Raw genomic sequence first — 144,179 nt, forward strand, 5'->3', positions numbered from 1 at the left:
ATTTATATGACCGGTTGTCACAATAAATGGGTTTTTGATTTTTACCACTTATTGTGGTGCATTTATTCTGAGTTTAACTATTTTACTCAGTACGAAGGCAGTTCATTGTTTCGTTACTGTGTTTCGGATGAGTGGACGTTGGCATTCCTTTACCGCAGGCTTTGTTGTTTTTATAGTGTTGATTGAACACTATTCTTTCAGATTATATATGATAGATATATAGATATATGTATATATAGATATATATGTATGCACATCCTATGTGTACAGATATACCTATTTATGTAGACATCTATAACTATATGTGCATACATATCTATTCAGATATACCTATTACTGTAGATATGGAGATATCCATAAGTATATGTGCATATGTAGCTATATCTGTATATGTGTAGACCTATATTGCTGTGTATATGTATATATATATATATATATATATATATATATATATATATATATATATATGTATATCCATCTATGTATATCAATATGTATATGGGTATATATCTATATAGATATATGGATAAATATATATATACATATATGTTCGCCATATGTCCAGAACATGGAGTGGAGTCCTACCTCAGCCCTAATAGTCCCAACTTCTTAGTGCAAGGGGATGTCATGTATGTATTGCAGGTATATATGTAGACTGTTGCTACTGTAATGGGGGTTGTCTTAACAGACGTGTGTGGGAGGTCACATCTGCTTTTAACATGTGCGCCATCGGCTACTGACAGACATCCTAAGGACATCATAGTACAGTACCACTGCTAGAACAACAATGATCCTGTGGACTACAGCAGAGATATGACCAATATATGTGGACAGTCTGGCACTCTGTGGTCAGCCCAGAGGTGTACACATATCCCCTTCATGCGAGACATGTAGACCAGGCCTCCCAATGTGGATGTTAATAGACATGTACATGGGTCTATCACAGAAATACTGGACTACATATGCCCACACAGTTGATGCATGCACACATGCCAGTCTGTCCTAACACATAATATCTGGTGGTGCAGGGGTCACATGGCCACATATTACCCAGTAGTTAGTGACATACATCTGTACAGAATCCCACTGCTTTTTCAGAAATACACAACAGTTATGATGGCCTGGCAGCAGTATGTTTTGCAAATAACTGGACATATCAGCACACTGGGTAATTACACTACACTGCTAGGCATATCACAAAGCACTGTGCAAACTACAGGCAGACTGCCACAACACTGGACTACATTTTGTATGGGGGACTACACATGTACCTGTAATTATAGCTGGCTCTGTATGCATGTCACAACACAGAATAACAGACACCTGTGTGAAAGAGTGGAGCTATGAACACTGCCCCAGTATTGGCATGTTGCTGTAATAACCTCATACATTTACTGTCGTACCAGGGTTTGTTGTGAAATATGTCCTATGAGGGATATGAAGTCAGTAACTCTCATGTCTGTCACCATGTTCTGACTGCAATCCTCACACTATGCTTCTGCAGTTCTCAGAAAGGTGTTCTGTGAGTAACACAAGAAACAAAAGGCTCCACACACTGCCCAGTCTGCAGATGACCCTACAGATGGGGGTCTCCTCAAAAACATAACACTGTCATGACAGGTATTAAAACATGTAGACCAGCCATATCCACACACACCCTGTTAAACCGACATTACTCCAAATGCAGAATAGCAACACTTACATTCTGTAGTCATGTCAGGCACATCCCTCCTGTGTGTTGGCTTGTTTCCACAGTGTATGTTGTTAGAGGTAAATCCCAAATCCATCTGTGATGCTGTTTGCCAAACACCAGATCTAGGTCCTGCTCACATTGACTGAAAAGGCCCAACACCAACATGATGTTCCTAGATATTGGAGTGTATTTCCAAGCAATTGTCTATGGGAATATTACTATAACTGTTCCACATGCAATCAGATAGAGGAGGGCTGAAATTCATGCAGATGCCATCAGCTGATCATGAGCATCACTTACAAAACACAAGCTGCTGCCTAAGCAAAGCAGGTGTAGTTCTCCGCATCCACCAGAGAGGGAGTGAGAGAGGCAGACAGAGTAAGTCAGGAAGGGGGTGGAAGAGTAAAATCTAAGCATGTTTGTGTCACACACGACCAGTACAGGGTTTCAAACCCCTGACTGAGTATGTATTGCTATCATATGTCTATAAAGTTATTGCATGCGCCACATAGCTTACATGTTGAGGAGCTGTCCAAACGTATATGTGATGGTGAGTGACATCTGCAACAGTGATATGGTAGTGATATGGTAGGTGTAGTACATGTGCCTGTCCACATGAACAGGTGTCAGCATCAACACAGCCACACTCTCCCAGGGACTCACACACATTGACACACTTGGCAGGGTCAGGAATACACTTCCTAACTAGTTAGTTTGCCACAATACAGTAATGCGCAGGTATCACATGCACCACATGGGTTATATGGAGGTTATATGGGCAAAGAGTATGTGAAGATGTCTGGCATCAGACAGCATGCTTCAGTATGCCAATGGGAATTGTAGTGCATATGAATGTGGTCAAAAGCATCATACACCACACACACACAGACACAGGGTGCCAGTAATGACATGCATGCGTGCATTGCTTCATGGGTGTGTAGTGGTTGACTGTACCAGAAGGCTATACAAAGGTAGGTGAAAGGTATACCTTGGCATCAGGCCACATGACAATGGTCTGCAGTTTGGCTCAGGGGTGTAGTGTTTGGATTGGTCCACACAGGTGAGTACTGTATTCATCATCCAGTCACCTGGGTAACTATTGTGTGTGGCCATTACTGTGCAATGCTTGCCATGTATGTGTTCTTTAGTCCATGACATGGATGCTGTCTGGGATGTGCACAGATCCCACATGCATGTACAGTGACATGTGGAACTGTACCGGGGGTGACTGGCCAATGTTGTGTATACAGATTGTTATCCTCAGATGTGCCAGTCCTGGCCTCATGTTGTGGGAACTGGTAATGGACAGCAGGTCAACCCTGCACCTACATTGATAGCATGATACAGGTATTCCCTAGTGTCAGTGGCATCTGTCCATACAGGGCATGTGTTTACAGCATGGTATGTCCATTGTGGGTCACATTTGATGGCACCACAGGTGTTGCAGGCATCCAGTGGGGAACATAGTGAAGGTGCACAGTCTATTGTACTGATGGACAGGGTGCCATGCCCTCTGTAGTCCACTGCAATCACACCACGGTTACTATCTGTGGGCAATATGCAGGGTACTACCAATATTAGTGGTTGTTGCCTAGGCAAGGGAGTTTGTGTATGAGACATGGTTGAGAGTGTTCTCTGGGTAATACAAGGGTTGCTAACTTTGTTTACCAGGCCTTGATGTCACATGTAGGGGTATGGATTGGTACCCCAGCCTCTCAGCTATTTCACATCTGTTATCCTTGTAAGGTAGACATTGTGACATATAATAGGGCCAACATGTAAGAAATTTGCAAAACCCGCTCCACAATGTGTCCAGTTGTTACACACTCATGGCCACCTCCACACAGGATATGAATGAAAAACACAGACACACACACTTGCCATGTCTGGGATTAGAACTCCTACTTAACTAGTTTATTACACTACAGGATTACGCAGTTATAGGATGCACCACAGAGATTACTGGAGTACTCCTTCCCCAAAGGTGTATTTCACTGGGAATGACATCAGCAGGCTTAACAAAGTAGGGCATTTGAATTGTAGTGAGTGTGACTAGCCTAAAAAGCATTGCTCCCTACACAGACAAATAAACGCAGATACAAATATCCACACTTGTGATGTGTGGGAATAGAACTCCTACCTAAGTACTATATCACACTACAGCATTATACTGTTATAGGATGCACCATGGAGATCACAGGGCTACTCCTTTCCCAAAGGTGTATTTCACAGTGAATTACATCAACAGGCTTGCCAAAGTAGGTTATTTGAATTGTAGTGAGTGTGACTAGCCTAAAAAGCATTGCTCCCTACACAGGCAAAGAAACACACACACAAACATCCACCCTTGCCATGTGTGGGAATAGAACCCCTACCAAAGTATTATATTGCACTACAGCTTTACATCGCTACAGGACACACCATGGAGATTATTGGGCTACTCCTTTCCCAAAGGTGTATTTCACAGTGAATGACATCAGCAGCCTTGCCAAAGTAGGGCATTTGTAATGTAGTGAGTGTGACTAGCCTAAAAAAGCATTGCTCCCTACACACACACACACACACACACACACACACACACACACACACACACACACACACACACACACACACACACACACACACACACACACACACACACACACACAATTGCCATGGCTGGAATTAGAACTCCTACCTAACTAGTTTAGCACACTACAGCATTACACAGTTATAGGACACACCACAGAGATTACTGGGCTACTCCTTTCCCAAAGGTGTATTTCAAACTGAATGGCATCAGTAGCCTTGCCAACGTAGGGCATTTGTAATGTAGCGAGTGTGACTAGCCTAAATATCATTGCTCCCTACACAGACAGAGCACACAAACACACACACACACACACACACACACACACACACACACACACACACACACACACACACACACACACACACACACACACACACAGTTGCCCTGTCTGGGATTAGAACTCCTACCTAACTAGTTTATCACACTACAGCATTGCACAGTTCTAGGACACACCACAGAGATTACTGCGCTACTCCTTTCCCAAAACTGTATTTCAAACTGAATGACATCAGCAAGCTTGTCATAGTAGGGATATGGGGAGGGCAGTGTGCATGCATGGGCCATAACCCATTCATCTAGAGGTGGACACACCAAACTCTGGCACATGCAGATTTATATTCCACAGGAACGTGTTTACAACTGCTAGATGACTACTGCCTTGTACAGTTATGTTGCACAGCTTGCACTTGCACCACAGAGTCTTTAATGTTGAGGGATATTCTACAGTGAGTGACATTTACACATCATGTGGTTGTAGCCATTTGGCTGTGTGCTGGGTGGGACAGGCCTCATGATGGAAGGCTCTTTGTCACTGTCACTCTCTTACACACATCTATGTATGTGTACTTTTGGCATATTATAGTGTGCTATCCTTAGATATATGTGTATATTCCTATCCAATGTGTGTGCAAAGCATGACTGGCACATACAGAAGAGTGTATACACTAACATCTGCAACTGTCAGATATTTATGGTCCACTGTTGTTGGCAGACATGGACTTCATTTGTTTAAGTGTGTGAGCATTCCCAGTATGACCTTTCAGCATGTTGTTGTCTGACATTGCCTTAATTTCTCTAAGTTTGCAGGCATGCCCAGTATGCCCTTCTGTATTGCATGTGTGTATCCATTCCAGGTAGTTTGTACTCCAATGCAGACCTTTGTGTTCAACACCTTCAGCTAGCAAACTGTTTCTGCAGGATATCTGTAGATCAGTTGGCAATATCGGGTCAAACTGTGCAAGGGATAGTGTGTACTGTAGGTGATTGTATCTGTACTGCTTCTGCTACATGTCCTGGTGTTAGCAAAGATGTTCAGACATGTGTTCTGTTATACACTGTGATGTTTTTTTGTCCTCAAGTACTGTCAGGTGGACATTTTTGCTTGCAGTGATGTCCTGGGGAACACAGGGTGAATGCAGCTGCGTCCAGTATTGTGGTCAAACCCTACATAGTCATGGCAAGTTATGCCATTCTGGAGGGGGTGCTGCAGACACTTGCTGCTGGGTCTGTATATCCAGTTCAGCACCTTGGTACAGTGATGGCAGAGGATCCCGTACTTGTAAATCCATCGATGTGACAGTATGGCCTTATCTTGCTGTGGCAATACCTCACAGCTGTACAGATTCACACAGGTTACGCAGAGGCAGGAGTCATAAGTCAGGACATTACTCCTATTGTGGTGTATGGGCAGGTTTGTAGCTACCCAATTTTGTGTTTGAAGCCAGGGATAGTATGTGCACATGTCTGTGTGTTGGACTTTGCACATTTCATGCTGCCCATACTATCCTCTTCCATACATTATGCATACATTCTCTGATACTTTCCCTATAGTTATCACCTCATCACAGCTGTGTTTTGGTGTTGGTCCATAGTTCATGCAGTGGGACATGGTGGACATGTTACTGTGTTTTGTCCACATGGCCTTGCATATGGCTTATGTGGAGTGTGTTATGTTGTTATTTGGGTGTCCATGACATAACATACATTGGCAGTACAGGTGAGATGCAGGCCTGTAGGCCATTTGGTGGTGATACAGGCCTGCTGTAGCAGGCCGTTGCATTCTGTCAGTCCTACAATCCCAGACTGCCATAAAGTATATTCCCCTGGGGTGACAGGGTAGGTGTGCTAGGTGTTCATGCCAATACTTTCTATCAGTATTGATCAGGTGGTGTGGATGCTGGCAGGGTGCTGCTTACAGCTAGGGACAAACCTGCATGGGATACCTGCACTGCATGCTGCATTCTTTTGCTATTGCCATACATAGGTGGAGGTCATATTGTACCCATTCCCAACAGCAGAGATACGACTGGAGAGGTACCTGTGGGTGGTGTTTGGGTGAGCTTGGTGCATGTGTGCTATGGACACTACTTACATCGGACTCACAGGTATGCATGGGGCATTCCAGTTATTCTGGCTTGTGCAGAGACATCAGCCATTTCCCAATACATCAGTTCTATCACCTTTGTGATCTGCAAGTGTTCAGCCAGATAACATCAGTATTCCCTACTAGAAGCCCAGATAATGTGAGGCGTACCTGTATGTACAATTCCAAGGGTGTGTCCTTTTGACAGTTACACATTATATACTGTATGTCTGGGGTACTTTTCCCTGTGTACTGTTTGTATATCTAGCACAACAGTCATGCCATGTCCATCTTTCAGATGGTGACACATATTGCCACCATACATTTACAGTGGCTTACTGCTAGCATGTTTTATACTGGGGAGCATTGTCTTTGGCACTGTAGTTGTGAGGACTTGGCCCTGTCATTGGCAGTAGTGGGCAATGGCCACCAGGACAAACCTCAACATGCATACATACTGACCACTCTCACACGATATGAAACACACACCAACCTAACACACTCATAACTGCATATTGTACAAATGCTACAATCTATCTTGCTACCTTGGCCACCTCAGGTCATCTGTGCTCCACTGGTATTATACCTACACAAACATGTTATTACATGTCTACCTCAGATTGGATGGGGGGGCACACCTGACTGTTACTACATTTTTACTTAGGGTTGGGGGGCACACCTGACTGTTTTTTCATTTCTACATAGGATTGGGGGAGCACACCTGACTCTTTCTACATTTCTACATAGGATTGGTGGAGGGTGCACACCTGACTGTTATTACATTTCTACTTAGGATTGGGGGGCACACCTGACTGTTTCTACATTTCTACATAGGATTGGGGGGCACACCTGACTGTTACTACATTTCTACTTAGGGTTGTAGGGGCACATCTGACTGTTTCTACATTTCTACATAGGATTGGGGAGCACACCTGATTGTTTCTACATTTCTACACAGGATCGGGGGAGGGGGCACACCTGACTGCTTCTACATTTCTACATAGGATTGGGGGGGCACACTTGACTGTTACTATATTTCTACATAGGATTGGGGGCACACCTGATTGTTTCTATATTTCTACACAGGATTGGAGGAGGCGGCACACCTGACTGTTTCTACATTTCTACATAGGATTGAGGGAGGGGGCACACCTGACTGTTTCTACATTTCTACACAGGATTGGGGGAGGGGGCACACCTGACTGTTTCTACATTTCTACACAGGATTGGGGGGCACAGCTATTATTATATTTCTACTTAGGATTGGGGGGCCAACCTGACTGTTACAACATGTCTACATCAAATTGGGGGGGCACCCAGACTGTTACTACATTTCTACATAGGCTTGAGGGTGGGAAACACCTGACTGTCTCTACATTTCTAAATAGGATGGTGGGGCACACCTGACTGTTTCTACATTTTGACACTGGATTGGGGGGCACACCTGACTGTTTGTACATTTCTACATAGGATTTGGGGGGCACACCTAACACTTGTACACATTTGCTATGACTGTACTGGTATGTCAGGTACTCCATTTCATTCTGTATTCTAACCTATCATGCTGACTAGAGGCATATCAGTGTACTACAGCTCTTAGGTTTGATTGACCTACATATCAGTTTCTGACTTCCTACCCTTCAGAACTAACATCTCACTGCCTGACCTACTGTAGTCTATCTGTGTAGGCCTGGGGAGAGGTTATCCATAGCCATCATTCAGAGGCCTTAGCACAGCCTTTGTTTGTGTTTGTCTACACCTGTCCTGCTGGCTGAGACTGTTGTTGGGTATGTGAACCTCCCTGACTGACATGTGTGTGTCATATGGACACACATGTGGCCCAGCACATTTCCTGCAGTGGGTTTTGTTGAATGTGTAGTACTGGCTACTATGGTGACACCAGTATTTGTTACAGATCTCATGGTGCCATTTATAGGTGTCTACTATCTGCTGGTATCCCATTCAGCCACCCAATTCCCTTGCATGTTCACATCCATACCATAGATACAAGTAACAACACGTACTACTCCATTCTGCAATTGGTAAGGAGAGTGACTTACCTTGTGGGTGTGCCAGTAGTGAGGATGGTGCTGGAGGGCTGCCTATGTTGGATGTACATAATACACTCCCTATACATGGTTGAGCACAGGTAGTGTCATGTTTGGCATCCCTTTTACTGTATGTGTGAGTCAGAGAGTGGTGTCATTCCCTGGGTCCCTCCTTTGTCAGTGTATGTGCTATGAGTTACCTCTTTGCCAAGGCCAGGACTCCTTCTGCCTGCTGGGGCAGGCTCAGGTTGTTCCTCCTCTGAGTCACTCTGTGCCTAAGCAGGCCTTGGCAATGGTGGGGGGCTGTGTGTCCATGCCCCATGCTATTACTGCTGCAGCTGGTTCTGCAGAGTCACATTGTGTAGCATGGCACATACAATGACAATTTGAGTACATGTAGCTGGGGAGTACTGCAAGGCTCCACCGGATGTGTCCAGGCACTGGAACCATGACTTGAGCATCCCAAACACATGCTCTATTACAACTCCTGTCTGTGCATGTGCTTCATTATGGAGTTCTTGTTCTGGTGTGTGTGCATTTCTGATGGGTGTCATCAGCTGCGACTCCAGTGTTTAACCAGCATCCCCCACTTGGTGACCATAAGGGATGTTCCCCCTGACAAATCTCTGGTACAGCTGCATCAGATGCCAGTTATGTGAATCATGATAGCTTTCAGGGCAGCCAGCACACACATTCATTATAATGCCCTGGGCACCGCACACAACCTGGCAGTTGATGGAGTGGAAGCCCTTGCGGTTGATGTAGACCCTACCCCGATCACCAGGTGGTGCTTTGATGCATATGTGCATGCTGTCTATAGCAACCAATACTTTAGGGTATTCTGCTATTTGGTGGAAGAGATGCATATTGCTGGCCAATGCCTCACAGGTGTTGGGGAAATATATGTGCTCACCGGCATGTGCTGACCTGGCATCCAGGAACTGGTGGAGTACCCTGGATGCTGATGCCTGTGAGATCCCCATGATATCTCCAGTTGGCCTTTTGAAGGTACCTGTAGCTAGCATTCTTAGGCCTACACATACCTTGGTATCCACTGGGATGGGTTCCCCCCTGTTAGTTCTGTGCATGAGGCATGCCTGGCACAGCTAAACAATTTGCTGTAGGAGGTCCCTGTCCACCCTATAGTGCTCCACTGTCTCCAGCTCATGTAGCCCCTGGTAGGTTACCCTGGGTCTGTACACTCTTTTCTGTCTCCTCACTGTGGGTTGTTCAACAGCATTCTCGTCCTCACCACCCTCAGCTTCTTCCACATGTTGATGTATGATAGCTATTGCAGCCCCTATCATTTTGTTGTTTTTGTTTGTTAAAGTTCCCCCGCTTGTATACACTGGTGGTGTAGAGTATGTGGTAAAAACCAGAGGGAAAGGTGTTTGCATATTTTATAGTAGTGTTCTGCACTGGGCTGGCCTACTGCCTGTGTAATTGGCTGATTCCAATACATTTCACCTGCCAGCTATGCTAATTCTCCTAGATTATCTTCCTACTGCTGTTTTCCCTTCCCATTGCCTTCCTGTTTAAGCCCGGGGGTGTGACGCGCAAACATAGTATTCAAATGTGCGCAGTGCTGCTATTTCCTGGTTTACTTTTTTTTTCCGTTAAAACTCGGTGCGCGATGTGCTCACCTGTTTAGGCAATGTAAAGAGTGCTAGGCAGCCTCAGGCACACTCCCTTGCTTAGCTCTGCTAAGCTAAGCTAAGGGTAAACCTGAGCCACAAGGCTCCAGAGTCACAGGGTTCCAATCCACTTACAGTATGCCTGGCACACACCCCCATGATGTCAGCTAACTCCTAGGCTTGCAACAAGCTGTTCCTGCTCTTACACTGTTGGGTGCTGACTAGCATGCAGGGGAAATCTAGGATTCAGTATCATTCCCCTCACTTGCATAGGATTGCCTGCTGATGCATAGTTACAGGTCCCACACAGAGCCTCCCCCCTTAGCAAACACTATTCACTGGCCATGTTGTCTTCTGCCTGCCATTGAATATAATGGCAAAATAGTGATTTTGGTTAGAATGCTTATTTTAGTTTTTTTTTTTTCGCCCGATCCCATTTGCCCTATGCTTAAATAGCTGAGATTGGCTAAAAAAAAATAAAAGTTAATTTTTTTATTTTTGCAATTGTTTTCCATGCCAATGGTGATATATTTGTCTACTGGAGCTCCTGCACTAGTTCTGCACACTGTGCAGGGCTTGCTGTACCTGGGGGATACAGAAAGGAAAATATTACAAATAGTATCTCACACATTTCAAGGAAAATTAAATACTTAATTTGTACCCTGAAAAAGCACCAGCAGGTTGGTCTTTGGTGAACTGGCACCCTAGCTGAAAGGGCTCCATGGTGCCCCACATTGTCCACTGCCCCCTCCCCCCCCACACACACACACACACATATCACCAGGTGCTCCCGCTGCTCCCTCATCTTTACTTATTCCCACCATTCAGATTACTTATTTCTTCCTTTTTCTCACAGTCTGTCTTACTCTGAAGTTTGTCCCTGCATTTAGCCATTCACACAGTACATTCTAAACAGGCAAGACTGCACTTTGACATCCATGGAAGAAACAAGTGCATTAAGCCAGAGCAGCCCTAAGAAGCCATGGGGGTTCTAGATGCTCTAAGGTACTTTTTACTGCTTTTTTAAACATTTTTATTTACTGATGGCCTGAACAAAATCATAATTAAGAGAGAAATTCTGGTTTAGTTTTCAATGTTTCTTTCTTGAATCCTTTCAACACACCCTAACTGACCAAGACTATATTGTAATAACTAAATTAAGATGATGTTCTTGGGGCTGTTAGGCAGATGGATGCCATGGGGTTATAGAAGTTCTAAGGTGAATTTTAGAGCTGTTATCTAACCTTTTGATCAAATTATGACCTGAAAAAAGTCATGCATAAGGAAAGAAATTGAAGCTTAACTTTTTATCTCAAGGAACAAATTAGTTATATCCAAGGCACAATGCTAAAGTTGACCAAATAGCAATTCACAATAAACTGAGAAGACAGATGCTTGTGATGATGTATAACTCATATCCTGTAATAGTAACTGCTTTCCAACCCCTATCCACAATAAAAAAGGTAGTCACTTTTTATGCATTCCCCTCTGTTGTTAAACTGGGATGAAAATTTAGGCACAAATGACCACAGCCATATATTTCAAGTTGTTGCTTCCACACACACACACACACACACACACACACACACACACACACACATATATATATATATATATATATATATATATATATATATATATATATATATATATATATACACACACACACACACACACACATGCCATTTCACCCCAACCCCCAAAATACAGCCACCTTCTGTGTACCCTTTTGATGTCAGACTTAGTGAATACTGAAAAAACAGACAGAACATAGCATATTTGTTGTCAGACATACATAAACAGTACGCTTCTTTATCCACCCAATATGATAGCCACCCATCTATGCAACTGATATTTGATTGTAAGGAAAGTGAAAACAAAAACAATAATTACAGTAATGTTTATATCTTGTTACTGTTAGACAGCACTCCGTGCCTATAAAAACTATAGTGACCCTCTATGTACCTTTCTGCAATTTGGGAGGAAAGTTAAAGAAATGATGACATCATCGCCAACTCTCTACATACGCTACATAGTGACCTTCTGTGAACATCTCTGAGCAGGATGGTTTTAAACTAAGTGGAGATCAGAGCAGGGGCCACTATTAAACCTGTGTCAAAATCCACTTATACATCCTTGGTGTGTGGAGGTCACCAGCCTCCCCAGAATCTTTTAAGATCTGGGTATTCTGTGATGCATGCTATCCTTTATTTATTTATTTCAGGGACGACTATTTAAATAGAGCAAGTGACAAGTTACTTTTGTCCATTCAACCCCCACCGAGCAGTTATAGCCACTTCTATGACCAGTTCTGACATCAAATTGTGATATAATAATAGCCTCATAAATCACTTCACCTTTGTTCCAAACAAACAATTCCCACACATTAAAATATTTAAAGATGCTTCAAACAAATTACTTTAGTCCTGAAAATCCAGAATAATAAGCAAACAGCAGCCGACAGGTAGTCATTTTCTTTCACAGACAACTCCAGCAATTCTACCTACTTTGTGCATTTCAGACGTCCAATTAAGTAGTCCATCTTACTTCTCACAAATGCACACTACACTCATCCTGCAAAACCAGTCAGTGACAGTTTAAACTCTGCAAATGACAAGAGGATCAGTTACTTTCATCCACCCAACCTCAACCCCCATCCAGAAATTCTAGCCACCTCTGTGTACAATTCAGAAGTCTGCCTCACATAAACAGTTGTTATGCATTAAAGTACTCCAAGTTGCTCCACACAAACATTCCCCCAGATTTACTAATCTTCCATGCAGGACTAGCTTAGTCCTGCACGGAAGCGACCATTTAGGAGCAGGAAAGCAGCGCGCCATGCATAATAATGAGGCGCGCTGCCTGAGCTCCTAATCTTACACAAAGCGTGTAAGAGTGCAGGGGGTGTGTCTGAGAGCAGAGCCCTCAGAATATACACGCCCCCACAATGCAGAACAGCAGATAGGGGTAAGAAATGAGCGAGACAGCTCATAGGTGTCCGGATATCCCCACCAGCAGTCCGCCATGTGTACAACAGCAACAGTACATATAAATAAAATGAAGAAACCCTTTTATTTTTTTTTTTAAAATACGATTAAAGCTAACTGTAGGTGCGCAGGTGTGCCCATCGCTTAGCTACGGTTAATGTAGCTTAAATGGCTGAAGAGGATAACAAGGAAGATATATGCAAATGCAGCAGCATAGCAATAGTGTAGTGGGCAAAGCATTCATCTTATGAGCAGGCATTCCTGGTTCAAGTCTCACTGCAGCAGATTCCATTTTTCCAAGGCAAAGCACATTATGAGTAATATTTATGTTGCATAACCCACTAAATAACATATTTTTATGAACTGGAGTACTGCAGTAAATGCACATGTGAGGTGTCAGTGTCATAACGAATAAAGCACTAGTAAGCAGCTTTAAGCACAAATAAGCAGTAGTGAGCATATTTAAGCACTAGTTAGTGGGCGTAAGCCCATTTGTGCAGCGGTAAGCAATGCCTACACTGGCTAAGCAATTCTAAAGCTAACTCTCTATAAGCAGATGTAATGGCAGGTTAGCAGTGCTTACCCTCACGCAAACCTACTTACAACTGCTCAAAAGTGCCTTAATCACTCTGTATCCAACAGCCCTTGTTCTGGCCATCAGCAAACTAAACAACCATACAGGTCTCGAACTCAGAGCCCCATACACCATAATCACAGTAGTTAACCACCAAGTCATCACAGAAGTACAGAAGAATGAGGTATCAGCAAACAAGTCCTCACCATAGTAAAACCATACAACCTGTGAAAGGAATCAGTATACAGTTATATGTTCCATAACCCACTACATAACATAAATATGTGAACTGGAGTACAGCAGTAACCCAGAGGTGAAGTGTAATTGTAATAGAGTGTTGAAGTCCCCAATAAAACACAAGGACCCCATAGAGTGTACATACACATTAATCATGGATACCTGGCAGATATATAAGATGCAATGAATAAGAAATCAATGCCCAAAAGGAAATATAATGCAAAGTCTAATGTAAGCACCGCTAAGTATTGCACAGGCCAGCTTAGGAGGTGTAAGTAATGTGCAGACCAGCTAACTCAATGTGCCCAGTGGTATACCCCTTTAAACAATGCCAACCTTAGGTAAGCAGGTTTGCCCATAGCTTAGCCTTTTCAAAACCGGCCAATCATGGAAAAGTGCAGGAAATCAGCCCTACATAAACCCAATAGGTGGGACTACATCTCATAACTGGTTGTAGCTTTCCCTTGCAGGCACTATAGCAGTAAGGGGAGAAGGTGTGCACTTCCGGGCACAGCGCGCTGGTGCATCCAGGAGTCCAAGGTCATGGCAGGACTTCTAGTTAAAGATCATGCTCAGAGACTGTTGCAGGGCCAGTACCAGGGCTCCCAATATAAGGCAGAGGTCTGGAACCATCTCACCCATGACCTTACCAGTGCCACTGGCATACCCCGAACTGCTGAGCAGGTCAGGCACTACTATGCCGACCTGAAGTGGCATAAGGGGACCTCTTGGAGGAGTGGCTCCAAGAGGCTAGAGCATCAGGGGATGTTCCAGATGTGTGTAAGTATCACCTCAGTATGTGTGTAATAATTGCCAGCTCAGGTATATCATGGATAGGTATGGCTAAATATTCCTCTTATGTCACCCACAGCTGCAATGGAGCGGGATGTGAACTGGGAGGCCCACATCAGTTGCCTGGCAAGGTTGCGATGCAAGGCAGATCAGTAATACTCATGCATTTACTGTCATAGGAAATAAAAATAAAAGTAGTAGTAAATTAATTGCTAGTATAAAACCTGTATTGTTCAAGGCAAGTACTGCATACACTACAGAATAGAGCAGTAAGTGTCTCATATTGTTTGTAAGTCAATAAAAGTGTAACAGCCTGACAAAACAGGTCTAACTGCTGGACTGCATGTGTATATCCTGGTATCATACGGTAATGTAGATATGCAATCATGCAATAGTACTGTAGTATTAAGCACTGTTACCCACACTGTGCACCATAAATTGAATGTGTAGGAATGCCTGTATATGACAGGTGTAATCCCCAGAGGCCATTTACTACAACTGAGAGACACATAGACAGTAAACAGGGAAAATGCATTTAACAAAAACCAAATAGCACATGCAACTGGGCTGTGAACTGTTGTTTTGTTAGCACAAACAGCCACGGTTTGAATCCGGCCAGTGGTAGTAGTCTGCAAACAGAATCATTCACCACAACTGTACAGATATGTCCAGAATGTCTATTAAAGTGGCCCATATATGTTGCCTATCAACCTGTCCCCCTGGGAAATCAGTGGGATGATCCCAGACATATAGGCAGCAAACAGGAAATACAATTGATTGCCACACAGCTATGAGAACCAACCTGGCACACTAGCAGCTCCCCAATACCTTATGTGACTAAGAAGCCACACATTTCCCATTTACACCCCAACTTGTCAAGCTGTGGTCAGAGTGTGTACAGTAACAGAGTGAGATGTATGTGCATAATAGCAATGTGGAATCTGGTACTGTGTGTGGAAACATTCAGGTAGTGCTAATAAACATTCCTCCCACTGGTCTGTCAGATACTAACACTGTGCCCAGAAATACAAGAATGATATGCAGTTGCTCTGAATAATGAGGTATTACACATCACTGTCGCCCACAGTCACACAACATAAATCTGTCTAGGAAATCTGTATAAGAGTGTTGTAATACAAGGTCAGAATGCAAAAGCACAGGGGATTAATAAGACAGAAAGCAGATAGGGGATATACATCAATATCTATATAGCAGACACAACTGGGATGGACAGTGTTTAAGTTGTAGCAGACACAGCCATGGTCTGAATCATGGGAGTGGAATTAGGCTGAATACAAATTCATATCCCACAACTGTACAGATGAGGCCAGAATGTCCAGTATATGTGCCCATATCTGCTGCCTGTCCCCCATTCCCCTGGTAAGTCTGTGGGATGATCATGATGTTTAGCCATCAAACAGGGAATACAAGTGATTGACAAACATCTATGAGAAGACACCTGTCACTGTAGCAACCCCCGAAACTGTTAGGAGAGTAATATGTCAAGTATGTCCTATCTACACTCCCATGTTGTCAAGCTGTGACCAGAGTGTGTACAGTAACAGAGTGAGATGTATGTGCATGATACTAATGTGTAATCTGGAACTTTGTGTGGCAACAGTTAGGTAGTGCTAACAAACATTGCTCCCACAAGTACATTGAATACGAACACTGTGCTGTAAAATACAGACCATTATAACCTGTACTGGTACTGTTCACTCTGGTATTGTAGGGAATTGTGAGTGTTGCAGTTTCTCTGAATAATAAAGTATCACTGGTCACTGTCACCCACACTGTGCTACATAATATAACTGTGTAGGAAAACATGTATATGTGTGTGTCAGGGCACTAAAGGTTGAAGAGGGCAATATTCTAGATATGTACAGCTACACCAGCATGTGGTCAACACATGGCCAGAGTCTGTGCAGAAAGAGTTGGATAGCATAGTGCAAAGCATCAACCCAGAATCTGGGAGTATGTGTACAAGCAGTTAGTGTTAACAAACATTCCCTCCACAGGTATACCAGGTAAGAGGTGTATACTGCAGGTAATACCGGTTCATGTGTAATGATGATGACAGCCATATCACTGTCCAAACTAAGGCTATAGGATACTGTAGTAAGACTTGTAAGGTACAGATAATAGCACTGACTAGGAAAGTAATGTGGACTACAGGAATATACTAGTTGCTAACTGACATATTTCTCTCCACCCCACCATATCTCCAACAATAACGAACATACCCACCCCAACCGGTATGTAATGACACCTATGTTCTGATAATGTCCAATTGTTTGATAAAATGTTAATGGTTCCCATGCATGTGCTATATTGAATTATTCCAACAGTGGTGGCATGGTGCCATCAATGTATCTGCATGCTGTTCTTATTACCACTGTGGTCCCACATATGCACGTGTTCTGTTTGCTATGCAACTGTTCCATATCTGGTGTCTGGGTGAATGGGAATATCTATGCATGCTGTTATACCTAACCCTGGAATGTGTTGACTATTACTAACCCACAAATGATGATGAAATGTAAACACTATAGCATGCTTGGCAAGACTGGTCCCAGCGGACCCAGCAGTCCCACCTCAGCTGGCCATGGCACCGGGCACTAACATGTTTGGGGCACAACCTGGGACCTCCCTGTCCATTGGTCCTGTACCACCTTTGGGTGGAACCACCTCAGGGGATGGGGCTTGTCCCCCTGGGAGTGGGTGCGGACAGGTACCTATCATCCATCGCCAGGTTGAGGTAATGGTGTGTAGAGTGATCAATGAGCAGTTTGGTGATCTTCTACACCAGCTTGAGGGTCGCGTGTTGTGAGTAGAGAGTCAGCCTGGCTCTACGACTCAGCCCCCAACACAGCCACCTTCGGGGCAGTGAAGGTGCAGTGGTGACTGCCCAAGGGTGGGGATCTCAGTCCCACTGTTACCACTAGGGGGCTTGTGGGCTTCTGATATCCCAACACCCCTCCCCATCAAGGTATTTACCCCCCACATGTGTCATATACCACCCCTGTATGCGTCTTGTTTTTCTTGTCTGTTAACCTACCCAACCTACCTCCCCAAATATACCTAGTACCCCTCCCCAACATCCTACTCTCACCTGAAAAAATAGGGCAATCTGTTCCCACAAAAAATTCTCGCCCCATACATAGCTGTCCATTTTGCACACGTGTCCACTGGACACCGGTTTAATTGGCATCACAACTTCACCCCTCTCCAAGGGCTTTGAGTGTCCAAACCTACCTCCACATTCAGTGTATATGCACAGCTGTTGCTGTAGAAGAAATGAGCAGCTATGGGCCTTCCCTACACCCTTCCTGCACATCCCTAGCTATCTTCCCTACTGTCTTTCTCTCTTTGTACCCCTTTTTCACCACTTTCCTATCAACCCTTTTTTCTTTTCTTTTAAAGAAATGATTGCAGGGGTAAGCAGGAGTAAGCACTTTTAAGCAGAGGGTTTAAGCCTGTTTGTGTGGGGGTAAGCACAGGTTAAGTGATACAGAGGTTAACTGAGTATAAGAAACTGTAACCAGAAGTTATCAGTGCTTACCTCCGTGCAAACCCACTTACAACTGCTTTAAAGTGCCTTAATCACTCTGTATCCAACAGCTCGTGTTCTGCCCAGCAACAAAATAAACAGCCTCTGCAAGGCTCAAACCCAGGACCCTACACACCACAGACAAAATGATTTACCACTACGCCGTGCCAGATATATGTAATGCTGATGTTTTCACAAACATATCATCCAGCCCAGACATTAACATTGCAGAGAATGTATTCCACCATTTAGATGTATGTGTGTGTAAATATATTAATATCTAAACAGATACAATATATCTATATATGTGTATGTATGTATATATATATATATATATATATATATATATATATATATATATATATATATACATATATATATATATATAAATATATCTGAACATATATACATGCAAATGGCTACATCAACATGGAAGCAGATATATATCTATGTACGTATATACGGACATAGCTATATATATAAATATATATATATATATATATATATATATATATATATATATGTAAGCAGATATATATATATATATCTATATAGGTATATATGGACATACATGTGTAGATATCAATGGGAGATTAACTAAAATATATATGTCCACATGCACCGTTAATGGAGTTGAGATGCCCCAAACAATACATGTCTTGTACGAATAGGTATACCCACCCCCCCACACCTAAACACATCTGCCCTGCAATACACTACCAGGTTTTTGCAGATCCCATAACCAGGACCTGACACGACATGGGTGTAAGATATTAATAGTACTACATCCCACCTGTATTCTGTCAGGCTGGTATTGGTAACATATTATGCAGTACAGTCTGGATCCCACAGGAAATGTAAATAGTGGAAGCGATCAGTATCCCCAGGATAGATATACACAGACACATATATGCAGATACAGATATATATATATATATATATATATATATATATATATATATATATATACATATATATATATAGATAGATAGATATACATGTGACTACACATACACATGCAGAGATATGTACAGTAAGATACTTATGTAGTAGGTGCACACAATATGGAACAGCCACTATGCCTACAGTTAACACCTTAATGACTGGACACTGGATGAGCCACCCATACAAATGACAGCCATTGCCTGCAACATATACCCACAGAGAGATCATAGGATAAAACACCACACACAGGTCTGCAGAAATGGAAAACCATTATTTGTGTACTATTACAGATGTATATGCCATGTCATATAGCTGTTCAGACACTGACATCCATATACACAGAGGAATGCAACTGTGAAACAATTATACAAATACAGTAGTCTGGAAAGATTCACAACTGTTGCTGTCCAGGCCAAGCCCTTCAAATAGTACAATAGTAAAGACAGACTGGACCACAGGATACCAAACAATCAACAGTAAATAACGGAGGTGTATAGTTCAGCAGCCTCTATCTATATTCTGTATGTAAACACTAAGTGGTAAAGACATCAGTTGGCCAAATGGGATGTAATTGTCACATAACAAGGCATAACTGACACCATCACACGCACATTGACAAACAGGACAGTCTGTATGGCAGGAGGCAACAGGCCTGCATTAATCCAGTTTATGAAAGTAATGTCAATATAGGTGAATTGTATGGTACTTTACATCCAGATACCTTAAGGCAACTCACACCTGATACCCCCACATATTGTAACAGCCTAGGTTATTTATGGTACACCTCCCCCCCAGACTCAATAATACAAGCTCATATACCACTGTTACATACACTGGCCTCTGGAGTGCATATGGGCACACATGTATGGTGTAGGGGAAGCTCACACATATATGGCCCCAGCCCCACCGTATGTGTGGGGGATACAACAGCAGTGGACTGCTGGCAGGAATGGCAGCGTGATATACGTATAATTGCATATGTATCACTATCTGTATATGTGTAAACATATATTGCTCTGTTTAAGTATATATCTGGGTGTGTATATGTATATCTATGTACATATACACATCCATCTATTTATGTCGATATGTATATGTGTATATATCTGTATAGATATCTGGATAATTATATATACATATATTTCTACCATATGCCCTGAACATGGAGTGCAGGCTTACCTCAGCCCCTATAGTCCCAATTACGTAGTGCAAGGGGATGTCAGGTATGTCTAGCAGGTATATTTGTAGACTATTGCTACTGTAATAGCGATTGTCTTCACAGACATGTTGTGTGTGGGAGGTCACATCTGCTTTTCACATGTGTGCCTTTGGCTACTGACAGACATCCTAAGGACAGCATAGTACAGTACCGCTGCTAGCATGTAATGCTACTGTGGACTACAGTAGAGATATTCACCAATATATGTGGACATTCTGACATACTCTGGACAGTCCAGAGGTATACACAGAACCCCTTAGTGCAAAATATGTGGACCAAGCCTGACAATGTGGATTTTAACAGCCATGTAGATGGGTATAACACCTAACGACTGGTATACATATGCCCCCATAGGTTATGCATTCACATACCCCTGTCTGTCCTGATACATACTAACTGCTGGTACAGAGATGCCATGGCCCCATACTACCTACTAGATATTGACATACATCTGTTGAGCATCCCACTGCTCTGTCTGACATACATGACTGTTAAGGGAGGCCTAGCAGCAGTTCATCTGGCTAGTATCTGGACATTATATCTCACCGGGTAAGTACACTAAGCTGCTGGGCATGTAACAAAGCACTGCACAGGCTACAGGCAGACTGGTTCAGCACTGGGCTACATTTACTATGGGGGAATGCACATGTACCTGCATATATAGCAGGCTCTACAGGCATGTCACAGCACAGGGTAAGATACACCTGTGTGACAGTGCATAGCTACATCCAATGTGAACACAGCCACAGCCATATATGGTACGCTAGCATATTACTACAGTATATGGACTATCTGCTCAACACCATCCTCATCTGTGCCACTCACACACAAACCCTATATATACTAGGCCACTACACTGTGTGGTCCGATGCCAGTCTGTGGTATGGGACATGTGTGTGTATGGCCCTACAAACATGTAAGCCGATATAGTAATATACAGTGGAGCAGCATGTAACATCAGATAGGATGGGAGCAAGAACAATTACCTCTACCACAGTCTGTACACAGGCCAAAGTACATATTAACATTACATACACTGTTGACATTCAACATAAGTACACATACCTCAGTATTGTACACACAACCACAGAATGTCCAGGTTATGTCATCAAATATAACCCCTACTGTACATAACATGGGTAGCAGTCGGATATCTCACTGGCTTGTTATCAGATATGATGTCACTAATTATGGTGTACAGAACATATGCACGTCTTAATGCTTGACATATGTACAAAGATTGACAGAGGTGTGGCTGGAAGACATACACAAGGCCAATATTGACATGTTGCTGTGATAACCTCATACATTTACTGTTGTAACAGGGTTTGTTGCAACATATGCCCTATGAGGGATATGACTTCAGTAACTGTCACGGTTCCACCATCTACAGACTGCAATCCTCACACTACCTTCTGCAGTTCACAGATAGGTGCTCATGGGTAACACATGAAACCAAAGGCACTACACACTGCCCAGTCTGCAGATGACCCTACAGATGGGGATTCTTCATACACAGAGCACTGACATGGCAGGTATTGCAACATGTAGGGCATCCATATCCACACACACCCTGTTAAACCAGCATTACTCCAAATGCAATATAGCAGCACTTACAGTCTGCATTCAGGTCAGGCACATCCCCCTCCTGTGTATTGCCCTGTTTCCACAGTGTATGTTGTTAGAGATAAATCCCTAATCTATCTGAAATGCTGTTTGCCAAACAACAGATCAAGTTCCTGCTCACAGGGAATGGAATGGCCCAACCTTAGGGGTTGGGAGGGTGGCCTAATGGTTAAGGTGTTTGCCTTACAAACATAAGGTACAGGGTTTGAGTCTCACAGGGGATAATTGGCTAGGCTTAAAATGGCTTGCAGGGGCAGTTAGCCTAGTACTAATCTATGAATCTATGAACTTATGAACACCAAAATGATGTTCCTAGATATTGGAGTGTGTTTCCATGCAATTGGCTATGGGAATGTTACCGCAGCTGTTCCACACGCAATCAGCTAGAGGAGGGCTGCAATTCATGCAGAGGCCATCAGCTGATCATGAGCATCAATTAAAATACACATGCTGCTGCCTAAGTAAAGCAGGTGTAGGTCTCCACATCCACCAGAGAGGGAGTGAGAGAGGCAGACAGAGTCAAAAACAGGTCAGGAAGGGGGGTGGGAGAGTAAAACCTAAGGATGCTTATGTCACACACCTACCAGCACAGGGTATCAAACCCCTGACGACTATGTAGTGCTATCACATTTCATACAGTTATTGGATGCACCACATAGGTTACATGGTGAAGAGCCCTCAGAACGTATATGTGATGATGAGTGACATCTGCAACAGGGATATGGTAGCTATACAGTAGGTGTAGTACATGTGCCTGTTCGCACATACAGGTGCCAGCAACAACAAAACCACACTCTCACAGGGACGCACACACATTTACACACTTGGCAGGGTCAGGAGTACAACTCATCACTAGTGAGATTGCCACAACACATTACTGTGCAGGTATCACATACACCACAGGGGTCATACGGAGGTTATATGGGCAAAGGGTATGGGGAGGTGTCTGACATCAGACAGCATGTGTCAGTATGCCAATGGGGGTTGTAGTGAGTGTGACTGTGATCATACGCATCATACACACACACACACACACACACACACACACACACACACACACACACACACACACACACATGGGGCCAGTACTGACATGCTTGGGTGCATTGATTCATGGGTGTGTAGTAGTCAACTGTGCCAGATGGTTACACAAGGCTAGGTGATGGGTATACCTTGGCACCAGGCCAGATGACAATGGTCTGCATTGTGGCTCAGGGGTGTAGTTTCTGGAGTTGCCCACACAGGTGGGTATTGTATTCACCATCCAGTCACCAGGGTGACTATTGCATGTGGCCAATGCTGTGCATTGCTTGCCATGTATGTGTTCCTTAGTCCATGACATTGACGGTGTCTGTGATGTGCACACCTCCCACATGCATGTACAGTGACATGTGGAACTGTACCTGGGGTGTCTGGCGCATGTTGTGTACACAGCCAATCCTGGCCTCATGTGGCGGGAACTGGTAATGGACAGCAGGTTTACCCTACACCTACATTGATAGCATGCTAATGGCATTCCCTGGTATCAGTGGCATCTGTCCATACAGGGCATGTTTTCAGGCATGGCTTGTCCTTTGTGGGTCACATTTGATGGCACCACAGGTGTTGCAGGTGTCCAGTGGGGAACATGGGGAAGGTGCATTGTTTGCATATACATGCCTATTGGACAGATGGACAGGATGCCATGCCCTCTGTAGCCCACTGCAATCACTCCAAAGTTACTGTCGGTGGGAAATATGCAGTGTACTACCAACATAGTGGCTGTTGCCTAGACAAGTGTGTGTGTGTGTGTGTGTGTGTGTGTGTGTGTGTGTGTGTGTGTGTGTGTGTGTGTGTGTGTGTGTGTGTGTGTATGAGACATGGGTTGAGAGTGTTCTCTGGATAATACTAGGGTTGCTAACTTTTTTTGCCTGGCCTTGATGTCACATGTATGGGTATGGATTTGCACCCCAGCCTCTCAGCTATTTCATGTCTGTTATCCCTGTATGGTGGACATTGTGATATATACTAGGGCCTCCATATAAGAAAATTGCAAAACCCACTCCACATTGGGTCCGGATGTTACACACTCATAATCTCCTACCCACAGGATACAGGTTACACACACACACACACACACACACACACACACACACACACACACACACACACACACACACACACACACACACACACACACACACACACACCTTTCTGGCATTAGATCTCCTACCTAACTAGTTTATTACACTACAGCACTACGCGGTTATAGTATGCACCACAGAGATTACTGGAGTACTTCTTCCCCAAAGGTGTATTTCACATTGGATGACATCATCAGGATTGCCAAAGTAGGGCATTCAAATTGTAGTGAGTGTGGCTAAGCTAAAATGCATTGCTCCATACTCAGACACTGAAACACACACAAAACATCCACAACCAACATGTGTGGGCACAGAACCCTTAACAGAGGTATATATCACACTACAGCATGAAGTTGCTATAGGACACACCATGGGGATTACTGCAGAACTCCTTCCCAAAAGGTATATTTCACATTGGATGACATCAGCAGGATGGCCAGTGTAGGGCATTTGAAATGTATTGAGTGTGACTAGCCTAAAATGCATAGCTCCCTACACAGACATTGAAACATACACAAAACGTCCAGAACTGCCATGGGTGGGAATAGAACCCTACCAGTGTTCTATATCACACTACAGCAGTATGCAGTTACAGCACAAGCTACAGAGATTACTGGGCTACATTCTTCCCAGAGGTGTATTTCTAGGTGGATGACATCAGCAGCCTTACCAAACTACAGCATTCAAATTGTATGGTGTGGGACTACCCTAAAAAGTATTGCTCTCCACAGAGTCAGATAGACACACACACAAACACTGGCACACACACCCTTGCCAAGTCTGGGATTAGAACTCCTATCTAACTAATTTATCATACTACAGCAGTACACAGTTATAGGACACACTATGGAGATTACTGGGCTACAACCTTCCCAGAGGTGTATTTCTAGGTGGATGACATCAGCAGCCTTGCCAAAGTAAAGCATTTGAATTGTAGGGAGTATGACTACCTTAAAAAGCATTGCTCTCGACACAGACAGACACACACTTGTCAAGTCTGGGATTAGAACTTCTACCTAACTAATTTGTCATACTACAGCAGTACGCAGTTATAGGGTGCGCTATGGATATTACTGGGCTACAACCTTCCCAGAGGTGTATTTCTAGGTGGATGACATTAGCAGTCTTTCCAAAGTAGAGCATTTGAGTTATAGGTATTGTGACTACCCTAAAAAGCATTGCTCTCTACACACAGACAGACACACACACTTGCCAAATCTGGGATTAGAACTCCTACCTAACTATTTTATCACACTACAGCAGTACGCAGTTATGGGATGTGCCACAAAGATTACTGTGTTACAGCACTCCCAAAGGTGTATTTCACAGTGGATGACCTCAGCAGGCTTGTCATAGTAAGGCTATGGGGAGGGCAGTGTGTGCGCATGGACCATAACTCATTCATCTAGAGGTCGACACACCACATGTTGGCACAAACAGGGTCATATTACACAGGTATGTGTATACAGCTGCTAGATGACTACTTCCTTGTACAGTCATGAGGCACAGCTAGCACGTGCACCACATAGTCTGTACTGCTGACAGATACCGGTGGCTAGTAAGTGCAGTGAGTCACATTTGAACCTCATGTGGTTGTGGCCCTTTGGCTGTGTGCTGGGTGGGACAGGCCTGGATGACTCCTTGTCACAGTCACCCTCTTCCACACATCTATGTATGTCTACCTCTGGCTTATTATAGTGTGTTGCCCTTACATATATGTCTGTATACCTATCCACTGTGTGTGCAAAGCATGAGTGGTGCATCCTGAGGAGTGTCTGCACTAACATCTGTGACTGCCAGATATGTCTGGTCCACTGGTATTTGCAGACATGGCCTTCATGTGTTTGTGTGTGAGCATGCCCAGTATGACCTTTCAGTATGTTGTTGACTGACATTGCCTTCATTTCTGCCCAGTATGCACGTCTGTATTGAATGTGTGGCTTGAGTCCAGGTAGTTTGTACTGCAGTGCTGACCTTTGTGTTGTACACCTACAGGTAGCATGCTGTTTCTGCAGGGTATCCATCGATCATTTGCCATTGACTGCTATTACATTTCTGTATAGGATGGGGGCACACCTGACTATTTCTACATTTCTACACAGGATTGGGGGGCACACCTGACTGTTCCTACATTTCTAGGTATGGTGGGGGGGCACACCTGACTATTTCTACATTTATACACAGGATTGGGGGGCACACCTGACTGTTATTACATTGCTACGCAGGATGGGGGGGGCACATCTGAATATTTCTACATTTCTACACAGGATTGGGGGGGTACCTGACTGTTATTACATTACTATGTAGAATGGGTTGGCACACCTGACTATTTCTACATTTCTACACAGGATTGGGGGGAGGCACACCTATTATTATATTACTATGTAGTATGGGGGGGCACACCTGACACTTGTACACATTTTCTAGGACTGTACTGTTATGTCAGGTACTCCATTTCATTCTGTATTCATACCTATCATGCTGACTAGAGGCATATCAGTGTACTACAGATCATAGCTTTGTTTGCCCTACATACTAGTGTCTGACTTCCTACCCTTCAGAAGAAACATCCCACTGCCTGACCTGCTGTAGTCTGTCTGTGTAGGTCTCGGGGGGGGGGGTTACCAATAGGAATCTTTCAGAGGCCATGGCACAGGCTCTGTTTGGGTTTGTCTACACCTGTCCTGCTGGCTGGGACTATTGTTGGGTATGTGAACCTCTCTGACTGGCATGTGTGGGTCATATGGACAAACCTGTCTCCCAGCAAATTTCCTGCAGTGGGTTTTGTCACCCTGTGTAGTACTGGCTACTATGGTGACCCCAGTATGTGTCACAGATGTCATGGTGCCACTATGGGTGTCTACTTTCTGCTGCCATAACATTCAGTCACCCAATTCCCTTGCATGCTCACATCCATACCATAGATACAGGTAACAACACATTCTACTTCATTTGCTCATTTGTAGGTTGATTGACTTACCTTGTGCCAGGATTGTGGATAGCGCTGGAGGGCTGCCTATATCGGATGCACATAGTACACTGCTATACATGGTTACGCACAGGTAGTGTCATGTTTGGCATCCCTATTACTGTACGTGCGAGTCAGAGAGAGGTGTCATTCCCTGGGTCCCTACTGTGTCAGTGTATGTGCTATGCGTTGTCTCTTTGCCGTGGCCTTGGCATACTGGGCACGCGTCAATCTGCCTACTGGAGCAAGCTCAGGTTGTTCCTCCTCCGAGTCACTCTGTGCCTGTGCAGGCCTTGGCATTGGTAGGGGACTGTGTGGCCCTGCCCCATGCTGTTCCTGCTGCAGCTGTTTACGCAGGATCATATTGTGTAGCATGGCACATACCATAACAATTTGGGTACATGTAGCTGGTTAGTACTGCAAGGCTCCACAGGATGTGTCCAGACAATGGAACCATGACCTGAGCATCCCAAACACATGCTCTATTATAAGTCTGGTCTGCGAGTGTGTCTCATTATGGCGTTTTTGTTCAGGTGTGTGTGCATTTCTGATGGGTGTCATCAGCCACGGCTCCAGTGTGTAGCCAGCATCCCCCACTAGGTGACCATAGGGGATGTTCCCATTGGCTCTGGTACAGCTGTGTCAGATGCTAAATGTGGGAATCATGATAGCTTCCAGGGCAGCCAGCACATACATTCATTATAATGCCCTGGGCATCACACACAGCCTGGTAGTTGATGGAGGGGATGCCCCTGCGGTTGATGTAGGCCCTACCCTGATCACCGGGTGGTGGTTTAATGCATATGTGCATGCAGTCTTTAGCACCCACTACCTCAGGTTATTCTGCTATTTAGTGGAAGAGATGCATATTGCTGGCCAACACCTCACAGGTGTTGGGGAAATATACGTGCTCACTGGCATGTGCTGACATGGCATCCAGGAACTGGTGGGATACTCTGGATGCTGATGCCTGTGAGATCCCCATGATATCCCCAGTTGAGCTTTGGGAGGTACCTGTGGCTAGTATTCCTAGGCCTACACATACCTTGGTATGCACTGGGATGGGTTCGGTCAGTTTGATGTGTCAGGTGTGGCCAGCACAGCTCAACTATTTGCTGTAGGAGGTCCATGTCCACCCTATAGTGCTCCACTATTTCCAGTTCATGTAGCCCCTGGTAGGTTACCCTGGATCTGTACACTCTTCTCCGTCTCCTCACTGTGGGTTGCTCGGCAGCATTCACATCCTCACCACCCTCAGCCTCTTGCATATGTTGTTCTATGTTGCCTGCTGCAGCCCCTCACATTTTGTAGGTTTGTTTGTTAAAAGTTCCCTGTTTGTATACACCAGTGGTGTAGAGTATGAGAAAAACCAGAGGGGAAGTTGTTTGCATAGTTTATAGTAGTGTTCTGGGCTGGGCTGGTCTGCTGCCTGTGTAATTGGCTGATTCTGATACATTCCACCTGCCAGTTATGCTAGTTCTCTTTGATTACCTTCCTACTGCTGTTTTCCCTTCCCATTGCCTTCCTGTTTAAGTCCGGGGGCACGCCGCACAAACAGAGTGCTCAAATGTGCACAGTGCTGCTATTTCCTGGTTTAACTTTTTTTTTCCTGTAAAATCCGTTGTGTGGCACGCACACCCGCTTAGGCAATGTAAAGAGTGCTAGGCAGATTCAGACACACCCCCTAACTTAGCTGTGCTAAGCTAGGAGCAAACCTGAGCAACAGGGCTCCATTCAGTATGCCTGACATACCCCCCCCCCCCATGATGTCACCTAACTCCTAGGCTTGCACCAAGCTATTCCTACTCTTACACTGTTGGAACCTGTCTAGCATGCTGGGGAAAACTGGGATTCACTGTCATTCCCATCATTTGCATAGGATTGCCTGCTAATGCATAGTTACATGTCTCACACTGAGCCTCCCCCCTTAGCAACCACTACTTACTGGCCATGTTGTCTTCTGCCTGCCACTGACTTGCATGGCAGAATAGTGATTTTAGTTAGAATGCTTAATTTAGGTTCATTTTGTTATTTTCCCCCAATCCCATTTGCACGCCGCTGCCCTACGCTTAAAAAGCCGAGATAGGCTAAAATAAATAAAAGTTGTTTTTTTATTTTTTTTCGCTGTTTGCAATGCCAATGGCCTTATACTTGGCCACTGACATGCTTCCTAAGTGATATGCAGCCTTTATTTGGAGCTGTCACATCTCCTTTTTGGATTTTGCAGAAATGTACTCGGTTACTAACCGAGTACATTTCTGCAGATTGCACTAGTCCTGCATGGCTGGTCGCAAGCTTCCTGGATCGCAAAATCACCTCATTTGCATGGATTTCTCCTACAAATGGGGTGATTTGCATACAGGGGCTTAGTCTGTGCAGGACTAGAGAAGGAGCGCTCGTGCACGACCCTGCAGACTGTTCCTGTATTGCACGGCAGACATATTGCCTGCTAGAGCTCCTGCACCAATCTTTCATGCCATGCAAGGCATAGAGAATCTGGGGGAATGTCAGAATAATGAACAAACAATAAAATATATGATTTTCAAGTAAATCACTGAGGACTTGTAGTCAGTCAGTCAATAATGCCAGACATTGGAGCTTTAGTCTTCCTTTTGTCTAGACAATGTATATTGATGCAAAAACCTGTTGTTCTATTGTTTTAAGTAAGTTAGAGTAAACATTTAAAATGTGTCCCTGATTTATGGCCTTTGGTCTCCCTCACGGCAGGCCTTAGGCATAGGCGAACTAGGCGACCGTCTAGGGTGCCATAAAGGCCAGCCTCTTAAAGGGCACAGTTTTTATTTGTTTGTTTATTTTAATTAAGAAAACATGCACTCTTCTCTGCACCCTGTTGAAGTGTAAAGCACCATAAAGGCCATCTCTTAAAAGGCGCAGTTTTTATTTATTTGTGCATTTATTTTAATTGAGAAAGTGTTGCTGCTGACATCATCGCATGTGGGGGCATGCATGTGTCATGACGTCTGCTTTGTGAGGCAGACTGTCAGACTGTTAGAAAGCGGAATTTGGCTGAAGGGTGGGCTCGGACTGTGTGTAGTCTCTCTCTATCTCTCTGTTTACTTCCTGTTCTCATTCTCCAACTGCCGTGGTGGTTGAACAGTGAGTGAATGAGAGTGAGTGAAGTTGAACTAAGTGCTTCAAGTGCGTGAACCCCCGTCTGAACCTGGACCGTAACTTGTGGTAATTGTTCCACAAAATTCTACAACTATCATGCTGTACACACCAATAAATAGTAACTTAAGGCAGGGGTTAACAGTTTACAATTTGTTTTCTTTTTCTGACAGTTAAAGCTCCTGAGATAGATTATGTGCTGTTGCCATAAATTAGCCACAGTTAAACCAGTTAACAAAGGTGAGAAAATGCACTAAATGTAAATATCAAGCTTGCTTTACTTCAAGTGAAGCATGTGAAATGCTGTAAAAAGTAAACGAGTCCTGCTAATCTTTCTTTTACTGACTTTTTTCACTTTTCTGCATGTACTTAAGAGCAAATTAAGTTATATTTTCAAACAGCATAACTCAAAATCAAATCTTAACATCAAATAATGTAGTTAATACAGAACAGTGGTATTTCAGTTTGTTTTATATATTCTCAGATGCATTAGTGTCAGCTCATAATAACACTTGCATTGTTAGGCGTGCACCATAAAACGCCTCTGAATTTTCTTGTGGCTCACACACACTTTTCATATGTTTTTTTTTGTTTTGGTGACATAGCATTGACTTAAATGATGACTCACTTTATTTGTATACTTTGATTTGAGTATCCAGGAATAATTTTATAATTACTGAATTGTCAACAACTTAATGAACTCAACTAAAATGTTTAAAAAATAACTATTATAGTTTTAGATTGGTTATTCTGCTATGCAGCTTTATATTGTCTCTCAAAAAACTGTGTCAAGAATTTGATAAAGAAAGTATACTGGTCTGTGTGGAAACAAGACTGTGGATGTAAGTCATATTCTATGTCTTTAGGATGTGAAAACTGTAAATTTCCTTTCATGTGAGGGGTACAAGACACAGCATGCACTTACCTGACATAAATATAAGGTACATTTCTAAATGGATATCCATAACTTACAAAGACAGTTGCCTGAATAACTTAAATCCTTGCACAACTCAAATGCTTTCAGATAAGAAATAAAAGAACATTTTAATAGTATGTTGGTTGGAGAAGATATATACTTAATTGATGTAAGAGAAAATATTACATACCTCTCTATATATATCCTTAAACTAAGGAACTAACTGCCTGAAGAAAAATCCAAGCTTACAACACATTGCTTCAAAGAAAGCTGGCTGCTCAGCAGTTTTTTGAACTGACCACTCCCCAGATGATCTAGGGCTAAGCTAGCAGCCAGGAAATGGATAAGCCAGCTGGGGAGAGATGGGAGTGAATGATCAACCCTGGATTCCCCATACCAGAGGAAGACACACCTCTCAGCTATCCAGATTTTAATAGCACATCCCTGATTTTGCCACATATTTTTGCACTGTCCCTCATAATATGTCTGATTCTTCTGTCAAATCAATAATAATTACACTCAGCCAAAACTGTTAGACATTAAGAGTTTCATACTTCGTATCGATCAGAAAAAGCAGGTGATTTTGCTACATATTTTTGCACTGTCCCTCATAAAATGTCTTGATTTTTCTGTGAAATCACTAAGGATTACACTCAGACAAAACTGTTACACATTAAGAGTTTCATACTTCGTATCGATCAGAAACTGCAAATATTATTGAGTACAATGGCCTATTCAGGATGTACCTTACTAGACACCTGCAACAACTAGAGAGGCCACAAAAATACCTCACCAAGAGGAAAACAGCCTAAAACAGATGCCCTATGCCACCAGGCTAAAAAAACTTCAGCTGTACTCAGTTGCTTACCGGCTACTCAGAGATGATCTCTGCCTGACATACAAGGCTATGTCAAACCCCGAATTGCTGGAAATGCTCCACCTAAGGAAAAAACAATCTTCCCAAGGTACATGATCTAGGGACCTTAACCTGACCTCAACAATAAACAGGACTTGTTGGAGGGACAGATTCGTGTCCCAGAGACTCCCCTTGCTCTGGAATAAGGTCCCCATATATGTGAGGCAGAGTTCCTCATTAGCGCTCCTCAAGAAGAATCTTAATGAGTGGATGGGAAGCAGGAAATTCACCCTGGGAATCACTTCTGTGGCCCTGCTCGACAGAGGCGCAGTTAACTAAACCATGTGGGGGGCCCAAGCCGAAACATTTTGGCTAGGCTTAATTATGCCCTAGGGCCAATAGCCTAGTACCTACCTATGAACCTATGATGCAAAACCTATTAATCTATCAACTTTTTTAAATGAATTAGAGCAATATTTTAAAAATGTCCTTGACTTTTTAGGCCTTTGTTCCCCATTATTTTTAGATTTGTCCAAAAATCATGAGCATAGAAGTTCAGAGATATGGAGGGAGTGTGTTGGTGAGAAAAGGCCTAGAATTGTACCATTTGCACGTACAGATTTTTGGAGACAAAAAAAAAACAAAAACACCAATAAGCATATTTGTTTTCACACTTTGGCCCCACAGCCTGCTGATCATCAGGACCCCCCCTGCACACCAATAGGCACTTTTGTTCTCTATCAGTAGGATGAGGGCCAACTGGGAGTGGCCATTGAGGGAGATTTGTGTTATTTCTTGTTTAAACCTACCTCTCCACACATGTTCAGCTATGCTGAAAAAGACAGGACATGCAATGGGTTGTCTACATAATGGTCCTTCATTCTGCAAGTGACATATATCAGCATGCAATACTGCTCAGCAACCTCAAGGCGTGGGAGATGATTTCCCTGACAGGCGAGCAGACTGTGCCCCTTCACTTGTCCCCCTCCTGCCTAGATGGTCATTCATTTCTGCAAGTGATATATGTCAGCATGCAATACTGCTTACCAACCTCAAGGCATGGGAGATGATTTCCCTGATAGGAGAGCAGACTGTGCCCCTTCACTTGTTTCTCTCCCTGCCTAGCTTCTCCACTTCTGAGGACAATAACTGAACTCCAGTAATCTTGGCTGCAGTCAGGGTTTCATCCATCCCTTCCATGGAGCAAGGCTGTCTAATAACAGCATTCAGTGTCTAGAAGGACTTGTGGCAGTGAGGAAGCATGTTCTCACTTAGGGTCCTAATTACAAAGCATTGCACTTTCCAATCAATAAGAATAGTTTTTTAGGAGCCTAAAGAAAAGTAACTAAGGAATATCAAGAATGTGGAATCATTTACTACAAAATATTTAGTCTTTTAGTAATCTCCAGATCTTTATGTACAATTTTGGATGCATCTCATGGTTTGGGTGAACTTGCTGTAGTTGATCATCTGAGGTGTTTGTTTGTGGGTCTGCAAGTGAGACTTGTTTCTGTCAATGGTGCGAATTTGGTTATCTCTGACAGTTCACACTTTATAAAAAAATGAGTGGACAGTTATTTGTGGCAAGTATTACTAATCTAATTACTTTTTTGAAGTTGTAGATTGTGCTGTTCCCTATTGATTGACTTATTTTAACCAAAGAGTATGTGTATAATGCAACATGTAATGACTAATACCAGAAAGAAATAATGCAGGATCTTTGAAAGCCACAAGGGAATACTGTAGAATCAGACACTGGTAAGAAATGGGTAATGCTTAAGTCACATTGTCTTTATAGATGTCACTTTTTGGAGTTGAATTAGTTAAGTAGATTGAACTGTGATAGCCTTTTTTCAGCCCCAGCTTTGTTTCATACAACAAAATACAAGTTGTAAGTGAATAGAACAGCACAGAATTATGGAGCAACATTTTTAAGTGCTGACAGTAGTTCTTTATTAAAATTTATTTATTTATATTTGTTTGCTGGGGTATTTATTTATATTTGTTTGCTGGGGTATTTATTTATATTTGTTTGCTGGGGTAGTGCACTGATCAGTATTGAACAGTTTCAGCCTGGGTGAAATACAAACCATTTCACAAATAAAAATATAGAAATGTAAGCAGTAGCATAATAGTTCAGACTAATTGCATAGAAAAAAACTGTGTGTATATATATATATATATATATATATATATATATATATATATATATATATATATATATATATATATATATACATTATAGTGAACAAGCACAATGCATTGTGTAATGTACAGTATGCGTGTGTGTGTGTGTGTGTGTGTGTGTGTGTGTGTGTGTGTGTGTGTGTGTGTGTGTGTGTATGTATATGGTTAAAATGTTCTGAAGTGGGTAGTTTGTCATTATTGGGTTATACATTTTGTTCCATTGCTTACTGGAAAAATGTTCAAAACTATAAATGTAAAACACACTAACAAGTGGTGCTGTGTTATACAAGGAATATAATTTAATACAATCAGGAAGGTGAATCAAAAAACATACATGTATGCATGGCAATAAAAATGTGTCCAAGGGACCTATGGTTTGAAAATAGCCCTCTCCACTGGGCATGTGCATTTTATTTGAATGTGGGTTTTTATGCCGTTTCAATGAATGTGACTTTCAGTTGAAGAGAAGTTTACTGCTCATGCTAAATCTTTTTGTTGTGAGACTGTATTGTTTAGCAAATGGCTATTGGTGTTTGTGCATTTTATTTCAATATCTGTAATCATTGCAGAAGTAAATAAGAAAACAGTATGCACACTGATAGGTTTGAACAGTGTTCATGGTAACTGGGGAGAAATAGCCAAGTAATGGAACACTGGTATGGCTGGGGAGGAGACTGCTACAAGAGGGGCTACTCAGGGGGGCTGCAATCTATTTCACTGCCTAGGGCCCCATTTGACTATAATCTGGCTATGCTAATAATTTAAAGTATGAGAATAGTTTACATGGCCCCTTTAAATCCCGAAAAAATACTCACTGGTGACAGCATCTCCTCCTTTAAGGAGGACTATGAGTGCTTCACATACATGCATGCTGATGTGAGTATTGGGCTATGAAAAATTACTGTTTTCAGAAGTGTGTCTAGGTTCATAAAGGTTTGGGAACCACTGCTCTACACCAGCTACCAGACTGCTGACAGAAATGAGTATGAGTTTCAGTGCATTTTCAGGGTATTAAGAGATTCAGTACATTTTCAAGGGATTATGAGTTTTAGTTCATTTTCATGAAATTGTGAGCTTCAAATGAAGAAAGTTTACTGCTTCTCATGCTAAGTCAGTTTTCAGTGTAAAACTAACTGTTTTGTTTATCAAATGATACAATGTGTTGTAGAATTTGAAAGCAGTGTTAGTAGCATAATTGTCTTTGGTGCAGAAGGCTGTGGATTCTACTCCCACACCATGTAGACGGAGAGCTGATATTGCAGTGCCCTTTCAATTGCTGATTATTTGGTGCATTTTAAGGGGAGATAGGGGTTCTGCACTCCTGAGTATGTCCTCCTTTGTATGAGATGCCTAGCAACTATGAACTTGTCAGTTTTAGTCATTTCCTATTGCAATATTACCAGTTTACTGATTTTTTGAATGTAATATAGGCAATTAATTCTTCAAGGGCAACAGGCACTGAATTTGTAGATGTAACATTGAGCTGTGAAGTTGTTTGCCAGTGGCAATCTCTTCATTAGTTACAGATTTCTTTAATGTGGAATTGTTCCGATGATTTCTCTTCTGCAGAGATTGTTTGTATTGAGTGATATTGGTGGATTGTAATGACAGAAGTCTGAGTAGCCTTTTATGGTTGAAATTTTCTGAAATGGGTAGTTTTGTCATTATTGGTTTATATATTTCATTCTTTGCTTACTAAAAGAATGCTTAAAACTACAAATTTAAAACACATTCTAGCAAGTGGTGTTGTATTACATAAGGAATATAATTTAATTGAATCAAAGAACAAATACATGTATGCATGGCCGTAAAAATGTGTGCAAGGAGTCTGTTTTGAAAACAGCCCAAATGTAAACTTAATCCTCCACTGACCAGATGCATGTTCTATAAATATGGGTTTTCATGCAGTTTCAGTGGCAGAGGAATTTTACCGCTCGTGCTAAGCCTGTTTTCATTGGAGATTGTATTGTTTAGCAAATGGCTATCTGTGTTTGTGCTATTCTATCTTAAACTTCTGTACACAGGAAGGAGAGAGGTTGCTATTCTACTTTCACTGAGCTGTAAGGCTTGCTTGCCTACCCCAGAGTAAATTAAACTGTTTAGATTAACCTAAGCAACCTTTGAACCAAGGCACATGGGCTTCTATTTTCTGAAGACATGACTTTTATAGTAAAGTATGTGTGACGGAGAAACAGATTAAAGCAGGTTTATTAAAGGAAATTTCCACCTTCACTTGCAGTTTAAACTACATTACAAGGTATTCTTTCTTCTATGCATTTAAATGATTAAAGGAAATGACTGGACTGGCTTTCTTGGGGAGTGAATGGCTGGAGTGGCTTTTTTGGAGAGTGACCTACCTGTGGGCATGGATCATAGGGGTGTTTCATGAGTATGGTGTGGGTGGGGCTTAAGGGGTGCCAGAGCACTACTTCGCCTAGGGCGCCATATCAGCTAAGGCTGGCCCTGGTCCCCCTACCACATTCATTTTTGTCTCTGTCCTAATCTGAGTTTTCATGAAGCACATAACTTACTTACAGAAATATCTGGTTAATCACAGACAACATCTTTACAAACAGTAATAGCAATGATAATACTTACCTCACTGCTTCTGTCTTTTCAATGCACCATTCCTCCTAACTGTCCAGAATTTTGTAGAATTTTTAACCTGTCCCTTGTAAAAAAAAATAGATTTTGTGGTAAATTGCTGAATGCTACAGACAGTAAGTAAAGCCAGACATTATGAATTTCATACTTTTTATTATGCAAAAAGACAGTGCATATCAATGCAAAATACTGGCTCCCAAAGCAAACAGAGGTGTCGGTTTGATTCCCTAAGCCTCCATCACCTGAATGTGTTACTCTGAGCAAGTCATTTAACAAGACACTGATCCCATGCTGAGTCTGAAAAACGTATAAAGAGATCAGTGGTCCACACCTTAGAACAAATAAATAAATAGATAAACAAACTGTGAATAATGTTTAATTCTTACATTTTAACACTGTGAGGTCTCTGCTATGTGACCCTGAAATGTTCAAAAGAGTCTAACATGATGTGACTTGAATTATCAATTCAGCTAGAGCACCTCTCCCCCTGAACCGCCAACTGTGCCATGGGTGCATTTTGTTTTTAGAGCACAAAATACCCTATTTCATTGCTCTAAACATAAATAAATAATTATGGAAACAGCACCCCTCAAAGCATGTCACCCTAGGCAGCCATCTAGCTGGCCTTTGCATAAGGCCCAGAGCACCATTACATTATCTAAGCAATAACAGGAGTATCCGTGTAGTGTGTATATTGATACTCTATTGTATATTGCATTGTATTGTTCATTGAATACATAGCAATAGTGTCACCTGTGTTTTATTTAGCCAGTGCAAGCAAAATGTAGATATACAAAGCTTCAAATAGCTATGTAGGAATATAGAATATATATGAGCAAAATATTATTATGCCATGCAGCAAGTTGCTGAAGGAGATCTTACGTAAATGAAGCAAGGCAAAAAAATCTCAGCTCAACCAATCTGATATTTACTAGATCTTACAGGAAGAAGAGGCAAAGAAAGGAAATGAATACAAGTGAAGGGGGTATGGAGTGTAATAGAATAGAGGTGAGGTTTGGAGGGTGTGGAGAATATGGCTTAAAGAATGATAAGGTCTGTGATAATGGTTCCAGTGGTCATGGGTTGGGCTGCGCCTGGAAAACAGATCTTATCCTTCTGCAGGACCTATGGTAAAGTCCTTTCTGGTGTTTTGAAGAATTGGACTTCAATGTAATAGACTCTATTAACTAGTGGTTGATGAAGTGATAGTTAAATCAAAGCTAATGTAATCAGCTAGGCATATAGGTTCATAGGTTTATCGGTGTGTACTAGTCTAATGGTCCTGGAGCCTTTACAAGCCTAACCCTTAGAAGTGCCCTGGCATTGTGCCGCCCAATGTTAGTTCCCAGTGCCTCTATCAAGTAGAGCCACTGGAGTGATCCCTGGGGTGAACTTTCTATTTCCCATCCACTCTTCAAAATTTCTCTTGAAGAGGGCCAGTGAGGTGCTCTGCTTGACATGTATGTGAAGTCTATTCCAGAGCATGGGCAGTCTCTGGGTTATGAACTTGTCCCCTCCAGCATGTTCTGTTGATTGTGGTAATGAGGTTGAGGTCTCTGGAGCATGTGGTGTGGAGGGATTGAAATTTCTTTAGATGTAGCACTTCTAACAGAGCTGGGTCAGACATGACTTTGCAAGTCAAGCAGAGATCGCCTCTTAGTAGATGATATGAGACAGAGAATAGCTAGAGTTTTTTGAGTCTGTCCATGTAGTACATGTGTTTAAGGCCTAGGATCCTCTTTGTGAGGTACGTTTGTGGCCTTTCCAGCTGTTACATGTGTCTAATGAGGTACATGACAAATGGGGCATTATACTTAATGATTGCCCTAATGAGGGAAGAGTAGAGAGAGATGATGAACTCTTTCTTCCTGGATGCAAAACCCTTGGTAATGAGATGTGCCACATAGAAGGGCTTTCTGACTACAGTGGAAATGTGGTGGTTGAAGGAGAGGTTGCTGTCAATCTGTGTCCCCAGATCTCTTATAATGCCTTCAATGTTCAGTGGGTTCCCATCAATGTGGTAATTAGTGGGAACTGAGTTTTTCCCAAAGGGGATGCTGATGCGATTTTTGGCATTAATTTTAAGGACATGGTTTCAACACCGGTCATTGGTCTCAGTGAGGCCTTTCTGTAGGATGTCTACATCACTTAGGGAGTTAATAATGGCTCCCAGCTTGCAGTCATCTCGAACTTGGTCAGCCAGAGTCCCACCTTATTAGCCTGGACTTCTGAGAAGTAGATGCCAAACAGGAGAGGACCCAGGACCGATCCCTGTAGGACTCCACTCTTGACTGGTCGGCAGTCTGACTTGGAGTCTACTACTTTTGCACTGTGGGTTATATCTCTGAGCCAATTTGCAACCCACCTAGTGATATAGGGGTTAATGCCTAGTTTGGTGAGTTTATCAATAATTCCTGAGTGGGGAATGGTATCAAAGGCCTTGGCCAGATCGAGGTAGGTTGCATGAACTGCCTTGCCCTCATCCACAGCTCTGGTGACTAACTCAAAGAAGTCAACCAGGTTGAGCAGGCATGCTCTTCCTTTCACAAAACCAAATTGCATGGGATATAGACTTTGAAGATTCCCTATATCCTTGTTAATTAGGTCCATGATGATGCACTCCATAGCCTTACATATCAGATGCATCAGGCTAATGGGGCGATAATTCCTAGGGTCTATAGTCACTCCCCCTTTATGGAGATGGATGACTGTAGCAATGTGCCATTTGGTAGGGACAAAGCCTGAGGTGAGGCTGTGATTGAACAGGGCACACAGATATGGTGCCAGTTTACTTTGTAGTTCATGTAGAACACATCCAGGGATATTGTTGTGTCCCATGGAAGCTGTATTCTTGGCCTTGGACAATGCAGCTTTAACCTGTGCTGGGTGCCTGGCATTCCTCTGGTATTGTGATTGGTCCATTAGAGGGGAGAGGGGTAAAGTTGGCACTGAATCTGTCGGTCAGGATGTTAGCAATGTCTGTTGGCTCAGTATATGAGGTACCATTGTGCAGTAACTCAGAGCAAACCTGTGTATTGCCGTGGAGATTCTTGATATAACTATAGAAGGGTTTGTGGTTGTTTTTAGTGTCTGCTGCAATTCTGCCTTCATAGCTGACTTTAGAGGTTTTGATGAAGGAACTCAGCTTTTTGTTGAGGCTAATAAGGGATTTTTTTTTGCCATAAGCATTATGAGATATAGATTTTACAAATATAATTGGCTTTGTTTTCTGAATGCAGTGTTGTCCATTGTTTTCTTTTTCTTTTTTTTGGCTTAGGTTTGTTACCTCCCACAGCTATATTTCCTCATTTATTCCTACAGTGTTCCAAACTCCAGTATTACACCCATAATAATTTCACTTTCTGCTGCTCTCTTTGAACTATCTCTTTTCCTGCCTGGTCTTCCTATGCACATAACAACAAATTGCACACCTTTATAGTATTTCTTCCTATTTTTCTATCTTCTTTTCAAAAGCCCCCTTCTATCCTTTCTCTACCATCAACCTAAAAATAGTGTTTGAATTTTCTTGATTCGTTCCATTCATGTTCTTCACCCCCCCCCATCTCTAAAAGGAAAAATTGTGACATACTAGGTATTTGTTTACCAAAATCTTTATCCACTTTTCCATACAGGATTACAAATTTAATTCGTCTGTATTCCCAAAACACATTATGATTCCCTTCTTCTCCACTCCCACATCTCCAGCCTTTTCATTCTCCCACCCACTGTTCCTACAAAATCTGCATCAGTGTCCTAGACCTCCTTTGTGCCACTGCACATATTGGTCCTAAGTTATCAGGAATGCTTTTAGCCTTGTTCTTCTTTTCAAGCACTCATTTTCTGCAGATTTTGAGAATGCTACATTCCCTTTCTCTGACCATTTTAGTTTCAGTTTCTCCATTTCCTTCTTGTATTTACTTCTCTTAGCTCTGCATAAAATGTTATACATTTACATGTTTCAGGTTATTCCTCTTCCCTGTCCAATGTATTGCTATACTCTGCTCTACCTTTCTACCAAACCTTGACTTCAAATGTTCATGCTGAAGCTGTACACCATCCTATATGTCATAGCGGATGTCATAGTGGTCTTTAATTTGCTGCTGCTCCAGTAGCCTCCCAGAGCAGCCTCACGATTTATGGAACAGTTTTCCTACATAATTAATTCGTTATCACTGCCATCCCTTCCAGTGTATTGTTTTAACATGGATTGTAATTTCTGGGTTGTCCCACAGCAGGTACATTAAAGCTTCATAATTCCCCTTCATTTCTTTAGCATATACATTTGGTGTTTTTTGAGCTTTATTGTTGATCCATTCCTGATTTTCCTATTCACCCTTCTGCTGTTCACTACTTCGGAAAACAAATGCTGCAGCTGTTGCCAGCATATAGAGGTAAAATTGAGGATTCCCTGTGCTCCCCATTTCCTGAATAATCTTAGCCTTCCTTTCGATATCCTATTACCATTGTCTCACCACATGAAATTATTGCAATGAACTTGTACTTTCTCTATCCATTTCTGATCTTTTCTGAAAGGAGGCAGATGCATGAGTATGTATAACACCCTAAGGGAGAATCATCATTTGAATAACATCTATTCTTCCATTTAGTGTAAAAACCTTTTTAGACCATCTCCCTAACTACATCTTAATATTCCAAAAATTCTCATACTTTATTTGTATTAATTCATCCCAGTTTTCTCAATTTTAGACCCAGATATTTCACATTCCCACTTCTTTCTATTGAATTGTCTTGTAAAGCATTATTTTGCCTTCTTTCTCTGACTTGAAATGTCAATCGCATTCTAATTCTGATTACACTCTAAAATTTTCAAAAGTCTCCTACACTGCTGGTATCACCAAATCTAACCTGTCTGTGGCAATCATACAATTATCTGTAAACAGTTGAATCAACTTCCATTTACATTGTATGCCTGATAGAAAGTGCAAAACTTGCTTAGCTAAGATGGACAAAGAGGGGGATAGTGGGTAACTTTGCCTCATACCAAAGCTAATCTGAACGTCCTTGATTAAGTCCTCATTTACCACCAGCTGTGGCCTAGGGTTATTATAGGCAGTAGCTGTCCAGTTTTGAAACTTGCAGCAAAAGCCTACTTCTCTTAATACTTTAAACAAAAAAGCCACTCTGCTGAGTCAAAGGCTTTCTTTATATCAAAGAAGATAATATGGAGAAGGTAGGAATATTTACATGTACATTAATGAACCTCATATGTATAGTTCTTTATCTGTTTGCCTATTATGATGCTCATTTTATTTTAGAAATTCTAAACATAAATTGGTTTAACTTTTTTGGAGCTTTCCTCTATGATCCTAAGCTGAAAATGGGTCTTGCATGGCCCAGTCAGATCATCCTGGCAATCAAATGCAATAAATAATAAAAGTCAGGTGCCTTATTGCTCATTCCCAGGATGCAGAGGAGTGAATGCCAAATGTGATTTAGGCATGGCACACAGTAGAAACAGCAGAACTCTGGGAGATACTGCAGCTCTCAGCAGAACTTAAACTGATGTTACAGTCCCAGAGAAAAGGGACTCCCTCTTGAAACATCGGCACTCTAAATGTCGAGTGCTGAGCAGCTGAAAAAAAAAAGACAGAAAACCCAGAAAAGACTGAATATCAAACATCGCTCCTCTCCTTTAATCTTCTTTTACAGGGGGCAAGCCCCCCCTGCACCTCCAAAACTTAAATATACCAACTCTGAGATCACCATACCTTGGATAAAAGGGAATATTCAGAGAAGTGCATATTGGACTTAGTATATGTAAATCTGTTCTTTCAGCCATTCTGTCTCCACATTTCTGGAATTTCTCTAGCGGGTCCCAACATTTCAAATGGTTACTGAAAAAAGGGCCCCTGCCTATGTTTGGGTAGCCATGGCCCACCCACAGTAGTCAGCAGTACAAACCTGGCCGTCTTGTCTGCAAGCACCTCTTTGGAGTCAGTTGGGGACCATCTCTCCCTCCATCTATTTGGAAATAATTCTTGATGAACAGGTAGATCAGGGAACTAATTTCTAAAGGATTCAAAATCCCTTTTTACACAAAGCCAACCTCTTAAACACTACCCCTGCCCAATGTCCCACTTTGACAGAAACAAGTTGAATTAAGGGAGGTCCTCATTCTCTTCCAAAAAAAAAAAAAAACATCCAAGCAGTCCTATCATACCAAAAATGTCAGGGTTTTACTCCAGAATATATATACAGTGCTGAAAAAGATGGAGGACCTTGGGACAGATCCAGAGCTAATTGACGTAAAAAACTTCAGTCTCATGGAAAACTTTCAAATAGTCATGGCGCAGTCACTTCTTCATACACTTTAGTATGTGTGAGCATGGAACAGTTATGTTAGTGGAGTGGATTTATGCTGAGGCCTTGTCTTCTTAATCCTAGGATGCTTCAGTAATGACTTTTTGACAGTCTCAGCATATGTTAGTGTACTGTGTTTTGATGAGATGTGGGTTGCAGTATGTGATGCTCACAGACCATCTTTGCTGGGAGAGAAGGAGGCCTACAAACTGTCTAGTTATTTACTCCTTTCACAGACTGAATTATTTGGGCAACTAGAACTGTATTGTCTGTGAGCATGTAGCAGTTCCTACATAGCCTAAAAAGTACCAAGTCCTATTGGGCTGGCAACAGAAAGGATGGTTTCCATTTTTGCCAGGAGGGCTATGTCTTGTTAGTCTAAGTGTACCAGATATACAGTAATATGGGCAGCTATGGACAGTTAGTAGCAATACGACAGAGCAGTATGGGAAGCTTTGGGAAGCTGTGGAGAGTTAGTAATAAAACAAAGCACAGCTTAAAAGTGCCTTGATGTTTGTTTAGCAACTATGGGAAGCACACGTCAACAAAGGACACATACACACACATGCAATAATGCTAGTGGTGTCTTCACAAGGCAGGTTGTAGCACCACTCTGCAACATGCCAAAACACTCTACTTATATCAAGAGTAAAACTGCAGATAAAAGCTCAAAAAGGGACATCAGCTAATAGCAGCAACACTTATTAAGGTTTATAAAGTTATCAGCAGCCTCAGCAATCAGATCTCATATAGGAGCACTGTGTGTACATGGAAACAACATTAATGAGTAAAATAACATATAAACATGCAATGTTTAACATGAACAGGCTGCTCTTTTGGCAGATCTGTTCCTTATTTCTCTTTATGGTGTTGTTTTACTCTATGTAGCAGAGGAGGATTCTTTCCCTTAGTTTTTTCCTTGGCCATTACTCAACTGTTTATTCCTTCAGTGTCAGTTCATAGAGTGCTTTTGACCAAATTCTATATTTGTAGCAGTCAGGCAAGCATCAAAATGATGACTCATCTTTAATATTTGTAGTCTGCCTGTCCTTTTGAAGTTCTACTAGTTGCAGTAAATTAATTAGCATGGCAGTTTTATTGACTGCCATTGGTTTCTACCATTATAATTGCTGCGCAGACTGGAGTGACAGAATGCAATAAAGTAATATACACGCAACTCCATTTCCATGCTCTGCAGTCTGCCACCCCATCTATGGTGCTACATACTACTGAACATGTGTTCCAGACTGCAACTGGGGCTCTAAATAAAGTGCAACTTGAATACATATTCTGGGTAGTAAAACTCTGTATGTCCCCTTAATTGCTCCTTATTAATAAAAAATCTTTCCCATCTACTTATGGCAGCTCAACTCCCATGACAAATGAGTGCCTGATGAAGCTCTGTGAATGGTAATTACAATCCTCAGAACTGCAGAACAACAGGGGCAAATGAATGGAATATACAGTAAGTCAAAGGTTGCAATACTTCAGAGTATCTCCCTATGCTGAGGTGCAGCAACCTCAGAGTTAATATATATAAATAGCCGGGGTGTGGGGGGCACAACTCACATTAGTGGAGAGTACTAAACCACTTAAAAGACAAAAAAGTAAGATTCAGAATTCACTGCTTATGTTTCTGTCTGAATTTCAGATTGTTTTTTTGGTGTTTGGACTCATGCAGTCATGGACTTCTAATTGGCAGCCCAACAAATACCCATCAGTACAAACTGATACTGATCTTAGAAGTGTCTAGTCCCTCAGTATCAACAATGTCTATCCAGGATAGCTGGATGCTACATGCATCTGATTTCTACATACTACAAACTACAGGTGTAGCTGAAAAACACAGTAAGACCATAATAAACCATTGAGAAAAATATCCATCCAGCAACCCAGCTCAGTAGCCTTAAGCTATACAATTCATGAGTCAGCACATGGCAGCTTATACAGGTTCATATGTTCATTTGTAATAGCATGCAGTCTGTTTATAGACCATTAGAAGCCTAGACAATAAACAATATTTAAAAGTTCTGTCCAGTCCCAAGGAGGGCAACAGAAGATAGACTGGAGAGAATTTAAATCTGTTCCTCTGTTATCTAGGTTTACCTTGAAGGTAGCAAGGGTGATAATTTGCTTGACATGTAGTAGACATTTGTTCCAGAGGTAAGGGGTACCCTGGGATATGAATCCATCATCCCAACATGTCTTTTCAATTTTTTAGTTGAAGGCTTAATTTCTTTACCTCAGCATTTAAAGAGCCATTTGTGCAAGGATGGTCATAGCTACTCAAAAGGCTAGACACAGATAAGCATGGATAAGTCTATAAGAGATGGAATACTGGTAAAGGGCTGTCAATCTGTCTTGATAACTAAGGAGCCTGAGGCCATTGATCTCTTTAGTTAAGAATCTGTGGTCTCTCAAGTTGAGTGATATATTTAGACAAATATAAGTCAAAAGGGCATTATATTCAGCAATGGGTCTGAAGAGATATGAGTAATGGGGAACGGAGACTTTTGCATTTAGATGAGAAGTCATTGAAATCCTGATGATCTAGATAAAATGCCATCTGAACTATAGCAAATACATACTAATCAAAAGATGAGGAATTAACAACATGAGTGCCTAGATCTCTTAAGACAGTGTCTGACTGGAAGGCTCTGTTGCCTGTCTAGTATGATGTGAAACCTCTTGTTTAATAAAATGAACTATACTACACTTTTTCACATTTAATTTATCATTGTCCTTGTACCAGTTATGAACATAATCTAATCTGTGCTTGAGCAGTTGTGAGTCTGTGGAAGATCAAATAACAACACCCAGTTTACAGGCATCTGCACACCTAGATAATCATACACCAGGCGTGTTGGCCTGAATATTTGAGAAATAGATGTCAAATATGGGAGGGTCCAACACTAATCCCTGTGGTTCACCACTGGTAGCTTTTTTCTTTGTTTCATAAGTGGTTCATGTGACTCTACCACTGCACAGCATAAAGGATTTATATTCAGATTGATAAGTTTGTCAATAATACCTGCACAGAAGGGACATGGCCAGGATGCTGAGAGGTTGACAGCACATTATTTTAGCTCTTCTATCTAAGTATATTTCTGACAGAAATTTTAAAAACTGGGACTTCTACACTTTTTAAACTTATCAAGTAACCCCTACTACAGTCTTTAGAAGTCTACATTAGATTATTTTGTTTCAATTCTTTGTTTTTTTTTTCTGTCAAAATTCAGGCAGAATGGGCTCAGAATTCTCCTCAGAATGAGTTATTCAAAGAACACTTCACAGGACCAGTCAATGAAAAGGGAACTACAAACTTTACTGTCTACTATGCAGGATTTATCTTTGATGTTTGACAAAATGGACAATAAACTAGACTCTATTAAAGAAAAATGCACACAACAAATGGAACAGTTACAAGAATTAATAAAGCAACATAAGATTCAGATTAAAGGCATTGAAGGAACATTACATGCTATGGAAAGCAGACTTACTGAACAAGAACTTCAACTTGATTTTCTTCCAAAACAAAACTCTTTTTTAATAAACAAACTGGATGATCTAGAAAATAGGTCTAGAAGAAATAACCTGCATATTTATGGATTACCAGAAAATACCGGAGGAGACAATATGGTAAATGTTCTCACATCCTGGCTTCCAAATGTTCTGAATTTACCTGAGTCTCTTTCTTATGGAACTGAAAGAGCCCATAGGTCAGTGGCAGTTCATTCATTTTCTAACACAGTTAACAAAAGTCAGAGATCAATAATAGTGAGATTCATCTCTTCTCAGGACAAAGAATTGGTGCTAAAAAATGCATGGTCAAATTCACCTGTCAAATTTAAAGACAATATAATAAGATTTGACAATGATTACTCATCTGAAGTAATCTCTAAAAGAAAAGAACATTTACCTTTAATAAAAGATCTGAAGAAGAGACAATTCAATGTTCATTTACTGTTTCCTGCAAGGCTTAAAATCTTTTTTTCCAGATGGTGTTAAAACCTTTGATACCTGGATGCAGCTGTGTTTTACTTAACAGCCAATGAAATCTTAAATCAAACAGAAGAAATGGACTGGGCTGGTTTTACTCTAAAGTGTCAAGCAGGGAAAATGATGGGAAAAAAGCAGATAAGAAGAAGAAGACACTAAATGATAAATAATTTTTAAATATCTGTTCTTTGTTTTTTCTCTTTTTATATCACTCATCTCATTTTAATTAGATGACGATTCTACAAAATATCCTAATAAGTACAACAAATTTGCTACCTTTTAACCAAAGGACTAGAACTCTAAAAAGGAAAAGGGTAAAGACATTTTAGCTTTGCTTCTTAAATATTAATGTTAATAACCGATGTCTCAACTAAAAGACTACAAGTCTAAAAAGAAAAAGGTAAAGGTATTCCATTTTTGCTTCTTTAACCTCATTATATCAATTTGACATTTGGTAATACTTAAACTAGTTTTTTCCATATTACTAATATATCTAAAAGAAAAATAATTAATATAACATAATACTCAAAACAAATCCATACTTTATTTGCTTATACCTTTTGATAGACTGTCTTAATATTTAAAGTCTCATAAACACTTAAAAAATTGGGAGGACAAGAGAAAGGAAAAGAAAAAGGAAGAAAAAAAAGAAAAGGGGAAAGGAAACTGTAAGAGAATGAGAGCCTCTGGGTTGAATATCATGCTGTATATTTTTCTACATAATATGGATGTAAAGTATTGTTAACAATTTATGGAAATGAAGTTAGATCAATATTCTAAGTTGTTAAGTTTGACATGAAGAACTGTTATACATGTCTTGGGGACTTCCGGGCTTTATATACATCATATTTGCTTCTGCTGTTGATGTTTCTCTTTGAATGGTACAGAGCTTGGACTGATTTGATGGTGGGTGTATGCTTAACACATGAAGAGAGATGATTTTTATTTATATCATTAATAACATTCAGTTTTGTAATAGTAAAGCTTGTTTCTGGGATACTGGAATACTTCTTAGATGCCTAGAATTTATTTAGGATTTACAAGTAGACATTTGAAGAAAGGGGAAGCTATTAAATACCTCATGAGCTTGAGACATCTTTAAAATTGTTGAGCAAGTATGCTTTATTTCAAATTATTTTATAATTATTTATAGTTATTTTCTTGCTTTGCTGTTGTAAGTTTCCACTGTTAAAGCTTATAGAATACTATAATCCCTCTGCAAATTTGCAAGTGATCTAAATGAAATTAAATGGTCCACATGTGATGTAAGCACTTGGGTTAAAGGTCGGGATACGGGTTATGGGAATTTTTTCATTTTAAAGGGATACCCACTTAATATAAGTATTACTGTGTATTACTGTGTAAGTATTACTGTGTAATTTAAATATATTGAAGCAATCTATTTTGTTATTTTACTTAATCTATGTATAGAATGAAGCTTTTGTTTTTATCAAAGTTTACATATTATACAAATTACTTAGCACTGGAGTTATTAAGAACCTGTGCAGAAAATCTGTCTTGCTTTTGTATGAGTTGATTATTCCCACTACACTCAAAAAAAAGAGCAAATTGCTTGTGTAATTTAAGGGTATATTTTAAAACCCTTTTTCATGATATCAAAAGTCAGACAGATTTATTATTACACTTTAATGTAATGACAATCCCTTTCTGAGGCTCTCACCTATTTTTGAAGTTTATATGCATTTAGGTTCCTCAATTCAGCTCTGGTCATAATACGACAGATGCACTTATGCAAAGATTCCCTACTCAGCAATTCACATTTTTTGAGAAGTTGGGAATACTTGAAAGCATGCGCATTTAAAAAAAAACCTGGTTTAAATTTTCCTAACAATTGTAATTAAAATATATGCTGAAAAGTGTCTGATGTGCAAATTAGACGCAAATCTGTTAGGAAATGAAGGACTTCTTCTGATTATTATTTTTTGTGAAAGATAAATTTTATTAAACTTCAATGACTTAAAAAGGCCTCCTGCTTTGAAATAAGTAAATAATTTCAGAATAAATGACTGCTACTTTATGTAGTCAGTTCTTTCTCAAGATATCTGTGTTACAAGAATCTTCTGTTTTTGTGGTGTTTAAAACAACCACATTTGAGCTGGTTTGGGCTTGTCTGAACTAGGCTCTGATAAGGTACATCATCTTTGGGATGTTTTACAAAATTCCTGAGGTTCCAGAACTAATCTAAGAGCCTTTTCATTTATTTTTAATTATTTTATTGTATTTGCACTTGCCTATCATTTTTATATGTGCCTTATAGCTAATTTATCACTTGTGCACTGTTTTGAAGCAATTCACTGATTAACTGCATTTTATTACTAACAGTATTTCATTGCTATTTACTGCAATTCATTACTGTTTAACTGCATTTTACAGCATTTCATTACTGTTTAACTGTATTTTTTGATGCTGTGAATTCTGTTTTTCTCTGTAAGTGCTAAATCTGTGCTTTTCTGTGAGTTTTACTTTGTTGAAAAACAACCACAGGTGGCAAGACAAATCCAAGGAACAAAATATAATCCACTGAGACAAGTTATAATGCACTGAGACAAGTTTTAATTCCTAAAAACAAGTTGTGTAAGCGCTTTAATCTTGCTTCTATGAGCAAGACTTCATCAGACAAACAGAACTAATGTAAAATGCAGCTATTTAAAGTGTAGCTGTTTGAAATGTTACATGCTAAACATCAATTAGCTTCTAAAAGTAAAAGTACAGATATTTAAAAACATGCACATTGAGAATGACCTGATTTTAAGAAAATGATATAAAAAACTTTGTTTAAAAACTGTACTAAATAATTAACATGCAAAATGAGCAATTCATTTAAAAGAGCAATTCATTTAAAAGAACTAACCACTAGTAAAATCATATATCTCCTATTACTCAGCCTGTCAGTTAACTAATATAATACAAAAAATTAAAAAAATAAAAAAATACAGAGAATGTAAGTATTTCTACTAAGGTTCAGTGATGTAAACAAACAACAAATGTACAGAAGAAATGTTCAATTACCTCTGCAGACTCTTCAGTTTTAAAACACAAGACTAAGAACATAAATCATTTAGCCCTAGTACATTATAGGCATTCAATTTTATTTGCCATAATAATTCGCACAGTTCTAGCTTAAGGGTGAGGGGTCCCCCCCAGGATCTTGTTCAATCTGATCAATCACCCTAAACTTGAAACCATGCTGAGGGTGTTTGTGCACATGCTTAGCCAGTGCATTCTCCAATTTTAACTTCCTGATGCTGTAAATATGTTCATAGACCCTGTCCTTGAATCTACGATCAGTCTTACTGAAGTAGAAACAAGGGCAGAGGTTACAGGTTGCTAAATAGACCACTCCCTTGGTGGCACAATTAAATCTTTTATTTATGTAGTATTTTCTCCCTCTAATGGAGAAGGTATTACCCACCTCCATAAATCTGCATTGGGAGCAACTCTCACTTTTATACATGCCTGGGACACTGGCAACTGGAATCCTACCCCTCTCCAACAAACTTTTAAGGTTCTGCCCTCTTCTATAGACACTTCTGGGTCTGGGTTCGAGGATAGAAGTCAAATTTGTATCAGAACTAAGTAAAGTCCAATTTTTATATCAAATTTGTCATACTGTTTATTTTTGGTCAGTTTTATTCATGCTTGCTTATTTATTCAAGCTTATTTATTTAGTATTTGTATTTATATTAAAATGTTTTTAAATATATGTACTTTTGCTTTTAGAAGCTAATTGATGTTTAGCATGTGACATTTCAAACAGCTACACTTTAAATAACTGCATTTTACATTAGTTCTGTTTGTCTGATGAAGTCTTGCTCATAGATGCAAGACAAAAGCTCTTACACAACTTGTTTTTAGGAATTAAAACTTGTCTCAGTGGATTATAACTTGCCTCAGTGGATTCTATTTTGTTCCTTGGATTTGTCTTGCCACCTGTGATTGTTTTTCAGTATTTGTTGCAGTTATTTTTTACAAGTTTGGTAGTAGTTTTACTTTGTTCGTAACCCTTAAATTGAGTAGCATAGTCTGGATACAGGTTTGCTGCATCCAGAGCTGTTTTTTTTGCCTTCTGTGCTCAAAACATCCCTGTATTCTTCCCTTATAAGACCTATTATTAAGTACAGCACCCCTTTCAGCATGTACCTCACAAAGCACATATAGCAGCTGGAGAGACAACAGAGATTCTTCACAAGGAGAATCTAGGGCCTCAAACATCTACCCTACACAGATAGGCTAAAAGCCCTATCCATCTAATCAGCCTCATACAGACTCCTCAGAGGTGACCACTGTCTGGCATACAAAGCAATCTCAGACCCCCACCTTGATGAGACTGCTGCATATCTGCAAGCAAAGTTTCACTCGAGTAATCCACAAGCATGACCTCAACCTGGTCTATGACATCAATAGGACTTGTTGGTGGGACAGATTTGTGCCCCAGAGACTTCCCCTTCTGTGAAATAGACTTTCCTTCCATGTCAAACAGAGTTCCTCATTATCCCTTTTTAAGCGCAACCTGGATAACTGGATGGGGAACAGAAAATACACCCTTGGGTTCCACCTGTGTCCCTGCTGGACAAGGGCATTGGGTGGGGACTTGTCAGAACATGGGCTAAATTCTTGGCAAGGCTTATAAGGGCCTCAGGGCCAATAGCCTAGTAACTTCATATGATCCTATGATAATCCTAGCATTATTCATGTGAGCATAGATATGCAGAGAGGCTTAACTAACAACACATAGCTTAATGGTTTCTGAATCACAAGAGACCTGATTTAATAGTAGAATTGAAAGCTTCAAGGTTTACTGCATGTTATATGAATGTGAATATTTCACAGCATAATTTTCGTTAAATGGTTGAAGTTAAAAACAATGTTTTGATAGCACATTACAACATTGAAATTGTAGAAAGGAATTTTACCATGTCTTTAAACAAGTCTATACCTGCATAGTATTTTATTTAGATAAATTTGAATGACAAAAATCCATTCATTTGTACTAAGACAATTTTATAAAGTGACAACGGTTGAATATTATAGGTAAATGTTAAAAGTCACTGTAAATTGCATTATTTTAATAATTAATAATATATTTAGTACACATATGAATATGTTTAGTGTATTCTATTTGATGTAAACTCACACATTGTAAAAATAATAATATTTTACATGAAAAAGTTAAAAAATATAGTAAGAAATGTTTAGATAATTGGGCTGAGAAAATACTCTTATAAGGGGTCTTAGAGGGTAGACTTGAATGGATAGTCAATTCAAAGCTGGAGTTTGTTTCCCCATAGGAGGTTTAGCTTGTTTTTTATCTTGTTTCATAATGTTTTATTGTTCAATTATTTTTATTGGGTGTCTATGAGTTATAATTATTATGTTATATCAGATCAGATCAGAATAAGTCATTCTTTTTAGTTAAATACATTTGCTTACTGGTTCAAATATATACACATGACTAACACTCTGAATAGTAATAATTTAACTATGAAATGTATTTCTATTGATGTGAATTGTCTGAATAATGGTTGTAAAAGAGGGAGTCTCCTTAAATATTTGAAAATATCTAATGCACAGATTATCTTTTTATAGGAAACGCACCTTGTACAAGAAGACTTAGACAAAATTAACAGAAATATTTATACAGTTTTAGCAAGTTCTCATTACAAGCAAAAAGGGAAAGGAGTAGCAGTATTATGGAAAAAACAAATTCTTAATGCCAAAAATTTTAAATACATATTGTTAGAAGTATGTATTTAGACACTTGTAATAGTGCATGTACACTTCTGCTTGATATAATATATATATATATATATATATATATATATATATATATATATATATATATATGTGTGTGTGTGTGTGTGTTCATAGATTAGTACTAAGCTAACTGCCCTGCACCTTATGTTTGTAAGGCAAACACCTTAACCATTAGGCCACCCTCCCAAAATTAAATGCATGCACATTTCTGTTTGTTAGTATACACACACACACACACACACACACACACACACACACACACACACACACACACACAAGAGTTAAACTTTCTTTAGTTAGAAATATGCATGGTTTGGCATCCTACTGTCTAGTACAAAATGTTCTGTGCCTGGTACAAGTTTCAAGGAGAATTGCAGATAAGAAACCCAGGTGCAGGAATGAACAACTCCCTACCGGCTGGAGACAGAAACAACTTATCAACAGGAACAACTCCCCAAAAGTTTAAGATTATCACATTATTTACCTTGAAATAGAACACAAACTAACTTATCAACAGACTGCATGCCATCAAATGAATTTCAATAGTATTGACATCAACAGAGTGCTTCATGGACAGGATCCGAATGGCCCAAAAGAGTGTATATAAACAACATTGAAAGTAAATGGTATTATATATGATTTTTGTTAGATCTGGTACATGTAGGAACATGTTTGTTCTGAGGTAAATGGAGAATGAAAAGTTATCATCTGTAATTGTAAGAAAAACTAAACCTGAGACATTAAAGCTGTAAACTGTAACAGTATCATACATGTTGTCTGTTACATAGACAAGTTATTCTATTAGTAACTGTGCATAAGTTAATAAGTACAGTATTGTAAAGTATAACAGCTTGAAAGGCTCAGTGCATTAATCAGACTTTGGTTTCAGCAAGCAACAAGCAGAATCATCATAAATAATTTTTCACATATCATGACAGAACAGGGTGCTATGTTTTGAAATGATATCCATAAATGGGAAAATATATACACTAGTAAATATTTGTTGGATACCTGGACTAGGTGTCAAATTAGCCAAACAACATATAGAAGATATTATACATCACACTAAAGGGAAAATAGTCATAGCAGGTGACTTTAATTGTATGAGTGATGGGGACACTAATGTAAAAATACACAAAATAAAACAGCATTATCTAAGTTACTATCTGATTTAATTGAAACACTTAATATTGTAGATATTAATGACTATGCTGACTCAAACACATTATTCTTCACTCATTATTCCCACCAACAAGGTACATTTTCAAGAATAGATAGAGTACATATATGAAGATACCTAGCTACTAAACAAGGTAAAGTCAATGTAATCTCTTGCCCATTGTCAGACCACAATGCAATTGCTTTTGATTTAGATCAGAACACAAAACAAAAAAAAATAACTGTAATTAGAATACTTTTATACATAAACTTAAAGGATTTTAAGGAATTTTATGTTAAAGAGACACAAACATTTTTAGACATAAATCTTACTGAAGATGTATCTGGAATCATTGAAGTCATTTTTGTATGGCAGAGTATTAACATTGTTTAATAGTAAGAAAAAGCAATGGGACAAAGAATTGCTGGAATTACAAACAAGAATTGACACACTAAAACTAGATATTCAGAAGGGAAAGATGAATTTAACAAATTAGTTAGATAAGAGAAATAAGAAATATTCAGAGACACTGCATTATAAGACAACAATTAATCTAGAAAAGATCAAGCTGTGTTCTTATTTGATGAATCCCAGGAATCAGAAAAGAATAGCAACTAGAACTAAGAAGGTCATAAAAATAAATCAGATGAAAGAAATATATATTCTAGACACCAAGAAGAAAGTATCAGATTTAGAGGAGATACTGGAAGCATTTAAATTATATTTTCAGAAAGTTAACACTCAACAAGAAAAAAATAGAACCACAAAGCATATTAAAGTCTTTAAAAGACACACAAGAACCAAATTAACAGATGATCACATAAAAGTAATAGACAAACAAATCACAACGACTGAACTTAAATCCCAAATTAATAACCTAAAACTAAACAAAGCACCTGACATATATAATATGATCCCAGAAATGTTTAAACGTCTAACTAAAGAAGCCTTGGCATTATCACTGAAAGTGTTTATATTAATAAAATAAGGCACAAATATTCCTTCTCCTTGGAAATACACCATAATATCCCCTATTTTGAAGCCAGACAAAAAAGGAAATGAATGTTCATCTTACAGAGCTACAGTAGATCCTTATTAAATATTGATTATAAGATGTTTATAGAAATACATGCAGGTAGAGTTAAACAGCTACTCCTTTTATTAATAGACAAAGACCATTATAAAAGACAGAAACACATATGATAATATTAAAATAATCATTTCCTTAATTGATTATATTAATTTTACAAAATATAACATGACAGCAGTCAGTCTAGACATAAATAGTTCCTTTGATTCTGTCCACTGGGATTATCTTTGGTTAGTTCTAGAAGAAGATGGCTTTTCAAACAAAAATGTACATTATTAATTAAATCACTTTATGAAAAATCATTAGCTTATATTAAAATTGGGTCATGCTTTTCGAAATGCATAGAAATTACCAAAGGCACAAAACAGGGATACCATTTGTCTCCATTATTATTTGCCATAGTTATTGAGCCATTAGTAAATTATATTCAGGAAAATAAAAATATCAAAGGCATTCAATTTGATAAAAGACCTTGGAATTGAGGCCATCAGAGAGTTTTTGACTAGCATGGCCACTATGCCTGCTAGACAAATAGAGAACATTTGTTCTTTATTAGATTTGGTCCTCACTACAAATGTTTTCTTGTTTGATGATAAGTTCTTTCTACAACTCACTGCTGTCACAATGGGCACATCTGTGGCCAATACTTATGCCAATCTGGTTCTCCATCAGTGGGAAACCAAATATGTGTGTAGTAATGCTAACCTGTTAAATAATAAGGTTTGCTTCTATCAGTGTTTTGTTGATGACTGCTTCCTTGTTTGGAAGGGGTCTATCGGTGATTTGTGCACTTATTTAGATTATTTAAATGGTACAACTACCTTCCTTAAGTTTAAAATGACTTACTCTGAAACCAGTATTACCTTTTTGGATTTATGTATAGAACTAAAGGAGGGTTCAATTTGTACGAGTATACATAAGAAAGAAGTATGTGCTGGTAGATACCTTCATAGGAACAGCATGCATGCTCCTCATATTTTTAAAGGGATAGTCACTGTGCAGTTTAGTAGAGCCAGTCGGCTCAATACAGATGATGGTGTTTTTTTTAAAACAGATTGAGGATATGAAGATGGACTTTCTACATAGTGGCTATGATTCAACATCGCTCTGTGATTTAATGGGTAAAATTTCAAGACACAGGGCTGTGTTACTTAAACCAACCTTTAGTATGCTAAGTGAATCTGATACATATGTGCGTAGGGAGACTGATATGGGGGGGGTTCACCTAGAGTTAGATATGTGACAACGTTTAATATTAATACCCAGGCTGTTAAACATATTATTGAGAAGAATTGGGTAATTTTGATGGCATCATTTGATGTTAGGAATGTGTTAGATTCCAAACCCTTCTTCTCTTATAGGAATCTGAGAAATCTGAAAAGTAGATTGTGTTACAAAGATTTTTCTCAACTCTATACTTAACCAGTAAACACAGGATGAAACTCTATACTTACCTTACTCAGACATACAGTGCAGTTTTGTTAGCTGAACTGGAGAATGTTCTCATTTCTCTGTCTATTGATGAAATTGCAATTTTTTTCTATTATTTCCTACAGGGCATTTAACAAATGAGCATAACTTCATAAGTCCTTAACATTCTCGGCAAAAATTATCAGTACAGCATCTCAGGGTCCCCACTTCATAAACAGTGTCATTGCATAATTTTATTGGAAAATGGCATTTTGTACAGTGAATGCAATACCACTTTTTAATATAAAACTGTGCAGTGACGGAGGGCTTGGCATGATGGTTAAGGTCCTCACCTTACAGATACACTACAGGGTTTGACTCTGACATCTGGTTATTGACTAGACATGTAATAGTCTGTAGACTGAATGCTGACTTGCTTCCCTTTCAAACAACTCATGTATATTCCTAAGAAGAACCCAATGGGTACCACACTTCTCCTATCTACTGTGTCTCCGCTGCATAAGGTAAAGCAGCAGCACCCTCCAGTTTGGTATTCTGATTTTTCTCATTTTGCTTTGACAATTTCTTTACCAGGGCTACAACCTACTCCTAGTTAATCACCCTGTAGTCAAAACCAGTAGCTAATTCTTCTGCTCATGAAATAATGAAAGCCTAACCCTACATGGAACAAACTTTGGCATAATCATTGGAAAAACAGCATTTCCAGCAAATGGAATCTTCTGTCTGGCAACTCAGAAATGAGAATGACTACTTTCTCTTCTGTAGCAACCTGGTATACCACCTTTATAATATCTGTGACTGCCAATGTTATACGGATGCAGGTTACCCCACAAGCCATGCCAGGAGCTAACTAAACCTCCGCTCATAGTTAAATACAGCAGTAGGACTGATGACAGCAATTCCCCTTAGTTTGTTTGTAGATACTTCATCATACATGATGCTGGTAAAGATGTCCTTCTTGTAACAGTCTGCAAATATTCTGTTGCAAGTAAGTGTCACTCTTGTGACAATTGTTCTTACCCAGGTAAATATTTCCTGTAATGGAATGTAATCTGCAAATATTGCAGTCTATTTGCTTGACTGAAGAAGGAGACAATAAGCTTATCTAGTATGTATTTTAAGTGCTTTAACATTCTGCCTGCCCTCTCTGTGAAAAAGTGTTTTCAAAGATACAGGGAGTAGTCAGTCCCTCTAATCTGCTATTGCCCCATTCTTTCCCTTCCCCCTTTGTTCTACTGGCTGAGAATGACTCCTTAACATCTTCCTGGCATGATCTTCACCAAGCACCTGACTCTTTAACTACCTTTGGCTTTTACAACCATTACATAGAAACCAACTTCAAATACATTGGTTTATGGCTTGACTAGTTGCAAAACTTCCATTTCCACAATGTCCCTACACTTCTGGGCAGCATCTTTGTTGTTCTGGACTATTTAAAGTCTTCTGGAGCTTTACCTATGGTCTGTGACAGATTTTTGCTATTTGAACTTTTGGATTTTTTTCAGGAACAGTTTGCTTATGAGGGTCTGTAAAATTTAGGATAATGACTTGATCAGTTGCTAAACTTTTATTTCCACCTAGACAAATAGAGAGCCCAAAATAAACTTCATTCTCTTCTGGGCCAAAAAGATCTCCTCTTTTCTAAGCCTACCAGCCAAAGCAAACTCTGTTATTGCTTACATTTCTGTATTTTTGTTTGTGAAATATTTTTATTTCACCCAGGTTAAGTCTGAAATTGGTCAGTGTTGATCAGTGTGGTATCCTGGCAAACAAACATAAATAAATAAATAAACCTTGTGCACTAGTATCGTGTTACTCTGTCTCTTCTATTCTGAGGTTAAAACAGCTACATCTCTTCCTTCTTGTAGTCATATTCATTATCCATCATCCATCAGATCTTTCTAGCAGTTTTGAATTTCTTCTAGTAGCCTAATGTAATTTTCCTTATATAGTCTTCAGAAGCAGACAGAGTACTAAAGATGTGCTCTGATCAAAGACCTGTAGAGGAGAAGCATTACATCATTCCTGCTGAAATATATCCCCTCAGGATACACCATAGATTCCTATTTGTTGATGTTGCTGCACTGTCATCCTGCTTCCAGCAGTCCAAAAATCCAGATTATTTCTTGCTCTGCTATCATCAGTCCTATTCCTCCCACATAATCCTTTTATACTAAGGCTTTTGTGGCCTAAATGAAGTACTTTGCATTTATTTGTAAGGAAAGCTATCACCTTTTTGTCCACTTGCTCACCCTTTCTGATCCCTTGCTAGACTCCACTCCCAGTCCTCCCATTTTGCACCTTTGTACCTTCAACAAGGAAGTTGATCTTGTTATCTATTTCCTCAGATAGTTTTCAGAAAAACACATTGAGGAGTACTGGACCCAGGACACACCCCAGTGACACTCCATTAGTCACTTTCCCAGTTGCTGATGTTGTCCCTTTCACCACCACCACCTGTTGTCTGCCATTCAGCCATGCAGCTATCTAGTGCATCGGTCTTGGTTCTACCCACAGCCACTACATTCTTCCTATCAGCCTCCTGTGTAGGACAGAATCAAAGGTGTTTCTGAAGTCCAGGTAGACTATGTCTACTGGGATTCACCTTTCTTGTGCATCTGTATGCCAGCCATAAAACTGCACCAGGTTTGAGTGACAGCTCTTTCAGGCTATGGATCCATATTGGTTGCCATCCTTTAGAAATGTTACCAACCTTATCCTCCAGCTACTCTTTCTATGTGCTCATCGGTAGTTATTTGGCTTGCAGTCCAACAGACCATTGAGGAGCATATCCCAATTGCCCCCAAGCACTGACTGGCTAAGTGACGTGTTAAAGGTCACACAGTAGGAAATGAGTTCTCGGAGAATCATACCCTATACCACAAGAACTACAGATCTCACTCTTGACCCCCTGTGCCACTTGCCAGACTAAATAATTTTTCCATGACAGTTTTATTAAGCTAAAACACCTTTAATTCCTCAGATTTTTTTCTCCTTCTTTCCATTCTCAGTCAGGGGGGTCTACCAACCCAATTGTCAGATTTCTGAGGACCTGAGAAGCAGCCCATCAGGTCCTTGTGCTTTTTTATCCATAAAACAGCAGTTCCCTCCAAATCTTCCCCTTTTTTATCCTAGTGTCTGATCACTGTTTTCCCTATTCTGCCCTGCTTCTCTCCCAGCATGGCACCTTCACCTTGCTTTCCATTGTGAAGACTGAAACAAGTGTTCATTCAGTACATCTGCTTTTTAAAAAGCCTTCTGTGAACTCCCTACCATTTTCACTTAATCTTGGCAGTTCTTTCTCTCTCCTTCTTTCAGCTCTGCACAAAAAAAAAGAAAAAAACTTGCTTCCTTTCTTGATCCCTTCTGCTATCCCCCTTACAGCTTTAACTTTTGCTGCCCTTTTCTGCACTTTTTGCTGCCTTTTTGCCAGCCTCCTCACACTCTGCCTGTTCCTCCCTACCCCTCTTTTTCACCTCTTGTAGGCCCAATTATCTACACTAATTTCTAGCCTCACTTTCACATCGGTCTTTTGTAAGCCTTTTTTGTGCTTTCTTTACACAGTTGTCCACAGATCTAAGAACTCAATACCCGACCCATTTCCAAGATGAAAATGTGTGGCTTAAATGGGTCTTTCAAACCAGCTTACTTGCCTGATTAAGAAATTAAAAAAAAATAAAATAAACAAAATTAAAAAAAAGAACACAAGATTTGTGGTCTAGAATTTTGTCATAAAATAATATTAACTCCCTGCTCAATTTGGCAAATTTCTCCTTGTAACTTTATTAAGATTTATATTATTTTAACCTGATATGCAAAATGCCTTTTAGGGTACTGCACATACTTTATAAACTAAGCCCCTAGGATCAGCCTTGTGAGAACTTGTCAATGTGGCTTTTGCCAGGTCCATTGATTTCCACCTCACAACCCAAAAGCATGCAGTATTTGAAAGTGACTATCAGTCATCCAAACTGTTCACAGATTCAATCAAACTTCTAAGATATATTCCATGTATTTAAAAATCTTCTGTAATTCCTGTTACTCTTTGCAACTGTTTTTGTAATATTATTTGTAATTGTTTCTTTATGGGGCTTTTCCCCTGGGCCCCCTCTGAAAATGGGCTATAGCTCAGTAGGATATAACCAGTTAAATGTCAAAATAAAAAATAAATAAATGTGCGTGTGCTTGTGTGTGTGTGTGTGTGCGTGTGTGTGTGTGTGTGTGTGTGTGTGTGTGTGTGTGTGTGTGTGTGTGTGTGTGTGTGTGTGTGTGTATGTAATAGACTGGGGCCTATCCAAAATTAGTTTCACAGCCTTATGTCTAGATAAGGATCTATCTTAGCCCCGACCCTGAAATAGATAAAGTAGAAAATCAGAAGAAGAAAGAATGAATGAATGAATGAATGAATGAATGCTCAAGAATATTACTAACTGCCAAACTTGCAATTTTGCATTTAACTTAGTGAGCATTTCTACTACTGACATTTGATATTTTACTTAGAATTACAAAATGTTACACCCAGACCTATTTTTGAAAAACTGTTTTGTACGTATATATATATATATATATATATATATATATATATATATATATATATATATATATATATATTGACCATAGGAAGTGACTTCAGACAGGAAACAATTTCTCTTAACAACTGAAAAAAATTCCTGTTTAAGACAGAATTGCACAGTGTGGTTTAAAGTTCATGGTGAGACACTCAAGATGGGTATTTTTAAAGTTTATTCCCAAAATGATACTAATTACCAAAGTTATGAGTCTATATTAATTTCACCTGCGATTCCTTTGAACTTTGCTCATATCATTTTCAAACTACAAGTACAAAATACCACGTACAGGACCTCCTCCCATAAACTGTTGCACTTTTCTTGCACTCTGTCACACTCCACAAATTTGAGTTCATTTCTTATTTTTCAGTGCCCCCACGTCAACATCTGAATTCATGGTCTGGGATCATTTTCTTGTGCCAAATTTTCCACCTTCTAGATTAATCTTCATTGCTATTTGTTCAGAGGTATCCTCACTCAGGTTCAGTGGTTATCCATTAAAGGGTGCTACACCAGTAAGTGCTGATGCCCCAAAACTGCAAAGTGTAGTGTCTGATCATGATTTCCATTTACTGTCTGTGGTTCTCCCTTCATTCATATCAATTTCTTCTGATTATTTTGCTACCTCCAACTTCATAAAAGACCTGTGTGTTTGCTAGTTTCTCTAAATTATCTGTGATTATAGTCATGTGCCTTTGTCTTTGACTTTGTTGCCTATGTCATGTCTAAAAAGAGTTAATAAAATTAACAAAATCATATTATTTACTAGATACATCTTTGTTCCAAAGGTTAACACTTTAAATGTGTAACTTGTAGAGATTCCAAGGAAGTTGTTTGTTTGTCTTTCGGCTTTTCCCAGTTAGGGGTCGCCACGGCGGAACTCCGGTCCGCTAATGATTGGCAGTAGATTTTCACGAACACCGAGGTGCCAGCTCGATGTCCAGCCTTCAACGAAGGCACACCCATTTACCCATGTCTTTCGAATGCCCATCCAACTGCAGGAAGGACATGCAGAATCCACACAGAAGGCTCTCCTTGCACTCCAGCCGAGAATCGAACGGAAAAACCTCTTGCTGTGAGGCAACAATGCTACCGCTGCACCACCGTGGAGTACTTCCCTGAAAAAAAAACTTTTCATTGATAAAGCATTAAAGGACATAACAAAAAACAATTTGTGTGCATTGATAAAATATGTATTATACTGACTGTACCTTTTTAACTGACATTGCATTTGAGATTTGACATTTGGTTTTTGTTGTAGGTGGGTACAGTACAAAACCTTAATGCAGGAAACAAAGCATGTATAACTAGTACATGAAAACATGACATAATGGCACAATTTTGTGCTGTTCATGGAGTTTGCAAAATGAGGTACGTATACTGTGATGCTATGTGTAATGTGTATAAGTAGTTCTTTTATAATACGTTATCAATAGTGACTTACCCTAACACAGCGTGTTTTGTATTTCAATCTAAACTAGTCATACTGTATGATTACATTAACAGTAATATGATAAGAGAGTTATTTGTGTTATTATATATAACAGCATAAGGGGCAATTGTACTAATGATTAAGGTGCTCACAAGGGCAGCTAGCAATGTACCTATCTATGAACCTTGTTGCCAGTACAAAACTTCATTTGGTAATTACTTTGTTATTGCTTATTTGCTTTGTTTACTTTTCATGTCTTCATAGTTTATATGTATTCACTTTGATTTAAAATTGAAACAATTCTTTCTTATTTTCTTTTCCCCTTTTTCACCCACTTTTGTATAGACTCACATATTTATCCTGCAGTTTTTCACAAATGAAATGAGACAAGGAATAAAATAACATTATTTAGTTTGATCTCTGATCAAGAAAAATCATAAACATTCTCTGCATGAAAATGTAGTACTACTTATTTTAATTTTTACAGAATGTCTAGCCTCATGTAAGCTGCTAATACTTGTTCTGTGTCTCTTCCCTAACGTCTGTCCTATTGCTGCAGTCTGTTGCCAGTTCAAGTTAACGTTATTATAAACAGGTGCTTGTTCATCTGTTTTCAGTTATAACATCAAAGAGAAGCATTTATGCAAAATGTCTAATATATGTCCTGAATTATACAAGAAAGCTACTTAAGATTCAAAAAGATGTATCCTGATTGGACAAATCAATCAATGTGCTCATTATAAACCAATCATTATTCACAGGAAGAAGTCCAGCAAGAAGATATGCCTGTTTAAGCGAAAAATAGCATGGAACAGAAGAGATAAAACGTAACACAAATTTAGTACTTCCTAAAAATAGAAAAATAAATAAATAAGTTAATAAATAAATAATAAGAAAATGTAGATAACAAAGCTGATTCTGTTATCAAAGCTACTTTATGTGCAGTCAGTGATAATGAGACAAATGTATTTTCCAGTCCGTAGACTACAGAGAAAAAAGGACAAATCACAGAAAACAATGTAAAAATATGACATAGCTGATCTTGATATAGGCTTTCCAAGCAGACACTGAAAAAGAAACCCATAGTTTACACGGAACCAAGCAGCAGTCACATAATTAATGTTATAAAAGGAAACAATTTAAAAGTGCAAAGATCTTTGCAAAGTAAAGTCATAGGAGGCACACACACACACACACACACACACACACACACACACACACACACACACACACACACACACACACACAAAAACCCAGAATAACAGCATTATACAAAATTAATATAATTATATAATACTAATAACTTATGAATGGGTATAGGTAATACTTGGTTAACAAATTATATACAACAGTAACTCATGGCTGGGTATGGGTAATGGGTATGGGTAATGCTTGTTTTACCCACATCTGTCTTTGGTTAGTCAGTCTTTGTCCTCTTTACCAAACCATGCCTGCCATAAACAAATCAAGCATTACTGAAATCCAGCCATGTATTATTGTTAAAATGTTTTTCTAATAATGTCTTGAGTTCTCTGGCTCCTAAACTTTCTCAGGTTTCTGTCTTTCTTATTCAGTGGTTTCTGCCTCTCTTATTCAATACTTAAGAATTTGAACCATGGCTTGAACTGCAGTCAGAAAAGGAATTTACATGGGTGGACGGATTGATTGATTGATTGATTGATTGATTGATTGATTGATTGATTGATTGACTGACTTACTGACTGACTGATTGAGTGGTTTGTGTTTTCTTGACCCAGCTGTCCTCTGAGCAAAATGCAAAATCCTGTTTTTCATTGGAGGTCCAGAAAAACGCTCCTCAGAATAATGTACATATTTTAATAATATAGTTCTATAGTCGCAAGAACTGATTTAGATATTTATTGTATATTTTACTTTCAGCATTTACATAAGCAAAGGTGTTTTTCCTACATTTACTCAAGCTTTGTTTCTTCACATAATATCTTACTGAATGTTTTTGATTAAATCATTTTTCATCATGATTGAAACATTGTTTACTTGTTTGTGTGCTGGTGTAAGAAATTGTTTTATTTCAATATGTGCTTTTTTCAGTCATACATTTTTTGTTATGGTGGGTTTGCTAGCTTTTTTGTAGGTGTGGAAGATGCTTTTCTATATTTATGTACAATTTTGTTTCTCCTGCTGTTGGATTTATTTATTTATTTATAAATACAGGAGTCTTTTGATGTGTTTTGGTCTGATTTGATTCTCTCTCTCTCTCTTTTAGGCTTATTAGACATTGTATGTTTACTGCTTATGCAAGATTACAATGCTCTGTAAAAAGAAAGTTTGCCTTTCCTCCACTATTGCATAGCAATGGAATTAGTATATATAAAAAGTAAGGCAGTTTGGCGGTGAAGGGGTGGTTATGGGAGTGATTCATAATAATTTAAGAAACAATTTGTTAGATGTTCTGAAACTGACAAAATGTTACTTGAAATATTATGAATCAAAGGTCAGATAATTTAAAAACATCTATAATTATATTGTAAACATCATGGAATTCAGCATGAAAACATCAACAAACTTTTGTTTTTCATTTAGGTATTTGTAAATTAGCACCATAAGATGTTCTTGAGATGACCGTAGTAATAAAAGAGAGATTTACATCTTCCTGTGCTATTTTACATTACGCACCGATTCTTTTGCTACACGCGTACCTTCGTTGAAGGTTGTGCGTCAGGGCTGGCAACTCAGCACGTAAAAATCTACTGCCAATCATTAGCAGACCGGAGTTCCACTGTGGCGACTTTGTTTGTTGGTTTGCTTTACATGAATGATCGTTGCTTCAGTTATGGCACATCTGACTTTATCTACAGTTCTTTTGTCCTTTATTTTCTATATTTACCTGGTTATTTTGTGAGGTACCATTCTGTTTTACTAAAGTTGGCACACCCAGTGTCCAATTCTCTTATTTTGGTGTGCCTTCACTCTACGCCTGTAATAGTTCTGAATGGCACACTCATCCACTATCACACACATGAGGCACCTTTCTTGAAACATCAAATACTAAACATGCAATAATGCCCTCCAGAGCAGGTATTTTTGGGGAAATAATACCCAGTACCTCTGCACTCCTAAAAGGGCATTATTTCCCCAATAACACCCAACAATGAGGGCTTTATTACATTTAGACATTTGGGTTATCTGTTAAATTGTTTCATATTTGATTTTTATTAGTATATGCTGTTTTATATTTTTGATGTAAAATACTTTCCTTGCCTAATGTTTTAAAGTTCATATAACATGTAATTGTTGTTGGAGGAAGTTTTTTACATCCAGAATAAAAGTTATATAGGTAATGTCAACACACACAAACACACACACAAGCATGAAAACACAGACAGACACGCATAGAAAGTCACAAAGATATACATGCAGAAACAAGCAAACACACATATATTCACAGAAACACACATATGCACACACACAGACACACACACACACACACACACACACACACACACACACACACACACACACACACACACACACACACACACACACACACACACACACACACACACACAGTGCCCAGCAATTACAGCCACTTTCTTGACTGAATATATCTTACCTGTCATTGCTACCAAAAGAATGAAAAAAAAATCACATAGTGCAACCCCCCCAGCTGTCCTTGATTTTGCATAACATCCCTGATCTGCATGATATTCTTGCTCCTACTGTTAATAAATGTTATTTTATGGTAAATTGCTGAGGATTGCAGCTTGTCAATAAAGCTAGACATTATAGCTACTTACTTCTTATTGTTTGGATAATTTGTGTTGATGAAAAAGCCTCTTCAGATCTGAATTTTTGTGCAGAGAAGTTGAGAGGTATGCAATGCCCTCTGTCTTGCCTTCTCACTCTGTCTCAGATAGACAGAAAACAGACAGGCAGGCACACACACACACACACACACACACACACACACACACACACACACACACACACACACACAATCACTCATGTGCATGCACAAAATACTCCTAGACACACACACACAATATATCACACAGATAAATACAGTTGCAGACAGACACACACACACACACACACACATATTCACAGAAACGCACACATGCATACGTACAAATGCAGGCAACCTCCATTCACTCTGTCACACACACACACACACACACACACACACACACACACACACACACACACACACACACACACACACACACACACAGACACTTGCAGATATTCAGACAGACAGGCAGGCAGGCAGACGGACATGCTGTACATGACTCCCCCACACTTGATTGCATGTATGGACACACACACATACGCACGCACACACATATGCACGCGCACACACACGTGCACATAATCTATACGCACACACAAATGTGACCCAAAATTACTGTCACTTTTTAGACCTAATACACCTTACCTGTCTTTGTGATCAAATAAGTGAAAAAAAATCATACAGTGCAACACCCAGCTGTCCTTGATTTTGTAGAACAGCCTTGATCTGCCTCATCTTGTCTTTTTTCTTTATTTTTCCACCTCACTAAATGCATTTTTTAACTGTGCTCAGCAATCGGTTAGTAAAATAGTAAGTTCTTGTAAATGCTAATTGCAGGTCCTTTTGCAAGTTGAGTTTTATTTATCTTTTTGTGTGTTATTTTATGCTTGCTAAAATTTTAGCAAAGCTGCATTTAGGTAGCATAAAATATAGTGGCTGATTGTTTTTTTTCAGTCCCATCTTCACAGCAGCTTCGTATGCTGTCTTGAAGAAGTGGACTTGTCATACAGACTATTGCACAATGGAAATTAGTGATTATTTCTCTGTACTTTCAACTATCCTTGTTCCTTTTTCTTTTGACTGTGTGACTCCTTCTCACCATGTTACCTTTTTCCTGGAATAAGCATCATTAAGACTCATTGTTCTTTCTTACAGCCCTGTCTGTCATTACGTGCACTTGTCTAACTGATTTGTTGCGTCAAACATCATGCAAGTCAAAATTGTTGAGTCCTCTCAATGTTATGCTGACCGCTAGGCTTATTACCAAAAGAGCTTTTATAAAGTAATTTGAGATTCTAGTAGAGGGATTAGGTATCATTTCATAGTTGGTGTTAGAAAAATAATGTCAGCCTTTCCTGTCTACCTACTCTGGCTAATTTTAGTTTTTTTTTTTTCTATCAGCTATGCGGTAAAGAAATAGTTTCATACTCCTCTGGTGCTTGAAACTAATATTTGATTGCTTATGTGGGAGACATACTGAAGGACATTGTTTATAGCTACCTTCCTAAAATTACCAGTGAGCATAACATCTAAACACAATGTTCATTTCATAACTCATTCCACCATAGTTGCAGTGCAAAGCATTTAAAAACATAGATGTATCCCATGTTATATCATCTGAAACAAAATACTGGTAAAATGTCAGAAGAAACAAGATAGATTTAAACAGTTAAGTGGCTGTGTGGGCAACAGGCTGTAAAAAATTTGACTGAAGATAATGACAGTGTAGAAAAAAATCAGATTTTGAGAACATGCAAAATGTCATGCTATGTTAATTTTAGGTAAACTAGTTGGGTATTAATATGCAGAAAAATAATGAATCATGTTTAAGCAAGTGACATGTTTTTACAACAAGAATATGTATCAGTAAACCTCTTGTTCCCAAAGTGCACTACTCAGAGAAGGAAAATAAAGTGCTTTCAGTTTAGTTAGAAAACAGTGAACAAGTCATTAAGTGGGCAGTCTCTTTAAAACTCTGTGATATCATATAAGACACCACAAATGCAGGCACAGGAATTCCTGGATTTTGTAAACACAAACTCTCCGGACCAGATTGTCAGTACACTGACCAGGGGTGCAAACATACTGGAACTGGTCCTCACTAATATGGAAGAGTAACACACACACCCTAGTTTAATGTCTTCTCTGGTAAGATCCGACCACCAAATGGTCTTGTTTGAAGTATAAATAAAACCTGGAACCCCAGTTAACCACGGAATATTCAGGAACTACTCTAAGGTTAACTTCCTACTGTTAAGTGACAACCTGGTAAAAGGTCAAGCCCCCATAAACCCTGAGAACACTGCTGCTTATACAGAACTGTTCACAGAAACCCTATGCAAGCATGTTAATAGCTGCATAGATGCAGCTGTACCCACCAGGAAGAAGTACAGAACTAACTCAAAAAACAACCCACCCTGGTGGAATCACAACATCAATAGGTTGTATAACAGAAGGAAGAAAATCATGGCAAAAACTAGGAGATGTAGCACCTAGCAAGATAAAAGTACTCTTGTCAAACTAAACAAACAACTCAGAGGACAAATGAAGAATACTAAAGCTAAATATTTGGTAAAATTGGCCTCCCAGGCCAAGGGCAATCACAAGGCATTCTTTACCTATATCTGCAACCTGAAAGGCAATGCAAAATAGTAGGGACTACTTCTAAATCCTGTAATTCCAGAATCCCAAAGATGAAAATAATGAGATGACAATCACAAAACTTAAAATACAGAACCACGTAAGTTTTTCCAGGGCACGCAAACACTTGTCCACCGTTGGGAATTATGTCCTTTCTCCACTGTAGTGCAATACCGGAGTTGGTATATATGTATATATATATATATATATATATATATATATATATATATATATATATATATATATAGTTGGGGATGGTAGCCCCCCACCTAGGTAGGTTTTAGATAGTGTGGTGTGTTTTATTGTTGTGTTGGGCAAGTGTTTACTTGCTCTGGGAATACTTACGCAGTTCGGTATTTTATGTTTCGCAGGTGTTGTCTCTGTATTTTTGTCTTCGGTATTCTGGAATTATGAGATTTAGAGGTAGATCCAAAATAGTGTGCAGAGCTCATTGTTAATTTATCCACCTATACTGAGCCAGAAGATATAGCAAACCTACTGGCCAACAAATTCAGCTCCAGCTTTACCCCTTTCTCCCCCTCAACCTCCCCTCAGGAAATACCATCAGATATAACTCCCCTTCCTATCACTAGGGAACAATTCCTTAACGCTCTCTCTAAGGCCAAGAACACTGCACCAATAGGCCCAGACAATATCCCTTGAGGCCTTCTAAATAGCATGAAACATGACCTATCAGGCCCCCTGGATTTGTTATTTAACTGTAGCTTCTAAACAGGCCTCATGCCTCACAAATAGAGAACAGAAACAGTCATCCCTCTGCACAAAGGTGGGCCATCTACAGACCCATAAGTCTCACTGGTCTCATATGCAAAGCCATTGAAATAATTTTCATGGAAATGAACAATAATGCCATAAGAAACCTCCAGACACTTGACCCGACCCAATCTGGTTTCATCAAAGGAAGATCATGCCCACTCCACCTGGTGGACTTCTTTGAAAAGGTCATCAAAGCAATGGATGAGGACAGAATGGTTCACTCTAGCCATCTTGACCAGGCCAAGGCATTTAACACAATACTTCAGCTAAAATTATAACATATAGAAACTTTTAAACAGCAGTTACTACAGAGTAGATATGTATAATTATAAAGACAATTCCAAATAAAAATTCAAAAAACACCACAGGAGCAAGACGCTGGCTGTAAAGCCTTTTATTCACAGCTGATGACACACTGGTACCTCGGCTTCTCGCCTTCAATGGATAAAATACTTAATCCACAGCCATTCTTTTATACTAGAACCCAAAACCCTTAAACCACTAATTAACTTAAAGTGACATAACCCTAATTTCATAAATGCACCTATTTAAATATACAAGGACTTTTTTTATAATTTTAAACAATAACATATTATAATGTTCCATTACCTTCATTCAATATTTAAAAATACAATTTAAATACATCTGTTTTTTGAAAAATGAGCATCCTAAATAATACAAATTAATGCAAACTTTTGACCCAAGATTAAATGGTCATAAATGGACGACACCAAATACACTAAATTCACCTCTAAATTCAGACTCCTCGGTGACAATGTTCGATAATTTAAAATAAACTTTCTCTCCAGTTCCAATAAGTTCCTGACTGTATCATCCCTCCTATATGATATGGGCTGGGCAAGAACAGTAAAGAAAAAACAAGAAACATCTCCCCCATGAATATTAATAAAGTGCTCTGCAACTGGGCTTTTCATATTTTTATTCCGAATGTCCCTCAAATGTTCCATAATTCTAACCTTGATGGCCCTCTTGGTTTGACCAATATACAATCTAATATTCTCATACCCACAACCTATAGCATAAACTACCCCACATGAATGGCAGCTAAACTTACCTTTACATATAAACCTCTTGCCATTTATAAAGTTACCTGAAATATTTTTAATATATATATGCAAACTTTACAATACCCACAGGCAAACACACAAAACTTTCCTGTGAACTATTTGAACACCCCATATTTAAAAGCTCCTTCAAATTAGCATAACATCTATAAGAGAATCTAATAAATTTGGGAAATAATTTTCCCACATTTATATCTTCACATACAACATGCCACATATCCAAAATAATTTTTCTCATGGTCTCCGAAAACCCAGAAAATTTTGATACAAAAAAGAGATCTTTTCCTTCCACCTCAAAAGCTTTATTACTGCAAATCCTCACACTCATTGTTTTACCTTCAGATTTGCCATTTATAACTTCATCCAGGGCATGTTGGAAAATCTCTTCACTATATCCTCTTACACGGAGCCTAACTTTAGCTTCCAAAAGAAATTTCATCTTATAAACCTCCAAAGATGTATTACGGGCAATGCTCTTAAACTCGCCCACAGACAAAGAATTAATTAAATGTGGTGGGTGCATACTATATGCATGTAAAAAATTATTTACTGCAGTAACCTTTCTATGGGGTCTAAACTGAATATTCTTTTCCAAGTCCACATAGAATTCAATTTCCAAAAATTCAATTGTGGACTTACCTTTAACCATAGAAAACTTAAGGTTATGGCCATTGGAATTTAGGTCAGAAAAAAATAAGTCAAACTCACATGGTTTACTCTTACAAAGAAAGATAAGATCATCAATATATCGCTTATACAGCGCAACATGATTCTTATAAAATTCTGTAGTATAAATGAATTTTCTTTCAAAGATACCCATGTATAACACAGCGTACATAGGGGCATATGATGCCCCCATTGCCATCACTCTTAATTGAAGGAAAATCTCATTCTCAAACTTAAAATAGTTGTACGTTAAGCAAAATTCCAACAATCTTACCACAAAAGCAGTTTTAGAACCATCACCCATAACATCCCACACAGCCTCTAAACCCCACTTCATCTGAATATTAGTGTACAGTGAGTTGACATCAACTACCACCCAATAATATTCCTCATGCCAAGACAGTTTTCTAACTTCCCTACATAACTCTTCAGTATTTACTACATGCACAGGAATCTTCTTTGGATACTTTTTCAACAAATAATCCAAAACAGTACCTACATTTTGTAAATATGAACTCACCCCCAAGACAATAGGTCTCCCCAGTGGGTTCAACACATCCTTATGTATTTTTGGAAGGGCATAAAAAGTGGAATCATTAGGTTTCTCTATGTACAATTTCTTAACATTCTCCCTAGTCAGAAAACCTAACTTCTCCCCTCTTTCCAAAAGTTCAAGCAACTGCTCATTAAAGTTATGCACAGGATTAGAATTTAACTTTAAATAATCTTCCTTTATCAACAAAAGCTTGTACACCATGCTATTTTTCCTTTGACATAACCATCCAGTGACCTCCTTTATCTGCTTGCTTGAAAACAAATTTAGAAAGCTGATCCCTGAGTATGTTTAACACATTCCAATTTCTCCTCAGATATGTTATAATATTTAACATTTCTAATGAATTTTTCATACTCATGTTCAACTTTTTTAACTAACATTTGCTCAAATAGGACAACTGCTGGTGATAACTTGGGTGGCATAAACCTACTTTGAGACAGAAGGTTAGGGACAGTAAGTCTGCCATAACCTGTTTCAAAACCATTACACTTCTCAACTTCTTCAAAAACATTTTCTAACAAAACATCTTCTAGCAAACATCATAAATGGAAACATTCAGAAGTGGATCATCATCCATTCCATTATTTTCATCACAATTCACATCAGTTATAACATTTTTATTTTTACTATTATAAAATACTGTTAAAGGTAATTTCCTACAAAATCTTTTAACCTCCAAAATTAAATCTGCAAGAGTACGTAACTTGCAGGGCACAAATTTTGTTCCTCTAGAAAGTATGTCTATTGCAATACTGTTTAACTCTAAATCAGATAAATTCACAACTTTCAGTGCATTCTCAGCATTATTTTGTACATTCACAATATCAGCATTAATTCGCACACTTACATTGCCACCAAAAAAAGACTCCAAGGAAAAAGAATCCAAAAAGGAAAAATCCAAAGAGGAAAAGTCTTTGTACTTTTAAACAGGGGAGACCCTAGTTGGTTCCCCGCTCCATGGTGTCTTACTGATCCTTCTTCCCTCAGTAGTGATTTAGTTTTGCCTTTCCCTCCACTGAACAAGAGGTTGATGAACCAGCTTCACTTTCAATGATATGGGAGGAATCTGAAAGGGATTCTCCCACAATTGTTTCAGACAAAACACTTTTTTTAGATGAAACATCTAACAAAGACGCTGATGAATCCCGTGCTGCTTTGTGACCGTAATCAGTCATCCTGCCACTTTTGGACCTCCCTCTACGCTGAGAACGTTGACATTAGGGTTATGCCACTTTAAGTTAATTAGTGGTTTAAGGGTTTTGGGTTCTGGTATAAAAGAATGGCTGTGGATTAGGTATTTTATCCATTGAAGGTGAGAAGCCAAGGTACCAGTGTGTCATTAGCTGTGAATAAAAGACTTTACAACCAGCGTCTTGCTCCTGTAGTGTTTTTTCAGATATGTATAATCTTGATACTGAAACAAATTTGTCCCAGTATTATTACAAAGTGCATTAAGAACTGGATATGATAAAAGGTTTTGTTAGACTATTATGATGGTAGATATTAAGATGTTACACACAACAACATTTCAACTTCTTACTCTAATATGGTTTTATCAAGGGCAGGTCATGCCTACTCAACCTGGTAGACTACTTTGAGAAGGTCACCAAAACAATGGATGAGTGCAAAATGATTCACACTGCCTACCTTCACCTGGCCAGGGGATTTGACACAATCCCCCACTTGAGCATTGTTGACAAACTCAGGGGGCTAAGTATAAACCATTATGTCACCCGGTGGATAGCAAGCTGGCTCTCAGACAGGACAGAGGAAATTAGGAATGGGAATCCACTTCTACAAAGAGGTCATTCACAAGCAGAGTCCCTCAAGGATCAGTCCTGGGACCACTCCTTTTTGGCATTTCCTTCTCTGAAGTTAAAGCCAATGTCAATGGTCTCTGGGTGACTAAATTTGAAGATGATTGCAAAATAGGAGCAGCCGTAGAGGTCACCACCGACACAAATGTTTTTCAGGAAGGGCTGACAGAGACAAATAACTGGGGTAAGAGCCAGTGACTAAAACTAAATACCAATAAATGCATAATAATATCCTTGGGGAGTCATCCACCCCTGGTAACTATCATATTGACAATGCACCCCTAAGAGTTGATCCAGTAGTCAGAGATTTGGGGACACACATAGACAGCAATCTAGTCTTTGACCATTATGTGTCTGCAGTAATGAGGAAATCATTCTATGTTGTACAACTTATAGACAAAGGTATGGCATCTTGGTCCAAGGAGGACATTTGTACACTGTATTTGTCATTCATCAGACTTATCATTAAGTACAATGCCCCTTTGGTATGTACCTAACCAGGCACATCCAACAATTATAATGTCCACAGATGCTCCTCACTAATAGAATACATGGCGTAAGTAACATCTGCTATGCAGACCACCTCAAAGCCCTATCCCTGTATTCTGTCTCCTACAGGCTGCTTAGGGGAGATCTATGTCTGGCATACAAGACATTGTCAGACCCCACCCCGATGGACCTCCTGCATATCAAAAAAAAAAACAGTACCTGAATTACCCATTCTAAACACTTAAACTTTGTCTGTGATATGAATAGGACCTGCTGGACATATACGTATGTATCTCAGATACTACCCCTTCTCTGGAACACACTCCCCATCCATTTGAAACAGAGTTCTTCCCTAACCTAATTCAAGTGTAACTTATGCAACTGGATGGGGAACAGGAAATTCATCCCTGGTTTGGCACCTATGTCTCAAATGGACACAGGGGGCTGTAAATGGTTTGTCTCCCAGACCCCTGCTTGTAAGTGTTTCATCTCCCAAGCCCTTGCATACACTTATCAAGGGTACCAGAACTTGTCAGAGAGTTGAGATGCATGGTTAGGCTTAAAAAGGCCCTTGTGATCATTAACCTAATACACACCTATGACCCTATGAGCCTATATGCTTGATCAGCACACTAACCTTCAGAAAAAGATATAGTTTGCTGACAGATGAGAATAACAAACTCCACTTATCTCTTCTTCACCTGTGCCTATGTACCTAGTATTGCTTTTCACTGAAGCCTTGATTTTCTTTAATTATATTATGCATTATAGTTCATCTGGTATACCACCTTCTGCCTAAGTAAACCTACATACTCTTTCTCTATGGCTCCAACTGATTTCATCTGGTTTGTACAAAGCCTTAATTTGCAACTGCTTCTTTTGCTACAATGCCCCTGGTGAAGTGAGTTCACAATCATGTTATCTACCCTCCCCTGTCTGAGTGGCCTGTCAGTGATAAAGCCATAACTATTAATTCATCTCTAATAAAATTCTACTTTCAGTAATAGTATGCAGTTAATATCCACCACCCCAGTACATCACTGACTTGATACCATGTCTAAGATTACTTATGGTATACCTTTAGTTTATAACAGTCTAACCTGTTGTATTATAGCTAGGCTATAAATAATTGTGCATAGATAGCTAACCCTACTAAAATTACTTTTAGGAGATATTTGTAAGGTCGTATGTGATAGTAGGGATACTGGGATGAACACGTAACTCCTACATGCTCTCTCATTTTTTTGTCTTGTAACCTTTTTCTCAAATGGTATAAAAATCTGTGACTGATATGGTCAGTATATTCAACATATTCTTTACTGATGTCTGTGTTTTTACCCATATGCTGAAGGTGTACATTTACCCTATTAGTATCCCCCTTAATTACTCATTTCACTTCAAATGTATACCAGGATCTTTGATCAGAAAGTAATTTTTCTGACTTAAAAAGTAGTCATTATGCTATCTGCTTTATCTCACTTTACATGGTATGCACTAGAGTTTGCCAAACTTCTGAACCTGTTCGTGTTTGAAAATCCTGGAAAGAAACCCTGGTCCAGCACATTAACTGGATGACTACAGTCTTCTTACTAATTATAAACGTTATCTCAAAAGCCCTTGAATGGATTATTGCTGACAAGTTGACATACTAGATGTACATTAAGCTGTAGCGCCTTCAGCAATAATTGACACATCATCGAAAATTTTTGGTCATGGGTAATTTCACCAGAGCAAGTTACTTAACACTGAAGCATTTAGATCAGTGTGACAGGTTTGGTATTTTTCCTCCATTTACATGTCTGAACAAGTCTGGAGCAATTCTTTCTCAGGCAACCTATAACTTTCTGAATCCCCTTGATGCTGTCTGAGGTCCCTTAACCTCTCCTGCTTTCCACTCCCCTGCTCTCCTTTTCAGTTCAGATGGTGCACTTCACACACACACACACACACACACACACACACACACACACACACACACACACACACACGCACGCACGCACGCACGCACGCATGCACACACGCACACACATAAGCAGATGTGCAACCATATTCATTTACACACGTATATACTTGTGCATGCATGCACACATAATTATAAAGATGATCAAATGCAAATCAAAAATATTTTCATTATCTGTCAGCAGACTAAAATTTACAGTTTACAAAAAACAGGTAAATGCCAACAAACGTATTCTAACCAGCACTGTAAATTTTGGGATGATCATTAATGACCCCAAATTAATGCAGGTTATGAAAATAATATAATGTCTGTATTATTTAGCTTTTAGTTGCTTACTGTAATTTACAATCATACTGCTAACATTAAACCCAATAAGCCTAGAGAAAAAAACACACACAAGTGTAGTACTTGAGAATAAAGCAAGTAGTGCAGATCAAGATCTAAATTAAAATTGGTGCCTGTTTAGCTACTTGTAGTATGATCAGACAGCAGGGAATCCTCTTAACTCATCCAAGCCTATAGCACATTTTTGTACACTTCCAGTTAACACCCATAGCTACTGATGGCATCCAGAACTTTCTCAGTTCTGACCTTTTAACTAATTAACTTATCGGCTTATAATAGACAGAATTAGAAAGGGCAAGGATTTATTAGTAAAATGTTACTAAGATTGTTAATCTAGGATATCCTACTGTAGAAAAACCTTGATTATATTATACTTTTTTGAAGTGATTTTTCAGAAAATGGACTGGAAAGCAAGGATGTGTGCAGGCTGTAAGAGGTGCAACATTGCACACCACAAATATGTTAATGAGTTAACTAGCTGTCAGTGCTGTAAATGGGTTGCCAGCATCATAATCATGTATTGGTTGATGGAATCCTTGCAGCACTGTAGAGGGGAAGAGATAAAAATCAAGCCCTTTGTGTAAGGCTATGACTTACAAATTATATGTTAGACTTTACAAGTTTATATGCTAGTCAAAATTCACAAATTATGAAACCCTAAGAGTGCATAAACAATCCTCTTAATGTATTATAAACCGGGGTCAACATAGTGCTAATACTTTAAACATTTTGTGAAGCTAACAATCAACTGCAATTCCACTGACTAACGATGCATCGTTAGTTTCCTTGAAAGTCACTTTCCGTGAATGTTAACTTTGCACTTTCCCTTACTGTTATGTAACTGTGACGTTGAGATATCTAAGTTAGGAGTGTGTGGGGGGTGTTCCCCACATTTGGGGTGCAGTAGGGTTTGACCCCTTGCAAAAAAGTTTATTTTGTGTTCAGCAAAATGTGTTTGTGGATTTGTCTTTCAGATTTTTTTTTGTTTGTTTGATGAGTCATTTATCAATTTGTTTTGTTTACCAGGATACTCTGACTGAGCCATGCAAACCTATTTTCAGTGGTGACCTTGGGAGAGGAGCTCCAAAACACAAGAATCATTTATACTTAAAATGTCAAAATACAATTAGTGTAAGGATATAAAAGAAAAATAAGAAGACAAAAAAAGAAAAAACATAAATTCACACATGAAAAAATAAGTTATAATAAGGAAATACATCATTCATGAAACTTAAATGAGACAAATGCTATATTCATTGAGATAAAACTTATAATAGATTAAAACAGAGCATAAACATAAGATTTGTTAGTGTCAGAAAAATATAATTTCCTAGGAGAGGGAGGAGGAACTAGAAGGGATATATTGAGAGTTGGAATATTAGGTCAATAATGTAGTTGGAAAGAGAGGATTTGGGTATAGAGAGGAGGAAACAGAGGACAGAAAGAAAGGGAAAGAGCTGAAAACAGAGAGAATTTGAAGAGAGAAAAGAAATCTGGAGACAGCTTTCGAAAATGAGAGGGAGATTCTACAGTGCAAATGGAAAGATGGAAAATTTCAGTTATTTGATATGATTGTTCCTAAAAAATTTAGAGTAATAAAAAAGTTTATTAGCAGAGAGTGAAAGAGAGGAATTATCATTATGAGTCAGATATATCATCCATGATTTAGAAGTTACTAAGTAGCAGGTAGCCCCTGTATCTGTCCCACTAAGCCCCAGCATACAACCATACTAGATAATGATCAAGTATTCAGTACCACATCCCACCCTGATCAAGTCATTAGTACCCAGTCAGTCCCTGATCAAGCCTTCAATACCGAGTCAGTCCCTGATCAAGCCTCAGTACCCAGTCAGTCCCTGATCAAGCCGTTAGTACCCAGTCAGTCCCTCATCAAGCCGTTAGTACCCAGTCAGTCCCTGATCAAGCCATTAGTACCCAGTCAGTCCCTGATCAAGCCTTCAATACCGAGTCAGTCCCTGATCAAGCCTTCAATACCCAGTCAGTCCCTGATCAAGCCGTTAGTACCCAGTCAGTCCCTCATCAAGCCGTTAGTACCCAGTCAGTCCCTGATCAAGTCTTCAATACCCAGTCAGTCCCTGATCAAGCCGTTAGTACCCAGCCAGTCCCTCATCAAGCCGTTAGTACCCAGTCAGTCCCTGATCAAGCCCTCAGTACCCAGTCAGTCCCTGATCAAGCCTTCAATACCCAGTCAGTCCCTGATCAAGCCATTAGTACCCAGTTAGTCCCTCATCAAGCCTTCAATACTGAGTCAGTCCCTGATCAAGCCATTAGTACCCAGTCAGTCCCTCATCAAGCCTTCAACACCCAGTTAGACCTTGATCAAACCTTCACTACCCAATCAGTTACTGTTAAACCCTTCAGTACCCAGTCAGTCCCCAATAAAGTCTTCAGTACCCAGACAATCTGTGATCAAGTCTTCAGTACCTAATCACTCTCTGATCAAGCCTTCAATATCCAGTAGTTCCTGATAAAGCCTTCCGTTGATCAGTCTCTGAACAAGTCTTCAGTACCTAATCAGTCCCTGATTAAGTCTTTAGTACCTGATCCATCCCTAATCAACTTCACTAGTGTACAGTACCCAATCAGTCCCTGATCAAGCTTTCAGTATCCAATCAGTTCTTGATCAAGTCTTCAGTACCCAATCAGTCCCTGATTTAGTCTTTAGTATCTGATCCATCCCTAATCAACTTCACTAACTGAGCAGTCCCTGATCAAGCCCTCAGTACCCAGTCAGTCCCATTCCCTTAGCTGAAAAGGCAGCAAAGAAATGCATAGTATAAAGTCAACCATTTAAAAATCTCTTTTTATATACATGACATACTAAGATTTATACACTCTGACTGTATTACTGAATATCATTGTAACACTATATCCAAGGCCAAATAACTAGCTGTTTGAGCTAGATCCTCCTATCTTCTGAATACACTAATATTCGGGGTACTCGATGATAGATATCTCAAACTACTGGCCAACAGATTACTTCGGCAGAATTCTCCTTTCTTTAGCATAGTATTACAGAAATCAAGTTTAACAAGAAAGCCACCAACTGTTGTTATTCTTTTGGACCTACCATTTAAATCAGCTAGTCTTTATTGAACAGTTCAGTGCTGTAGTATAGTGAAAGGCAAGCAACAATGTCACTGATGCTGCAATCTGTTCTCAGAGTATCACTTCCCTTCAAGGATTCTTCACTATCTCTGTGATTTAATCATAAACCACCTCAGGAAGTTTATGACAGTACTGGTATTAATTCTATGTGATGTCTCGGCTTTGGGTGGGGTAGTCTGTATAACAGAAACTGTTCCTTTTTGATATAGCCAAAAGGATCACTTGTCTCCACTCTCTCAGGTATGAAGGTAAGCTATATCTGCATCTGTTCTTGATATCATCTCTTTTCAACTAAAGCTATGACTATAAAGTAAAACATTACTGTACAGCTGTAAGTGACACTAACAGTTACCAAATCTATAAAGAATGGGTGAGAAAAAATGTCTTACTGATAAAGAATGGGTGAGAAAAAATGTCTTACTGAGGTCCCGAGCAATATAACAGAATATGATTGCTACACTTCATTACAGGGAGGTTAATTTGTGTTTCTGAAGCAGTTACATTTATATTCCTTGTGGACAAAGTCTTTGAGCCAATAGACTGCTCCAAAAACTAGTCCTAACTTGGAAAATGCTTTTTGCTCCAACAGTAGTTTTAAATGGTTTTGTTAGTGTAGGATGCCCTTATTATTTGTTCTGAGTTAATAAGGGGATCTCACTGTCAGTGCTGATGCTACTTGGGGTGGGTGGGACATTTCTTTTTATTTATTATAGAGAAAGGAAGACCGCAGCTCAGTTGCTCTTCCTGTGACTGACAGACAATTCACTTTTGCAGTAAATGGCAGTGGTGCACTATTGGTTCCACTAGTTATATAAAGTGACATATTTTATTTTCTGCTATTTGCAGGAGATAAGCATTGTGTGAGAAGCTCATTACAATTATTGGAGGGCATTCTCAGATTTGGGAATGATTTCTTGTCTTCAGGGGAGTATATGTTGGTTATCTGTAAGTAGGTTTTAGCAGCTGTACTACTTCATCAGCAGTCTTTTGTGTATGTAGTTTTAATGGAAAAATGGTGTCCAAACGTAAACCATAATTATATTAGTCTCTTGATCCATAACTTATATGTTTAGTAGATTATTTTTTTCATATAGAAATAAATCAAAGTTGTATTTTTGGAAATTGTTGAAAGTAACACTTGAATCATAAAGCATTAGATTGGATTTAAAAAAAAAATCTACATTTCTGTGCAAATCAGAGGCATTAAAACCAGTAATATTTCAACTAAACAGCAGACTGAGTGATAGGCACAATATTTTTTTTCCTGGCTGGACACATTTTTGCCTCATCTTGGTTAGATGATGCGTATTTCAACTCCCTCACTCTGAGGCATAGGAATTGGTTACCACAAATTAATTTCTGCCTTTTGACATCATAAGTAAAATAATATTCTATACAATTTGAGAATATGTATTACATTTTTTTATTATTTTATTACCTTTTATTGAAACACATCCTTATATATTATTCAAGAAAAAGGAAAATGTTCAAAAAAGCTTCATATCAGTTATTTCCCAACTACAACAATCATATAACAACCTATTAAACATTTACATCACTACCTATTATAGATAACCATATTCAAATAAGTTCAATATTACCAATGAAACTCCCATTGCTACACTCAAAAAGGAAGTCCCTATCAATTCTTCAATCTATTAGACTGTAGTCCATAAAATTCCTTGACCTTCAGCCATTATTTACCCACTTCCTTTTTCCCCCTATATTCATGTGCACACAACATTCTCTAATAAGCTCTGATATTCTTTCTTTCTTCCTACTTCAGCTTTGTCCCATCTAACTCCATCCCTTTCCTAGCTTTAGTTGGGTAACTCTTTACCCATCCTCCTAATATTAATATTATATTTGTTTCTGACTCATTCCATCCTCTGCTTTCACCTCCTACGCCAAATAAACAAAATCTCTAACATCTTCGCAACATTGTTGAATAACTCTACACTCCAATAACATTTGTAAACTTCCTGTTTGTGTCTGTACACATCTGCAAAACTTCCCTTCCCCAATTTTATAAACTTCCATTAAATGCATCAGAGTTCTAAATCACCTTTGCAGCTATACATGTTATGATCCCAAATTTCTGGAACTGCATTTAGTTTAGCTCCAGTCTTAAAACAGTAATCCCATTCTTTGAAAACTTAATTCCTTCCCTATCTTCCCACCTCATTTTTAATTTATCCATTTCTTTTTCATACGCATGCTTTATAAGCACTTTATGCAACATACTACACAAAATCTTCCCTTCCCAATGTCTTTAGTTCAATATTACTTACTTCACATCACAAACTAAATTCCTGTCCACTATGTCACTGACCATTATGTCACTGAACCCTATCTTTCCATCCATAACTTAACTGCCTGGGTCAGTTGCTCAAACTGTAGCCATGTACCCGCTGGTAATTGATATCTTTTCCTAAAGAAATGCCATTTTCTGCCAGTTGTTCAAGTATTTGAAATGCCATTCTTCACATTTGGGGACCCCACTCCTCACTGTATCATGTATTCCACCATTCACACTCCCTTCTCAGTCCCTTTCCTTCAATAAAATGGACCCCATGAATGATAATATTTGGGTTGTTCCAGATCCCCACTCATATTATTCCCAACATCAGATCATAACAGCCTTTACACTCATGTATCAACCTAACATTTTGACCATCTTTAAATTGTTTCCACTCTCTACCAGTTCATTGCCCCTTCTCCAGTCATAGGACAGATCAAATGCAGCAGCAGAGGCCAAGACATACAAACCCAGGTCAGGCATTCCCAACTGCCCCACTTCAGTAGATGCAGCCTATCCTTGGCTATCCTACTACCTTTTCCACTCCATACAACATTTTCACAGGATTATGTATTTTCATTATCCAGTTCCCATCTCTCCTATCTGCCAGAATTTGTCAACATACATGAAATGTCTTTGTAAAAATCATCATTTGGATTAAATGGATTCTACCTGATAAAGCAAATACCTTAGTAGTCCACTTTGCCAGTTCCTGAGAGGTTGACTCATAAAGGTCGGAGTAATTTTTCTTCACTGTTCCTCTTTTTATCTTCTACCCTTTTCAAATCTAAGTATGTAGCTTCAGCTTTCCTAACAATGCATGCACCAGCTTACCTACTCTAATCTGAAAGGCTTTGGCCCAATTACAGGCCTGAAAATCCCTTGAACTTATCAAATATTTTTACAAACTGACAACCATAATAGAATCACCTAATGATGTAGACATTCTACAAAAGGGCCTCACAGAGATAGATGCTTGGTGTCAAAGTCATGGCTTCAAGCTCAATGCCAAGAAGTGCATTGTCATCCCCTTTGGGAAAAACCCGGTACCCATGAACTACCACATAGGCGGTAGCTCACTAAACACTGAAAGTGTGATAAGAGACCTCAGGACACAGGAGGACAATAGTCTCGCCTTTGATAACCACATCATCACAGTAGTCAGGAAATCCTTCTATGTGGTACACGTCATCACAAAAGGGTTCTCCTCTAGAAAAAAAGGAGGTCATTGTTCCTCTCTACTCATCCCTCATCAGACCCATTATAGAGTACAATGCCCCGTTTGGCGTGTATCTCACAAGACACCTACAACAATTGGAAAGGCCACACAAATATCTCACTAAGAGGATTACCAGCCTCAAACAGATGCCATACACAGACCGTCCCAAAAACCTCCAGCTCTACTTTGTCACATATCGCCTACTCAGAGGCGATCTTTGCCTAACATACAAAGCTATGTTAAACCCAGAGCTGTTGGACATGCTACACTTAAAGAAATCCCAGTCTCTCTGAACCACATTCTCCAGGAACCTAAACCTTGTCACAACAATAAACAGAACATGCTGGAGGGATATATTTCTGTCCCAGAGACTTCCCATACACTGGAACAAATTACCCATTCATGTCAAGCAAAGCTCCTCATTGGCCCTCTTTAAGAAAAATCTTGATGACTGCATGGGAAATAGAAAATTCACCCCGGGGATCACTTCTGTGGCACTGATTGACAGGGGAAAATAATTTTCTTGAGTGGAGAAAGCCAGGGAACCTTTTTGGCTAGGCTTATATAGGCCCCACGGCTGATAACCTAGTACCTACCTATGAACCTATGAACAATCCCTGGTAAAATCAGATCTAACTTATTGGTTGCAATCATCCACAAACATCGTAAATATTTCCATTCAAGGCATAATCTGCATAAAAAGATGTACCAGTTGGGCCAAAGTTTCCATGGCCAAGATAACCAAAACTGGAGATGAGGCATCCCTGTCGATTGCATATACTATGATGATATCCTTTGATTGCTGCCCATTTATCATTAATTGCACTCTCACATTCCTATATAGTACTGTTACCCAATTCAAAATCCTATTTTAAAGCAAACTTCCTGCAATACTGCAAATAAAAAATCCAATTCCAAAGAGTTGACTGCTTTCTTAATATCAAAATATAACACCTATATGTTCCCTCTCCTCATTTTCTGCTTGGCCCAAAAATGTATTCAGTAGCCACCAAATGGTTTCCATAAACTGTCCCTTAACAACACCCTTATGATCTTCCTCAATTAGAGTGGGTAAAAACTGCTTCAACCTCTTTATCAAAATCATTGCAAAACTGTTTGCATCCACATTTATCAATGATATGGGCTGATAGTTTTCTGGAAGCCTCTTGATTGCATACATACCTTTAGGTAGCGACACAACCAGTGCTCTAGCAAATGAGTTTGGTAGGATTTCTATTTCTACCTCATAGCTAATGGACTTACTAAAATATTTTTAAGCATTTTATAAAATTCAGCTGTGAGAGACCCTCATTCCCTGGGGATGTGCCCCTCCTGAGATTACCTATCGTCTCCACTAACTCTTCCACTATGATTTCCTTATTCATTGTCTCTCTCTTTCTCTTTCCATCAATGGCTGCTCCTTCCAGTTAAAAACACCTTCTCCCTCTTTCTGACCCCTTAATCTGCCCTTCTTTGATGCATATAGATTGCTGAAAAATCCTTAAAAGATTTGTACAATTGTTAAGGTCTTGCACTACCCTACCATCATTATCCCTTGCTTCACTAACCTAGAAATCTACCTGATTAGTCTTAACTCTAACAGCTAGCCACTTTCTAGTCCTCTTCGGTCTCTACCACCAAAAATATTTCATTTGTACGAGGCCCTTTTCCTTGGCTGTGGGTGCAACCTCCTCTATCACTGCTTTCAGTCTACACATATGTGGTACTCTGTCCTCCATCACCTCTCCACTGCTCTAAACTCTTTCAGAAGTACCCTAAGTTCCTCCTCCCATCTTGATAGATTCCTCCTATCTTCTTCCCTTTCCCAGTGCTCCTCACAACTCATCATATACCCTTTGAATGAACATTTTAATTGCTTCTCACCACTCCAATATCAGAATGTCTCTCATCATATTTCTGTTCCATTCCAAAATCCCTTTCCCCAACTACCATCTCTCCTTCTTCTTGGTTTATCTACCTGCTGCTAAGCCCTCCATTCCCATCTGCCCTTGTCCCTCCATGCAGATAATAGTACTATTAACAACATCACATGTGCAAGGCCAGATAAGCACCTTTCCCCTGTCTCAGCCTTATCTACCAGCTGCAAACCTTTTCCTCTAGAAAAAAAACTGTCTATCCTGCTGACTTGTATAGTAATATTCCTAGAAAAACTATATTCTTCTTCATCAGAATGTCTCCATCTCCAAATATCATCCCAACCGTCTTCTGTCATCAACTGAGTGACTACCTGCAAAGCTTTCATATTCTTTTCTGTCCACCTAATCATAGTGTCCCACTTCTAATCTGTGATCAAGTTAAAATCCCCTCTTATAACTTCTCTTTCAGAGTAGTGTGGGAACTCCTGGCATTTTGCATCAAAGTCTTAGAAATCTGGAGAATCATCATTTAGCCCACGTAGTGTTCCAGTTTCATCTTCCCTCTTGACCCTGTTTTACTTCTTTCACTGTTGTAACAATCTTCTTGCTAGCTAAAATCACAACAGCCATCTTGCTTCCTCCTTTCACCACACTATATCTTATAACATCCATAAAATTTGAATGCTTTTGTTCTCTTCAACTTTACCTCCTGTATCAAGACAATATCCACCTTTATTCTGTTAAGCCACTTTCTTATCTTTGCATGTTTAATCATGTGACATAACCCCCCACATTTCATATTACCACTTTGACCTTCAACCCATTCCCTCTCCAATTCTCCCTTCCCTTGACTTATCTTCTCAAAATCCTGGGTTAGGAATTCATGGGCCTTTGGATCTACCCTCTCCTGATTTACACCCAACTTTCCAAGCCAGAGAAGTACTTGGATCTGCCATTTTACAAAAGCTGTCAAAGAATATAGGGTGCTCTCATGCACTCAGTCAAAAACTTATATTACACTACTGTAACTAATCTCTAAGGCCTACAGGTTTCCATCCTCAAAAAACCTACCTATCCCCATTAGATCTCTCTGCCTCCCTTCCTCTAAACTAACAAAACTGCATTCAAGAAACCATCGTCCCCAGGCTCTAAACATTATACATAGTCTGTCCAACCAGTGTGAATGCATTTCTTCCTCTATGGCAATTCATGGTCCATCCAGTCCATCTGCTGACAAGAATTTTCCTTATCTCCCTGCATCCACAAATCAAGTCTTCTTCTTTCTCTTAAAGCCAGGCTGGGTGATATCCATAATTTTGTGTAAGAATGTCTTCCACTTATCCACAAGTCAGTGAGCCTCTTTCAAAGAGAAAAATGGTTTCTCTGAGACCCTACTATAGCTACTGGTGTAGATGGGTGTACTATCCACAAGGTGATGGCAGAACACTTCAACTCTCTTCTAATGTCTATATATGTAGCTCTCTTCAGAAAATGAGCCCTAGAAAAGTCATGAAATACTTGCACAACCATGTTCTCCACACCACGGCAGACAGGCATTACTGAAAACATACTCCTTTGACACATAAGAATGCAGCTTCATAGTTACTTGCCTATGGAATCTGCTGCCGTCCTTTCTCCTACCTGCAAGATGGATCCATTCTACTTCTAGGTCTATGTCTTTGGGCACGCTGACAAGAGGCAGAAATTTATTGTAGAAATATACTAACAAATCTTTAACTTCCTCAGTGTCTGGCACTCCTACCAGGTGAATATTTCCCCTCCTCTGGTGATTTTCAAGATCACCAGCCTTGTTATGTTGTTCACACAGTTCTGCCCTTAAAGCATCAGTCTGTTCTTGCTGAACACTGATTTCATTTGTTTTCCTTGTAAGGAAAAGTTTAGGGAGCATAAATTTTGCTGGACCATTTTGATAGATTACTGCTGTTGATGAATCCACTCCTGAAGCCCCTTCATTTCCAGAGTGACCACCTTCAACATCTCCAGCAATGTTTTCATTGTAGGTTTTTCTGGTGGGCTTGCAGATGTTTCTTCCATCACGGGCATGGTTTCTAATACTTTGCCTACACTAATATTACCTTGTTCTACCATAGTCTCAGCACAGAGATTTTTTTTCATGAAAGCGGTTAGAGCAATAGGAAAGGTAGACTACCATGTTGGGCTGCTGGCCATACCCTCCAACTTTACTTGATTATTTTTTGTGGAATAGTGAAGACCATAATTGCAAATGTTTATGTTTGATATTTTGTCTTGTCCAATAGTATAGATTATTAGTGGTTCTGTAGTTTTATTTGCAGTCTTCTAGGAGATTTATCATTGCAAAGGAGTAGAAGGTTGCCTGGATACAGGAATTGAGATACTGGATTCATTGTAGTCATGCAGGTTTGAGAAGACTTTAGAGATAATGAGGCAGAATATGTGATGGCCAATTAACCCAGCATACTCTCTATAGAAGCCTCTACAGGAGTCTTTTTGGAACACTCAACCAACTTCCTGAGTGGATCTACCAAGCAACAAAATGGTAAAACTGGCCATATCTGCTGCATGAATCTTGTGGTTTCTTAAGGATCAGAATTGTTGTTCTGTGATTCCAATGCCTAACTCAGCTGTCCTTAAAAAGTCTTTTATAGCTCAGAGCCTTGCAGTCTATCCTAATCATATGGGGTTCGGGCCTCTGGACTAGGGAGTGGGTTTATGCATTTTCCCTAATTTCAATAAGGGTTGTAAACTCTATATCTCAAATGATAAAGTTTCACAGATAGAGCTTTCCCATGAGTCTAGACCAGTCCTCTGATAGACATTTTAAGCAACAGTTACAGCTGCAGCAGGCAATCATGCCTTTCATGTTGAACTTTGCCATGAGATTTCCTTACAGCTCTGCTGAGGGTTTGGGTGCAGTTGCAGGTATCAGTGCAGCTGTACATCATTACTCCTGGCTCTGTGTAATCATTTTCACAAGATAAACTCTGATGCCCTTCTTAAACTTGTCTTTTGATGGGTGCATTCTCTTTTGGACTAGATGTATGGTCAGGGGATCAGGGAACTTTCCTTACTTGTTACCACACTCATGGTCCATATGAGTGACAAGAGTGAACATGCATACATTTTGCTCCCAGCTCAGTGATAGCTGGGAAAATGACACAAAATGGAGGAGAATGAATCCGGAAGTGAGGTGAATGCTGGTTCACAGAAGTATGTAGAGAAGCAAAAGAGGGCATTATACTTGATTCAGAGTAGTTGCTTCAACAAAAGTGGATAACAAGAATACATTGTAGTTACAACCCTCTAGTCAGGAGGGTTGTGGGATGATGTATCGGCAAAGTTACTGAATGAGAAGGAACTGGAGAGCAGAAACAACTTGTCTTGTGGAGAAGCAATGGAGAGGATTTGAGAGGAGAAGGAGGAGAAAGAAATTGAGAAAGTTTCATTTGCAGATGTAGAGAAAAGAAAAGAAGGAGAAAAAAGGGAATTTAAGAAAACTGAGACATTGAAGAAGCAGAAATTTGTAGTGCATATATAGGGTAAAAAGGAAAAAGCACTGGACATGTATGAGTTATGGGGCATAGTTATTGTACGTCTGGGTACAAAAACTCAATAGCATTTATTTTGATTAAAAAGGAAACTTATTTTGAAATGGCTATGGGAGTAAAAAGATGTTTATCCCTGGAGTAAATATATTGTTAAGACTTTTTATCATGAGACTCAAAAAATAAAAGTGAACATTCAGTTTCATACAGAGACTGATAAAGGGACTATTAGAGGACATTTATTAAAACAAAAATTGGTTCAGAAGTTAAAAGTATTGCAAAAGTATTTGACACCAAGGGTTTATGGACTGGTGGCTTGGGACTGCAATGCCATTTTAAAAATAGAAAATTATAAAATTATTCATATTCCCAGCAAAGTAAATGTACAAGGGACTAGAACTGTTGTTCATTATTCGGGGTAACCAAATACATTTTTTTTTTTGCAGAAAAGAGGGTCATTTTGTTGGTGACTGTGACAGAAAGAAGAGTTATGTATGTGGGGATTATGGTCATGATGCTGGAAAATGTGAAAGTAATAAATCTGAATAAGCAGAAAAAAAGATAGGAAAAGGAAGATACAGAATCTAGGTATATAAGTTAATAAAAGGAAATAGATAAAGTCATAAATAATTGCATTTAAATTATGAAGAAGAGAGCAAATAATCTTAGAGTATTGCCAATTAATGTAAATAGTATTAAAAGTTTGGTTAGAAGTATAGGTGTTCTGAAATGGTGTAATAAATGTGAGGAAGATATAATATTAGAAGATGTTAGAAGCTTAACAATAGAACAAAACAAAGTATGAAAGATTACAGACAGAGAATTTATGGAGAGGGGAATTAAAACTTGCTCAGTGGTAGTGGTATTATATAATATAGGCATTTCTATATTAGATCTTACCATAGTAAGATTAGTAAGGCTAACTGTTGTAGATTTTAGGTGGGAGAATAAAGTATATAGAATTACAGCAATATATGCACATGTATGTTATAACGAAAGATAAAAGTTATTTACAGAGACATTTGATTGCATAATAGTTAATATGGACATTATAATGGTAGGAAACTTTAATTGTGTTTTGAGAGATAAAGAAGAAAAGACAGAGCTGATAAAAAATAATGAAAGATAATATGAGTTGTAGTAATTTAATGTTAGGGAATTTAAATTGTTATATCTATAGGAGATGAAATAATAAGTCAGAGACTGACTATTCTGTGGTTTCTAAAAGTATAAGGAAACAGTGCAGATAGGCTTTTTAGACCATATGGCTATATGGATAGAAAATGAGAAAAATAAAGAGCATATTAAAATTGGAAAAGGAATTAAAAGAACTAATGAGATTAACTGGAATGAAAAAGGTAAGGCAGCATACTCCAGTTATGGAAAGAACATTTAACTATGGCTGTTATACTAACTGGGCAGAATAGGGGCTGATATTTAAAGAAAAATATAAATAAGATTATTTACAATGGGAACTTCTATTAAGACAAAAGGAAAAACAGGAGCATAAGGAATAACAAAATAAAAACATTAGAGAATTTGGAGGGAAATAAAAATAAATGTTTATTATATGAAAGAGGAATTACTATGTAAGCAAAGATATTTTCTGCAAGGTAAAAATAAGAAGTTTTTCCTTATTTTAGTAGAAAGTTTAAAGAAGAAAGTGGTATAAAGAGGGAGATGAGAGATGAGAAAGGTGTGGCAGTGAAGTAACAAATGAAATTATGGAAATTATAGTGAAGTTTGTTAAGAAGATTGTGGGTAAGCAAGAGTTTAATAGACTAAATGAATGGAATGTTAAACAATATACTTAAAATATAAATAGAGAATTATTTATACAGATTTCTGCAATGGAATTTGACTTGGAAACTTAATATTGGTTCTGCAGCAGGATCAGATGGAATAGGTTATTTAATGCATATTATGGCAAAAAAATATCTATATTTGTGTTAAATGAGTGGTTAAAATATAATTTTTATACACAAGTATGTAATAGTATAATGAAATTTGTATGGAAAAAACAAGAGAAAAGAGACCAGTTGTATTAAATAATACAGATTATAAGATATTTATGAAAATATTGCAAAACAAGATTAGAAAATAAAATAGATAAAGTGTTAGAGGATAGTATATATGGTATTAAAGAAAGAGGCTATCAGGAAACATTAATTATTTTTAGGGAAGTAATAGATGATATAAAAAAAGGAGAAAAAATACTAATAGGTGATATAAGTAGAGCTTTTGATAAAATAGACCATAATGTATTATGGAAGATTTTGGAAGGTTTAAGTAAACAGTTACAGAATGTAATTAAGTTAGTATATAAGAACAGTAAAATAAAAATTTTGTTAAATGGTTGGTTAAGTGAAGACATCCAGTGAGTGGTATTTTGTTTGTGATAGTTATGAATTGTATAGTAAAAAAATAAATGAATATACGAGGGAGGCAAGGTATGTACAGAGCAAAGGTACTGTATATCGGGTTCCTATTACAAGACCAAAGACGCATTCCTTCGAATGCGTCTTGGTTGAACTTAAAAGACTGAAAAGGCAAAATATCGGAGCAGCTTTAAGCAAATTCTTTCCCTGGGAAAGAATTTGCTTGGCCGCTTCATTACTTTGCCATTTTCAGCACTGTAGTGCAGTCTCGGAGCTGGTATATTTAAATAGGGGGGTGGGGGTGAAGCCCCCCACTTAATGTAATGTTTAAAGTGTTTTCTTTTTTCTTTTTTTTTTGTTGGAACAGCGATTTTTTTCCCTTGGAAAAAAATCGCTGTTCTGACAGTTCAACATTGTAAGCTTTCACTTACATAGGGTCGATTAATCACTGCTCACTTTTCTAAGTGTTTGGTAATATAATATAGACCCTTGTATATACAGTATTATGTCGTATGCAGATGATATGATCTTCATAACTAAGGATAGTAAAATGATGGAATAAGTAATTGTTAGGACATGTGAATATTTGCAGAATATAGGCATGTCACTGAATAATAGGAAAGTAAATAATTTGATATACAAAAAGTGATAAAGGAAATTAAATTTGGAACAGAAAAAAAATCAGTTTTTGGGAATAACATCCAGATCTATAAAGGTAGTTAAGGAACAATAGATTCAATTTAACAGGAATCAAGAGAGCTTAATATTACATGGAGTAAATATGACATCCTATAGAAAGAAAATACATTTAATACATTGTATATGGCTGAGAAGAATAGCATACATGGTGAACATATATATGATGCCAAGAGACATAGAAAAACAAATTATTGAATTGATATTTAGATTTATTTGAAGTTCTAGTTTGAACCCAGTTAAAAAGGGGTGCTATATATGGATAAGGATGATGAGGGGTTGGGTTTATTGACTAATATAGTTTATGGTGCATCTTTAAATTTATATAGAGTATTAAAATAGATAAATGGAAATGAAAATGTCTTAGTAACAAAACTGCTCAAGACAAAATATAACAGAGAATGGAATTTAATAAAACTGAATAAGAGAGAAACAAAATGGAGTAATGATTAAATACAGAGTTATAAAGAAAACAGTGTGGAAATTAAGTATAGAAGATGTGGAAGATAATAGGAGATTATGGTATAAAAATATAATGATGGAAAATGATTATGCTAATCCATGGAAACATTTGACATTAGAAAGAATTAAAGCCATAAAGCAAATAAATGCTTACTGCATAAAAAATAAAGAATGTCAGGATTTTTTATGGCTATCACAAATTAATAGATTGCTGGTAAACACAAATATGCCTTATAAAAATAGATAAAAGGGTATTTCTTTTCTGTAATGAGGTAGAGACTACAGATCATGTCTGTTTGACATGTGAAAGAATTCAAAAATGATGGGAAAAGTTAATACAAAAGAAAATTTTAATGAATTTCAAGAATGTAAACAAGTAAATATGGATATGATTGAATATGGATTTTTGTGAAGATTTACATAAGGAATATGTTAAAAGATTAGATAAAAATGCTTTATATAATTTGGGTCATTTAGAATGAAAGTTTGAATGAGATTATGTTTAATGGTGCTTAGGTTATTCTAAATATATTGAGAGAAATTAAGTGGTGGTTGTGGAAAAAGGAGGGGGCTCTATAAGCATATGATATGAGAATTTTGAAGAAATGACTGTATAACGTGTCTGTAAATATCTAAATATGTTAATATACTGATTTGTATATGTTTGTAAATATGTGTAATTATTTGCACATAATAAAGGACCCCTACTCTTTGCAATATGTGCCATGGGATCATTTAGATCCATGTTTGCTATCACCATCTCAAGTAGATGGGACTTCTCTTTAAGGTCTAATCCAAAGGATGACAAGTTCTGGAGTGCAGCGACCCACTCAAATGCTGTACTGCAGTTTCAGCAATCAAATCACTTTGTGTATGAATAGAACCTACAGTCTTCTGGTCTTTTAACACCAAAGATGAGTGTGCTACCTGTTGTACTACTGACACTAAAATAGTCTCAGGTGTTAGATCCCATGACTTTTCATTTAAGAATTTCTAAAGCTTGCAAAGTTCATCTAAGATGATGGTTACACACTTTGAACCTGAATTTAGGCAAACCTTTTTCTGACTCCTGTCCATGTAGTGACTATCTTCACAGATGTTTTTGTCATAGGATGAGGGCATTTTTAATGGCAGACTGTCTAAAGTACATGGTCATGGTCAGAGGCCAGTTAGCACATAAATGTACTAGAGATTATATCAGTCCTTCTTATTGTTGAAGCCTTTTTAGGACTCTCTGCTCCAAGCTGTAACAACTATTCGCAGCCCCAACATGGCAGTGATATGTCTGTTTGGGTCCCCTTCAGGACACCCACATGCCAGAAGGCCGACACTCTACAGAAGGAGACGAGAAGACCGACGATGCAGATGATCGACAAGGTGAGATCCCGACGGATGAAACACCGACATGGGCAAGGTGTGAGCGTGACTCGGTAAGTGTGCGATAGAGTGAGGGATTTAGTGTTAGGGAGCGGACAGGTAAGTGTGTGATAGTGAGGGACTGTAGTTTTAGGGGCGGGTTAAGTGAGTTAGGGTTAGGGTGCGGGTAGGGTGAGTGTGCGATAGTGATGGACTATATGTTTAAGGCTGGGTTAAGTGAGTTAGGGTTAGTGTGCAGGTAGGGTATGTGTGCGATAGTGACGTACTGTAGGTTTAGGGGTGGGTTAAGTGAGTTAGGGTTAGGGTTCGGGTAGGGTAAGTGTGTGGTTGTGTTGGACCTTAGGGTTAGGGTTTGGGTTAAGGTTAGTGCATGTATAGTTGTGTGTAATGTGTAGTTTACGTTTTGTGTGTCAGTGTTTTGGGTGTTGGTGTTATGGTGTTCGGTTTTGTGCGTTGTCGGTATTGTGTGTTGTCGGTCTTTTGGTGTCGGTGTTTTGGGTGTCGGCTTTGTGGCGTGTCAGTGTAGTGAAGGGGATCCATCTGTTTACAAGGGGACCACATTACTACCTCCATTTGTTAACAGACAAGAGTATTTTAATGGATTACATAAACCATCTACATTCTGATTGCAAACCACATTACCAGAGAAGCCAACTCTCTAGAGATGGGCCATGTCATTGCCTTATGTTACTTCATGAGTGTTTCCTCAGTCTACCAGTGATGAAGTATTTGTTCCACCACTGGGGGAAACATTGCTGCAGCCTTTGTACCACTCCAACTAACGCCAAGTGTAGCAAATTCGTTTAACTACTTCCCCTCTAGGGAATGTCCCATGGATACAGTTATCCAGAAATGACACCAGTAACCTCTACCCCTACCCCATTTCCTTTGATTCAGAATTTCTTTTAGAAAGTCAAGCTGCATGACTGCATATTCATTCTCTTAGATCCATTTTGGCCTTTACAAATTTAGTTCCTCTCTCTCTTAGACCTTCTCCACTGCAAATGCTTCTCAGCATTAGATCTTCAAGACTCTGCTGTCTTGTCCTTCCCGCAAATCCCACCTGGATCTCTATTCCTTACGAGTAATTTCATCATTTCTCTTGTAACACTGATATCCAGAAACCATAGCTACACCTCAAGGGTTATTCAGGTCACTTGTGCACAAAAGCCCAGTTCTAGGAAAACTAAAATTAAGCAGACTTGCTTGGGCCTGCTCAATAATTTACATCATTTACTGCACTTCTACAACTGTTTTTGACTATTTATCTGAAACATTTAATAAAGGCCAAAGCTATATTTTATTAAAGTATAGCTAGGTGCTGTTCCTAATTTCTGTTAAGTCTTGAAATCTGTTCTTCTACCTTTTCTGAAATTATGCAAGGCCTTTCTGAAGGTGACCTTCCTTATTAATCCTCCACTCAAGGGCCCTACTCCATTATGGGATTTATATTTTTCCTGGAAAGAATCTACACTCTTACCAGTTCAATAGACTTCCATTGTAGAGTTAAATATTTGTCCTGAAAAAAATACTTTTCTGGTTGCAGGTACATCAGACAGAAGAATTTCGGAGTTACAAGCCTTTTTGCCATAATATCATTACTTTGAATTCTAAAAGACAAGGTGCACTAGTCATAGGCGACTCTATGGTCAGGCACACTGATGTCCCACTCATCAGGCTAAACAAGGAGAAGGTTACTGTCAGCTGCCTGTCGGTGCCAGGATCCGCCACATAACCCACGCACTCAGGTCACTCCACAACAAGTACAAATATGACTGACATTGTCCGTGTTGGTGTGAACGACCTGAGACGTACCTCCCTGGACTACATTAAAAGAGACATGGAAGAGCTCTCCGATCTTGTAGCCCAGGCAGGTATGACCGTAGCCCTGAGTAGCATTCTGCCATCACCCAGAATGATGCCGCATTACAAGGACAAAATGATCGACTTCGACAATTGGCTAAGCTTCTAGTGCCATTCTAAAGGGATCCAGTATCTGTCTGCCTGGGATGACATGGTCGACAGACCACAATGCTTTGCCAGAGATGGCCTGCACCTGTCACCCCTGGGATTCCAGATACTGGCTAAGGTTCTTGCCACCCCTATAGTGCCTTTTTTAGGCAAGGTTCAAATGACAAATTCACCACCATAACAGGAACAGGCAAGCAAAAACTGAGGGTGATGCTACTCAATGCTAGAAGTCTAAATCTCAAAATGCACTCACCCGAGGCACTCCTTAAAATGGAGAACATCGATATCTGTGCAGTGACTGAGACCTGATTCAAGGCTCCAGAGAGCACCCCTGCACTACCAGGATATAACTCATACCACACTTTTTGGCCATGTAACCTGGACCAGAACACCAAAGGCGGAGGTGTGTCCATATTCATTAAGGATATCCATAGCATCCAGGCTAGTTGCTCAGCATAATGCAGCCAAGGTTATCCAAGTGCAACTAACTCTGGGCAAAACTGTAATCCAAATTGTAGCTTGCTACAGATCCCCCACCATGCCCCAGGATTCCCACTCCTCTTTTCTTGATGTACTGGAAAATATTAGAGTTCAACTAAACACCCTAATAATGGGCGATTTCAACTACCCCACCATTAACTGGGAAAACTACTCATGTACCAACTCCTTCGCTCAACGCTTTCTGGAATTCATAAACTCCAATGCCCTGGATCAACTTATCCACACCCCCACCAGGGGCAACAATATCCTAGATCTAGTCATTACCAATATGAGTGACCAGTGTTCCACACCTGAAGTCAATGCCTCATTGGTCCGATCCGACCATAAGCTAGTTACCCTAGATATCAACATCCTGCCTCCACCCCCCATTAAGGAAACCATGGTAAAAAAATTCTCCAAAGCCAACTTCATGCTTCTTAAGACATAAGTGGTGAACTTCATGACACCCATGCAGATGGACAATACAGTTACGACTACTGCATCATACACAATTGCACTTTATAAGCACTTACATGAGTGCATGGATCGTGCTATCCCAAACAGAACCAAGACACTATCCTCAAAAAAAGGAAGCCAATCTGGTGGTCGCCTGACATAAACAAACTGTACAACAGAATGAATAAACTCTTGCAAAAGAGAGTAAAATCCCATGAGTGGAGGAGCTCCATGGTCAGCCTCAGTAAGAAGCTGCGATCCTTGATAAAATCCTCCAAAGCTAGTTATGAAAACAAAATCGCCACTGATTCTAAAGTCAACCACAAAGCATTTTATAGCTATGTCAAGAATCTCAATGGCAACACTCAGATCTGCTCTGAGTTACAGCACAATGGCACTAAATATACAGACCCAACTGATATTGCCAACATCCTGGCAGATAGGCTCAGTGCTAACTTTACCCCCCTCTCACCCTCTAAAGAGCCCATCTCTATACCGGAAGAATGCAAAGTTCCTGTAATCACAGCTGCAAAGGTAAAAACCACACTCTCCAAAGCCAAGAACATAGGATCCATGGGACCAGACAACATCCCAGGCTGCATTCTACACGAACTACAGAACAAACTGGCACCCCACCTAAGTACCATGTTCAATCATAGCCTCACCTCAGGCTTTGCTGCATCTGCTGAATGGCGCACAGCAATGGTTATCCCACTCCACAAGGGGGGAGCCACCACGGACCCCGGGAACTACCACCCAATTAGCCTGATGAGCCTGGTCTGCAAGGCCATGGAACGTATCATCATGGAACTTATAAACAAAGAAATTGGTAATCTCCAAACTCTGGATCCCACTCAGTTCGGGTTTGTAAAAGGCAGATCATGTCTCCTAAACCTGATAGACTTCTTTGAAGCAGTCACAAAAGCTGTAGACAAGGGTAAGGTGGTTTACACAGCCTATCTAGATCTTGCCAAGGCTTCTGACACCATCCCCCACTCTGGAATTATAGATAAACTCACTAAACTAGGTATAAATCCCTATGTCACAAGATGGGTTGCCAACTGGCTCACTGACAGAACCCACACTGTGAAAGTAGCAGACTCCAAATCCGATTTGAGACCAGTGACAAGTAGAGTACCGAAGGGTTCAGTCCTGGGTCCTCTCCTGTTTGGTATCTACTTCTCTGAAGTACAGGCTAACACAGAAGGTCTTTGGCTAATGAAGTTTGCAGATGACTGCAAACTAGGAGCCATAATCGAAACTCCTAACAATGTGGACATCCTACAAAAGGGCCTCACTGAGACAGATGCCTGGTGTCAAAGCCATGGCCTCAAGCTCAATGCCAAAAAGTGCATTGTCATCCCCTTTGGTAAAAACTCTGTACCTATGAACTACAACATAGGCGGTAGTATACTTAACACCGAAAGTGTGATAAGAGACCTTGGGACACAGGTGGACAGTAATCTCTCCTTTGATAATCACATCACCACAGTAGTTAGGAAATCCTTCTACATAGCACACCTCATCACAAAAGGTTTCTCATCCAGAAAAAAAGAGGTCATTGTTCCCCTCTACTCATCACTCATTAGACCCATTATAGAGTATGACGCCCCTTTTGGTATGTACCTCACAAGACATCTACAACAACTGGAAAGGCCGCAGAAATACCTCACAAAGAGGATTACCAGCCTCAAACAGATGCCCTATGCAGACCATCTAAAAAAACTCCAGCTTTACTCCGTCGCATATCGCCTACTCAGAGGTGACCTCTGCCTAACATACAAAGCTATGTCAAACCCAGAGCTGTTGGACATGCTGCACTTAAAGAAATCCCATTCCCTCCAAGCTACACGCTCTAGGGACCTAAACCCTGTCACCACAATAAACAGAACATGCTGGAGGGATAGATGATTCCTGTCCCAGAGACTTCCCATACTCTGGAATAAACTACCCCTCTATATCAAACAAAGCTCCTCATTAGCACTCTTCAAGAAAAATCTTGATGATTGGATGGGAAATAGGAAATTCACCCCGGGGATCACCTCTGTGGCTCTGCTCGACAGTGGCACAGGAAAATAATTTTCTTTGGTGGCAAAAGCCAGGGTACCTTTTTGGCTTGGCTTGTATAGGCCCCAGGGCCAGTAGCCTAGTACCTACCTATGAACCTATGAACCTATGAACCTGCATGCATGCAAACTTATCTTTATTGCCTCTGATAGCAACTGAATATAACCTCAAAAATTCAGTTCATTTTACTGTGTATATCCCGCTTTATTCTGGTAGAAATGTATTACATTTCATGATGTTCACTGAAAACCCAGGATCTGTGGGCGTAAGACAAAAAAATGAATCAGAAAAGACTCTCAGCTGTTCAAATCTTTGGAAAGTATCTAAGATTACTTTAGGTAAATGGTAGCTTGTATTGAGCTCTGTCATGAAAAATATAATCCACTGACTTGTAATCCTAAGGTACACTCCACTAGGACAGGAGGTACCTCTTAAGTTTATTTGTTTTGCAGGGATGTCTTTGATTATATTTGTACAGCAGCTCCATGAATGTCATTGAATATGTTTGCAAAACATTATAAGCTAGAATTGATCTTTAGGTCCAGGTCTGCCTTTAGGCCACAGTAATCATAGGTATGTACTCATGAAGCAGATCACCCAGGAGGATGAGCTTGAGGCTGTGTCCTTCTGTTACAGGGGATGGACCTCTTCATACCAGATCTGAAAATTACCATGGTAGATGAGCAGTTCCATCTGGGTAACAAACTTAGTCATTTTCCCTTCCTTTTACTGATTTGGCCTTGAGGTCTGTTTTATGTGTCATCCACTTTGAATTGTACACCACAGATCTGGAGAGGAAGGTCTTCATCAAGGGTATTACTGAGGCTGGTAAAATGAGAAAGTTTTGGGTACATAATGACATTAGTCCTACTGGAACGGAAGCCCAAAATCCATTGTTATGATAAGTAGTTAACTTTAGTTTTTTTTCTGTGTTTAGTTTGTTGATATCTCTTCTCCTTTCTTTGGCCTTTTCATGCCATTTTATGTCTATTTTCCTACTTCCTGCTATATTCAGTGACATTTCCTGGGTTTTTTTTTTTTGTAAACTGGATGTATGGGTATGTCTAGGACTCTTTTCAACCATGCATCAGGTCAAAGGCATGCAAGAACAATACATAAACATAATACATGATCAAAGAAGAAGCTACAAACCAGTTCACTAGTGTGTAGGACTTTTAGATATAATGTATACTTATGACATTATTAACCAATTCAGTGGTATGAATGAAGACAAATACACTAAGGAAGTGGAAATCTACAATATCATATGGGAGTGCAAAGATTGCAGACTTTATAAGTAGTAAACAGCTTCACAGTGCAGGAGGTAAAAATAAGGGGGCAGTTGTGAACTCAATGTAATTTGAATGAGGTAATCATAGTGGTAAAGCTGAATGTAATGTAAATGGTCTTGCAGTGTCAGTCAGCCAGTCAGCCTTTTTAAAAGAAAGGCAGTGGTGGTGTTCTTTTTCATCAAGATAAGTGAAAAGTGAAGAATTTTATGTATGGTAATTTTCAGCATCATCTGCTGGATTTTGAATCTGTTTTTCATATTAAAGGAGTCGCACACGGTGCTGAAAACACCTGAAATTAATAAAGCACATTCAATGTACAGATTATGTTGTTGCTCTCAAAATATACTAGATTACATGTAGAGGTGGCTAATTCAGCCCTTGAAATATGATGTTGCTCTGTACATCTACTAGACTGTATGCAGAGGTGGTCATTCAAACCATGGAATATGTTATTGCTCTGTATAGTAATCTACATGTAGAGGTGCATTTCCATTTATGTATCACAAGAAAAAAACAACATTCATTGAAAATTGCTCATGTGAAACATCTAAGCAACCCATACCATTGCTAAAAACATTATTATTGATTGAGGAACCCGCTAAATGACACTTGGGGGAATTAAACCTGCATGTCCTCTGAAAGATATATGGCAGCTCCATTGTATTGCACTTCTGAGTCAGCAAAATGGAGTAGGAGAATAATTTGAGCTCCAACTTAATATGTATTCCTTTACACATGATCACTGTATGTTGGAATAGGCAGAATAATCCAACCTCAAACTTGGTATACATTCCTGAACTCATGATGACTGTGTATTGCAGGGAGTACAATCCGAAATCCAAAATAATATATTCCTGTACACGTGATCACTGCTTGTTGCAGGAGGGAGTATAATCTGACCTCTGACATGGTATATTCCTGTGCACATGATCACTGTGTATTGCAGGAGGGGGTATCATCTCACCTCAGATGTAGTATATTTCTGTACATATAATGATTGCATGTTGGAGTAGAGGAAATAATCCAATCTCAGAAAATATTCCCATACACAAGACCAATGTATCTCAGAGTAGGAGGAATAATTTGACCTAAGACTTAACATATATTCCTGAATGCATGATGACTATATGATGGAGAAAGGGAAAATAATCTGACATCTGATTTAGTACATATTCCTAAACACATGACCACTGTATGTTTCAGAAGGGTGAAGAATCTGACCTCAGATTTAATATATATTCCTGCACATATGACCACTGTATGTTGGAGTAAAGGGAAAAATCTGACATCAAACTTAGTATACATTCATGCACACATGGTCACTTTTAATTGGAGTAGGGAGTATAATCTGACCTCAGATTTAGTAGAAATATGTTTATACATGACACTGTATGTTGGTGCAGGGGGAATAATCCAACCTTAGACTTACTATATATTCCTCAACACACAATCATTGTATGCTGAGTAGGGGTATTATCTGATCTCAGACATAATATATTCCTGTACAAATAATCACTCTATAGTGGAAAAGAGAAAATAATTTAACCTCCAACTTACTATATATTCCTGTATACATGGTCACTGTATGTTGGAAAAGGGGGTATAATTTGACCTCAGACTTAGTATATATTCCTGTACACTTGATCACTGCATGTTGTAGTAGTGGGAATAATCAAACTTCACACTTAGTAATTCTTCCTGTGCACATGATTACTGTATGTTGGAGTAGGGGGAATAATCCATCCTCAGGCATAGTATATTATCCAATATACATAATACATAACGTATGTGGGAGCAGGGGGTATAGTCTGACCTCAGACATAGTATAGTTTAGGAGAATAGTAGTGCATGTTTTGAAACTTGGTATAATGAGTTTTCTTAGTTTGCCTTATGGTTTATTTTTTTTCATTTCTTAAATAGCTGAGCTGCTGTAGAGATGTTGGTGTTTTATTTTTTAACTATGTTTTCCAGGCTTTGTCTCTAGCATGTTAGCCATGATGCTTGGTTGGCACTAACTCTTTTAATTCTTATAGGGGTGTGTTCATTTGGAATGGTTAGAAATGTTTTGTTGAACAGTACTACAGTATCATTAAGTGGTAGGATTTTATGTACGTTATAGTTATATAGTTTTAAGGTTGTGATTAAAGCTTCTTTCTGGAAATTGTGAGATGTTTCACTGCATTACAGTGTGGAGTTTATGCTACAAGTTTTTGTTATTGGACTGCAAAAGTAGGGAAATGGTCAGTCAGTGTGTCTGGCAGAGAGACATGTGATGCTATTTTCTTGGGAAGAGATGTGATGATCAAGTTAAGTGTAGATTCTCTAGTTGTTTTATGGTATCTAGTGGGGGCTATTGATTAGTTGTGTAAAGATATAGAGCTGTACTGTGTTAGAATGGTTATTTGGGGTTTTGTGTGCTAGTCAGTATTGACATCACCTAGTATAATGTATAATAACTTTTTGTTGCATATTGGTGAAGATCCAGCAGAAGATCTCTTCTAGGATAAGGATGTTATTGCCTGGAGGTGCATAAATGCCTATCATGGTTATATCTTTATAGCTGTTGAGTTAAGCTATGAAATAAGTAATTCTGTATGTTTGAATTAAGAAGTGGTGTGAAGGGAAACAGCAGAGTTCCAGAGTATTTTTGTGGAGTATTGCCACTCTACCTTCTTTTTATTTTTCTTATCTAACCTTAGAATAATATATCTGGGGGTGGGATTGCTTTATCTTTTGTTTCCTTCTTGAGACAGGTTGCTATGGTCATCAAAATATCAAAGGAGTTATGGCTGATGCAAGCATGAACTTCAGGTAATTTGTTATTAATACTTCTCAGACTGATGTTAAAGAAATGTAGTCCTGTCTGATTTGTAAGACTTGGTGAAGGTATTTGAGAGTATGTATTGGAAATACTGGACAAAATTGTTGGTATTTGAGACATGTCAGGACTGGGTGAATGTCTTCATTTAGTTTAACAACAAGTATGTGTGATGATAATGACTGAGGCATTTGAACTTGATTTTCTGTTTTATAGATATTTTACTGATGTATGAGGTTATAATGTGAGTGACTGTTTTTGAAGAATGTTAATAGAGGTGGATTGGTGTAAAGATAGAGAGATGGGAAAGTACTTGTTTAAATTGCAGTGGGTGGGTTCCAGTGCCACTGTAAGTGAGAGTTGGTGGTGATAGGTGGTGAGCTGCATTACCACAGAGAGGGATATTAGTAGTAAGAATTGTGGGAGTGTGCCATTAAGATTGGATTATGAGGGAAGAGTTTTGATTAAGTGGGGGTGATTTAGTTGACAAGAATGTTATAGTGGTACTCACAGTAGTAGCCCTTTATGACTGATTGTCTCAGAGAATGGAACTGTGGATAATTTAAATGTAGGAGTAAGAGGGGTGGGTGAGCATTTTAGATAGGGTAGAGAGTCTAGTGAGCCTGAGCATAGGAGGGCTTCAGCCTTGTAGAGTAGTATATAGTTCTAGAAACAACATATGGCAATGAAAAACTTCTACTAAGAATTCTGCTCTATTTAATGTAGTTTACAGCTAGATAATATACCATTATTTCTTGTCAGAGGGATTCTGTTGTGAAAATGGTGCTTGAGTAGGAGCATTATTAATGGGGGCTCAGAGACCTAGAAAGTTATAAATGGAAATTCAGCTTCACCTTAAGTCTTGCAGGGCAGCTTTCTTTACAAAAAGAATTTGTCTAAAAAAATAAGTGAAATTATATTGTGATGATTACAATAATGAGTGCTGGTGACTGAAAATTATAGCAGAAATTATGAAGTAAACAGAAGGTACTATGCACTGCTTGAAAGGCAGAAAAGAGGACTCTGCGAGATAGCAACTTTCCAATGGGAATGAAATAAACTATGGAAACGTTTCTATTAGAAATAACAAAGACAATGGGAATGTCACTATTTGTAACTGAAATTACTACCCAAAGAGCTATCGGGCCCAGAAGATTAGTGTACAGAGTGTGCATTTTCACAGTGGTACTGTATATTGTGCCAAATATTACAACGGTGTATGCTCCATAGAATATCTTACAAAGTTATTAAATAGTCAACAGTACTTGCCTGACATACACAAATTTGTAGCCAAGTTTAGCCATTGCCATTTGGATGTTTTGGCAGTTGGTTTAATAAGATAATAATCTGTGGTGACAGTCATACCATTTTAAGAAGCTTTAGGACTTGGAGTGTGCAATAGCAGGCAGATAACTTACAGGTGTAATTGAAACTACAAGAAGAGTGAAGAGAAATGGTTAACAATGCATGCAACAAGACTAGGGAAAATAATGCACCATCAAGCAGGAAACATAAGCAACTGAACTTCCTGCAGCTTTTTTGTTTGCCTTCAGTGACTCAGAAAAAATAGCACCATGAGGACAAACCTATAACCACAGGGTAAAATAATGACAAAAAAAAAAGAAATACTATACAAACGTTTAACATTGTACAATGAATCATTGCCGGTGCGCATTGCCTTGCTGCAGTTTCATGCAGCTGAGATGTTTTGATTATTAGCAGCATTTTGCAAGGTAAATAATAAATTGTTACTCATCCTTATACATTTAAACTAAATTGATTACAAGCCTCCCTGTTTATAACATTTAGTTATTTGACTTGGAAACTTAAATCAACAAAACTCTTAGGGAAAGGATCACTTGTACTACTTTACAGATACATTTAAAAGGATAAAGAACAAGCAGAAAGAACATCCAGAGACTCTAGTAAAGTGAGCAAAACTTAGGAACTACTTAGCTTACAGTTCAGCAGAGTACATCACTCACAGCCATATAGTTAACAAACAAGAATAATAAGTTACAAAATAAATGAGAATGATAGCAAAATCACACACTTCTGGAGAAAAGGTCCACCCAGTCAAGTTAATTACAATAGCACTAAGCAAGCCTGAAATCTGATGTCAGTAAAAGACTAAACAGAGCAGAAACATTTGAGTATTAATTAAACATAGAAGCTGCAGGATACAATCCTCTTATCCTTACAGGGAAAACAACACACCACTTCCCCATACAGAGAAAACAAGCTTGTAGGTATGTGTCACACCACAGACTGAATTATTCCCTCACTCATCCTTTCAGATGCTTCATTATAGTATTACTAAAAAGTTTATTTCATCTTCTACATGTAATTTGGTTGTATACAAAAAATCTACATTTTCTTCATTTTTGCTTAACAATTTATTTACTTAGTTAAGATATTAAAACGGTATTTTATGAACGTTTCTCTTTAAAGGTATCAACTCAATGTAGAAAGATCATTTTATACTTCAGATTATAGTGTGTCTATTTCATTTTTATGCTTATATTCCATGTTGAGACAAGCCTATAGAATGTGTATTATCTGTCTGATCATGTGGAGTATGAAATATAGGGGTTGTGTATTATTATTTATATAGTCAATATAAAATACCTGCTACATTATTTTCCTGTGGGGGTGTATTATGCTTATTTAGCTTTAATAAGAACCTTCTTTAGTTGGTGTTAAATGGGGCTAGACATGGGATGTGTATGAGGGATGGAGTGCTGTCTAGTTTTAAATAAAATAATGAAGTTGTGGTGGTGGTTGCCTACCATTTATAACTTCACTGCACATAACTGGTTTCTTACCTATAGTTTAAGCATGTCAGTTCTCTTAACCTCCTTCTCAATTCTGTATAATGGAACTTAATTTACTGAACTGGAATTTAAAATCCAGGTAAATACTCACTGTTTAAATCAAATGATACAATTGCTGTTATAAAAATGTTGGATAATCAATTGGACAATGTCAACAAAAAGTGGATAAAAGTAGTTTCATCTTTGGGGACCTATCAAACCAAACTAGACATGACCATTTTGATAGAATTGTCAGATAATACAACATTATTTTCCAACCAAGATATATTACTTATGTATTGCTATGTCATATTCAAAACTCATCTTAATAAACCAGTCTTTCAACTGTCTGTATAACTACTTGTGCTGTCCAAACAGAAATTCTTGGGCAAATGACCCTCATGTTAAATAGCTATTTTCCCTTCTATAAAGTTATTGCTGAGATTGGAATTCAGGAATAATCAAGACAATGGATAAGAAATCCTGTACTAAATTATTGAATTCCAGTGTTTCCAGGGCCATCATAGAAATAATGCACTCATCTGATATGCTTTACTCTTTCTATCTCATTTACTCAAACTGCTTTATACATTTTATTCCTTAGTATAAAGATCATGGCCCCACATTAATTTCTTCTTAATTTATATCATTTAATCCTCAACAGTTAGGACCTGTACAATTGTTTCATGTTACTTTTCAATTCACTTTAGAAGTTAAAGGACTTTTTAATTTTTCTCTCTCATATCAAAATGATGGAGATAAGAATAGAACTGAGCAATACATTCTATGCTTCTTCATAATATGACTGTTAAAGGGTATGTAAATAGAAACTAGATGATTTTATCAGTGAGATCAACTTATACTATTCTAATCTAGATTAAGTATGCTCCTTTATTATGACAAAACATTTTACCTCTAAAGCCACTTTCCTTAAAAATATAAAACAAAAGGAATTAAAACTGTCAGAATCAAACCTCCACCTTAAATATGATCATCAAATGGAGTAAAAAAATTAAATAATGTCACACTGGTGTAAACCTAGAACTTACTATTCAGTAGTTGTGGGCCAAAGCTAAATTTGTGTCCCAAACACAAGTTAATACTAACTTTCTCAAGCATTTTCTAGTTATATAGCAAATATTATACAAATCTAAAAGCCCACAAAACAGAATATTATCAATGAACATTGAGAGCAAAAATGTGATTACCCAATATATGATGAATGGGTTCTCTTTCAGGTCTGCTAATAATATATAACTCTGCTAAACCACAATGACTAGTATTGATCTCGGTAACTATTTAGGGTTCTTAACTATTCCTAAACCAACATTTCAGTTTTAGTTGCTTATGTTCACATAGATCTGAGAGGCAATATACTAATTAAATTTATATATAGCTGCAGGTCTGGATACTTTTGGCATCAATTGCATATAAAATAAATTTGCTAGGAAAGTTCTTAGAATTTTCAAAGGTCTTTTTTATAAATATAAAGGTGTGGCTTTTCAGAGTCATATCTCAATTAATTAAGAACCATTTATTGTCTTCTTTCAGCTTTTCCTGGTTATGGGTTGCCACAGCAGAACTCCAGTCCACAAATGATTGACAGTGGACTTTTACGGTGCTGAGTTGCCAGCATGATGCCCAACCTTCAAAGAAGGCACACCCATTCACGCACGCACCTACCTGCATGTCTTTAGACATCACTCAACCATAGGGAGGACATGCAGACTCCACATAGAAGGCACTCCAGCTGAGAATCAAATGAGAGAACCTCTTGCTGTGAGGTGACAACATTAACCGCTGTACCACCGCGGCCTTGATACTGCTAATTTGGACTTACTAAAAATGACAGCCCAGTTTCTTTATTTAATGTTGATTTAAAATGTATTTACTTAATTTTAGCTAACTAGACTATCATATTATCCTTACTTCTTTTAACTTTTAAATTTGGTTTTATAAATTAGAGAAAAAATACTGACCAAAGAATCATAATGGATACTATGTATCTGCTAAGTTTATAGGTCCTCATTCTGTGTTTGCCTTTGCTATTGATATAACAATGACATTTGATTAAGCTAACTTTACATTTCTGTGACAGTTTTATTAAAATTTGTCTTTCCTTAGAAATGTATATATTCTTTTCAGTTAATATATTATATTATCTACACTAGGCTATTTATTAATGGTGACTATCTGAAGTCATTCCTAATAAAAATCTTCCACACATTTGTGTCCTCTATCCACTTATTTGATTAATTTGTGTATTGAACCCCATCTTTTATATCTTAAACCTTTCTCAGACATAAATTTCCCAATTTTCAAAAATACAACTATTCTGTAGACAGCATTTGTGGATGACATAAATTTATATTTCTATCAGCCTAGTAGTGTCACCCCAAAAAATGTTAGTTTCTGTTGCACAATTGCAATGCTTTTTAGCTACAGATTGATAATGCATAAAAATAACACCCTTTCTGCCATTTGTTGCTTTATAAAAAATTGGATCTTTCTGCTTTACCTCAGTTTAAAATATCATCTTAACTAAACAACATGTCATAATATTTATGCAGAATAATCCTAATTATAATCAACAAAATACTCAAAAGCATTGGAAAGCAATTCAGCAAGACCTTGCAAAATAAAAACACTCAAAAATGATCTCTAATTCTCCAAACTTTCATTATTAAGATAAGTAAATCAGCATATAGTTCAAACAGCTCCCAAACTCCACAGATAAATGAAACACCAGACAAAATCCGTCTAATACAGTAGCCTTTAATTATCAAAACTAAGCACTTTTGTCTATTCAGAATGTAGACTTCTTCAGAAGTGCCTGGTGTTTTATTAGTAAAATAAATGTCTTCCAAAAAGCTTTTGTTTTAATGACACAACTCAACATACCCATAACCTTTTTCTTGCTATTCGTAATACTATCTTTAAATTTATTTGAAATGCCAGATCCATTCATATATATCCCATTCTAAGCATTTTTAAATGATGGCTGAGTCTTCCAAATTGGTACTGGTATTATTTAATTTTCAGAACAACTGAAATTCTCGTTTCCACCAATAAAAGCTTGGTGTAGTATCTATCTTGGTATAACTGATGGTTTATCCAGTTGATATCAAAAACTTAAACTCTTAGTTATTGCATTTTTTTATTTCCTATCACTTGATAAAACTAAAAAAAATTTTTTTTATTGTGAATTCAATTGAGTTACAATTTCTTATCAAAGAAAGACATTTACAAGCTATTATACACAAGATTTAAATGCTATCAGAGAAGCCTAATATCACAATCACTGGAGAAAATATCATCTAAAGATTTTTCCTTGCATCTCCCTTTACATTTATTGATGTTTTCCATCAAATATTTTCAGCAGCTTCAGACTTGTTTTCTCTATCTACATCAAAGCTGCATTCCAAATATCAATATTATTTGTCCATCTGTTTTAGAAATATTCATCAACATTTATTCAGTAGTCAGAAAACCAGGAACTTTTAAATTTAATCCATATAATCCTATTTAAACTAGTACACACTGCAATATTCATTGTTAATCTAAATTGTGTATTGTTCTTTTCTTCATTTATCCTTGTTTAACCAAAAGTCAACTGTTTGCATTTCTAACTTGGTTTGGAGTCTTAGTATTATAGTATCCTTCACATTTTGCAGAGCTGCTCTGAGTTTGATGACCTTAGCCAGAGATCTCAGTGAATCTGAACTAAATCCAAGGCAGTCTGAGTCAAAACTGTTTAGCTTTGCTTGTCTTTAAGCACCACCTTTGCACAGTTTTGTGCTCTGTTTGGCAGAGCTGCTCTGACTTTGATAACCTTAGTCAGAGATCTGGAGTAAATCTGAGCTAAATCCAAGGCATTCACTGTGCACAACAAAAAATAAGTATATTTTAAGGTTGCATTGCACTTTTTAACTGAATTTTGATTACTTGTTGCTTTATTTTTTGCTGTTTCTACTGCTATGAATATTTTGTTCTGCACTTTGAATTTCTATAGCATAAGATAGATTCAGATTTCCTGAATCTAGGCTGTTTGGTATTAATTGAGCACTAAAACCAGCCATCCTACATTAAGAAGGCCCTCCTACATCCCTGTGGCAGAAGTGTGTACTCCTGGACCAGTCTGAGTTGGGGATTGTTGGAAAAAGACTCAATTTGGGGTTTTCCTGTTGATTAGTTTGTGTTGAAACTGTTTAACTCCACTTGTATTTAAGCACTGCATTTGTGCGTAGCTATTAACCACCCAACGGGGTTTAGCACTGCAGTGTATAGAAGCAATCATTAAAAAACAAAATTTTCCCTTGGTAGCTGCTAGAAAACCTTCTTTACCTCCCTGCCTCTCTGTGTGTAACACAGTTGTGCATTGCTACCCACCGAGCAACTCAGCTGCACATTCTGAGGTGCTGATGCAGTCTTCCACCCTTAGCCCTCCAGAGAACAGCCGCCTTTCTTAGTCTCACAAACAAACCCTGGTCCATCTAGCCTATCCCCACTAGTTACTACAATGTATACCTGCCATAATGGATGGACAGTTTCCCACCATTTCTCCAGCCAACCTGATTGACATGGGCATCCTGAGGCAATATAGCAATTGCCTCATGTATACTGACAACCACTTGCTCCTAAAGCAAACAAATACAGTATGTGAGAGATGTAACTATAGCATGAAATTAGACTCAGTTCTCTCACATAACAATAAACAAGACATACATCAGGTTGTCAGCACAGACAACTGCCCTCTCACACAAGATAAAATCAAGACACACAAACCCATATATGTATAGGTACTCACTAAGAACCTACCAAAAGACCAGGGACCACCCAAGTGCAAACAACATACACATACTGGTACAAAAACAGAATCCACCACTACACATAACAACACACATATCAGTGTCTCCACAATTAAACCCTTAAGGCAAAACACCTCAAACCAAATGTTCTGGTCATAAGTGACGCAATAGTGAGACACACAGATGTCCTCCCTCACCAGGCTGAACAAGGAGAAGGTCACAGTCAACTGCCTGTCAGGTGTCAGGATCAAATCACTCATGCACTCATGTCACACAGCAACAATTACCGTTATGACTCTGTCATAGTACATGTTGAGGAGAATGACATGAGACGTACCTCTCTGGACTATATGAAGAGAGACATGACCAAACTCTCAGATTATATGTTCCAGGCAGGTATGTCCCTAGCTCTAAGCAGAATTCTACCTTCACCTAGGATGATGCCACAATACAGACAAAAAATGATTGATTTCAATAATTGGCTTAGCTTTTGGTGTCACTCCAGGGGGTCCATTATCTGTCTGCTGGGGAAGACATGGTCGAAAGACCACACTGCTTTGTCAGAGATGGCCTTCACCAGTCTTCTCAAGGCTTTCAGATACTGGCAATGATGCTTGCCTCCCCCATAGTGCCTTTTTAGGCAATGTCCAAACAACAAAACTTACAACGTAAAGAAACCCACTAAAGACAAACTCAAGATCATGCTGCTTAATGCCAGGAGCCGATGTCTATGCTGTCACTGAGACTTGCTTCAAGGCTGCTGAGAGCACCCCAGCTGTACAAGGCTTCAATGCCTTTCACACGTTCAGACCCCAAATTTAAATTGAAAGAACCAAAGGTAGAGGTGTATCCATCTTCATTAAATCCAAATACACCTTGAGACTGGTGAAACAGGACACCTCTCTTGAGCTACTCCAGGTCCAATTAACTATAGGTAAAATACCCTTCCACATCATCTCTAGCTACAAATCCCCCACCGTGAATTAGGAGAAAGACATTGCCTACCTGAACTTGCTAGAGTCACTCAGTATACAGCCAAACACCATGGTTATGGGATATATCAACTATCCTTTTATCAATTGGATGACTTACATAAGCACAGACATGATCTCTTCAAGATTCCTGGACTTTAATTCAAATGTCATGGAACAGTTAGTCTGCATCCCCACAAGGACTGAAATGTCCTGGACCTAGTGCTCACCAACATGGGGGGGGGGGGTGACTGCACTACCCTTGTGTGCTGCCCTCCCTGGTAAGGTCAGACCATAAATCTGTCTTGTTTGAAGCAACGATCAAACCTGACATCCCACAGGAGTTAAAACAACTGAAAAATTTCTCCAAAGGAAACTATTGCCTAGTAAGCAATGGTATAAAAAGTTTCTAAGTCCCTGCCAATGCCTCCTATGCAGAGAATACACAAATGCCTGATATATCCACTTAAACAAATGCACTGACTCAGCTGTAGTCAAAAGGAACAAAATCAGGTCTTCCTTAAAAAACAAGCCACCCTGGTGGGCTGTAAGTATAAATAAGTTATACAACAAAAGAAAGATACTAAAATCTAAGAACAGGAGGAAACTTACTGAACAGAGGAAGAATGCCCTCCACAGCTTGAGCAAGCAAATCAGATATCTTGTTAAGTCCTCTAAGGCTAGCTATGAGTCTAAAGTAGCATCCTTAGCTAAAGACAATCATAAGGCATTCTTTAGTCACATCTGAAACCTAAAAGGGAATGCACAGCTGTTTGCTGAACTTATAGTGGATTGTACCACTCACACTAAACCTGAGGAAACTGCAAACTTGCTAACTGACATATTTGGCAATAATGTCACCCTCCTTTGCCAACCAGACTTACCCCAAAGCATTCCTAACACCAGTCCTCTACAGAGTATCTCCAAAGAACAGGTCATACAAGTACTTTCCAAGGGCAAACATATGGCCAATATGGGATCAGATAACATCCTAGACTGCTTACTAAACAATCTTAACCTAAACCTTACCTAACAACCATAGCTAATCTAACCACCACCTTTCCTACAGTTAACACCACCACCGCCAAGACAGTTAATGACCAAATCATCCCAGAAAACAATCCTACCCTCAACTACAACCTAAAATTCTCCCCCATACCCACTACCACAATAAAAAAAAAAAATTACTTAAGCTAAAACCCTGTACTCTGGCCCCTGACAATCTACCTCCACACTTCCTGCAGCTAGCTGCAAACTCTATAGCTTATCCCATCAGCATATTCATTAACAGATTGATTAAATAATCCTTTGTCCCAGACATCTGGAAAAAAACATTCATTCTCCCGTTACACAAAGGCAGCACCAACACAGACACCACAAACTTTCAACCCATAGCAATTCTTTCACCCCTCTCTAAAATACTGGAGAAATGCATCCATTACCAACTCCTCAACCACCTGCTTGAAAACCAAATTCTATCACCCACTCAGCATGGTTTCAGACCAGGACACAGCACCACTACTGCCCTTCTCTCCTTCCTTGATACAGTTAACTGGGCACAGGATTCTGGTAAAATAATCCCTTCTGTTTTCCTTGACCTCTCCAAAGCTTTTGATACCATTTCCCACACTATCCTCCTCTCTAAACTATCCACCCTACACATTTCCCCACCTACCCTACAATGGTTCAATAGCTATCTCTCCAATCGGCAGCAATCCACCAAATGGCAACAATCTTGCTCTCCCTTCCTCAGTACTTGCCCAGGGGTACCCCAAGGCTCCTTACATGGTCCTCTATTATTTAGCATCTTTAATAACAACTTTCACTCCACTCTCCCACAATGCTCAGTAATCCAGTATGCTGATGACTCTACAATAATATGCACTGCAAATTCCAGCTCTGAACTTCAGAAAATCACAGAGAATCCACTTTTCTCTACTGAATCTTGGATGCTTAATAATCATCTTGCCCTAAATCCAAAATAAAAAACTAAACTGGTAACTTTCACCCCTAAGTAAACCACTCCCCTAGATAAAAAAAAAACTCTTCACTATTCAAGCCCAAGACAATACCACTATAGAAGTTGTCCCACACACTAAATTACTAGGCATTATTACAGATGAAAACCTTAACTTTGACCTACACATAAACAATAACATTAAAAAACACGCCAAAGCTTGGCATACTCTACAGGCAACAACACTTTCTTAGTTTCTCTACTAGACAAACACTTGCAACTACCTTTTTTATTACCCTCTCTCCTTTATGGTGTCTCTCTCCTCACTAATATACAAAATTCTACAAAATCCAAACTTGATATGTGTTACAACAGAATAGCCAAATTTGCCTCCAAGGCCAAATTCTCGTCCCACCACTGTAACTCACTGAAACAATTAGGGTGGTTGCAACTCCTCCACCATCTCTCATTCATCCAACTAAATACAGCTCACAAAATAATCTACAGACCCACAGACTGTCATGCTCTCTTGACTCTACTTGCCAAATATCAACAGGGCAGGCAACTAAGATCTGAAAATCATCTACTTCTAAAAGTAGAAAAGCCCAGCTTAAATGCTGGTCAACTCCTCTACTCCTTCAGCATCGCCAAACTATGGAACTCACTTCCACCTTCTATAACAAACACTTGCAGCACCACCACCTTCAAACAAATACTGAAAAATCATCTCAACTCTTCCTGGCTATGTACCTGCTCTATAACCTAACCTCTTCCTGCTCCTTATATGATAACTAAACTCCTATACTTTTTGCTACCTCTAACTGATGATATTTTCTACATCTTTATTTTTATTTTTTCATCACTTGTTGATAACTGTTACAATAATGCTGATTAATATAGCTCTGTTTATACCTCTCTAATTGAATTAATCTGGCAATCAACTAGATTCCTGCTTTTATGTATATATTCTGTATCTATTACTGCAATCAAACCAGCTAAATTCCTGCTTTTATCTATATATTCTGCATATATTACTGCAATCACTATGTGTAACACTGTTTCTACTTCTGTACCAATTAATGTTTAATTTTATTCTGTATCTATGTTCTTGTCGGAGTTTTCTCCCTGGGCCTCCACTGAAAATGGACTCTTTTAGGCCCAGTGGACTTTCCTGGTAAACAAATGCAATAAAAATAAATAAATAAATAAGTCTAAAACAAGACCTAGCAGAACAACTCAGCACTCTCTTTAACCATAGCCTGAGAACTGGCTTTGTCACAGCAGACTGGAGAACAGCAACAGTAATCATCCCCTTGCACAAAGGGGGTCAGTCAACTGGCCCTGTGAACTTTCAATCCATAATCTTAAACAGCCTTATCTGCAAAGCTATGGAAAGAACCATCATGGACCTTATCCACAAGGACATTGATGACCTTCAAACTCTTGACCCAAACCAGTTTGGTTTTGTCAAGGGTAGATCTTGTTATTAAACCTAGTGGACTACTTTGAGAATGTCACCAAAGCCCTGGATGAGGGCAAAAGAGTGCAGACCACCTATCTTGATTTTGCCAAGGCCTTTGACACAATCTCCCATTCAGGTATCATAGAGGAACTCTCCCATCTGGGGATTGACCCAAACATAACTAGATGGGTAGCCAACTGACACACTGACAGAATACACACTGTCAAAGTTGGTGAGTCCACCTCCACCAGTAGACCAGTTACCAGTGGAGTACCACAAGGATCTGTGCTGGGCCCTCTACTGTTTGGAATCTATTACTCTGAAGTCCAAGTGAAGGTAGAAGGCCTGTGGCTTACCAAGTTTGCAGATGACTGCAAACTGGCAGCAATCATAGAGCCCCCCAACAATGTTAAAGTTAACATATTATAGAAAGGGCTGACACAGACAAATGATTGGTGCCAAACTCACGGACTAAAACTTAAAGCAAAAAAATGCCTCATTGTCCCCTTTGGCAGTAAACTCGCCCTGGCTAATTATGCTATAAACAGCACCCCTCTAAACTCAAACTCAGTGATGCGGGACTTGGAACACAGATTGATAGCAATCTAAATTTTGATCACCATGTGTCCATAGTGGAAAGAAAAGCATTCTATATCATGCATCTCATAAATAAGGGCATCAGATCCAAGACTAGGGAGGTTATAGCTCTGCTGTACTCGACCCTTATCATACCACTAATTGAGTACACTGCTCCCTTCTGTATGTACCTCACCAAACACCTGCAGCAATTGGAGAGACCACAGATGTTTCTGATCAAGAGAACATGACATACATGGAAAGACTGAAAGCCCTGCCCCTGTACTCTGTATCATACAGGCTGATGAGAGGTGACCTGTGCCTGGCCTACAGAGCAGTCTCAGACCCTGCCCTAATGTAAATACTGCACATCTACAAATCAAATGGGACAAGGATAACCCGCTCCAGGGATCTCAGCCTAGCCTGTAATATTAAGAGAACATGCTGGAGAGACAGCTATATCTCTCAGTGATTGATGCTCAACTGGAATAAGCTCTCACACCATGTGAAGCAGAGCTCCTTAATAACCCTATTCAAGCGCAGCATTAACAACTGGATGGGTGACTGTAAATTCAGTCTGGGGGTGGCACCTATAATCCTCATGGACAGGGGAAGTTGGGGCTGATCATAAAATCGCTCTGCTAACAACAACCATCTAACTGTGGTCAATAAGGGTACTCGGGTTGTCACATGTCTAGGCTTGTAAAGGCCTTAGGGCCATTAGCCTAGTAACCACCTGTGAACCTATGAACCGAAGTAGTGGAGAATTGTGACTTGCTGCAAAATTTGACCTCATCTATTTTATTTCTACTGCTTTTTTACTGTTTGTGTTTTACTTGGTTTGGGGACTTTAGTCATGTAGTATATCTCACAATAGTGAGAGAATTGTGAATTGCTGCAGGATCTAAGTCTAATTTACTATATGTATACTGTATTTTTCTACTTGCATTTTACTTGGTCTGGGACCTTAGTTTTGTAGTATAATTCACACTAGTGAGAGAATTGCAAATTGCTGCAGGATCTGAGTCTCATTTATTACAGTTATATTGCATTTTTACTGTTGCATGTTACTTATTCTGGGGACCTTAGTCTTGTAGTATCACTCACAACAGTGGGAAAATTGTGAATTGCTGCAGGAACTGAGTTCCATTTATTACATTTCTACTGCATGTTTTCTTCTTGCATTTTACTTGGTCTGGGGAACCTTACTCTTGCATTTTACTAGGTCTGGGGACCTTAGAACAAACTTGCAGTGTCACTCACAGTAGTAAGAGAATTGTGAATTGCTATATATATATATATATATATATATGTATATATATATATATATATATGTATGTATATATATATATATATATATATATATATATATATATATATATATATATATATATATTTGTACCCTTGTACTGCATTTTTACTGTTTACTGTTTACTGTTGGATTCTTCTCTAACTTATCTCTTGTAACTTATGCTGAGCTGTGCAGCAGTGGTTTGCTGTGCCCTGCATAGACACAGGCACCAAGAGTTGCAATTTTCCATATAAAACTTCCTCTGTTATTTTCTCAAGTATCTAGCTGATCATTGAGCAGCTAGTTAGGCCCATCAGAAAAATCACCTCAGCAGTGTTGTTTTGGATCAATGCTAGACCTCTCCCTCAACCCAACATCTCCAAACCCTGATTGCACTGTCCCTCATAGATCACAAAAAAGAGGACCCACAGCCATGGAAGTACACTTTCCTACTGTCTCTGTAGCCAGCCTAGAGGAAATGGGCATCCTGAGACAATGTAGCAATTGTCTCATGTCTCCTGGCAATCACCTTATACTTAGACTGACATAGTATGTGAGAGATATAATTAGCCTTTGTCTTTGGAAGTAAAGATCTTGCATTCAACCAATGATATCTCCAAACAGGTTTCCAATAACATGCACACTACACCTACTATGGTTCAGACACATAAACTCAGATAAGCAATCTATCCAAACCTCAAAGGCCTCCCATGCACTGCCCTCAGCAATCTCCTAAACACTCTACAAAGTCAACATTCCCCAGGACAAATACAACCACATCTCATGATGTCTCGTACTATAAGCCCTTAAGGTAAGCTGTCACAATAGCTAACATGTTGGTCATTGGAGACTCTATTGTTAGACAAGCCAATATTCCCCCTTCACCAGGCTGAGCAAGGAGACAGTCACGGTCAGCCAACTGTTAAGGTTAAGGATTCACCCAATAGCACATTTACTCAGGATACTGAACCCCAAGTACCAGTATGACTCTGTCATAGTCCATGTGAGTGTTAATGACCTGAGACATACTTCTCTGGACTGTATGAAGACAGACATGATAGAGCTTTCAGATTATCTGTGACAGGCACGTATAAGCCTAGCAATGAGCAGTATTCTACCTTCTCCATGGTTGATAACACAATATCAACAGAAGATGACTGACTTTAACAATTGGCTTAGTTTCTGGTACCATTCTAAGGGAATATTTGCCAGCTTAGGAGGACATGATTGACAGACTACGTTGTTTTGCCAGGGATGGTCTGCACCTGTCCCCACTAGACTTTTGGATACTGGCTTTTTGATTATCATGTATTTTATTTATAATGTACATTTGCACATATGCTTATTATTTGATAAATATATATATATATTTGAGAATTTGTATATTAAGCAATTTAGTTGTATTTGTGTAGCAGTACACAGCAGATACTCATTTAACCAGTAAATACTATATCAGAGTCATTTATTTGTTAATTAATTATTCATGATTTGACTGATTGGTCAAAGGTACTTTTAAAAGTGGAGTGAGGTATTGTTGGATAATAAGTTGAAGTTCTTTAATTACAAATGAAAGCACTCAGTGTTTCAATAAATTAGACTTTGTGTGACAGCATGGCTGAGGAATTTGTTTTTATTTTTTGTGTTTTTTTATAGATGCCTCTGTCCTTGTGTTTTTCTTCACATTTTACTCCCCTCCCATTATTTTCAGATATACCCCTGCTCTTCAAATCTCAAGGCACTATCTAAGGCCAAGAACACTACATCTAAGGGGATGATAACATACCGGGCTGTCATACCCCTCAACCTCTAAGCTCAAGAAATCTGGACAAAGCCAAAACTAATGTGGGGAAAAAGGTCAGAAATCATGGTCAGACTTTAAAAATTACTCTTACAAATTTACAAAGTTACTAGAATAACAGGTTTGACATGCATTTTCTGAAGGATATGAAGTGTGAAACTCAAATATATGACTATTTAGTGACAGTCATCGATGATTTGCCATAAAACCACACATTTTATGAGGAACAGGACAAAAATATAAGGTGAAAATCTAGACACTCTGCAAAAATATGGACAGTTGAAAGGTGTGTTGTCTATGTGTAAACCTGAAATGTAAATTGTCAGATCTCCTTCAAAGGCTTATCAACATTAGCCTTAAAACAAATTTTTTGCAGGATGAGTGGAAGATAAGTAACAGTCATTTCCTTGCACAAAGACAGGGCTACAACAGACCAAGATAATCATAGACCCATAAACCTGACTTGCCCCATCTGTAAGGTTATGGAAAGGATCATTATGAGTCATTCTGGAACTAATAAACAGGGAAATAGGTGACCTACAAACTTTCAGCCTCACCCATTTCTGCCTACTTAACCTGGACGACTTTTTCAAAAAAGTCTCTGAGGCAATGGATAAGGACAGATTTGGACCTTGCAAAGGTGATCATCACTATACTATACTCAGGCATCATAGATAAACTCTCTCAATTAAATATTTAACCCATTTTTAACTCAGTGGATAGCAAGTGGCTCACAAATATAACACAGGAAATTAGGGTGTCGGGGACACTACTTCCTTCAAAAGACCTGTCACTAATGGAATGCCCCAGTGTTCAGTCCTTGGACCACTTTTTTGGCATTTACTTCTCAGAGAGGACAAATCTAATATTAAAGGATTGTGGCTGAAGAAGTTTTCAGATGACTGCAAACTTGGTGCCATCATAAGTTCCCCAAAGGTCACTATGATCCCGCAAGAGGGCTTGTCCCAGACAAATAGTTTTTGCCAAAACTATGGACTGAAACAAATGTCAAAAAATGTATAATTGTATATTTTGGCAAGCGTGACTCACTTTGCAACTGTCACATTACTAACACCCCCTGAAAACTGATTCTGTAGTTACAGATCTTTTTTTTTCAAAACAGGTTTATTGTTTTAACATATAAGAGAAATATCATAACAATTTTATACAAGTAATTAAAAATAGGTATTATTATAATATTCAACAAAACAACTAAAATATTTACAAAGACATCCACTACAATTAGATCAATTAATTAAACTAAAATACCGTGCTATTGAAATTAGAATTTTTTTAACAAATTTTGTAAATTATCCCATACAATATAATATGATGTTTTTCTAGTTGTTCTCATTCTAATTGTGCTTATTTCCATATGGCACATTATATTCATAACATTTTAAATTCATTGAACGAAGGAGGTGTATCTGAAATCCAATTTCTAGTTATTATTTTCCTGGCCACTGCTAGGATAGACCATAACAAGGGAAGCTTAATCTTTTTAACACATTGAGGTACAGGTGTGTTGAATAATATAAGAGACTTAGAAATAATGAAATTATCTGTAAAAAGAGCCTGCAAAAATTCATTAATTGACTTCCAGTATTCTTTCAACTTCATACAGTCATAAAACATATGAGCCCAGTCAGCATTAATTTCTACATTACACCTCTTACATAGATTATCTTTATTATTTATTTTATTCATCATCAAAGGTGTATAAAAAGATCTATGTAAACATTTCCATGTATAAAGTCTCCAGACAATGGAAGATGTAGTTCTATAAGCAGATTCCAATATATATTGTTTATCTTGTTGAGTTGGTGGGTCCCCATTAATAGAGGTGAAATAATTCCAGTATGAATCTACACTGTAAAAAAGTTTCTTGTCTGATAATTTTATGTATATATGAAAGTTTACCTTTATCAGAAACTTTATGCTGTAAATTTAATATCAAGTAATCAATCACTTTTGGAATAGATTCTTTAACTGTTATAGACATTAGATCTATTCTATCAATGAGATGTTGTCTAAAGATCTGAACCTCTAACCAGCAAGTTTCTCTTAGATCAAATTCTTGTTTTAAGAAATCTAGATTTTTAACTTTATTATCAGATATCAGCTGATACCAGTACTTTAGATCATTATCTATAGCTAAATGAGCTCCTTCAGAAGTAGATGACATAAGCATACCCTGAGTATACATTATAGGAATACAATAAAATTCCATTCCCTATACTTAGGGTGCATGAATATAAAGTTACGATAATTAATAATAATATTTAATGGGTAACAAACCATATGTTTAGGTGTAATAGGTGAAGTACAAAATTCCTTTAGCAACCACAACATGGAGTTATTTACAATCATATTTTTATGTGTTAAGGAGATTTTCATGAAGTGCATACTAATTAGCTCCCAATAATCTTTCCATTTTGCGATATATGACTGATCTATTAATAAAGTAATAACTTTTATAATAGAAGAGATAATATATAAATTAAAGTCTGGAAAAGAAATACCCCCTTGGGACAAGCTATTAGTATGTTTCTTTAATGCAATCCTAGGTCTATTAGGTGCCCATAAGAAATTTAACATTAGTGTGTTCAGTTTCTTGATAATTATTTTTGTAGGTGAAAGTATTATTGATTGTATTAAGTATAAAATCTTGGGGAATATTATCATTTTAATAATTGTAAGTCTCTCCTCCATAGTAAAAACATATTATTCCAGGTATTAAAAAGATTTTGTATATTAAGAAAACAGGTATTATAGTTATTATATATAATAGATTTAATATCTTTAGATAGTATTATACCTAAATAAGTTATCTGACCTGAATTGGGTACATATTTAGTAAAATCACTAATGAGAATATTTTTCGTGTATATATAGGTAGTATTTTAGTTTTTTCTTCATTGAATATTAAACCAGAAATACTTTTAAAATTCATCATTTTATCAAATAAAGACTGCATAGAAGAATTAGATCCTGCTGATGTAATTAGAACATCATCTGCAAAAAGTTGAATTTTTGATGTTGTATTTTCGTCTATTTCAAAACCCTCTATGTCAGTACTGTTTCTAATCAAATTAGCCCAAGGCTCCATTACTAAAGTGAATAATAGTGGAGAAAGTGGACATCCTTGCTTTGTACCTTTAAGAATGGGTATTTTTGTGAAACATATGTTCCTACCTTAATATAAGCCAGCGTTCCTTTGTATAAATGCTCAATTAAATTTACAAATGCATCAGAGAAGTTTGTGCATTTCAGTAAGGTAAACAGATAGTCCCAACTTACTGAATCAAATGCTGAACCTATATCAAGACTAATAAGTGTTAAATCTTTCTTTTCCTATTTGCAAAATCAATTAATGTTAAAGTTCTTCTTATATTATCAAAAGTATTTCTATTTAAAATGAAGCCCATCTGATCTATATCTATAATGCCGGGGATGATTGTCTTCAATCTATCAGCAAAAATACTCATAAACATTTTATAATCAACATTAAGTAATGAGATGGGTCGATATGAAGAACATCTAGTTGGATCTTTATTAGGTTTTAAAATTGGTGAAATAAATGTATATTGCCAAGATGGGGGTTATTAACTCAGTTTGGGCCAAAATAAAACCTTATGTATTAATGAATATGTAGTTTTAGAAAGGATTTTATATATCTCTGGTATAATACCATCATTACCTGGTGCTTTGTTTGATTTAAGCTTATTTATTTGTGTAATAACTTCTGTATATGAAATACTCTTGTCCAATAGTTTAATCTGTTGTTTATTAAGCTTTTTATTCATGTTTGTGGTTATAAACTCCTTTATTTTATCTTTAGGTTCCATGTTAATGTTGTTATGGTTAATCTTGTGAAAGTGATTTCTAAATTCATCCAGTATTTCTGGTATACTAGAAACATTCTTCTTTTCCTTAGAGAAAAGATTTCTTTGATATGGTTTTGTTTATTCAATCTTTTGTTTTATTTTTAAGTCTATGTAAGTATTTGGGGCTTATTGAATAAGACAAAACTTGTATTTCTCTAAAGTTATTTTAACTTTATGAGTTAAAATTTCTTTGTATTTCTCATTTAGTTTGTTTATTTCTTCAATAACTTTCTTGTCCATAATATTTTCTTTATTATTATGTTTATAAGAGTCTAATTTACTTTGAATATCTAACAATTCCTTATCCCAAGATTTCCTTTTATTATTATACCATCTGATACTTTGTCCATATAGATATGATTTTAAGGCATCCCAAACATAGACAATGGAGACTTCAGGAGTATTATTTATGTCTAGAAAAGGTTGTACTTCTGAAAGTATATATTCTTTATAGTCTTTTAGCTGAGTTAAGTATGCTGGTATCCTTTTGATCTGAACATTATGAGTATTTTTATCATGAATTCAAAAACAATTGAGTTATGATCAGATATAGGACATGAAATGATTTTGGAATTAATTAAATCTGTTACCATCTGGTTAGAAATAAAGACCCTATGTATTTTTGAATAAGTTTTGTATCTGTTAGAAAAAGGTCTATGGTAATGATTTTGAATCTATCTGATTATTAATATCATTCAAATGATAAGAATTAGCAAAATCATTTAAATGTTTTGCATTAGATGTAATTCTTCTTTTCCTTATAGTGGTAGTATCACTTTCATGTAGTATACAATTAAAATCACCAGCTAAAATAATATCCCCTATAGAGAATGATATGATCTTATCAATATGATGTTTCACTGTATTAATACCAATTCCAGGTATCCAATATACATTAATTAAAGTGTAAGTCTTCCCATTAATTTGTATTGTAACCATACAAAACATTCCTTTGTCATCCTGAAAAGACTTAATGGTTTTAGGAATGGGCATACTTTTATTCCATAAAATAGCCACTCCTCTTTTTTCTGAGTGTGCTCTGAACTAACCAATACTGTATACTTATTAGTGGCTAGTTTATCAATATCTTTTTCAAGAGATGGGTTTCTTGCAGGAAGACTAGATTGGCCTTGTGTAAATTAATGTATCTTATTAGGCTTGCCCATTTACACGGATTATTCAATCCATTAATGTTTAAAGAAATTCCTTTTAAAGATGTCATTTGGCATTTTTAAAACTCAAGAATCTTATGATCGAAATAACAAATAACAAGATAAATAATGTTACATCTCCTCTTTTAGGTGTACCTTTAAATATAGCTGTATTTATTAAATCTCTTATGGGATTTTGTATAGGATTCAATTTTGTTTGTAGTGACAATGAGTATACAAAATATATTGTGGATGTCAAAAATACCTTCCCTAGGAGCACAACTTCTCCTACTTCTATTTTCCCCTCTATTTCTAGGCTGTACCTCCTCTTCTCCTAACTATTATACTGTTTAGTGCTTTTTAGTTCCACTCTCCTCTCTAACCCACTCCCCTTTCTGCTTTGCTTACAGTTACCTGCCTGCTTTGCTGCCTCTCCCTGTGTCCTGCTGCTCACTGATTGTCTCCGATCTCTCTGTCTCTACTTGCTCTGGCCCCGCTCCGCTCCCCTCCCTACCCCCAATTCCCACCCACCCCCAGGGGTCCTACACTTATACTTCACTAGACACTCCCCCTATCTCACCCAACCAACCCCCAGCAATCACTATCTCTACTACTGCCTCCCATTCGTTTTCATCACCAACTTATCTCCATATCTTTTCTCACCTATTTCTACACTCTCCTTTCTCCTGGCCTTGCCATATTTCATCCTCCTATTCTATAGTACCTAACTGTAAAATATAACCTCTGCCTATCTCCTCTTTCTCCATTTTCTTCTTCATCTTTTTCCCGTTCACTCTGATTTCCTTTCTCTATAAGCTAACTCATCTCTATTTGTTCCTAAACTCACATTCTCTTACTAGCTATATTCACCTGTCACTTACTCAATATCATGTCTCCTATATTCAAAGCTTACTTCACATTTATCCTACTCCTTACCACTACTATAGCCTCCCTATCCATACCCTATTATTGTACCTTCTTTGAAAATATCACTCTACATGAGCAAAACCCTCACCTCCAACAAACCTTACCAACCTCTTTTTTCAATACCCTTACCCATAGTAACATAACCTGTACCTCTAACTTTCTACTTCCTAAATACCACAGAACAACTCATATATCATGCTTACTCAACAAAAAGAATCTATACAACTCACCAAAAATTTAAATTCCATTTTTGTTCCCAGCACAAGCTCCTCCTACATGGAGATATTCATCCTAACCCAGGTCCCAATACTAATAATAATTTTAATCTAAATAATAATACTTCAAGGATAACATCATCATGTACTAAAACAGCCAACTCCTTACTCATAGCACAACTTAATATAAGAAGTTTAAATAACAAAATCCATCACCTCCATTCACTACTTGACTTACATGCATTTGATATACTATGTCTTACTGAAACTTGGCTAAAACCCTCTATTCAAGATCAGGAAATTACCCCTCCTGGCTATAATATACTTAGACGTGACCGCATAAGGAAGAAAGGTGGAGGCATTGCTATTATCTATAAATCTAATCTCCAAATCACCCTCTATAACGAACTTCCACCACTAGACTCCAAAGCTGAAATATTATCTATCAAGCTAAACATTAACAACAATAAATCGATTTATCTAATTTGTATGTACCTTCCCCCTGGAAATAATACTCACATTCTAGAAGACCTACTTAGTTAACTTTCTAACCAACTACCTCAGGAAACCATAATACTTGGTGACTTCAACATTGACTGGAAGACCTGTTCATCCCAGCACCCCACCAGTCATATAAATCTTTTTGGCTTCTCTCAATTAATAAACACACCAACCAGAATCCATAAACCCAATAAAAAAGAAACAACTCTTGACTGGATTCTTACTAATAACCACCCAAACATGTACTCGCCAGGAACTCTTCCCGATAATATTAGTGACCATATGCTCACATATGTTATTAGACAAAAATCGCATATCCAAACTACCCATAAACTAAAGATGTCTCGCTCAAACAAATACTTTAACCCTGATAAGTTTCTGACTGAATTGAATGCATGTGACTGGACTCCAATTACTACCCTCGAACTAAAACAAGCAGTGGCCTATTTCAATACCAACTTTTTAAAAATCCTTGACTATCATGCTCCCCTGCTCTACTAGGATAAGAACGAAGTAGCCCCGTGGCTTACTAAGCAAACTAAACAAAAAATGCTCCTTAGAAACAAAATTTGGGCCAAATGGAGAACTACCAAAAGTACATCCGATCACCTACTCTTTAAACAATTAAGAATGCCACTAAGAAAGATACTCTTTCTGACAAAAGGAATATTATCTTCACCTCCAACAAACTAATCAACAATCCCCCCTAAAATTTTGGACAGGTATTAACAAACTTCTTAAACCAGGCCATTCAACTACTCCTACCCTTGCAGGCTTTAACCCCATCAATTCCACCCTGATCCCAGATGCCTTTAACAAGTATTTTACAGAAGCCATTCAAACACTAGCTAATTCATTACCCTCTTCCACTACCTCCTTACCTAATACCTCTAACACCTCATCCAATGCCTTTTATATTCAGCCAGTTCCTTCATCCCTTATTTATAAACGTCTTAAGAAACTTAAACCTTGCACCCCATCCGCTGACCAACTCCCATCAGAATACCTTCAAATAGCTGCAAAAGCTATTTACTCCATATCCATTCTTATTAATAGGACTGTCTCTGAAGGAAAAATCCCCACCTCATGGAAAATATCTTATATAATACCTCTACATAAAGGGGGCTCCTATTGAGCTCTCAAACTTTCGCCTATTGCCTTACTCTCCCATTAGCTAAAATTATGGAAAGATGCATACATAAACAAATTCTTAACTACCTTCTACAAAACAAACTTCTAGCCAATAGTCAACATGGTTTTAGACCTTCCCACAGTACTACAACTGCCCTCCTTTCCTTCTCTGATGCCATAAATAATAATAGGAACAACAATCTCTTCTCATCAGCATTATTCTTAGACCTGTCAAAGGCCTTCGATATGGTTAACCATAACATACTTCTGCACAAGCTAAATCACTATTCACTTGGCTCACAAACTCTTCAATGGTTCAGGAGTTACCTCCAAAATAGGCAACAAGCAGTGCTATGGAACAACACTCTATCCTCCTTACTCCCAGTAAACATTGGGGTTCCACAAGGCTCAATCCTAGGTCCCCTTTTTTTTTATTTATTAATGACCTTCATCTGAATATACCCCAAGCCATCTGCATTCAATATGCTGATGACTCAACTCTAATCTGTGCTGCTAATAACGTCACCTCCCTCCAGTCACTCACCCAAACAGTCTTCCATGATGTAGAAAAATGGTTTATGGAACAATCCCTCCTTCTTAATCCCAAAAACAAAACTTCTTCTCTTCACCCCTACAAACAAATCACCAACACCTTTCTTCACTATCTCCTCCAACAACACTACCTGTATTAGTCCAGATATGACCACTTTCGACTATTAGGTGTAACCATTGACAACCATCTTAATTTTGATGACCACATTAACAATACCATTAAATCAGTTAACAAAAAATTGGTACTCTACAGAATTAAACCCTTTCTTACGCCAACTGCTAGAAAACAGTGGCCCAGACACACCTGATCTCCACCCTTTTCTATGCCTCTGCTATATATACAAACTTGTCCAAAATAACATCACCAAACTTTCTACCTGTTACAATAGTATTGCTAGATTCATTACTGCTACCCTTTCAGAACCCACCATTGTCTTAACCTTAAGCAACTAGATTGGTTAGAAATCAACAACCAATTACTCTATCAACAACTTATTATCATTCATAAACCCTTTACTTTCCTGATGCTACCCCTAGCCTTACAAAACTGATTTCACCTTATAAAACCTAGCCACACTACGCTCAGCTAATAAACTCCTTGTAGCCTTGACCAAATCAAAGAATAAAGCTGGGGACTCATTATTTTCAAATTCTGTCGGGAAGATCTGGAATCAACTACCTCAGGAAATTACAAACCTTGACTCTACATCCCTTTTCAAAAGACATATCAAAGAACATCTTAAAACTCAATGGCTGTGTCCTTGTGCTAACCCTGACTGAAATTACTCCTCTACTACTCCCAACTTCCCCACCTTGCCCAACTGTCCCTCTAAAGACTTATGTTTAACTTTTGACAGTATTATCTTTGAGAATGTCGCTAACATTTTTCTTTTTCTCCACCATGTTATCACAACTTACATTTGTTTGTATCTAACTGCTGAATGTTGCTTACCCTGTAATTCTGTTATTAACCAACTATTTTTCTGAATATTGTTCTGCTTGATATTTTTTTTGTTTCCATTAATTTTGTATAAGTCTACCCTTGAACTTATGGTATTTTGCTAATGATTTTTAATGTTAATGATTTTGTTTACTTCATGTAATTGGAGCTTTTCTCCCCGGGCCTCTACTGAAAACGGATATTTGTCCAGTTAGACTAGCCCGGTCAACAAATGTAAAATAAAAAATAAAATAAAAAAAAAAAAATAAAATATACATATAACAATGAACAAGTGAAAATAATGTAAGGATTAAACCTTGCATCCAGCCTGGAGTTGAAAACTCCAACTTAGAGTAATATTTACTACTCAAGTTAACCCCCTACCCTAAGCAACAGTACCTCAGCTACCACCTTATCAATTTAATACTAGTTATATTTAACTGAGGTTAACAGTTTTCAATTCAATTATCTATCAAGACAAAACTACACATTTGGTAAAACAGCATCATATAAACTAAAATAAACTTTTTTTTTTTTTTAAACTGTTCATACTACTATATAGATCTATGTAATATATAACACTTGTATTCAAATAGCATTCAAATAATCTTGATGTTAGAAATAAAGAGGAGAGAAAATTAGGTTCTAACATTCATTTAAATCAAAAACTTTGGCTAATATGATTCAGACATTACATATATTAAGATGCATCTATTTTCTGTCATGTGAATACTATTAACAGCTTCCAAAAAAAAATCTTGAATTGTTTGTATATGAGCATTTACTTAAACTCATTATTGTCAATAGAGTAAAATATTGTATTCATAAAAATTATTATAAATCATATTGCATAGTTATGCAAATTCTCAGAAACACTTGCATTATTAAAAAAAAAAGCCATCACACACACACACACAGACATACACACACACATATACATATGCGTGCACACACACATACACAAACACACACACACACACACACACACACACATATACATTTATATCTGATCTCACTGAGTTATGTCTTTGTCGAGCACTATCCTACTTGCTGTCCCTAGAATAAATCTGTCTGCTTTATAGAAAATAATGCACAGCAAACACATTTTAGTAACCAGATTTTACAATCATGCTAACCTACTGCTTTAAAATATATCACATGACATTTCTTCCAGAATAGAATTATAAAATTGTTTATGCTTGTCAATCAGATGAATTAAATGAATTATAATAAAGTATATGTTTGGAACAGAAGTTTTTAACACAGATTATTATGCTGCTGTTAAGTAGATTTTCAAAAACATTTAAATAAATGTTTCATTTTCTATGCCTACTAAAATAAGACATTTACTTACTACAAGAAACTACATCATTTAAACTCATTATAACTGACATTTTATGAATAGAGTATTTTTCCTGAATCTGTGGTGTGTCAGTATGATAACTAGGTCAGAGGTTATACTAACTGCTTTCAGTTTCTCTGTGAGAATTCTGTGAGTTGAAGCTTTTGAAGTAGTTCATGGACACTGTGCATGAGACAGCCCACATCCCAGATTGTCTCCCTTAACATTTTGGTGGGAAACTTATTAAAACTTGTGGCAAACATTCATTTTGTCAATAGAGTAAAATATTGTATTCGTAGAAATTATTATAAATCATATTGGATAGTTATGCAGATTCTCAGAAACACTTGCATTATTATATAAAAAAAAAGCCATCACACTCACACACACACACATACACACACACACACACACACACACACACACACACACACACACACACACACACACACACACACACACACACACACACACATATATATATATATCTGATCTCACTGAGTTGTGTCTTTGTTGAGCACTATCCTACTTGTTGTCCCTAGAATAAATCTGTCTGCTTTATACAAAATAATGCACAGCAAACACATTTTAGTAACCAGATTTTACAATTATGCTAACCTACTGCTTTAAAATATATCACATGACATTTCTTCCAGAATAGAGTTATAAGATTATTTATGCTTGTCAATCAGATGAATTAAATGAGTTATAGTAAAGTATATGTTTGGAACACAAATTTTTAACACAGATTATTATGCTGCTGTTAAGTAGATTTTCAAAAACATTTAAATAAATGTTTCATTTTCTATGCCTTCTAAAATAAGACATTTACTTACTACAAGAAACTACATCATTTAGACTCATTATAACTGGCATATTTTATGAATAGAATATTTTTCCTGAATCTGTGGTGTGTCAGTGTGATAACTGTGTCAAAGGTTATACTAACTGCTTTCAGTTTCTCTGTGAGAATTCTGTGAGTTGAAGCTTTTGAAGTAGTTCATGGACACTGTGCATGAGACAGCCCACATCTCAGATCGTCTCTCTTAACATTTTGGCGGGAAACTTATTAAAAACTAGTGACAAACATTAATTTAGTAGTGTAAATGCATGTAAACATGACAAAACCTTCACAATGTATTCCACAGACCATTACAGCCTCTTACTTCTTTTCAGAAAGAGAAACAAATTGAATCACAGCTTGCCATTAAATCTTCAGATATTTTGACTGGTTATGAAACAAAACATTATAACTGACATATTTTATGAATAGAGTATTTTCCTGAATCTGTGATGTGTCAGTGTGATAACTATGTCAAAGGTTAGACTAACTGCTTTCAGTTTCTCTGTGAGAATTCTGTGAGCTGAAGCTTCTGAAGTAACTCATGAACACTGTGCATGAGACAGCCCACATCTCAGATTGTCTCTCTTAACATTTTGGTGGGAAACTTATTAAAAACTAGTGACAAACATTCATTTAGCAGTGTAAATGCATCTAAACATGACAAAACCTTCACAATGTATTCCACAGATCATTACAGCCTCTATGTAAGTGAAATTAAGCCCAAAATTACCAACAAGCAATAAAACTCAACATTCTTCTCCCAACTCAATTTTCATACAAATCCTATTATTCACTGTGCCCACACAATCAAAAGCATTTCTATATATTAATAAAGAAAAGAAAAAGAGAGTAGAAAATAAAAGGGAGTAAGGCAGAAATAAAAAAATGTAAGAGAAAGCTGTAAGAAGTATATACAATGGAATGTTACTTACTGTTTATATTAATAGAGTTAAAATAAAACATATTATTTACTCTTATTTAGTTCTGATTATTATTAGTTAAAGCATAACAGATTATTTACAAACAGGCATAAGCAGTATAATCAAGAAAGTATAATTAGAAATAGCATTTGAAGAACTTATAAACTTTTACAAGGAATAAATATGTTATTATTCTATTAATGATATTTTCATTACTGTTCTCTCCCTGCCCTCCCCCACCCTTTACCCAATACATAATCTAAATAGAATGTCATTGTTTAAACAAAGAAAATAATAAAAGGAGAAGGAAAAAAAAGGTAAAGATAAAAAAATGTATCAAATTACTAACCTTACTTCTTTTCAGAAAGAGAAACAAATTGAATCACAGCTTGCCATTAAATCTTCAGGTATTTTGACTGGTTATGAAACAAAACATTTCTTTGCACATAGAGAATAACTTTGATTAAATCTTTTCCAAAATATTTGTGGCTTTCTGGAAATGCAGGAACTATATTCAAAAAGATTAATAATGAACTAAAATGATGAGAGAGAAAAAAACATATAACAAATCATTTGTTTTTTAGTCTCTTCTTCTTCTCTGAAGTCTTCCACGAAGCTTCAGTTGCCAATCTCTTTAATGAAGAACTAGCCCATTCCATTTCTTCTATTTTATCCAAAATCCTTTTTTCTTTGACAAACAGTAAAGCAGAGTCTAAATCATCGAAAACCTTAGGACCATCAGGAAGGAAGATTTTAAGCTTGGCAGGAAACAGAAGGTATGTTTTAAACTGTGCTTTTAAGCTCCCTTATTAGTGGCAGAAAAACTTTTCTTTTAGCTATTACCATGGAAGAATAGTCATTGTCAAAACGCACAGTTGTCTCATTAATCTTAACAGGAGCTTTAGCCCAAGCAGATTTAAGAACCATCTCTTTATCAAAAGATGGTAGAAATCTAACTAAAACTGATCTAGGATATTTTTTGTTAGAGTTAGTATTAGCTATAGATCTATGTGCTCTTTCGATACCAAAAGAGAATGCTTCTGGTAAGTCTAAAGTTTTAGGGAGCCAAGTTGTTAAAAAAGAAGTAATATTGTTACCTTCAATATTTTCTGGCAGTCCAAAAATCCTAATGTTATTGCGCCTAGATCTATTTTCCAGGTCATCCAGCTTTGTTTGTAAATGTGTATTTTGTTTCAGCAGAAACTCAATGTTGATTTCCTCTTCTTGGATTCTATTTTCCATGTCATTCACAACTTCTTCTATGCCTGTCATCTGGTTCTTCTGTTGTTGCAGGTCTGTATGTAACAGGTCTATTTGTTTTGTAGTTTTTTCTATGAAGGTGTCTATTTTAGTATCCATTTTATCAGTAAGTTGCTGGATTATAATTATCAGAGACTGAAGTTCTTTCTTGATGCTGGAGTCTTGAGAATTTGTCTTACTGGAACTCATTTCAGACTGATAAACTGACAGGAAAATTTCCACAGTGATTTCTGACAGGAATATTGTTAAGATTTCCTTTCTTTTTTAGATATAGTTCAAGAACTATATAAAACAAACGTATTTAGAAAGAAAATTACTTCAAAAATTAATTTTTTAAGTAATTAATTCCTGTCAGTGTAATGAAATTGGTGGAGCTGAAGAAATCTGCTGCTATCCTGTGTTCATCCTTGGCCACGCCCCCCTGTAGTTACAGATCTGATAACCTAGATTGACAATATACTGTCCATTGACCACTACATATCCACTATTGTAAGGAAGTCCTTTTTCATGGCACAGCTAATATCAAAGGGTATGGCATCCAGATCCATGGATGTGATTGTTCCTCTGTACTTGGCACTCATTAGACCAGTCACTGAGTACAATGTCCCTTTTGGTATGTACTTGTCCAAACAATTGTCACAGCTAGAGCAATCTCAGAACTTCCTCAGTAAACAACTCAAGGGTTTAAATCATAAAAACTATGCAGACCTCCAAAAAGCTTCATCTCTCTTCTCTGTATTATACAAGTTACTGAGCAGTGATCTCTGCCTCATGTTTAAGCCTCAACAGACCCTGTTCTCTCAAACCTAAGTACACATTCAGAAGGAATGTGGTATCAGAAACACCTGCTCAAGGGATGTCATTCTCTGTTGCTAGATTAACTGTACATGCTGGAGGGGTAGGTATGTATCACAGAGAATACCATGTTTATGGCACTGTCTTCCCTTCCACGTGAAGCAGGGTACTGCTCTTACTCAATTCAAATGTAACTTGGATGAGCAGATGGTCAGCTGCAGCTGCACATTCATCCCTGGTTTAACATCAATGGCCCTCATGGATATGAGAAACATATAAGTGTCCAACATACACTTGTCTTTGGAGATCAATGCTTGTGTGACCTGTCAGTGGAGAGTCTTATTATAAAATATAAGGGCTAATAATTATCATGGGAATTCAGGGCCAGGTTTCTTAAAATCCTCACAGATCACTAGCCTAGTAAGTACCTATGAATCCATGAATGCAGCTTTCAGCTTTACAAAGACCATCATCTTAACATAGTCAAGATGTTGTACAGTATTCTAATGTTTTTTCTTACAGTAATGCTGTGGCAGCTTTCTACTTTCACACTTCCTTTATATTTGATAATGGCCTGGGACACTGCTGTACAAAATTAAAACATTAGTTCAGGACTGCCAAAGTACAGTATGCATTTTTAAACATCTTTATTAAACATGACATTTTTAGCAAGTGATATAGATACATATAAGAAAATATATATGTATCAGGCTTGAAAATAACAGTTCTCATTCACTCCAGTATTGCATAAATTGCTCAGTTCCCACCTTCCCTTAAATTGCATTCCTCCTGCTCCTAAACATTATTCTGCAGGTATTGTTCCCACAAACTCCATGTATTTCTAATTTGCCCCTTCCCTTTGATAAAGATCCCAACTCCAGTTCTTTTATCTCCTTTTCAATATTCAGCATATCGGTTATTTCTTAGTTTAGATTTTGATTTCCATTTTCTAGTAATTGCTTTTTTTTTGGCAGCCAATAGCATTAAACTTAGTAAGGCCTTACAATGTCTGGGCAATTCAGACCCCAGTTTAAATTAATCATTTTCTTAGTTACAACCATTTGTTCCGCCAACATTTCTGAAAAAAGTACTTTGTAGGGAATTTTTTTTATAAAATATTCAAATCTGTTACATTTCTAAAACAACATGTTCCCAGTTACCTCGGTTTTCCCATCACACCTCAAGAATTTGCTGTCCAGCTGAGGAAAAATTCTATGAAGTCTGCTTGGGGTATAAAAATACCTATGCAAACACTTTCCAGGAAAAATCTTAAATCTTCTGGAATTCATTGCACACTAGAGAGCTTTGTATGTGTCCTTCCATTGCTCCATTGTATATTACCTTCCCATTTTCTTTTCCCAGTCTTTTTTAACCTACTCTGATTGATGCTTATAGTTATCAGGCATTAGTTTATATGTCCTACTAACTACTGCCTTTGTAATAGCAACCAAAAACTCTTACAGAGCTGGTCTTTCATTTAACAATCCCCTGCTCCTTTCCTCTTTGCCTATATTCTATCAGTCCTTGGTAGAGAAGGTAGTGTCTAACCTGCAGTGCAAGCTTCGACTTGGTCCCATCCCTCTCTGTTACCTTTCCCTTTTGTGCTCTGGAGTTGTTATAAAAAATAGTTGCTTAACAGCAACTTTTCTAAACTGATGCATATTATCCAGATACTCCATTATTTCCCCTTTAGCACCCTGTAGTTATTCTTTTCTTATTTTGTGAGATTTCTCTTATTTTGTAATGCGCTAACGTTTGTCAGCCCTTCTAAATAATTCATGTTACTTCTTTTCCTAACTTCTTTCTCTTATTTTTTATTGCATTGACAACTAATTATAAGCAATTAGAAGAAAGATGATAACAACAAACCAATTACACACTGACTTGGAAAGACAGAAGAAAACACACAAAGCAGCAGCGTAGCATAACATATCCTATGCTTATTGACTGTCCGCTAAATACTACTGAGGCATAGAATTAACAAAGGTAGTAATGTTAATAGAGGCTAGTTGAAAAAGTCATAGTCTTAACAACTAGCGAATTACAAGTGCCATGAGTTCTTAATAGCTTTTGTTCTTATAATTTCAGCCCTATTTTCCCAGCTCTTACTATCTTCAATATTACAGGTACTAGAAAAAAGCCCTTGTTAGTTAAAAGGTGCTAGTGTTTCAGTATATGCTCTTCCCATCCAACTATACTATTGTTGTGCAGAGAGATTCGGTTTGAGGCTATGCATAAGCACAATATAACAGACACCTGAGATAATAATTTCTGGTAATAATTCAGATTGGTCATCAAAAGACAGGGCAGAACTCATATCTCTGGGGAGACTGAGATGTTAATTCCTAGTATTTTGCTTGCCCATCTTGTTGCACACTCTCACATGAGGTGGGAAGTCTGCCATGATCAAATATGTGTCGGTTTCTGCTACTTCTAGTGGATAGGCTGTACATAGTTCAGGAGAAGTATAACCCTTGTTCTTACTCAGGGATCACAGGGGTATATTCTCCGTATAGCAACTTTAATTGGTGCTTTAGATGCCTTGGGAAAGGGGATAACATTTCCAGAGGTTTGAGCTATAAGTGGACCCCATTCCTGAGCTCATAATCAGAAAATAATTTGACATGGTCCTCTATCAGTTGCCTGGAAAACAGACTGTAATGCTTAGTAAAGAGCCTATACAAATGCCCTAGTTTGACCTGTTTTATAGGAGTGGCCCAACCTGCATTACTTCTAAGGGAATCCTACAGGTTCTAAGCCTCTCTCTATAAGGGTGTTGTAATACTGGGTGGTGAATTTGTAAGTAGTACCAAAAATCTTTGGGTGGAATGCTATAGTCCTCTTGCATTTGAACAAAGGATTTCACATATGAGACCCCCCCTTTGCATTATTTATTAGGTGTGCTATGCAAGTAATGCCCCTTCTAAACCAAGATGACCAGTTAATGACAGAATCATCTATCTTAAGGTAAGGGCTTCCCCAAATAAGGACTGGGTCAAACCATATATTTAGGTTAGGTGAAGGTTAAAGAACTTTTGATGACTTTTAAGAGCCCAGTTCAGTGACCACCATCTTTTGATGTGCTGTGGACAGAAAGAGTGATACAATAGAAGTGTCTGGTGGGAAAAGCATCCCAAGATTTTAGCTTCTATTTCCATCCATTGGTAGGTTTCCTGGTCTTGCATAGCCAGGTATGGCAGGCAGGATGTAGCTCTAGTCATGTGCATAATATCCACTAGTCTTCCAATCCCTTGTTTCCTGGGGGAAAATATTGCTGAGCTAGAAAAAGATCTCCTTCTGCCATGCCACACAAACTGTGTAATTAATTTCCTGATTTTTATTAGAGTAGGCGGGAGGGTGAGATGGCATAGAACATATAGCAGTTTGTGGTAAAACATTATTTGTAGGGCTGAAATCCTACCCAATCATGAGAGGTGTAACTTTTTTTCAGGCATGTACCTGTATGAAGAGGCGCTCCCACAGGGGTTTTAAGTTGCAGGCTACCATATCTGCTCCTTCTCTCTTATTTCTAGCCTGTTCAACTATTTGGAGACATATTATCGGACAGTGAGAAAATGGGGGTGATTTTGATTTTATTTTCTCATAGCAAGAGGTGACTTTTCCTTATTACTCGATAAAATAAAACAAAAATAATCTCAGTAATATTGATCAGCTTGTTACGAGTTATGTGATCACTACAAACTCTTTTACTTGGATGCCAGAAAAGCCTTAAGTAAAACATTGGGACCAGCTTTATGGCACTGGATTCCAGAAGATATAGAAGACAGGCTGGGTATGGTGCAGCTGGCTCTTGGACAAAGGCAATATGCCTGCTGCTTGTTTTAGTACCTTTCCTTAACAAGGCTACGATGCAGACTTAATACCAACAATGGAAGGAAAAGGGGAGTGAGGAAGGTCTCAGTCCATCTCTTGAATTCAGAAGGTCCAAATTCAGGTAGAACTTCTTCCTAGATGTCAAGCTTCTTTGCTAATAATGATTGCCTAGTTTGGATATTTTAAAGCTGGTATAAGAATGTCTCAGCAAGCATGTGTAGAGTGTGATCAGAGTTCATGATGCTCCTCTCTAAATATAACCATGGTAACCACTGAAGGAAAGCTATCAGGAAATCTGTTTTTTTTTTTGCACTAGGGTCCCCATCAGTAATACCACTGTTTCATTATAGTTTGTACAGTTGTGCATGCCTGCCTGTCTATTATTCTTCCAAAATACCTTGGTATCCACTGAGATGGGTTCTCCTGTGTTGGTTCTGTGTGTGAGGCGTGGCCGGCGCAACTCAACAATTCGCTGTAGGAGGTCCCTGCCCACCCTATAGTGCTCCACTATCTCCAGCTCATGTAGCCCCTGGTAGCTTACCCTGGGTCTGTACACTCTTCTCTGTCTCTTCACTGAGGATTGGTCAACAGCATTATCATCCTCACTACCCTCAGCCTCTTCCACATGTTGTTGTATGATAGCTATTGCAGCCCCTATCATTTTGTTGGTTTTGTTTGTTAAAATTCCCCCGCTTGTATACACCGGTGGTGTAGGGTATACGGAAAAACCAGAGGGAAAGGTGTTTGCATAGTATATTAGTGTGCTGGGCTGGGCTGCTGCCTGTGTAATTGGCTGATTCTGATATATTTCACCTGCCAGTTATGCTAGTTCTCCTTGATTACCTTCCTACTACTGTTTTCCCTTCCCACTACCTTCCTGTTTAAGCCCAGGGGTGTGCCGTGCAAACACAGTGCTCAAATGTGCACAGAGCTGCTATTTCCTGGTTTACTTTTTTTTTCTTTAAAACCAGGTGCTCGGTGCGCACACCCACTTAGGCAATATAAAGAGTGATAGGCAGCCTCAGACACACACCCTTGCTTAGCTCTGCTAAGCTAAGGGCAACCTCGAGCCACAGGGCTCCAATCTGCTTACAGTATGCCTGACACACACTCCTATGATGTCAGCTAACTCCTAGGCTTGCACCAAGCTATTCCTGCTCTTACACTGTTGAGTGCTGACTAGCATGCAGGGGAGATCTGGGATTCAGTATAATTCCCCTCATTTGCATAGGATTGCCTGCTGATGCATAGTTACAGGTCTCACACTGAGCCACCCCCCTTAGCAACCACTATTCACTGGCCATGTTGTCTTCTGCCTGTCATTGAGTATAATGGCAAAATGGTGATTTTGGTTAGAATGCTTATTTTAGGTTTCTTTTTTTACTTTTCGCCCGATCCCATTTGCTCGCTGCTGCCCTACACTTAAACAGCCGAGATCTGCTAAAAAAACAATAAAAGTTGATTTTTTTTTATTTTTGCAACTGTTTTCCATGCCAATGGCCTTATATTTGGCCATTGTCATGCTTTCTACATAATATCCACCATTTATTTGCAGCTGTCATGGCTCCGTTTTGTAGTTTGCAGAAATGTACTTGGTTACTGGCCAAGTACATTTCTACAGATTACACTAGTCCTGCACAGCCAGCTTCTAGCTTCCTGGATTGCAAATTCACCTAATTTGCATGGATTTCACTTGCAAATAGAGTAATTTGCATACAGGAGCTGAGTCCATGCAGGACTAGTGCAGGAGTGCTCGTGCACGTCACTACAGCTTATTCCTGGATCGCAAGGCAGACATATTGCCTGCTGGAGCTCCTGCACTTATCCTGTACACCGTGCAGGGCTTGCTGAATCCAGGGGAATGTATAACTCAGAAGGAGAGCAAAATCAGAATATGTCTGCAAACATGATATCAAGAATGTTATTACATCTTGCTGATATTTTGACACTTTCCTCAAGGTTGTTATGTTTACAAAGTAATTTACTGACTGGGTGTATTGAAAGTGGTCAAGGAAGTCACAGGGGATTTAATCCAGTAATGTAGAATTATAGCTAACATTAAAGTGGCATTGTTTATTTAACTAACTGTCGTGCCCCATGGTTGGCATTGATAAACTACAGCAGTATCATATAAAACTGCAGTTTGTGACACTGATTATAATCAAAATTGATTATTGGGATTATTCTCCTATATTCTAGCCTTTAGATCATTTTCACATATATGGAGATGCCACCACCAGATTCATTGACTTTGTAACATCAAAATGTAGAAATGTCCTCTAAATGTGTTGTGGTATTAAATTCTTTGTACCAAGTTCCAGTAACAATGACTATTTCCATAGCATCAAAAAATAAATAAATAAATAACTAAATACGCTTTTAGATAACTAAGTTGTTATTTAATCTTCTAGCTTGGCAGCCAGGTTGCTTTCCCCCCCCAAATTGCTTTTTAGATTAGCTTGGTCACAGACATCTATTAGCATAAGAAAGAAATACAGATGGCGTATCACTGAACTGACAGATCTACAGCTGCATTTAGGCCAAACCACCACTACTAATACTACCACTATTTCTCACACTGCAACCTTGATAGGCTGGAGTAAAATTCACTTCTTAATAAGTCTCTGTGTCCATCTGTTAATAATATCCTGGAATTTTCCTTGTTGGGGCCTTTGCTTAAGCCAGACATTCCAGTTGTTAAATGTTTATATGGTAGAGTTGTTTCATCAATGGGACACTTCTATAAATTTGTCCCTGAAGGTGTGCAACCTCAGAAGTGATTATATTTGTTAAGGAGGTTTCCCTATGTAGGTGTTTTGGAAGGATTTGCTCTCCACCTTATTGAGGGCAATATTTTCAGAGTTTTAGATTTATGACAACTTCACACTTCTTAAGACTGGAGTGGTATCCTTCAAGGCCCCTGAGCCATTGGAAACCCCAACCCACGCTGCTGAATCCCTTACAAATGCTTTCTACGAGCACCTCCAGGATTGCATGGATCAAGCAATCCCAAATAAAATCAAGACCCTTTCCACCAAAGGCAAGCACCCGATCTGGTGGACCCCAGCCATAAACAAACTTTACAACAAGAGGAGAAAGCTACTACAAGATAGAGCAAAATCCCTAAAAGGGAAGACATCTCTGATCAATACTAGTAAAAAACTACGATCACTCATAAAATCATCCAAGGCCAACTTTGAGAGAAAAATCGCCAAGGACTCAAAAGACAATCATAAGGCCTTCTTTAGCTATGTTAGAAATCTGGGTGGAAACTCCCAGATATGCTCAGAATTAGTCCAAAATGATACAAAAATCACTGAACCCACAGACATTGCAAACATACTGGCAGACAGGTTCAGTGAAAATTTCTCCCTCCCTCCCCCCCAAAAGGAGAAATATCTATCCCAGCAGAGTGTAGCCTCCCAATCATCTCAAATGCCCAGGTGAGAGCTGCTCTCTAAAGCTAAAAACACAGCATCAATGGGACCGGATGGTGTCCCCGGCTGTGTGCTACACGAACTCAATGAGGAACTAAACCCACACATAAGGCTGCTGTTTAATGTTAGCCTTACCACAGGATACATACCCAAAGAGTGGCGTACGGCAACTGTGGTTCCACTCCACAAAGGTGGTGCTTCTATGGACCCTGGTAATTACCGCCCCATAAGCTTAACAAGCCTGGTCTGCAAAGCTATGGAGAGGATCATAATGGAACTCATAAATAAAGACATAGGGGACCTACAGACATTGGATCCTACCCAATTCGGCTTTGTCAAGGGCAGATCATGTCTCTTGAACTTGGTCGACTTTTTTGAAACAGTCACCAAGGCCATTGATGAGGGTAAGGCAGTTCACACAGCCTACCTTGACCTTGCAAAAGCTTTCAACACAATACCCCACTCGGGTATCATAGAAAAGCTCACCAGCTTAAATGTAAACCCATATGTCACAAGATGGGTTGCAAACTGGCTCAAGGACAGAACCCACAGGGTTAGAGTTGCTGGTGCCATGTCAGACTCCAAGCCGGTCACAAGCAATGTCCCACAGGGCTCAGTCCTGGGCCCCCTCTTGTTCGGCATCTACTTTTCAGAAGTGCAGGCAAACATAGGAGGATTGTGGCTGACAAAGTTTGCAGATGACTGCAAACTGGGTGCCATAGTTGAAAATCCATCAGACACAGATATCCTTCAGAGAGGTCTCATAGAAACGGATAACTGGTGCCAGAGCCATGGCCTTAAGCTAAACGCCAAAAAATGTATAGTCATACCCTTTGGTAAAAACAAGGTAACCCCAAGTTACCACATAGGTGGCAATCCATTAAGCACAGAAGAGGTTATCAGGGACCTGGGGACCCAAGTTGACAGTAACCTTTCTTTTGACACTCACATTGCCAAAGTGGTTAGGAAGACCTTCTACATTGCCCACTTGATTATGAAGGGATTCACATCCAGATCAAGGGAGGTCATTGTTCCCCTGTACTCTTCACTTATCAGACCAATGATTGAGTACAATGCCCCATTCGGAATGTATCTTACCCGACACCTGCAGCAATTGGAAATACCCCAAAAGTTCCTCACCAAAAGGATAAAGGGGCTCAAAAATATACCATATGCTGCCCGACTGAAGAAACTCCAGCTCTATTCAGTCGCATACCGTCTGCTCAGAGGTGACCTATGCCTGACATACAAGGCCATGTCCAACCCGGAATTAATGGACATGCTCCACCTCAAAAAATCCAACTCCACCAGAGCCACAAGAGCAAGAGACTTAAACCTCAACATGGATATAAATAGGACGTGCTGGAGGGACAGATTCATCACCTAGAGACTCCCTATGCTGTGGAACAGAATCCCGTTCCAGGTGAGACAGAGCACCTCGCTGGCTCTGTTCAAGAGGAATCTTGACCAGTGGATCGGAGATTGTAGGTTTACCCCGGGGATCATCTCTGTATCACTGCTGGACAGAGGCACGGCAAACTAATGGGTATAGTATTCTTCAACCTAAGGGGTGGTGTAAGCCACACAACTCTGGCTAGGCTTATAAATGCCCTAGGGCAGATAGCCTAGTATAACAACTCCGAACCAGGATACGCGCACGCCGGACAACGTGCACGGCTCCAACCAATCGATCAACATTCTGAAAAAAGATGAGCCAGCACGTACAGTTCACTCGAACCCAACTTTATTTAAAGCAGGTTCCACTAATAGTTGGGTTCGAGTGAACTGTACGTGCTGGCTCATCTTTTTTCAGAATGTTGATAGATAGCCTAGTATGAACCTATGAATCTATGAACCTATGAAGTCTATAAAGGTTTTCTTTGTTGAGATAGAACATGATGACAACTTCCACTTCCCATTTCAGCTTGTTGTTTTATGATATAAATATAGGTTTGGTATTGGTGGTTTCAGGCACCACCTTACTTGCATTTGGAATGAGTTCTGTCTCCATCATGGCAATCTACCACTTCTAAGAAATGTACACGTTCATTAAGACTTACTTCCAGGATAATTGATCATTTAGCTGTGAGATCTGCTAAATGAAATATATTAAAGTTTGAAGTCTGTTGCTGTTTTATATTGTTAGCACATCTGTTCTTGCTGTGTTGTATTTTGACCTCTGTATTTCAAGAAATAAGAAATAAAATAAAATAAATGGCAAAAAGTTGTTGCATGAACTACTATGCTAAATGTATGTTCCAGTCCCCTATTGACTTTGTTTATTTATTTTAGCCAGTGCAGACACTTGATCCAAATCGATCTTTTTCATATTTAGCCCAGTAGTACATACTCAAGCAAATTATGTAGATAAATATGCACAATTCAGTATGAAATTGTGACATAATCAAATGAAAGCTTAAATATATGTGCATTATCATAAATAATTCATGTGAAAAAGGTGTTAAAATTGTTTGCTGTATAATATAGCCATTCCACTAAGAAAGTGATAAATAATGAAACATAAATATAAATTAATATATAATAAATGAGAATTGAAGGGTGTTAACATTTTGTTGCCGTGCGCTTGTTTAGTTGTCACATAATGCTAAACACAATCTCTGGTTGGTGTAATGAACATTATTCTGATTAAAGTGTACACTGCTTTAGACATACTTTGCCAGGATATCTGTATATACATGAGCATACACATTATCAAATGATGAATTGTAACTTCTCTGATGGGTCTTTGTTAGGTCTCCAAAGGATACCCGAGCAAGAGCAAAGGGGTAACATTAAGGTATATAGAGGTAATGAATGTAATTAAGTGCAAGAGTGAAAAATGAGGATAGAGAAAGTTTTGAAGCACAAATTGAAAGGAGCGGGGAGGGGTTGAGATGTGTCTACGTAAGGTGATATATATTGTAAAAGGAGGAAGGGTAGATAACTATTATATAGATAGTATTTGGTTTGTCATGTGAAGTGAGGTGTAGATTATAACTGGGTTAGTAGCTAAGTCAGGGTGGGTTGTTTTGTTGGTGGATGTGCCATGTATCTTAGGTAGGATGATAGGCTCTCCCATACCCTGGGTGCAAGAATGGAAAAACTAAGGGGCATAGATGGGAAGAGCTCTATGGTTGTAATATGAATGTCCAAGTGGCAGTCTCCCCACACTACCCTTATGCTACACAGGGAGCAAATGTGCACTTCCTAGAACATGAAAGTGGTGCAAACACCAAGGGAGAAGGTAAGTGATCTAGTATATCCTGTTTTAGCTAACCTGTAGGAATTTGATTTTTTTTCTATGAGGCTACAGCTATGAGGGAGTTCATATTCCAAATCTGCTAAAAGAATTACTTTGCCTACAGTGGCTCTATCCTCTGTTAACTGGAACAGTGATGTTTTCTAGGCCCAGAAGAGTAACATGCAGATTTTAGATACTGTTTCTTCAGTGTGTCATTGGAAGTTTTGAAGTTTGGCTTTTGCTCTAACCAAATACCTATGTACTTGAAGATATGATATATGTGGTTTCACATTTCAGCAGGTTGTTGAATTGTATATGCCAATTTTAAGGGACTGCAAATAGTTGTTGTTGGGTGTTAAATACCACAGTCTTTCTTTTTGTCTTGTGAATTAAGATGCATGTTGTTCAAAAGGAGGATAGCTGAAGGAAGCTTTCTTCTAGAAGGCTTTTGATTGTTGAGACAGACAGACAGGATCTATAAATAAGCACTTTGTCAGAGTAAAGTATTAGAGGTAATTTGATGATGTGTGTAGGTAGCTGGTTTATAAAGAGTGAGAAG

Source organism: Protopterus annectens, chromosome 6.part0, assembly GCF_019279795.1.
Source record: "Protopterus annectens isolate FY-2018-M chromosome 6.part0, PAN1.0, whole genome shotgun sequence".
In the NCBI taxonomy this organism is placed as follows: domain Eukaryota; kingdom Metazoa; phylum Chordata; order Ceratodontiformes; family Protopteridae; genus Protopterus; species Protopterus annectens.